The sequence below is a fragment of the Arachis hypogaea genome, chromosome 19 (genome assembly GCF_003086295.3).
Source record: "Arachis hypogaea cultivar Tifrunner chromosome 19, arahy.Tifrunner.gnm2.J5K5, whole genome shotgun sequence".
NCBI classification, from domain to species: Eukaryota; Viridiplantae; Streptophyta; class Magnoliopsida; order Fabales; family Fabaceae; genus Arachis; species Arachis hypogaea.
In genome coordinates, this window is record NC_092054.1 from 15296644 (window position 1) to 15408609 (window position 111966).

The 111966-nt window shown below is 34.8% G+C and overlaps 4 protein-coding genes across 7 annotated transcripts; 2 read left to right on the plus strand and 2 right to left on the minus strand.

Annotated features, from left to right (window-relative positions):
* Positions 1 to 12042: 12042 nt before the first annotated feature.
* On the minus strand, positions 12043 to 18113 carry LOC112779474 (cytochrome P450 CYP82J17). The gene is made up of 2 exons (XM_025823759.3): positions 16937 to 18113; positions 12043 to 13209 (listed from the first exon to the last, which is right to left on the minus strand). Exons 1-2 carry the CDS (start codon positions 17876 to 17878, stop codon positions 12589 to 12591), a joined length of 1563 nt encoding a protein of 520 aa, XP_025679544.1. The 5' UTR covers positions 17879 to 18113; the 3' UTR covers positions 12043 to 12588.
* A 4442-nt stretch (positions 18114 to 22555) lies between these two features.
* On the minus strand, positions 22556 to 26066 carry LOC112779267 (uncharacterized). Its single transcript, XM_025823517.3, has 4 exons — positions 25786 to 26066; positions 24552 to 24996; positions 24247 to 24472; positions 22556 to 23235 (listed from the first exon to the last, which is right to left on the minus strand). The coding sequence occupies exons 2-4, from the start codon at positions 24987 to 24989 to the stop codon at positions 22715 to 22717; spliced, it is 1185 nt and encodes a 394-aa protein (XP_025679302.1). The 5' UTR covers positions 24990 to 24996; positions 25786 to 26066; the 3' UTR covers positions 22556 to 22714.
* A 12569-nt stretch (positions 26067 to 38635) lies between these two features.
* On the plus strand, positions 38636 to 59035 carry LOC112775507 (uncharacterized). Of its 4 annotated transcripts, none has more exons than XM_025819157.3 (43): positions 38636 to 38954; positions 39046 to 39184; positions 42336 to 42411; positions 43253 to 43333; positions 43414 to 43494; positions 44107 to 44183; positions 44305 to 44359; positions 44482 to 44530; positions 44763 to 44900; positions 45572 to 45650; positions 46196 to 46274; positions 46377 to 46426; positions 46548 to 46742; positions 47417 to 47492; positions 48615 to 48695; positions 48787 to 48867; positions 50233 to 50309; positions 50395 to 50449; positions 50559 to 50607; positions 50804 to 50941; positions 51172 to 51253; positions 51365 to 51443; positions 52021 to 52067; positions 52656 to 52867; positions 53302 to 53389; positions 53736 to 53855; positions 53950 to 54068; positions 54156 to 54228; positions 54327 to 54446; positions 54594 to 54662; positions 54759 to 54929; positions 55012 to 55059; positions 55243 to 55384; positions 55742 to 55839; positions 56370 to 56514; positions 56626 to 56714; positions 56802 to 56912; positions 57019 to 57093; positions 57621 to 57686; positions 57835 to 58023; positions 58112 to 58222; positions 58376 to 58456; positions 58667 to 59035. In XM_025819157.3, the coding sequence occupies exons 2-43, from the start codon at positions 39083 to 39085 to the stop codon at positions 58844 to 58846; spliced, it is 4134 nt and encodes a 1377-aa protein (XP_025674942.1). In that variant the 5' UTR covers positions 38636 to 38954; positions 39046 to 39082; the 3' UTR covers positions 58847 to 59035. The 4 variants fall into 4 exon arrangements, with proteins under 4 accessions (XP_025674942.1, XP_072082954.1, XP_072082953.1 ...); XM_072226853.1 differs by having other exon boundaries at positions 38666 to 38954; positions 39075 to 39184; XM_072226852.1 differs by having other exon boundaries at positions 38807 to 38954; positions 39066 to 39184.
* A 23887-nt stretch (positions 59036 to 82922) lies between these two features.
* On the plus strand, positions 82923 to 85468 carry LOC112779464 (cytochrome P450 CYP82J17). Its single transcript, XM_025823740.3, has 3 exons — positions 82923 to 83703; positions 83951 to 84302; positions 84774 to 85468. The coding sequence occupies exons 1-3, from the start codon at positions 83099 to 83101 to the stop codon at positions 85374 to 85376; spliced, it is 1560 nt and encodes a 519-aa protein (XP_025679525.1). The 5' UTR covers positions 82923 to 83098; the 3' UTR covers positions 85377 to 85468.
* Positions 85469 to 111966: the final 26498 nt, after the last annotated feature.

A 111966-nucleotide genomic window follows, 5' to 3' on the forward strand; every position in this document is an offset into this window, starting at 1 on the left:
GTTTTATTTTAGTTAAATTTATTTTTCTATTTAAATAAATAATTATTTAAAATTAAAGTGTAATACAATAATTTATATATCTTATTTTTATAAAATTCAAAAATTTTAATGTAATAAATATTTTTTAAAAATAAAAATATCTGATTTAAAATTTTTTTAAAATTTATTTAAATATATACTCTAAAAAAATGTCAACGCCTAGAAGTTGTCACCTAATTCTTTAATTTGAACATCTTAATATATATGAGCATATTTTAAGATTTAATTTACAGACACATTTTCAGGCATAATGATTTGAAAATAATAACAATAATTTTTCTTTTAAGGAAATAAAAAAATCCAGCTATTTCATAGTCATAGGAATTATACATTATTTTTTTTATAAAGTAATTTTTGTAATATAATTAAATTAAGTTTTCTAAAGTTAGAATTTAGTTTAGTAAAATTTTTAGTTTTCAACAGCAGTTTTTTAAAGTTAACTTTTTAAAAAAAATTATATTATTTATATTTGATAAATCAAATTAAAAATGACTTTTTAATAAATACAAACAACAATAATAATTATATTTGATAAAATAACTTAAAATTTAAAAAAATCATAATAAATATAAATATAAAAATAAATTTAGATATTTATTAATAAACTTAATTACTTTGTTAGTTTTATAGTTTTACTAAATTTTTATTTAGCTTCTTATTTTAATTTAAAAGTTTGTAATTGAATCTTTATATTAATAAAAAATTTCAATTATTAGGTCTGTTCATGCTATTTTTGTTAAAATAAAAAATATTTTTGAAATATTTATTTTTGTATTTGATATAGTATAAATTATAAAATGTTCTAAATGCAAATATTATAGGATTATTGTATTTATTAGTGAAAGATAATAATTAGTAAGGATCTAATTATAAATTTTTATCTAGTATAGGAATTCAATTTCAAACTTTAAAGTATAAAAATATAATTAAAATTTTAATAAATATATAGAGACTAATAAAATAATTAAATTTATTAATACATAAAATTATATTACACGTTTTAATTATATAAGGGTTAATTTCTTCTTATATACTTCTAAATGTACCATAACTTTTAAAAATTGTAAATACATGTATAATTCTTTTATTCATCGAATACAAAACGAAGATCGAATGATTTAAAGGAATTCTTTGAATCTTAGTGTGACAATGATAATGTGAGGTGCGAAAAGAGAAGATAGATAAATCTCGGTTTGTAATTGTATAGGTAACATGGAGGAGTAAGAATAAAATTTTTTGAGAGAAAAGATGTCCAATGAAAGAAAGTGTGGGATGAAACAATTAACTATCGGAAGAAACAAGAAAAAATAGTAAAAAAAAATATCTTGTTGTAATGGCGGTAGCAAAGGAGATATAAGAAATCTAAAGACATCTTCAAACCTGTAGATTGGCATGATGCATTGGTAGTTTTGTGCAGAAATTTGGAGGTTACCTTTTTTATGCAAATAACAAATTGCTAGTATTCTTGTGTGATTTGGTTAATAAAGGTGAAAAAGTAATGGCTTTGGTCGAAGAAATTGAAGTGTTGATCTAATTTTTTATGGAGGAATCTATTTCTATCTTGGAGAATGTCGTAATTTTTTTAAAAGAAAAAAAGTTCAACACAACAAATGGAGCGTAAGAAGACAACAAACAGAATCAACGTAAAATCATAAAGAAAAAGTTAACCAACTCAAATAACACTAATATTTATTCTCTTGTCGGCATTGCCATCAACAACAAAAAGAATTTACACCTAACCACTTTTTATAGTTCATAAAGGACATATGGATAATCTTGTCAACTCCTTTTCCTTTATTCTGAAAAATTCTTCTATTCCTTTCTAACCAGATGTTTCAAATAATTGCATAAAAACACATCATTCATCTCTTGCGCTGCTCCTTGCTAGCTGATATCTCAGTCCAACTTAGAAAATGTTCCTTCAACGTCTGCGGGAATGATCATTGCCTTCCAACAAATGATAACCAAGCACACCAAACCTACCAAGAAAAATCACAACCAAGAAACAAGTGGTGACCATGTTCAACACCTTTGTTACATATAACACACATACAACATCTTCCTGGTTAATAACCCCAAGCCGACTCAGCCTTTCCTTCGTATTGACCCTGCCAGTCAAAACAAACTAGACAAACAGTTCAACTTTTGGTGGAAATAGACCTTTTCAAATTGTCCTAGTAAAGCTGTAACTTGTTATATCCTCCGGAATAATTTTCACCTACAATACCTGCACAAAAGAGTTAGTAAAAAAGACTCATTGTTTATCGAATTTTCACACAACTCTATCCTCTCTCTATCATAAGCAAGTTTGACCAGCCTTAATGTATCATGCAACTGGTTAACTAGATCCAACTCCCATTGGAATAGCTCTCGCCTCCATTGGAAGTTCCATATCCACTCAACCCCATCCCAAAACCCACAATCCCCTATAACAGATCCTCTTTGGTTTGAAACTGAGAAGAGCCTTGGAAACTGATCTTTCAGAGAACTACCACGCAGTCAGACATCCTCCCAAAACCGAGTTCCTCTCCCATCACCAACCTCCATAGCCAACCTAGTAATCATCTTCTGTCTTACTTGCTGATCCTTGAACTGTATCTGGCAGATATCCTTCCAGGGTCCCTTAGACAGGTAAAACCTGAGAGGATAGCAACACATTTGGGTCCAGGTTGTTATAAGAGTAAACCACCTTCTGCACAGTGGACACTCCTCTTTTGAGAATTGCCACCACCACTTAAATAGAAGAGCTGTGTTCCGCATCGTGGCATCCCCAACACCCAACCCACAAATTGTTTTGGGCACCTACACCACCTCCTACCTAATTAGAGTCATACCATTCCTACCATCCTCTTTGCTCCATAGAAATCTTCTCTGTAAGAAAATCAGTTTTTCTACAACAACCTTTGGCATTTTATATAGGCTCAAATAATATTCAGGAAGGCTATTTAACACAGATTTAATGAGCACTAACTTATCGACTTTATTAAGAATCTTGGCTTTTCATATGCTAAGTTTCTCCTCCACTTTGTCTATAATTGGCTTTCAAGTTTTCACCAATTTCGGATTAGCTCCCAGTGAGATCCCCAAGTATTTAACTGGAAGAGAGGCTTCCTTACAACCTAGCACACTGCATAAATACTGTACCCACTGATCATCACAGTTAATTGGAATCAAGCTAGATTTATCAAAGTTACTTAACCCCGACATCAACTTAAAGCAATGAAGAATCCTCCTGTAATTCTCCACGGTCACTTCTCACTACAAGAAAACACCTATTCAGCCACACTTTTTTTAGGCTACATTTGAAAAGCGTAGCCTATTCATAGAATAGGCTACGCTTTTCTCCGTGTTACCTTTTTTTAGGAGAATAAAAAACACAGTTGTAGCATCATCTAAAAAGTGTAGCCTTAGATATTTAAAAAATCACTTATAAAGCGTAGCCTTATCTTAATATCTATAGCTTTATCTTGATTCAAGAGACTGTAATCTTGCATGTTTCTAAATTCTAAGTGGTCGGTTCAGTCCCCTATTGCATCTCTTTCCCATTTATTGAAGATAAGTGTTGTTCATAAGTGTAGCTATGGTCGTATGTGTTTGCTAATTTTGTTTGAAATTTAAAATTAATAGTAAAAATATGTGCATGATAATAAGTAGCATTTTCTCAGTGTATTTTTGCTTCTTATGCTTACTATATGTCATTCTGTTTCCTGAATTTTAATATCAATTAAAAAACAAAATAGAAGATTTGCTAATGACTTTCAGTATGAAGCTACAATTTACATTTTACAAACACCATATGAATGAGTTGCTGATCCTTTTCTATGTTTTCGGAAGTTTTATTATTTTAAACACCAGCGGCCAATGCACGTTCAGCTGATTTACTCAGATCAGTGTCACATTGGAACTAACCTTCTTTCTTTATTTTTTCAGTCTAACTCAACTGTGTCATCATTTGGATTGTGAAACAGATCTGGTGGATGTGAAGTATTGGAGTTGGCACAATGAGATTGTTGGAGTTTGGGTGTCTGGTTGCAGTTCTATGTGGTCTTCTTGTGTCTGTAAAAGCTGAGATTTATATTGTAACAGTTGAAAATGAACCTGTTATTAGTTATGGAGGTGAAATTGATGGTTTTGAAGCTACTGTTGTTGAATCTGATGAGAAGATTATACCAATAGGTAGGTACTTGTAAGTATATTTATCTATAAATTTTTCATTTTTCGTTTTTTTTTAATGACATGTAAATATGTTTTGAGGAGGCTAATTAATACGATGAATGCTCCTTTGGTGAAATTAACCTTCCAAATCTAAATTATATGGAGAGTTTAGATAATTATTCTTTATATGTAAGTCGTGAACAATTTATTTGCTGTTGATGCTCTCTCTTTCTTTAAGAAAAGTAATACAATAATGACCTTGCACTCTGTTATGAACCAAGATCAATTATGTTTTTAATAAAGTCTTGTCTTATCTTTTTACTCATGTAAGTCAAAAGTAAGATATTTTAAATTTGTTTTCTCACTCTAATTTTCTTGTGTTATCCCTAGATATTAGTTGGCAGAAACTCTAAGACATGCACCTTGGAGTAAAATCTGTTGAAAGGGACTGAAAAGTGAAGAGACTTACAACACATACGCCGCAGTTTCTTAGACTTTCAACTGGAGTGTGGCCAACAGGAGGTGGCTTTGATCGAGCCGGAGAAGACATTGTGATTGGATTTGTGGATTCAGGGATCTATCCTCACCATCCGAGCTTTGCAACTCATAACACAAAACCATATGAGCCAGTTCCAAAGTATAGAGGTATATGTAAAATTGATCCAGATACTAAAAGAAACTTTTATTAGAAAATATTTATGTAGGATATAATATTTTAGTTTTTCGTAGAGTATTAATAGTAAATTCTAAGTGATCTCATGCTTATTTTGATATGGCTATACTTAATTTAGTGTGAGATATATGAATATTCAAAATTAACGTCATTCCAGTGCTTTTGGTTTTTTATAAATATATTTTACAGATAATTTTATTATTTAAAGAAATTTTTTAGTATAATTATGTATTTATTTTTATTTTATAATATTTAACTCATTTAATTAAAAATGCAGAATTATATATGTAATCACATTACTAAATATTATTTTGTACAAAAAATTATTAGAATATTATATATATATATAAACAAAAATTAAAAAAAAAGGGACAAAAGGCTACACTTATATAGAATAGCTATAGGTATACTATTTGTTACGTTTATAAAGTGATGCGGTAATCTTGAAAAGTGTAGCCTATTCTTTTGAATTCTGGTAACCATTAGTGCTGAAAAGCATAGCTTTTGATCCTAGATAGCATCACTTAAAAAGCGCACCATATTCCTAAAGGCCAGAAGCGTAGCCTTTGATAAAGAAAAGTGTAGGCTTTGAGAATAGGCAACACTAGTATAGACATCCTCCAGAAAAGCGTTTCCAAAGCCCAAAAAACGTAGCCTTTATCTAAAGCATCATTTTTTTTTTCATTTTTGGCTACACTTTTCAAATGTACCTAAATGGGTGTTTTTCTTGTAGTGTTTTCTGGAGGGTAGAATAGAATAATATTATATATCCGCAAACTAAAGATGCGACAGCTCAATGTGATCTCTACCAACCAGTAACGGAGATATGCGTCCATTTCTAATCGCATTCCCAAGGACAATATCGTAATTAACGAATAATTTTGGAAAACAAAAATTTTTAATAAAAACAATTAAAATTTGTTATTTTTAATTAAAATATATGAACCTAGCTTAATCAAATGGTCAAAGGGGACAACTAGATCGAGTTGGAATCAAAATTTTGGGAGAAACAAATTGATGAATATGATTCACAAGGTGAGAGAGACATGAACTTTCAACTAGCAAGAACAAAGATTTTACTTTCTTGGATAAGTGGAGGGAATAACCACTTATCCCCGGCAGGGTGAATTGATTGATATTCTACCTTTGAATTTTTAAGGGGGCATGTAGAATAGTTTGTTTTGAGTTGTAATGGTCCTGTTTGTTTATTTGTTGTTACTAGCCTTGTTTTGGTTTGAACATTAAACTAAGAGTAACCTATTAAGTTAAAATGGTACTCAAAAATTTGTATTCCTAATAAAACGAATTCTAAAAGACGTTAATAACAAATAAATCCTTGAAAATTTTTAAAATATAATAAAAAAAATTAGATATTAAATATATATTCTAAAAAATAATTTTTAAAATTAAATTTAAATACAAATTTTTGTAAACATTATTAGAAAAATAAAATTTTTTCATTCTTAAAATTTGATCATTTTTTGTCAAGTAAATTTTTTTAAAAAAATTTATGTGAATGACCACTTTTTTTAAAAAAAAAATTTCGGAGAACAAATTTTTAAATATTTATTCAAATATTGCCACAAAAATTTAGATCTAATAGATAAACCGTTTGCTAAATATAAAATTTATTTTGTTACTTACAAAAATTATAATATTTATTAGTTCTTTTTATCGTATTTCAAATTATTCAGGGATTGTTTTGTCGATAACATCTTTTAGGGATTTTTTTTATCAACGACTAAAACTTTTAAATACCGAATTAGTAGTTAACCCCTTTTACTAATTATATATAAAATATATAAAACGAGGTATTTATACTTTTTAAAAGCACAAATATCTTTTTAAAAATATTTATCAAAGTAAGTATAAGTACATTTTTTTCCTTCTTCTTCTCCTTATCTTCCCTTTCAATATTTTTTATTTATACAAATCAGTTTCTTTTTTTTTTGTGACTGAATATTTAAAACAACCAAGAAGAAAAGGAAAACAAAGTCCTAAGAGACTAAGAAGGTGCAAAGCAATCCCTCTGAATACTCATCTCAAACTCTCCTTCCAAGGCACTGAAAGTTCTACATGCTACAAATGTGATCTCAACACCGTCTTTATCATGGTGTCTGCCACTGTGTTTGCATCTCACAGGATCAAGTGAAAATCAACGCGCTACTTCCAAGTCATGATATCTTTGACTTTAAGCACCAAAGGATCTACACACCCGGTATTATCATGAGAATTGTTAACAAGAATGAAAGTCTCCAAACAATTCATTTTGCAAATTACATCTCTTTCCTTCAAGTTCCAAGCTAAAAGAAATCATCTCCAAATAGTAAATAACTCCTTGAAGAATATTGCAGCTCTCTATTGTTTTCAAACAGCCTCATTGCTAATTTTCGTTCCAGTCTCTGTTAACACATGCAAAACCAATCTGATCCCCAAAACCAGAAGCATCACAATTGATCTTAAAAGTATATATCCATCGAAGGAGGAACCCAAGAGCAACTAATCATAGAAGGAATAGAAACTCGTTGCAATTCAAAGACATTCTGAAACTCTTTTTCGAAGGCTAAAGCCATACGTGCCACTTTAAAAGGAGACCAAGACTCATGATAGTTAAAAATCTCATTGTTCTTAACTCTCCAAATCTACCACAGACCAGAAAAGAATCTAAAAGGAGACTCTTTGCTTTGGTACAAGAACCAGTTCTTCAAGTCTAGAGAATGACTAGAAATTTCTAGAGTCTGCCAAACAAACTGAGCTTTCGGACAATCCTAAATACATTGAAAAACCGTTTCCTAGCAAGTCAAGCAACTAGGACAACTATTGTAGGTGAAAGGCCTCTCTTGAGACAAAAAACAGCACTAGACAGTGCCTCTCGCAGACAAAGCCAAGCCAAGAATTTGATCTTTTTTGGAACAAGTTGACGTCAAAACCAAAGCTAGTTTTCTCTTTCCTCCCATCCAAACATCTTCTTGTAGAGCCATAAGTAGCCATTACGAGTATCATAAATTTTAGCCGCCCCACTAGACCAAGTCTAGCCTACCACTGAACCTGCTTGTACATCCGAGTTGTAGAAGAGAATGCTTTCATGCAAAATCTGTTGAAGAGGAGAATAGACCTTCTCAAGGAGCCACTCCCCAACCGACCAAAGATCTAAAATTCAGAGATCTGAATAAAAAATGTGAACATAATCCATCTCATTATATAGTTTTCCCTCTTTCTCCCATTTAGAGAACCAAAACTTCTAGTCCAAATTCCCAATGCACCAATCAAAACCATCATTCAAAATATCCCAAACACTGACTCCTCCAAACATAAGATCCGTTATCCGTAGAACGGCTGAAAGCGTCACCCAGAGAAAAATGGTATTTAGCTGCCAACAGTTGAACCCAAAACTTGTGGAGATAATGAAAGAGTTGCCAAACTAGCTAGCTTCTCAAGAAGAGCAACATTAGTACAAAATGGATCCTATATTCCTAGACCACCAATTTTTTTGGAGTGACCAACACCTTCCAGAGAAAATTTCTCATCATAGATGCTATAGAATTTGTTATCCTTTGAGAAAGAGAGAGACTTGCATGCAATAAGTAGGAATTGCCGCCACAACCGAATTGATCAAACAGAACCTTCTCGCCCTGTTGAATAAACGCCCTTTCTAGCTGGCTAGTGGTCCTCATATCTTATCCATAACCTCATTAAAAGATGTTCAGGTCACCCGAGAATGACTAAGAGTAATCCTGAAGTATTTGTCCAAATTCTAGACGAAAGGAATGGAGGACACCCCAGTAAAGATTTCTTTTCTAGTCGCTGAAACATTACGGGAACACAACGCTTTAGACTTCTCCACATTAATCTTCATCTCAGAAGCTTTACAGAAACTCTCCAATGCTGCCATTATATTTTGAACTTTTTGTTTCTCTGCTTTACAAAAGAGAAGAAAATCATCGATAAATATTAAATGGAAAATCCTTGGATTCCCTCTAGAAATAGCAACCGACTTCCACCTCCCCATAACAACTTGATGGTTAATCAAGCAGGACAGTTTCTCCATACACAATACGAAAAGATATGGTGACAGGATCTCCTTGCTGAAGACCTCGTCTAGGAGTAATTAAAAATGTTCAATCTATCGCCATTCCAGAGAATAGCAAAGAGAATGAAGCGACATAACTCATAATCAGGTTGACTGTAGGAATAGAAAAATCGAATTTTATGAGGGTCTGCATTAGAAACCTCAACTCTGTCATATGCTTTTTCTAAATCAATCTTAAACACCAAAGTTTCTTTCTTCGACTTAATCTTTTTCATGAAATGAAGAACCTATTGTGCTATAATAATGTTGTCTGGTGCTCCCCTTCCAAGAATAAAACTCCCTTAGGGCCAACAATATAGTGAGATGAGAGCGGAGTCTGTTGACCAGAACTTTAGTGATAAACTTATAGACCAAATTACAGAGACTAATAGGTCTAAATTCCTTCATCGATACTGGTGAATCCACCTTGGGAATTAGAACCAGAAAAGTCTCCATCATCTTTGAATCAATAGTACCCTAAAAAAAAACCTTCCTAACTATATTCCAAACATCCGAACCAATAATTTCTCAGTATTCCTTGAAGAAGTAAGCTTGAAAACTATCCGGACCTAGAGCCTTAAAGGAGTTCATGTTAAAAACAGCTGACTTAACTTCCTCCATAGTAATAGCCGCAGTAAGATTACAGCAAGCTTCCTCATTTATAGAAAGAAGTGAGACTTTATCCGAACACCCCAAATCAACATCCTCTAGCTGATAGAATAAGCTCTTGACGAAAGATCTAGCTTTCCGGCTAAGAGCCTCTGGATCCGTCTACCACACACCATCCTTAAGAAAGAGACCATGAAAATCTCATTTATCTTCTGCCGCACAAGTGTTTGATTATGAAAGAAGCTGGTGTTTCTGTCCCCGAACTTTACCCACTGTTCTCTAATTTTTTGAAACCAAAGAGGTTCCTCTTGCACAAGAGTGTTATTATAATCTTCAATCAACTGTTGTTCTTTTTGATGCATGAAAGAATCTTCCTTCTCTTTCAAATATTTCTGAAGATAATTAATTTGACGCTCTAATTCACATTTTCTAACAAGATATTACCAAACACTGTAGAATTAAACTCAAGAGAATTCTTCTACACCTCCGAAAGCTTGCCTTACATCACCTTTAAAGCCAGACCACCAAGATTGTTTCACAATATCTCTGTAATTAGGGTGAGTAGCCCAAGTCGTCATAAAATAGAGGTCTGTTTCTTTTCTGCTGCGGGTGCCCTTTACAGCACATTAAGATAGGACAATAATGATCATTACAGTTTATTCAGTATGTCTGCATAGGCCTTAGAAAAAGAGATAACCATCTACTATTAATACAAATCCGGTCAAACTTTTTTACTACTCTAGTATTAGTTTGCACTATTCTGTACCAAAAATATCTCTTAATAGTCTTCAAGTCAAACAGAGCACTATTCCCTAAAGAATTAACAAACTAATCAACACACCTATTCGAAAAATAACAAATACAAATCAGTTTCTAAATTAAATTGTACAGAAATATAAATAAAAAGAATATAAAAATAAAATACATAAAATTTAGTTAAAAACACAAATTATTTTGAGAAAAATCCAAAACAGCCATTGACAATTACCTCGAAAAACAACGAGGTTCATGACAAAAAAAATCTAATCCGATCTCTGACAATTATCTCGAAAGGACAACGAGGCTCCTGTGCCAAAAAAAGTCAATGTTATTTTTTTAGCATAAGGGCTAATCAGTCCTAAAAAAAAAAGATCAAAGGCCGTATTAGGTGTTTTTTTTCTTGGGACCTCGTTATCCTTTCGAGATAATTGTCAGGGGTCGGGTGGAGTATTCACTCAATTATTTTTAATTATATAAATTTTTTAGTTAAATAACAAAAAAATACACAAAAATATAACTTGAATATTTCTGTATTTATTGTCATAAAATTTCTATATTTGTCATAAACAAATTTATATGTTTTTTTTTATGTTTCTCTTCAAAAAGTGTGTTGACATTAAAAAAATATGTTTATTATAAAAAAAAATTTATGTTTTCTTCTTACATTTCTTCTCAAAAAGTATTAATCTTAAAAAATTTATGTGTTTATCATATACAAAATTTATGTTTTTATCGTAAGAAAAAAAATATATAATAAGTCTTCATAAAATTGTGATTATCTCCAAAAATTTATATGTTTATCACTTCAAAAAATTTCTGTATTTATCATTATTAAATTCATGTGTTTTTTTCTCATGCATGTTTGTCTTCAAAAATAGTATTTGCCTTCATAAGATTTTTGTGTTTATCATCACATACAATAATGACAGATTTAAAAATTTTTGATAGTGAAAATAAATATATATAGTATAATAATAGTTTTTACAATTATAGTATAATATTGTAATTTGTAAAATATGATTATTTTTTAAATTATCTAATCAACAAATTACTAAAGATAATTTTATGTTTAAAATTTTAAAATTTTGGAGGATTTTAATAAATCCAATATCACAACATTTAATGTATAATTTTAGAGGTAAATTTTTTATTTTTTCAACCAATCAAAAGACTAAAATTACTATTCAGTCTTATTTCAAACATAAAAAATTAAAAATGTCTGCAAGAGTTGCCAATAACTTATATTAATTTTGTTGTGGGAGCAGAATTAATTTTGTTATGGGGCAAAATTAATTTTGTGGTGTGGGGGACAACTGACCGATATTATTAAAAACTACTAAAAGATTTTTAAATTTTCATTGAAAACACTTGCCCCCACTACTTTAAAAGTAGATCCGTCCTTTGATCACATTCACTTTAACTTTTTATAATATATAATATAATATAATATTTACATAGAATGCAAGTCCAAATTTTTATTTATATTTTAAAGAAAAATATTAATTAATTTTTTGCTAATATCAGTCGATATTTTAAAAATGATCGTTTTAACCAAATTTCTAAATGCTAAATTTTAGATATCAAAATTTCAAATTCTAATTACTAAATAAAAATATTTTTATTTAATAATTTACAAATAAAAGTAAAAATGAAAAAAAAATTACAATATAAATTAATTAATATATATTTACTAATTACAAATTAATTTTCTGTAGTTATCCTTTAATTTAATCAAGACATTTGCAAATCAAATACTATTTATATCACCCTATATAAAAGGAAATATTTCTACAATATAGTCTATATATTTACATCACACTAATATTTTAAATTAAACACCTTTTACAATATAATACATAAAAAACAACACCACTGCCACCACGCAGCAAGCATGCATGCTCACACACGTACACACATATAAACCCTAAAAGAAGAACAAAAATTATTTATGCGACATCATGTTGCTAACAAAATTATTTATGTCAAACCTTTGTTGGATTACTTTAAAACTTTTTTGTTATTACATAAATAATTTTGTAGCAACATAATCTCTCTTGAGTAATTTTAATATTTCATTTTATATTTTTATTAGGTAATAGAAAGATATTTTTTTTTTGTCAGATAGATTAGACAGGGCCTAATTTTAAGCATTATTTATGTATTACACACCCACACAACACACTCACACACTATATAAATTTATTTAAGGGTTCATTTTTTTTATCACTTGAACCCGATGCAGCTACTTGCGAGGCAGCAGCCTCGGCTGCAGAAAGATATTACTTCAGGGATAAAGTTCACAAGATACTTGTGGGCTTAGAATAATTTTTAGTGGAGTCAACTTGGGCAAGGTTAGGCCCAAGCCTTCTCTCATGTCAAGAGGTTCATCCATGGGAGAATCGAAGTCAAATGCTTGAAGGAAACGTGCAAGTGTGATGAGGCTCACTTGTGTTGCCAAAGAGGCTCCAGGGCAAACTCTTCTACCTAACCCAAATGGAAGGTATTCAAAGTGGTGATCTTCATCAACTTCTCCATTCCCATTAATAAACCTCTCTGGTGAAAACTTCTCTGGCTCTGACCAAATACTTGGATCTCTATGTAGCTTCCACACATTTCCGAAGACACGTGTCCCTTTTGGCACGTAATATCCATTAATGTAACAATCTTCTCTTGCTTCATGGGGTAATAATAGAGGTCCACCCGGATATAACCTTAGAGTTTCTTTGAAAATTGCTTGTAAATAAACAAGATTTTTCATATCATATGCCTCTACTTTTCTCAAGCTACCTACATGAACATTAATTTCCTCTTGTGCGCGCTTCAAAGCATGTTTGTTCTTCAACAATAAAGCTAGCATCCATATCATTGTTGAGGACGTTGTGTCTGTCCCTGCCAACAAGATACCCTAATACAAAAAGTCAACCTGTTAGACCATTGCAAAACATCTATCTATTTTCTATCTATCCATGATTAGCTCTATTTTCAGAAGAGAAATTGGTAGGGAAAATTAGAAGTTTAAAAGTTTAAAAATTCAATCAAAATTAAATCAAATATGATAAAATAATATTTTTATATATAAAAAATATATTTTAAATAAATATTTTATTATTTTATTATTTTAATTCAGTTAATCACTAAAATACTAAACCAATTTGACTTATTTCTCTATTTTTTAATCGATTCACTGACAATTGATTTTTATTTTGAACCAAACCAGTTTATAATGACTAACTAATTTTCGATTATTCTGGTCAAATAGGTTAATTTAGTCTAATTCTCATAATTATATTTTTAAGGTTTTAATATTCAGTTGGTGATATATTATTATTCAAGTGCTAGAGTTAAATTCCATTTTAGTTTTTGAGATCGGCGAGTTGTATTGATTTGGTCTCTGATTTTTTAATTGCCATAATTTAGTCTTCTAAATTAAAAAAATACACCAATGTAATCTTTCGTATATCTTTCGCCGCTGGAACTCAACATCGTTAGTGGCGTAGCTCAAACTTTATCACGCTAGACATATTAAAACGACGTGATATGCGTTTTGGCGCTAAAGAAGGTACTAAATGACGTCGTTTGAGTGTTTAAACAATACTAAAACGTTATATTCCTCCCTTTTAATATTGTTGAAACCCTGAAATGATATCATTTAGTGCGTTTTTAGCGTCAAAACGTGTAAAACGTCGTTTTAATATGTCTAACATGGCAGTAAGACTTGAACTATCTCACTAACGGTATTGAGGAGGGACTATATTGGTGCACTTTTTTTAATCTGGAGGATCAAATTATAGCAATTAAAAAGTTAGGGACCAAATTAGTGCAACTCGTTAATTTTAGAGACTAAAGTGGGGTTTAACTCTATTAGTTAAAAAGAATTATATTACTTTCAAATAAATGTTTTTGTTGTTGTTAAATTATAAAATAATTATCACAAATTATTAAGGATAATTAATGTAGTGTAAAATTGAGGAGGAGGAGGAATTAATAAAATGTGAAAACTCTACAATGATAGATAATATTAGGCAAAACTTTTTATATTGAGAGAGAATTAATCTTGGACAAAGTAGTACAATGACATATAGAGTTGAAAGCCATAAAAAACAAGAACTCCCCATAGTTGACTACACAAATTAGGACACCCACAAATTACTGTTGCATCAACTCATAGAAAAGAGAGACTATAACTTTCACATTGATGTTACTTGTCTAGCTAACTACTCTTGATTTTTTTTTTCTTTTTCAAATTAAAGATAGCATATTTTTAAAGTTAATTGACAGAGTCCAAGTTTCGTATACTATTTCTTGATATATGGGTGTTTCCCAATATGTCACAGTCACCCTACATATATAAAACAGTAAAATATATCAAATGGAAATTAAAAAAAATAGTGATAATTATTACATGGATCCTTATTATCTTATTATTCTGAATATTTATTTTATAATGATAGGTTTGTGTAAATTGCCAGGATCCTTGACTTTGTTAGCGCAAACATTGTTAAGTTTTTCTTCAATTACTAATGAAGGTATATTATATTAGGGTTTAATTATGTGTCATAAGAGTACATAATATATTTATTATTAGTAAAAAATTTTAAATATTTTTATTCAATAAAAATAAAATAAATGTATTAAAAATTTAAATTATTTTTATTTTAATAATTTTTTTTAATTTATAAATTTAGAAGACACATATTAACTAAACTTATTATATTATTATTGACTTAGTTTTATATAATAATATAATAATGTACACAATGTCACAACTACACACGTAACATTTAGGAGTTCAATGGACAAATGCATTTAGTTTCGTAAGAATCGAGTATTCTGTATTAATAAAAAGTCAACGCCAAGCCCCTAGAGAGTAGAGAATTTGAATAGTATGCATAATGTGGTATGAATAATTATATTTTTTGTGAGGAGGCGCTAGGTAAATAATAATTATCTTGAATAATATTAATAATTATTAATCAAATAAAAATATATTATATTTTTAAATTAATTATCTAAATTTTAATATTAAAATAATTATCTGTTCATTTTAGTAAAATGAACATTCGATATATCTATTATTTATATTGTTTAATATTTTTATTGTATACTTATACTTTTCCATTTTTTATATAATAGGTTTTTTGTGGATTTAATTTTTTTTAAGTGATAAAAATTGTGGACCTCGGCCTGTTATTGGAATACCAAAAACAAATTAACAATAATTAAATTTTAGATTTTTAAGTGATAAAAATTTTTAAATTATTTATTTTAAAAATTTAAACTAATAAAAAAACAAATAATTATCTATATATAATATATATAAGATTTTATTTTTAAATTTTATTGTTAACAATATATATAATCTAAAAAGAAAGTCTATGTCGATATTATTAGGGGTGGCAATAAATAGGGTAGAGTAGGATTTGAATCAAATTCTAACTTTATTCACTAATTGAGATTTTTATATAAACTCAATCTAATTTTACACGTGAATTGGGAATATTCTGACCCTAATTTTATCTGTTTTTAATTCGCAGGTATCCGATTCTATCCGTGGATTACTAAAAAGATGTAATATTATTATATAACTTGATGATAATTTAAAATAAAATTAATTTTTATATAAAAAATATTAAATTATCAATTAATAATCTTTTTTAATAGCTAAAAATCTTTTACATTTAGTAAGAGGTGAATACTTAAAACCTACATATTACAGTCCTATCCGATTGAATTAAATCGGATTGAATATTTGCGGATAAATTTTATATTTACTCTAGATATTGTGCTATATTTTATCCTATCGAATTAGATTGGATAATATCGTACTATACATCTGATTTAAAAATAAATTATTAAAATCGGAGTTCCTGTATACTTATCCAAATTTTACCGCTATATTTATGGAAATTCTTGGTTTTTTGGCACCACAAAATTTCAATTTATAGAAATCTTTTTTGTTTCATATATTGAAACATCATTTTCTATGTAACAACACAGTATTGTTGATGATACAATTTAGTACCCATGGTGTCACCGTGGGAAAAATCTATGTTTATCATAGAAAGCTTGGCTTCTTTTATCTTATCTTTTCTTGTTTTATTTATTTTTCTTTGTTAAAAAATAATAATTGTAACAATACGACGTATTTGAAACAAATTAAAATAGCAGTGGGAACTTAAAAATAAAGTCAAATAAATTTCATTCATGTAAAATTGGTGACTTTTGGTCTTACCTTCTTTAAATTCTTTTTTTTTCTTTACTTAATGTTGTGGCTAAATCCCTAATTACCTCTCTTCACAAACTTTATTACTCTTTATAAAAGGTTTAGTTGTAATATTATTTGTCAACAATATTATTGATACATTAAAATCAGTTACTAATATATTTATCTATAAATATATGGATAATTTAATTTATTTTTAATGTATATTTATATTTTAATATATATTTTATACTAATAATTAATTTTAGTGATTGATTTTAGTGTGCATGTAATATAATAGATTATTTTTGTATATTTGAATTGTTGTCTATTTGATATATAATTTCAACCTAAGAGTGATTAAAAGTTACCAAAAGTCTAAGAGTAATTAAAACGGCATACATATGCATGAAAAAGAGTCTAGGCTTACCATAATTTGAGCTTTAATGATAGTGTCACGTGTATGGCCAGAATCAGGATCATCTTCAACAACGGAAAGCATGACATCAATGAAATCTTGCTTCTCGCTTGAGCTATTTACCTTATTACCCTTCATCCTATGATCTTCAACCCAGCTTCCCAAAAGTGTGTCCAAATCTTTTGCAATTCTCTTCATGGATTTAAGAACTTTCCCTTCTATACCAAACCATTGAATTATAGGGATCACATCCGAAGGAACAAAACCCCCTCCAGATAAATGCAAAGCTTCTCTTATAAGCTTCACAACTCTATGTGCTTCAACATCGTCCACATCTTGCAAGAAACTAAAGTACCTTTTTCCTGCTATCATCTTTGTGATTATGTTGAAACTTAACCGTTCCAACCATTCACTAATAACAACAACTTTAACTGGCGAATTTCCTGCAGAATACAATAACAGATCCTTGATCAAAGTATCAATCTCGGATTCATATACATACCTCAATAATTCGACGCGGCGAGACGAGAGTAGTTCAAGCGTAGCTAGCTTCTTGTGTTTTATAAAGAAGGAGCCATAAGGAGCGAACCCAAAACCGGCGTAGTTATAGCCAATGTATACTCCCTGGCTAGACTTGGGGCGCGAGGCAAGAGCTTTGTCATTTATGGTGAAACATTCTTTGATTCCATCTTTGTTAGAGATCACAATAGCAGGGTATGATCCCAGACGGATTCGGAATATGGGACCGTACTTATCGGAGAAAGAAGCGAAGGTTCTTGCAAGTGGAGTTTTGGTTCCTAGTAAATGGAGGTGACCTATTAATGGGAACGCACCAGGTAGTTCTGGTGCTTGCAATTGCTTCTCACTTGTTTTGTTCATAATCCTCCATATGTTGTAGACAAGGACCAAGGCTAAAGCTACAAGCATTACTGTTGGAAGAGAAAGGAAATCCATTATTTGTGGTCTAAGTTTTGTGTAAGATTGAAGCTAAGATTATTGGGTCATAAGATTTTGAGAAGTGTCCTATTCGTTTATATATTGGTCTCGTGGGAAACCATGGTTTAATTTTATAGTTGCAATTGGGTATAAATATTTTTAGAATTTTTGTTAGGTAGAGAATTACTTTTGTAAATAATGTAAATAATGAGTCTATAATTGACCCAATAAAGTAAAAAGATACTCTACTTCTAAATTATCTTGTAAACCTTAATATTAGAATAACTATCTGCACATCTAGAGAATTGAATATCGAGCTATTGTTAACTGTGTATGAATAAATCAAATCAAAAGAAATAACTATCCAATTAAAAATAATGAACATAATCATTTGCATACCTATTAAATTGAACATATGACATATCCATTGTTCACATTATTTAGTATTTTCATTGTCTACTTATATTTTGTCATATTTTATTGTAAATTGTAATTAACTATATGTGGAGTGCAAAAGTAGAACGTGCAAAATTGTAATTAACATTTGTATTTGTTTAGATGCGTGTAAAAGATGATTTTTGGCTACTTGTAGATTTTGTATAGGCTTAGATGAAAATTTTCTGAAGACCCAATATGGTGGTCAAATCCTATTTGTTATTGGCCAAAATACAAACAATCACATATATATATATATATGAGATTGTCCCCGTTGAAAACACTAACACTGAAGGTGGTTGTTGGAATTATTTCATCAAGATTTGGGAGATTACAAGTAAAATAAGTTGTGTTTTATATTAGATATGTAATGGAAGGATCTCCAACTTAGAGAACTACTGTAGAATTATGTAAGTATACTAGTTAAGATGGATTCTTTGAAATTATCAAAAAGATTGAGAGAGTTAATAAGGATGCTTGGAATTATCTGAACAAGTGGTTTAGAGATTTTTAGAGCTGAATTTTCTTCAGTAATATACCTAAAATAGACAACATCTGCAATAATGCTTGTGAAGTCTTCAACTCTAGAATCAAAGAAGTTAGAGCCAAGCCTATTATCACATTTTTTGAAGAAGTTGGGATGTATGCATTGAGGTCTATAGCTAGGAACAAGTCAAGTTTAATTCGAACATTGAAATTTCACCTCCAATACAGTGCAGCAGATTAGAAAAGATAAAGAAGGAATAAAAGAATTGAGTCCCTGTGTGGTCTGGTGATACAAACTACGAGAAATTCGAAGTTCATGGCTAACCAACCAACATGGTTGTGGACTTGAAAAAGAGGCTCTGCACATGTGATTTCTGACAATTGAGTGATAATATTTTTTACATGTTTATTGTTATCTTATTATTGCTATCCATGAGTGGCAATTGAATTTATAATTGGCTTATTATTGTTATCTTTGTTGTTGTGTTAATTCTATTTGGGGATGCTATGTGTGCATGTTTGTACTGCATTGGTAAGGACCGGTAAAAAATCAAATGAATTTTGTCATAAGTGGTTGACTATGGAAGCATATAATGACATATATGCCTTCCATATCAATCTAATTTCAGGTCAAGCACTATGAAAAAAGTCACTATATAACAAGCCATAAGTATCTAAATTTAGAAAGAAGTCAGGGCCAATTAAAAAAAAAAAAAGAAGAAAGGATGCAGATGAGGAGGCAAGTGGGAGTAAGAAGCAGAAGACCAAGCTAAAAAAAATTTATGAAAAATGTTGCTGTTGTTATTGTGGTAAAGTAGGACACAACAAAAGAAATTGTGCAAAGAGAGATGCTGCTGCAGAAGTGACTGCTGTTGCAGAAGCTACTACTACTAATGGTGGTGAAAGTCAGGCTAACAATTCTGCTCCAATTGGACCGGTAAATGGTGATGAAGTCACCCCTGTTCCACAACTTCATATTGAAATCCAGCTTGAACTCAATCAACCACCCTTGTTAGAAACTGATGATTCTCAACAGGTTCACAATATTAAATGACATTGATTTTATTAAATATATATTCTTGTCAATTTTATTAACTATTATACATGTTTTTGTTGATAGGTTTTATCAACTCCTGTTAAGCTACCAAAACTCCCTTCTAAAAGAAAGTTGTCCAAAGCTGTAAAATCAATTTCAGAAAGCAGTAATTCATCAGCAAGAACCCCACCTACTGCTACTTCACTAGCTAGCACTCCACCAGCAAAGAATCATCCACCTAATTCTATGCAAGGTGCAACACAGAAAACTACTACTACAAAGCTTGCAAATTTTTTGAAGCTTGTGTTCAATCCTGAATTCACACTACCCAGAATAAAAAAAAAATGAAGACTTAAATTATTATGTATATGGAACCTTTAGTATTTTTGTCCATCTATTTTGTTTGAATTATTTAATTTCAATGTTGTCTTAATTAGGATCCTATGATTTTATGGCTTTGTAAGACCTTAATTATGAAAACTTTGATATCATGAATGAACAATGTTTCTTAGTGAACAATGTTTTAACTATGTTTCATTATATTATGGACAACAATTATAATATGAATGAATGGATTAGTATTTCATATTGTTTCTCCAATTTTCAAAATATGCAAGTACAGTGATGTCGTTTACTTTAATTTGCATTTCTTTCAAATAAAAAGATAGGTATAAGTACAGGAACAACATATGCATATAACATGTCATTTATTTTTTACTAGATACAATTGGCTAAATTGTCTATCCAACTTGAAGAGAAGAACAACTCTTCTATAATCAACAGCATAAATACAAACACCAAAATTTTACCCATTTTAGAATTCTAACTTCAGACTCTAACCTCCCAAGTTTTCAAGCAGTCTTTATCTTCTATTCTTCATTGTCAATTGAAAGGTGTTCTACCATCACATGTTATCACATCTTCTTCCAGAATTTTATCTACCTATATAAACAATCCACACCACTTTTTACCTACAGTCTGCACCCAAGAAAGTGAATCGGCCAAGTTTACAGCAATACAGAAATACATTGTAGTTTGGGCAAACAACAACAATCACTTAGATTGTAGTTTGGGCAACCGACAAACGGTCCTCCTGGGTTGGAATCCGTTCCTGACCATCGCAACACTAGTCTCGACCCGCACCTATACCATTCTGACAAATGCGAATCTCTATTTCTAGTCATTCTCCTCATAATGCTTCCAAAAGATCGTGGGTTGTTCGAGCTCCCAGCTACGTTGCCCGTGCTAGCCATAACCGTGTGGCTTTGAAGATGGAGAAGTCAAGACAAGAGAATACAAGCGAAGAGATAAGAAGAGAGTGGGCAATGCATAGGTTGATCTTTAAATTTGGGGATTAGAATTTTTAACTTCAATTTAGGGACCAAATTGAATAAAAAAAGTTTACTCATCCATGTCACCTAACCGTTTTGTTGCCAGCGTGTCATAGAGGAGTCCAGATCAGCTTTCCGGTGGAGCTTGGTGGACGGAAATTGCTAGAAAGACGACTGTGGGTCCCATTGTACAACTTCAGGAATGAAATTGGGTAACTATTAAGTTCAGGAATTACTTTGAGACTCAAGTGTAATTTCAGGGACCACTTTGAAACTTAACTCATTTGATGTGTGTAACATTAGACTGCCATTTTCTCCTTTTCTTCTTCTCTTCTCGACGCCAAACCTCTCATCTTTTCCCTCTATTGCTTTTCTTTCTTTAAGAAATGAGAGATTCAAATTCTCTTAGGTAGCGTTTGGAAGAGAGACAGAGATTAAGAGACTAAGACTGAGAGATAAAGACTGAAATAAGTCTCAGTATTGTGTTTGGTGTAAAGTAGGAGACAAAGACTAAAATAAGAATAAAGCTCTAATTTAATTTGCACAAAGAATAACGTTGGAATTAATTAATTGAAATGAGAGTATTTTAGGTATAAAATGTTATTAAAATTTCAGTTTCTGTTCTCAAAAATTTCAGTTCCATGTGTCCCTAATTTTTGGAGGTACTAAAATACTAAAATTTTAGAGACATAGATTAAAATTTTAATACCAATCTCTAAGTCAATAAATATGATACTGACTTACTGAGTTCCAGTCTCACAGTCTTCATCTCAATATCTCAAAAAAAACTCTACCCTACGGTGGCTTAAAGCCACTTTTTTTTATATTACTTTTTTTGTTTTGTTTTAAAATGTAGGTCTTATTTGACAAGGGTGAGCGGGGAAGAACTTAGAGCAAAAGGTGAGTGGGGACATAATGACAAGGACTATTTTGAAATTTTAAAAATATGGAGATGTTCTTAATTAAATCTCCAACCCTAATGGTGAAAATATTCATTTTTTTGACAGAATATTGTATTATTTCAAATGTTTTTGTCACCATAAAGATTAAATTGAAAAAAAATTTATAATTTAAAAACTCAATTAAAAAAATTATAAAAATTTAATTAAAAATTCGATAAAATTATAGATATCTATAGAATAGTTAAATATTTTAAATTTTTCCAAAGTAATAAATATTGTGAAACTAGAGAAATATAAGTTAAATCAAAGCTAAGCAAAGAATAAATTGTTGTAAGTGGTTAAAAGTCTCATGGACCTCATTTGAACTCCAAGTCGTATGTTCGATTTTTATCTCTTTTCCTATATCATCTTTATTAAAGAAGGAACTGTTATACTTGTCTTGTGAGATTTTTGGATTTTGAAACTTGGACTTTGAAGTTTTAATAATTTAGTTTCACTTCAAATATAAATGATATCTACTAGGACGTTTCTTTTTTTTTTATGAACAAAACAAAATACCGATGTACACTATCAAAGTTCGAATCTATCTTATAATCCATCCTATCCTATAAATCCTAGGAAAATATCAAAACCTAAGTTTAAGAATGGGCTCAATTAAAGAAATCTACATGGGAGGCAAACCATGGATATAATCATTCCAGATTTCAGTTGCAATTGAGTCTCTCAACTGCGAAGCAAGAGCAATTTCATCTGCATAAAAAGTAGAATCTAGCGGCGGATGCGTGTGCGACTCAATGTGTGACATTGGCAGAACTTCCTCTTCTAAAGATGGTAGCGATTCCTCCATTGAAAATGGCATCCCCTCTCCATACATTTTGAAAATCCAATCATCCGGTTTCTCACTGCGAATGTAATTGTGCAATGCACTTGTTGCCACCACTAACTTCACCTGTGTTTGTAATGGGTATGAAGGAGCAGACATCAATATCGGGAACCGTGCCTTTAAAGCCCCGAAAGTTCGATCGGAGATACTGTGCAATAACGAGTGCCGTTGATTGAACAGTTCACCTGCATGCCGCGGGGTGTAACCACTTGGGAATTCCTTGGAGTGATATGGAGTATTGGAATATGGAGCAATGAAACCTGCCACATTTGGAAACTTGCTATCTACAAGGTAGTATTTACCTGTGTGATAAAAAGTGTGTTAATCTGCTAATCTAACAATTGAAATAAAATTGTACAGTAGTCATACATAAAACCGAGTATTCATCCATTGAGTTCTAAGTTTCATTTTGATCACAAAAAATTTAACTTGATTGTTCCAATCAAGTCTTAAATCTAACGAAAAGGCGCAACGCTTTCCAAATGACTAATTCAATAATCACTAGCGACCTCAAAGTGGCATTGACATGCATTTCTTCCCTATCAGTCTCTTACAATTTCAACCAAATACATTAGCTAAAACATTTGCATAGAGAACCAAAAATCCAATAAATCTGACAAGTAGTCAATGACTCCAAGGTGGGCTTTGTTAACTTAAAAGCTCAGCTCCAATATCACCTCTGTATCAATGGAAGAGTCATAACTAAAGAGACTGGAACCTTTCCAGGAGCTTATGCACGGGCAAGTTGACAAACTGACATGAGCCAAATCGATTTATTGAGGGAGTGAAACAGATTGAAAAAGTTTGACCGCAATATATGCAGAAAGTTTTATAGAGAAAAGGAAAGATAAGTGAATTTGCAGGATTGATGTCTAGTATTTTTATGATGGGGGTTGGCTGCATCACTTTCTAAGCTCACAACTAATAATGAATCATACAAGCAAATTCTTCTTCTGAGTAAGAACTTTTTTTTTCCCATTCAATAATCGGTCTTCACTTTTAAGTGGAAGGTGGAAATGCCAAGCAGGAAACACGTAATAAAATTTTGTTAACAAGCTGAAATGCTGATAAAAATTTAGGACATAATGGAACAGATAAAAAAAATTTGGCTTAAAAAAACAAAAAATTACTGATGTGAAGTTGTGAACTTTAGACAAAAAGGTTAGTTATTCATAATCATTTATTTTTCCTGTTAAAAAGTTCTGCATAATCATAAAAACAAAATCACTATAAAATCTTAGAAGTAGTGTTCAAAATGAAGTGAACAAATTCAACTATGCAAATGAAAACTCCATTTTACTGACTAAAATTACCTTCAGGAACCTGCAACCTATTCTGCCTGGTGATTGCGGAGTTAAAAACCTGTAAATCCGTAGCGGATCCTTCCCAGCCAGCCAAAACATAACAGAATTTGAGGTCAAATGAGCATGCTGCCAAAATATTCTGTGAAAGTAAACCGTTCTTATTACGGAAAGGTCCTTGCTCATCCACACCAACTGTCACAGGTACATGTATACTGTCAACTGCTCCCACACAATCCTATTAAACAATATTGACTCAATGAGATAGAATCAATCCCAAACAAGGTTGTCATCAAACACATTTCAAGAAATCTTACTTTAAAATATGGACAGAATCTAGGATCTTCAAAGATTTTCGGAGGAACTTCAGAACCAGGAGGCTGAAAATAATCCAGTGAAATTGACAATATTGCATTCAAGACGTTGTTAAAATGTCGACTAATAGTTTCTCCAGAATAACGAAATAACTCTTGAACGGCCCTTGTCCGCAGATTATGTCCAATAATGAACATAAATATGGCCAGTTGCTCCTCAATTTTGATTCGATTTGTGTGGCGTAATAAACCCTTGGCTTGCAGCATATCACACAACTTGTAGAATATACTCTTATCCATGCGGAAGTTCTCTAGACAAAGTTCATTTTGACCATTAAGTACTGCATCTACAAACTTTTCACCTTTAGATGCCAAGCAACTCAGATCTTTGGGTACATGATTCCCAGAGACTCCATCCTTTTCCTCATCAGAACTATCCATTTAACAACTAGGACATCAACAGATGTGAGTTAGAAAATGGAATATGGAAACAAAAATTGTTCTACCATTAAAATATAAATCAATGAAAGGCTCATTTTGTTTATACCTTTTTTAACCCCTTTCCCCCCACTCCATTCATGCACATAGGCTAAAAGCCAAACAATTCCATGTATAGGACTAAAAGACAAAAAAGTTTGTTCATGAAAGCATATGTTAATGAATAGTATTCATTAACCATTACTCTTAATTTAATAATTTAATCTCTCTAAAAATAAATTTATAGTTTAAAATTTTCAGGTAATAAATTTTTAAACTTTTTGCTTAACATGGGCACCCTAAGGTCATTGAGCATGTGCCCTTAACGCAAATGTTAAATGGTTAGCATACTCTTCAGTCTTCACTAAAACACTCAAATCGCACTCAGTAATACTAATATTACCCATTAACAAGTTTTCTAGTTTAATTTACTAATCTATTCCTTAATCCATGACTACCTAATTCAAATAGCTCTTTAGTCACACAAACAAAACTTCAGCACTACATAACCCATCTCAATCTTAATTAATCACTTGTACTAAAATAAGCTTAATCCATGTTCAGAATAGTAATTACCCAATCTAATAACATGTACACCTAATTTCAACTCTTAGAGGTATAGTTCAATCACATATAACATAATCAACCCATCACAATTCAGCACAATCAAATTCATACAGGAGCATGATAACTCGTAAATCATAGTCCCGTGACCTAGAGTTTGAGAGAATAGCACTAACTTTCATTAAAGATCCCCTACCTCAAAGTGAGTAATTCGTAAGTGAAGTGTAGAAATTGGCGGTGCAGCAGCGAGCGTCCTCAGTGATCAGCGGCAGCGATATCGACAACCGCCATAGCTCGTAGCAGCAGCGGAGAAAGGGAGAATGGAACAGAAAGCACGGCGGAACAGGGCAATGCAGCGGTGGCAGAATCAACCTGATTGTACGTCACTAGCAGAAGGGCAGAAGCAGTTCCGGCGGCTCCACTACATCTCGTTAACAAATACTCCAACTATGTTTAAATTTTGAATAAATATATAACAATTTTTAGTATTTTTGGCTCATCAACATAAATATTAAATTATTTTTAATAAATAAATTTTATATAAATATAAATATAAATTATATATTTTTTATATGTAAAATTTTAAAAAATGTGCAAATTATTATTAATTAAATACGGCGAAAGCTAGTGCGGTAAATTAGAGAGTGCAGCACTCTTTAAAAGTTATCAGGTAAATTAAATTTATTTATTACTATTATTATTTTCTTTTTTTTTCATGGGCTGAATAAATAAATTAACACTGACAAAAAAACATAATTTCTTCTTTTAACACGACCTTTACACCACAAAAGTACTCATAAAACTTGATCGAATTCTTCTATTACTCTGTTATTGTCGATGCATGTCTTCAAGCATCTTCACTGTTTTGTTTGATGGTAGTGCTTCCACTATCGTTCTGGCTGGCCACAGATTTTGACGCTCTTGAACCCACTCCTTTCCACTTCTGCCATGAATAACCTTTGAAGCCCGAAAAATTGCTGCATAGAAGAGGAAGAAGCCTGTCTGTCGCCGCTGCTGGTTAGCTAACTCCAAACACAAACCGGTTTTGTGAACCCCGTCTTCAAACACAAAATACATGGCAGTTACAACAAGTCCATTATCTTTTATTTCAAATTATCCTCAACGTGTACGTAATAGAATGAAAAATTAAAATACAATTATATTTAAACAATTATTTGTATTACTTTTTTATTAATTTATTCAAAAAATAATTAAACTTTAAACTAATTGGTATAAAATATTACAGATATAAAACTAAGAGAAATTTTTATTTGTATAAGAATGAGCCTAATAAATAATTATTCTATTTAATATATAATTAAAAGTATTTCTTTCTAGCTATAATTCAAATGGCATACTCTTTTTATACTCACCTAAAAGATTGTGGATTTGGGTCTTTCTATTTTTGGTAAAAAAAAAATGAGTACTTCTTTCTTTTATTAACTTATATTGAATAATCGCGTAAAATTTTTTTGTCATAGTATTTGAACCAAAAAAAAGAAAATGTTATTTTAAGGAAAACTAATAATATATTTTTAATACAAAATAATAAATTTTAAATATAGTAAAGTAACATATTTCAATAAAAAAATTGTTAATAAAAAAGTTATATAAATATTTTTTATATGAATTTTGTTTCGCACAAAATAAAATTATTATATGTTTGTTTGCTTCTTACGTTGTATATATATTTTTTTAAATTAAATTTATATAATACAAAATCTTTTATCATTCACTTCATACTTAATGTTATAATTTTGTTTTACATAAAATAAAATTATATATATGTATTAATTAAATTTATATAACACAACATTTTTTATTATTGTATTTTTTATATTTAATATTATAATTTTGTTTTACACAAAACAAAATTTATTTAAATTTTAATATTATATACATAATATATATTTAATATTATTTTTTTTAAGATTCTAATATATCTTTTTTTGTCTGAATTTAGTACATGAATTTTCAACTTATTTTTCATGTATTATTTATTTTAATTCTAAAGCCCAGTAAATTTTTTTGTTGTATAGCTATGTTGCTTTTAATACGGAAAAGCTCTGCATACAAGCCATTAAGGCTTGTATGCTTTACAAGCTCATTAAACAATAAAACGAAAATACGCGCTGCTCCACATACATTGATTACACGCGCTATATAAGATCCCGCGTATATCTAACTACCAAATTTAAAATATTTGTTTCCTTCTTCGTTTTCGTTATTTTGAGATTTGGTTGTTCTTCTTCTCGCGCGTCTTCCCTCATTCTTCTCCATTGTTCTTTTCCTCTCCCTTTCTCACTGGTATGTTCTTCGTTTACGTTACTTTTTTCTCTCTCTGCAACTCGAGCTTCGTTTTCTATTTTGATTTGTTGTTTTCTGAAATCAAAGTTTGAACTCGTTTTGAAGATAATGGATCATTCCACCTCAGATTCTCAGCTGAATCCAGGCGAAGTGGATTATGAATTTGAATATAACGAAGTTCCTGAGGTTTGATTTACATAATAAATTTTCTTTCAGTAATTTTTATAGCATTGTGTAGTTGAAAAATTGCTGAACATTGACTGTGAAACTAACACGTTAACATGAATCTGTCGATTCAATGTATTAATTGTGATTAATTACCTAGAATTTATAGCAGACGCTCGGGTGTAGATCAGGTCTTGTTTTGGGTGTATTTTTGCTAGAAGTGTGGGTGTATCTACACTACTGGTTTTGTTATTTTTAATTGAGTTGTTGTTGTTCAGGTGTGTTATATCAGACATGATTGGGTGTGTTTTTAGTTTTTGACATGGTGTATTCTGCAGCCTGTGTATTTACAGTTTATGGCTTTAAAGGTCATTGTGTAGTTGAGTTGTTGCGGTTCGGCTGTATCATATTAGGCATGATTGGGTGTATTTGAATCATATCTATGGGTGTATTCACAGTTTCTGACACGGTGTATTGTGCAGCCTCTCTCGGTTGTTGATGACGAGCTTGTTCTGAAGGTTGGAATGACCTTTACCACCCTTGAAGATGCTGGAAAATTTTACAGGAACTACGCCAAGGCTGCAGGTTTCTCTACAAGAGTTCGGTGCACAAATAGGAAGGGAAATGAGATTAAGAATCAACTGATTACATGTAGCAGAGAGGGAAAATGGAAATCTAAAATATCTCCGACCGAGAAGACCAATCCTACAGCCGGTTTAAACTGTCCTACAAGAATTTATATACACACATTGAAGGATGTCGGTGCTTGGATTATCTCAAAGGTTGTGCTCGATCATTCACACCCCTGCTGTCCAAGCAAAGTAGAGATGCTCAAACAGCACAGGGAACTAAGCATGTCCATTCGTCGTACAATAGAGAATAACGAGGAGGCTGGTATCAGACCAAGCAAAACATACCAATCATTTGTTGCGGCTGCCGGGGGTCATCGCGAGTTAAATTTTATCGAAAAGGACGTGAAGAATTACATTACGAGGGAAGTGCGGAATGTTTCCGAACAAGAAGATGCAAAAGAATTCGGGAAATATTTGTTAAGAATGAAAGAGAAGAATCCGAATTTCTTTTTTGAGCTCCAACTCGAAGAGGATCAATCGATTAAGCTCGCTTTTTGGGCCGATGCAAGAAGCAGAGCCGCCTTTGAGTATTTCGGAGACGTCATTTCATTCGACACCACCTACAATACAAACAGGTAACAAACTGCCCCTGTTTATGATGCTAAATTATTTTATTTTTACGAATCCGCATCAGAGGTGTATATTGGCTGTTTCATTGGGTGTATGCGAAGCATTTGTTTAGGTGTAACTAATGATTTTGCATTCTGGACCAAGGTAATTTGTTTCAGGGATAATTTGGTCTGTGGTTCTTTTGTCGGGGTGAATCACCACGGTCAGTCAACACTTCTCGGATGCTCTTTGATGAAGAACGAAGAAATTGAATCATTCAAATGGTTATTTCAATGCTAGCTTCGTTGCATGGGAGGAAACGCTCCGAAAGGGTTTCTCACCGATCAGTGCGCATCAATGAAAAGGGCTTTAGAGGCCTGTATGCCAACGACAATTCACCGTTGGTGTATTTGGCACATCATGAAGAAGATTCCAAGTAAATTAAACGGGTACAAGGGACATGCCGATATCGAACAAGAAATGAGCCAAGTTGTTTGGAACTCTCATAACAAAGACTCATTCGATAGGAATTGGAATGATTTTCTACTGAATTTTGGTCTTGCGGACAACAAGTGGCTTTCAGGTAATGTCTTTTTAAAATCTGCAGCAGAGGTGTATATTGCATGTTCCCTCGGGTGTATTTACAGTCTGTGTTTGGGTGTATTATGCAGATCTGTACGAAGACCGTCACATATGGGTTCCTATCTATCTGGATCACCACTTCTGGGCAGGGATGAGAAGCACACAAAGGAGCGAGAGCATGCATTCATTTTTTAACAAGTATATCACCCCGAACAGCTCACTTATTCAGTTCGTCAAACAATACGATAATTGCCTCGGAAGCAGGGAGCAAGCAGAGAGAGAATCAGATGTTGCAGATTTTCATACGGTCATACCGTGTGCAACCAAATCCTCCATTGAAGCTCAGTTTCAAGATGCGTACACTCACGCAAAGTTTAAGGAAGTCCAAGCGCAATTCAGAGGAAAGGCGAATTGCATCACCAGATTAAAGAATTCCGCTCTAGGCTATTCAGTATACGAAGTTGGAGAACAAGTTTCCAGCTCAATATTCAACAAGTTCGTGGTTACTTACGACTCAGTTGCAGCCAAGGTAAAATGCGAATGCTTATTATTCGAGTTGAGAGGGATACTGTGCCGTCACGCACTAAGCGTGTTAAGCTTCGAACAAGTAAGCCAAGTGTCACCTAGATACATACTGGAACGATGGAGCAAGAAGGTAAAGAGGCGACACACACACATCAAGAGCAGCCACGACGAGCCACTAATGGAGCCAAGAAGCAAGAGGTTCGACCAATTGGTTTTTCGTTCGCAAAATATTTGCGAATTTGCCTCCGAATCGGAGGAGCTGACTGCAATTCTGCACCGTGCGTACGATAACGTCATGGCCGAGATGGAAGCATTAAAAGCCAAAAGGAAGGGGACATCTTCTTTATCCCACGAAGACACCAACTTGGAATCCATTAACGAGCTTCAAAGGCCGCCAAGGATTCGAACAAGAGGACGTCCAAAAAACAGGCTAGGTTCAAAGCTGGAGAAACAGATTGCAAATGGCACAAAGAAGAAGAAGACGAAAGTTTTAAGCGAGGTAAAAGTAATGTTCTTTAAATTTGTGGCGATTGAGTTTATTTTTCTCGTTAATAGGTTAGCTAATGTGTGAGTGTTATATTCAGATAAACCTGTTTGATGCTGCATCAGCGGCGCATTCAAATTCCAGCCAATATCAAGGACACGTTATGAATTATCAGTTCAGGGTACCAGCAGCAGGGGATAACTCTTTGGGTGTATAGTTTTATAGAATATGGGTGTAAAAGCACCGTTCTTTTGGGTGTATTTTTGTTCATTGACAATTTACATATAGACACATATATAGATTCATATAGAACAAAAGCTGTAAAAATTCGCAGGTTATGGGTGTATATTTGATTTGATGTTTTTCTTCATATTTTAGTACATGTAATTCATACATTTTGAATACAGCATAGACAGTTTGGGTGTATATTTTATGCAATCTTGGGTGTATTATTAGACCTGCGTTGGGTGTAACAGTTTATAATTTGCGTTTATATATGCCTTAATTTTTTCCTTCATATTTTACCACCTGTAATACAGCTTTTGAATACATCACAGACAGTTTACCAGCACATGTAGTTTAACTATGGGAAAAAATATACAGGGAATAGAAGTTGTTGATAAATGGCAAATATTTATATCATTTGTTCAATTTACAAACTACCCAGCAGTTGGATTACGCAGTTTCTATATCAGCAGAATTAATCTGACAAAACGGACTCAATAATACAGAGGATGGCTTCGACAGCCTTATAGCACTACTCTCCCTAATTGCCCGATATCTTTCTTTATTCATCTCACTGAATAGTATCCGGGAAGCATACTCCACTCTATAGTGGTCCACCTCCTCCTACAATTAAAAAGTATATTCTGTTTAAACAGCAATATTAATTCAGTAAAGTAATACAGAGTTATATAGTTCTAAAGACAGTTACCTGTGGCCAATTATCCCATTCATACTTCCTCTTTTTGATGTTTTCCGGCTCAATTAACTCCATCCACTTCATAACATAGATAGCGCAGTCATAGCTGAAAACGAAGAAAATAAATTACAAATCTCATTTACGAAAGTTTAATGTTCAGACTCACAAATTTATACCTTGTTTTTTGGTCTGATATTTTAACATATGATGATTTAATTTTCTTCTCGTTCTCCCCTTTCTGCAGAGGTTCCCCGCCGGCATATGTTATCAATCTTGAAAATACATATCCCTTAAATAGCAAAACAAATCAGTAATACACCCGAATAAATGCACAAGATACACCCAACTGAATGGACAATATACACCCAACACAACTAATGAAATAGACCTAAATATTAAAGTAAAGAAGACAGGGGCAACTTACAGTGAATTTATTAATGTCCTTTCTCTCATCGCTTGGAGCTTTTTTGTGTAGCGGGTCAAGTATATGACATTTCCGCTTTGTTGTATTTATTAGCCATAACCACCAATGCCCCGAGTGGCAAACAGGAGCAAAAATCTGAAGGATTGCCACATTTCAACAGTGTGTTATTTTATTTGGCATATAAGTAAATAAGCGTACTAACAAATTTAGCAAACGAAAACTTACATATGGATGCGAAGTTAATTTTTTTCTATCTATGAAGGGAATGAAACTCGGTTAGGCTTCCACCCTGAATTTCTTTTTCGTTTTCGGTGATACGAATTCCCCCTTTGGGTGATCCGAAAGTGCCATGCACTGCAAGAATTGCGAAACAAGAAATGAAATACTAAACTTATACCCAATTGAACGTAAAAAATACAGCCAAATCAATACAGAAAATACACCCAAAGTTCGTAGAAGTAACACTTACCACAATATCGGGGGGGGGGGGAGACAGTATATTTGTTCTTGAAACCTCTTTTCATTTTTCTGGTTGAGGATGAGGCAGATGGCAGATACAATCTAGAAATATATGCCAAAATCAATTTTACATTAATAAGCATTGCAATTGACTTTGGTGTAAAAACATTAATGTTATTCTAATATTACCTGAGATTCTATATCACTTTTTGCCTGGAGGGATACAAGGTGCATTCTCATCAAAATGTATTCTCCTTGGCCAATCAGAGTGCACATTTCCTCATACTCGTTAGTATTGCCATCTGCATCTTCCTTCAGTCTCGTCCCCCAGATGTAGCACTTTTGTTTCATATCATCCGTAATCTGATATAATCCCCCAGGAGTTTGAAACTTTGCAGAACTTTCTCCCCCAGTCTCCCTCTGAATTTATGGACTTTTGTTTTTTTCCTTCGCCGCACTGCTTGCTATTTTTTGGACCAAATCGTCCAATTGTTTTATCAAATTTGCAGATTCAGGAGATTTTGCCCTTTCTGTCTCCTGCGTTGACGCCCCCTCCTGGCTTGAATCAGTCAATCCAAGGCTGAATGATGGCACCCCTGGATCTGTTTTAGGAACATAGGATGCTGTCCGTGCCATCATCAACAGGGCAGCAGCGTCTTCTGCGTCTGGATGACTGCGTCATCATGTATAAGAATAAGAATAAGAATAAGAATATACGGATGATAAGCAAAGATTGATTTTAGTCTGATGAACTTACATTTTAGTTGGAGTTGGGGGAAGCGTGGGTGTGGTCTCTTGAAGTTGTTTGGGGTTTCAGGAGTGCTGCACAGTTACAAAAAATTAATCACGGCGTAAAAAAAACTAATCAGGAACAATATACACCCAAACTGTTAGCAAATATACACCCAAACTCTAAACAAATATACACTCAATACTATTTCTTACGTTTCTGTAGTCCCTTCAATCTGTAGCATAGGTGTTGGTTCAAAATCTGTCTCAGTGGTTGTTTGGGATGCCGGCACAAAAACCTGAATCGGGACTCTAAACAAGAAGAAAAATGAAAGGTTAATAACGCCTTTTGAAAATAATAAGGTTATAAGGTTGAAATATTATTGGAAAACTCACATTGCAAGCGCTTCCGACGGTGTCTGTTCCCTCACAACCATCATATTCGAATCAGACGGACTCAACCTAAAATACACCCAAAGAAATTCAAGAAATACACCCGAACAATTCAAAAAGAAGACAGGCTTTGTTTTTTTGAGAACTTACATACTTGCAGTTTTTGCTTTTTTTTCCTGCCTTTTTTTTCTTGAATAAAATAATAAAGGGCTTTTTTTCTAAAAAAAATATATACAGAATTAGAAGTAGAAGGGTAATAGAAGAACAAAAGTAACGGTTATTTGAAAGAAAAATTACATACTCTGTGACGGATGGTTTACACTACTCTGTTCTGTGCGCCCTTGAGAGGAAGGACCATCACTTCCCAAGTTCACAGCCGGCATTCTAAAACAGATCTCATGTTATTCAGACAAAATAAGATACATGTATAAAATACACCCAAATGAATGCACAAGATACAACCAACCGAATGGACAATATACACCCAACACAACAAACTTAATATCCCAACTTATTAAACAACATACACCCAACTTGATCCACAAAATACACCCAAATGGTTCCACAAAATACACCCAAATCATGATAACAAGATTTTATTAAATAAGAAAGCTTCTTACGTTTCAGACGACACATAGCGACCTTCTGTCGATCGCAGGTCAGCTCGGTTCTCCCTGCGAAACAAGAAACAATTATTAGCAAACAAAACACACCAAAATCTAAAATACACAGCCCAGCAAGACATACCCCTCTGCAGCAGATTTATCAATATTTTCCCTTAGCCATTCATCTAGTTCGTCACTTGATATTTCATATGTCTCACTACATTCATAAAAGAAGACGTTAACAAAAATAATTACGATGATAGACGGTAATATAGCTTACGAGGTACTGTACCCGTCAAAGTATTGATCTTCTTTAGGAGGTGAATCCTCCACAACAACTTTTTTCTTTTTTGGTTGTGTTCTGGGTGGAAAAAAAAGAGTACCAATCAGAAATAAAAAATTAATTTTATCACAGAATATTATGCAAAGAAGTGCTTACTTTTTTGGTGTTGTTTTTGTTTTTTCCTTTTTCTTCTCCTTCTCTGCAGGTGATGATTCTTCGCTCCTATAAGTTAATAATAGACACTTCAGTTAATACACGAAATCTTTATAATGAAGCCAAAAGAAAGGAGTAATAATTTCAGGACATTACTCATCACTTGGTTCAGATTCAGATTCTGAATCAGAATCTGACTCCTCTTGCCTCTGCTTTCTTTTTCTGGAGTCCATTCTGGAAGGCAAACAATCATTATTTAGAACATACTAAAAATACACCCAAATGAATTCACAAGATACACCCAACTGAATATACAATATACACCCAACGCAGCAAACGAACACACCCAGCTTAATAAACTACACACACCCAACGTGATCAACAAAATACACCCAACTCGAAAAAGAAATTACACCCAAGTATGGTACTTACTTTTTTCCCTTTTTGCTGGGGTGTTTTCTTCCTGAATCCTCTAAGTCTTCTTGAGTCTCAGACTCAGAGGTAGAAGTGTCACTGTCAGTAGCTGTTTCTGTCTCCGAAGACGATGTTGGACTCGCCTTCCTTTTTTTTGTTTTTTTTATTTCTTGTTTTTTTTCTTTTTTTTCTTTTTTTTTTCATTTTTTCTCTTGCTCTTGTCTCCGCCATCTTCACAATCCCCTGAAACATTAGATATTTTAGCTAGCAGCATTCAGGTAAATAAAATACAAGCAACATATTATGTTTACTTACCAAAATTTTCTCTCTTTCTGCAGTCATTCTTTCCACCAACTGCTCCTTAGTCCAGTTGGCAATCCAAGGCTTTGGTGGTCTTTCAGCCCTCTTCTTGCCTTTGTTTTCTGAAAGATGAAAGTATATTATCATCAGGGCAAAGAGGCAGCCATCAATTGCCTTCTTCTTCTTCTCCTGGTAGTCTGTGATGCCCTTGATCATGAAGGTCAAAACATGGCCCCCCCAGTTTCTTTCCGACATGCCGTCCATCTTAAAAATTGGGGCCACGTGCACGGGTGATATTTTGTTTATCGTCGTTGGCAAAAGGAACGCCATCTGTATGTAGAGGATGAATATCCTCTTGAACATCAGGCGTTCCTCTTCGTTGCCAACGCCAATTTCCATCATTTCATCGGTAAGACTTTTGAGGGTCTTACCCTGGAATCTTCTATAAATTATTTTGTCATCATTAGAAAGTTGCTTATACTCAACTTTCTCAAGAAACAGATTTCCTACAAAAAGGAAAACAACAAAGTATCAAAGTCGGTTCAAATACACCCAAGCATCAACCTTAAATACACCCAAGCATCAACTTAATATACACCTATAATTTTGAGCTAGTTACCTGTTGCATTGATGCCAAGCGCATCACCTATTGTTTTTGGTGTTATTTGGAAAGAACCATATCATGTCTTCAGTCTGTTCTCCCCAAGTTTGAAGTTGTTTGCCAGTTCCCTTAAGAGTTGGTGATCCACCCTTAGTGGTGGAATGTGCATCAACCCACCGAATCCGAGATCCCTTACAATTGCCTTCTTCTCCTCAGTCATGTTTCTGAACTTATCACTCAGGAGATGTGTGGCACACTTAAGGTCTTTTGTTTGTTTTCTTGCTGCCATTTTCTCTGAAATGAAAAATACACCCAAAGACATCAGTAAGATACACCCATATATATGAGTCAGATACACCCATTAATAACAGTAAGATACACCCATAGATATGATTCAGATACACTCATTGATAACAGTGAGATACACCCATAGATATGATTCAGATAAATCCATTTATATCAGTCAAGTATCACTCAAACATGCTTCAATATCAAATTAATTGAGATATCAGTAAGATACACGCATATATGAGTCAGATACACCCATTGATAACAGTAAGATACACCCATATGTAAGAATCAGATACACCCATTGATAACAGTGAGATACACCCATAGATATTATTCAGATACATCCATATATATCAGTCAAACATGCTTCAATATCAAGCCACATTACAAGTTCAAGCAGTATACACCCCCAATCTACGGAATAAACCCCCAAAAATCAACAACAATAGTAGGAGAACTTAGAACAAGAACGTAGAACTTAGAAGAACGACGTAGAACTTAGAACAGTGTAACAAAGAAGCAAGAAGTAAACCCTAGAAGAACGACGTAGAAGAAAAGTAAAATATACAGGAATCTTAACGAACTTACGTTGAGTGTTGTTGCTTTGCTTCAGATTCTTCACGGAGAGTTTGATGGTGTTTTGATGGAGGTTTCGAAGAACGATTTGTATATTTTGAACTTTGATTTTCGCTCGAAAATGGAAGGGTTTCCTTGTTTTCGAAGCGTTTTGAGAAGTGGAAGAAGTGGAAGAGTTTCTCATACATAACGGTTGTAGTATTGAGTGCGTGATTTTGACGCGCCATGTTATCTCTCTTTATGCGCGTGGCTTCTATTTGGGCTGGGCCAACTTGTAAGCTTGTAAGCTTGTATGTGTAGCCCAGCCCCTTTTAATATTTATATACTATTTTTTTGTTTTAGACTTCAGCCCAATATTTGAAACTTATAAAAAAAATCTAAAATTTATAAAAAAAAATGGTTAACCTGATTATAAGGTTACCTTTTTAAATCCAGACCATTCAAATAAAATATAATAAATAAAGAATTCAGATTTAATGAATTAACAAGGTGTGCAGCACTCCATACTTAGCAATGAGCCTTTAAGGATGAGCCATATCAATAAAAATAATAATATTTATTAATCATTTCTATTGAATATATAATTAATTAGTTACGACAAATTTAGAAAAAAAAAATTTGTCACTAAAATTGAAATAGAGAATAATAATATGAATTTTGTAACTGTAAGAGATAATATTTAACTAAAATTATGAATTAACATATTTTATAATCTAACAAAAAAACTAAAATTAGTTATTACTATAAAATATATATTAAAAATAAATTAAAATATATAAATATATAATGATTAGTTTTAGTAATTGATTTTAATGTACATAGTATTTTTTATTATTTAAAAGATTTAGTTAAATTATGAGAGATGCTTGGTGTATAATTTTATTTTCTAAAACCCCATAAAAAATATTATTTACTATCTTAATTAATAATAATTATTATAATTATTATTATACATATTTAATTCGGAACAAATAAATTGATAGACACATTACTATATTTGGTTTGACACTAAAAAAAAAAAAAAATTATATTTTAGATTATGTTTATGGCGTTTTGCGGTAAGAGCATCATTGCTCTTATGAGTAGTGATCTTTTTTTTGTTTTTTGGTCTTACACAACACACTATTATAATTACTATTAGTATGATTTTATGGATTTAGATTCTCTAAATTTTGAATTTCAAAATACTAAAATGTGATCTCTCACCATTTATTTTATAGGTGGGACCAAAAATAAATATCAGAGAGAAATTATTTAAGAATAAAAAACCACATTTTATCCTCTAATGTACAAATTCAAAATTTAAAAGATCCAAATTCGAATTTTAATTCTTCATTGAGAATTCAAATTTGAATGCAGTTTCTAGTGAAGGAGATGATGCTGCCATTTATCCAAAGCCTCGGCTGCAGTCGTGATCCTTAGACTTACACACAGAACAAATTGATGGTGCTTAATTGCTTTTTTATAACATAAGGTGAGTGAAGCTTCTAAACCGGATTTTCGTTCGGCTAAAAAATTATTGGGTATCATGGCTTCTTTGATTTTTATTTTTTTGGAACATATAGGCCCATGAACATCACCTCTAGATGGAGTACATGACGAGGAAGTGACTCAGCATCATTATATGGTATTGGATCATGTCTTTTGAATATGCTTCAATGTTTCTTTCTCACTTTTGTACGAAACTACCAATTACCTGTCACTGCATGAGAAGAAAATAATATGATTCTTTATATACATAATTTTTTAATCACACTTTAAACGTTCGGATAGTTAATTAATTAAATAATTTTGATAATGCTTTCTTCGATGAAGACATAAATAATCAGTTAATCGCTGACACATTGAAATCGCACGGTACATGAGATTGATGATTGAATCAAGAAATAAAGGCGAAAGAAGGCGACACAGCAATCACTTGCTTTGTAGGGACAAATAATCACTACTCACAAAACAAAAAAAACTGCGCAAGTAATTTCCTCCCTCTTTCCTTTCTTCCATAACCTCCTTCCTCTTTCCATCTACTATTTATTAATTTGTGTTCTTCTGTCAATTCAATTAGCTCTGAGAGGTTCGGATTAGAAGTTTCAGGTGCTGCAATGGCGAATCGCCAAGTTGTCGGGTTCGTTGGGTTGGACGATTTGAGCTTGCAGATGGCGTCTTCGCTTATTCGCCATGGCTATGCAGTTCAAGCTTTTGAGGTTCTTCACTTTATGCCTTTATTTATTTAATTAAATTTGATAATTTTGGTTAGTGATAGTGCCACTCACTCTTATTCCCAAATCGGTACATAGTAACTCTTGTTTTTGGCTGCAAAAACCAAAAAGGGATCACGAGTCTCTCTTTCTTCCTCAGTTCCTCAACATTCTCTCTCTCTCTCTGTTGGTCCACTATTGTTGTGGGTACCGTTGGCGCAGTAACATGGCGAAGAAATCGCACCGTTCTTTTTTAATGTGTTCTGATTGGTCAAAAGTCAAAACTTTTCATAATTGCAACTTATTTCCCGAGCATATACTAAAGTAAATATTGCACCTTCTGTAAATGGCATGAGCATGTACTGAGTAGTGAGTAGATATAAGTGAAAATTTAGATGCAGGTATTTGTTTATAAAATTGATAATTAAAAGTTATTAATAATTTAATTAAATTATTTAATAATTTTTAATTATTAACTTCACATATTTAAATATTACAATCTAATTACTTGTATTTGGTTGTATATATTGTTAAATGTTTATAATTAATTATGCGTTTCTTTTTTCAATCTGTATATAATCCAATTTCATAGTTCAAAATAAAAAGAAGAAAACCAATTTTTTTTGGTGAGTAGAAGAAAAACCAATTTAAAAAACAATAATAATATTAAAAAGAAAAAAAGTCAAAATTTATTTTATTTAGTATTTATTAACTGTAGTAATAATTAATAAATACTACATAAAGTAAGTTTAGACTGTTTTGATTGATTTTTTTGTTGTCTTTCAAATATTGTTGATATATAATTAATACGTTGGTACTAAATAAATGAGCTTTTTCAAAAAATTTAAAATGGTAATAAAAATGAGCCATATATATTTTAAAAAACTTTAGAGTTCAAGGGTTGAAATGAATTTTTTGCGAATATAATTTAAAAAAAAAATTATCTTTAGAATTTCTCATGTGAATTTTTTGCTTTTTTATATTGATATAAAATTTTTGAAAAAAAAAATAAAAAGAGATATTTTGGTAAAATTTTACTCCATTTTTTACATGTATCATTTAAATAATTACATAAATATTTTCGCATTACTCCGATTAAAATTCGTTGTCAAATATAAAAAATTAATATCTTTTTATCATTTTTGTCATGTTTTTAAGTAATTTGAGAATTTATTTGTTTTTTCGTATCTTTTTGAATTATTTTTGTTAAGAAAATAAATTTTTAGATACCATTTTAATAGTTTACTTAATAAATAATAAACGGATCTACCTTGCATCAATTATAATTTTTAATAATCACTAAAAAGAATTATAATTTTTACTTTTTAATATTATTATATTTATTTACTTAATCTCTTTGGAGAAGGATTTTTGGTGATTATATTATTATGATCACTAGTGGATTAATAAATCATTTATTAAATATGTATTATAATTTAAGAATAATCAGAGTTGTAATATTAATCAATATGATATTAACTAAAATGGTAAATTCTTGAGTTTCAAAATCAATGATTGTAGATTTAAATCGTGCAAATGGCAAAAATCTTCTTGAGATTTAGAAACCAAAATGTGGTTAAAACAAAGTTGTATTTTATTTCTTTTGGAGTTTTGGTATTCTAATCTAAAATCCTTTAAAGCTTTAATAAATTTTCAAATTGATCTGAATCTAGGATAATAGAAGAAACCAGTTTCACTGACTTTTAAAAAAAATAGAAAAAAGAAAAAAATATATATGAGAACCAAAATTACAAATAGTTAAATTTACAATATCAAATATTTATGTAGTAGTTCTTAAAATCTCAAAATAATTGTTATGTGACTCAAATATTAATGTACCGAAAAAAGAGATAACTTATAAACAGGAAATTTAGTGAAGTTAATTTTTTTAACATAAATATAAAATTTTCTTAAATTGAAATTTTTATTTTTATTTTATATTTATGAGCCTATTTAAAATTGAACAATTGCTTTCAGATAGAGGTATAGTAATTTTATTCCATATTAATACTTGAGACATTTCTTGTGCCTGCATTTTCCTTTTATTATAACAACGATACTAAAAACTTTGAAAACGTGTTTAGATGATTCTCATTAACATGTATGCATGGTTTTAGGTCACGCCATGATAGAACAATATAGAATTGTCACAGAAGGAAAATATGACTTTAAAAAATTCAAAAACGTTGCGAAAAGATGAAAGCACTTCCATGTACATTTCTCTTTTATTTCATAGATATTCCGGATGTTAGCTTTGATGATAGGAACTTTATGAATCAATGAAGACAAATGTGTGTGGCATGTAGTAACATCTCTTACTTCTAATAATTCAAGCAACTTCCAGGTTGTTTCCCAACTGAGCTACATGTATTACTGAGTGCCAAATGTCACAAGATTTTACGACCTTAGCAAGTATAATAAAGATTAAACTTAAGAGAAATTCTTGGGGCCAGTAATTTTTAGTATTTTTAACTATCATTCGGTCAGCACAAATACTAAATTGTTTTTAATAAATAAATTTTACTAGTTCATGTGTGCGAATTCTGAAAAATGTGAGTATAAACTGTATTAATTTATGTGTGCAAAACTCTGGTAAATATAGATGCAAATTATATACTTCTTGTGTGCAAAACGTCTATAAATATGAGGACAAATTATTTCTGGCCAAGTGTTGGCCAAAAATGATAAAATAAACAGTATAATCCAAATATACAAAATAAACACGTCGGATATCCATTCTCAACAATCACAACCACAACCAGTATAATCCTAGAGTATCTGGTTATCAGTATCAAAATTCTAGCACTCAAGGATTTAATGTTGAGTTTAACATAATAACTTATCTTGACTTACCACAATAACTGAATGTTGCTAAGCTTTTAGTTGCCAAGGGTGCAAACAAAAAAATACATCACAATTTGGTTACACAGAATTGCCGTCTGGTAAACAAATAGCTATTATCATTTATCAGGCAAGAGATAATGACTTGTTAAATTGTGTCAATTAACCATATATACCCAAAGAAATTGTTTTTTCTTTCTTATGTATTTATTTGTTTATTTTATTATGTTTCTGCTTTTTGTTGAAACTTCTTTCATAGCAATGCTATGTTACTGTTTACAAATTTTTAATTGAAGTGAAATGAATTTCTCTGTAGATAAGTGATTCCAGCATAGATGAACTTTTAAAGCTTGGAGGACGCAGATGTTCAAGCCCTTTGGAAGTGGGAAGAGGTAAATGGATATCTCAGCTGTATTGTTGACTATTTCATAAATATTGTTAGATTTACATGTTCTCGTAAGCTTTGCTATGGTTACTAATATGGTAGTATCCTGTTTTAAAATTCTTGTGATGTATAATATCATTTCAAATTAAATAACAAATTTGGTTTTAAATTCATAATCAAATCTTGTTATGATATGAGGGATTGAGTTGGGCAGCAGTGGTCAGCATTCTCATTCTAAAACTTATAAAGTTATAATGAATCTTTGATTTATGAGAGGCAATAATCAAACAAAAGCAGAAACTAGTACGTATGTACAGTTGGGTGGTTTTTTTAGTGACAAGATGCTTATCTCTTAATTTTTAACATGAAAATATGTAAGTTTATTGAGTTCAACAATTTTTAGTGCATCTTCCTCTTATTATGGTTTCATAAATAGAATCTTGTAGACAACTTGTCTCTGAAGTTTGTTAACTGCAAAGCTAAAGCAGGTTTAGTATCTAAATCTATATGACTTGCAGTAATGAAGTTAAACTTCTGAGATAATTACTTCTGAATGGTAATCAAGTTATGAACTTTGTTCAAGAAACATCTTGTACTGAATATAATCTGGTCTCCTATATCTTTTAGCTACTGAGTTAAGCAGTTTATTATTTTGCATGACTTCAGAAAGAGATTCTTTAGAATAATTCTTAATATTAATAGTTATTATTGGGATTGTAATGGTCTCTTGAAGAAAATGAAAGGAATAGTTGTGCTAACTGTTCCACTGCCTGTAAAAATTTATGTAAATTACACTGTTATATTGACTCCTTTCTAATGCTTTTTTTTTTTCGCTTTCTGGCTTGCAGATGTAACAGCTTTAGTGGTCCTAATATGCCATGCGGATCAAACTAAAGATCTAATTTTTGGAGAAGAGGGTGTTTTGAAAGGTCTCTATGAAGCTTTTAGACTTATTTATTTCCAAGGATCATGGTTCCTGTAAAGAAAATTCTTTTTTTGGGATATGCAGGTCTAAAATCGGATACAGTTCTAATCCTCCGTTCAACTATATCACCATCAGTTCTCCAAAAGTTGGAGAAGGAACTGGCAGGTAACATCTGCTTTGATAATTTGGCTCTATATGATGGGTTGATTCTTCATAAAAGGAGTTCCTAACAACTCATCACATTCTCATACTTTTGGAATTAGAGTTAATCAATTAACCCCTTGATCACTGTAAATATTTTCACTTGTCATGACTCATGATAGACTGATAGTCGGTCATTTGAGGATATTCCGATATTGTGAGTTCAATTTCCCTTTCACATATGTGATGTTTCTATTGCATTGTTACTAAAACAGAAGTGAAAAAAGTTTAAGGGATTTCACATTATTTGTTGTGGTCTGGATACTAATGTTGGGTCAATGATGCTAATGGAGAGTGAAGACTAATAAAAAGTTTTTGTATTCATTTTTCTGATGTATCCACAGAGTTCTTATTTTGTTTTATTTATTTTTTCTCACTGAGGCACAAAAGTGGCTATTAATTTTGCAATTTTATTTACTCTTGGGTATTTTGGTAAACACTTTGTACACTCAACTTGCGTATTTCTAGAATGATATTGTCAATTTTTCTGTTTTTTTTTAGGGGGGAAAGGGGGGAGGGGGGATGAATTTAGTGATGTATTGTTACAGGTCATAAACATATTTATTTATCTTGTAGAAATTCATGAGATAAATTACATTGTTGATGCATATGTCTCTCTTGGGAGGTCTGATGCTTTAAATGGAAAAATCACTGTAAGTTATTGTTCTTATTTTGATTGTAATTATGATTTCGTGCTGAGTTTTAAAATGCACAAGCTTCCTGCTTATGATTAGCCAATATACCTTACATTAATTGTTGATGCGCGAACTATAGATTGCATCATCAGGAAGACTGGATGCCATTGCAAAGGCTCGGCCTGTGCTTTCTGGTAATGGATTGAGATCTATTTAGTTATATTATAATCGAACTTGACTTTTATGTCTTAAAGAAAAGTGTAATTCTTTTTAATATATTTTTATATTAGCTAATTGTCTCTCTCTTTTTGGACAGCAATGTGTGAAAAGCTTTTCACTTTTGAGGGTGAAATTGGTGGTGGCAGGTTATTTCTTTCTTTGGTCTTGCCAAACCTACTTTATATTATTAGATACAATTTTTCAAATGCTCCTTTTAGTTCATCTATTTGTTGATGTTTTCATGATGAACTTAGATAATGGTCCTAAATTGCTCTGATAATGTCTTAACCAACCAAGCTAACTTCTGTTGTAGGATGTCCTGTCTTGTTGGCTGTATTAGCATTTTTATTGAATCTTACCAATCTTTTTGCATTGCAGTAAGGTTAAAATGGTTACTGAGTTGCTTGAGGGAATTCACTTCATTGCTTCAGTGGAGGCTCTCTCTCTTGGTGCCAAAGCTGGAATTCACCCATGGATAATATATGATATCATTTCCAACGCCGCTGGAAATTCATGGTGTGTGTTTGATTAGTATGAAATAGGCAACTCCAAGTAAAGAAAAAAAAAAAAAATCTTACACGCATGCGTGTTCATGTGGATGCTTTTAGATGTGTATCATTGCATAACTATATTTTTTTGGGGAAAACAAATTTAAGGCAGGAAAATAGGCTTAAAATTTATTGAAAAAGGAAACTTGACATTATAACCCATTTTATTTATTTCTGAGCTTGTTTGGAAACCATTTAACATGAGAAAAGAATTCTATTTCCTTTAAGAAAAGAATTCATTTCTATTTGAAACTCAATTCCATGATTTGAAATGACTATAATATATTAATAGAATAGAATCCAAATTTAAAGAGTGTGTGAGTGGATTTGGAAATCAGACCCCTTTTGGTCTGATTTACAAATGAAGGAAAAATGAGAATTGGAATTCTCAACGGAATTCAAACTATTCATTTTTAGTTGTTCCAAAGCAAGAAAAAGAATTCAACTCTTGAGTGAATTCTAATTCCTAGCATTCCAAAAGTTGTTTTTTCACCAGCTGAATGCTGATACCAAAATGTGCTATTTAAATATTTCATTTAAACAACTTTTGCATTTAACTTACTTTTTTCTGATCCTCCTTCCCACTTTTTTTCCCCTCCCCACTTATTGTAGGATGTGATTGTTTCATTTCTTTTGTAGGGTTTTCAAGAATAATGTTCCTCTTTTGTTAAAGGGAGAGATTAAGCATCAAATTCTAAACACTATTGTTAAGGACTTGGTAAGATTAATAGAGATCAAAAGCAGCTAAATTTTGTACATTTACCATGTGTTTTGGCTTGTCGAATGGTTATGCTACTGACATATTTTAGTCTATCATTGGTTGATTGAGTAACATATGGACTTCAATTCAATTTTGACACGTTATGATAAATTTATTATGTACGAGATTACACATCATGATAAATTAAATACTATGGTATTATGAGCAAGTTTATGACCAAGTGAAACAGAGTTTGATTCCAACCGCTTGCCTTCTTCAAATTAAATTTTAGTTTTAGCACAGGGCTTGATCAGAACTGTACTTTTTACATGCTCTAACACCAGAAAGCTCTCATGTGAGGAGTAGAAGTGCTAGTGATATAAAACATTCACTGCTTGTTTCTTTCTGGTTGGAAAAGAGCTACAATATTGTATATTTGTATTAATGTCTTTTGATTTTCAAAATTGGCTCTTTTAACTTTATGTTTTTAATTCTTATGGTTATTGTTATTCTTTTTAATACTTGATATTTTCATTATGGCTATTGACTGTTCTTTATTCAAGGAAATCATTTTGGATATGGCCAAGTCACTTACTTTTCCACTTCCACTTTTGGCTACCACTCATCAACAACTTATTCATGGTACAAAAATCTTTGAAAACTAAACAGTGATTTTGATGATCCATTTCATTAAGAACAACCTAGCTCTTTCAGCTCACATGATTCACCAAATTCACATTTCAGGGATCTCAAATGTTTCTTGTGGAGAAGATGATAGTACATCATTAATTAAGGTAAATGGACATCTGTTTCAGCAAATTTCAATTAAAAAGATTAATTTTTAGCTTTCATATTTTTTCCTGGATATATGTTTTTTTTTTTTCTTTAGATATTTCTTCATCATTTTCTTGATAGGTTTGGGAGAAAATTTATGGAGTAAAAGTTTCAGATGCTGCAAATGAAGATTTATATAGCCCTGAACAATTGGCATCGGAAATCACTTCGGATTCTAAGAGTGGGAGAAGAGTTGGTTTTGTAGGCCTTGGAGCAATGGGATTTGGCATGGCAACTCATTTGGTGAATTCAAAGTTCAGCGTCAATGGTTTTGATGTAATTCCTCACTTTCAATTCTTTATCTATATTGCATTGAACAAATGGAAAATTTGTTCCAAAAATTGATGGTAGTATCATGGCAGTGAGTTGGGAACCATCTTAGCAAGCAATGCAAACATTTTCCTACATGATCAACAGCATTGAAATCCACAAGTAAATTTCAACTTTTCTTTCAGAAACTGAAAATCTAAAGTCAGATCATAGTGTATTCATTTCTGAGAACTTTAAGACATTGAAAAGTTATTTATGTTTTAATAAGGATATGGGTGAAGAAGGCAAGGTACCAGCATATTTTACAATAATTGTAACAAAACAATTGAAGTGGCATGCATCAATATCAATATTAAAAGTTCATCTGGGTCAAGATGCACAAGCACCGATTTATTTGACTAAACCTTGTTCTTACCATATTCTATTAAGAGTTTAGCAGCATGCTTGTGCTTCAATGTTTATGTATCTTCATGTGTTCTGTCCCTCTAACTTTGTCATCCATTGTGTTTTTCACATATGCAGGCACATTGATATTTTTCTTTGCATTAATGTGTGCAGAGTCCATTACGTATTTGTGCATGATCTGGATGCTACTGTGATAAAATTTTATTTATATATCATGACAGAAAGTAAAATGAGCACCATAAGCTTCTTTCCAATACTTCTGTTTTTGCTTCTAGGTGTATAAACCAACTCTAACACGATTTGCAAATGCTGGTGGCTTTATTGGGAACTCTCCAGCTGAAGTGAGTAAAGGTAAATTAGTATTTTAATGCATACTTACAAACCTACAACTACAAATAAGCTCGTACAATTCGATTAGTGTACGAGATGGTGAATAAATTCATTCCTTTCAATCCAGCTTCTAGTCTAGAAATGAAAAGCCTGATACATTGGTCATGGTTGGAATTGCTTTCCTAAGCTGGTATGCCATGGCAAATGAAGTTGACACTTACCATGGATTTTGTTATTAATGCATTTATCCACCTTGTAAAGTTAATTTTTGTTGCATATAAAGCTTTAAACACTCCACCATTGTAACCAACCCTCTTGAATCTTATGGTTTACGTCATCCTCTATTTCTCCATTGTTCCAAATAATAGAGCCAAGATACTTAATTCGTTTTACTTGTGGTATATTGTTTTCTCTAATTTTCACTTCTGGGTTGGTGTTTTCTCTTCCCATAATGAATTTTCTTCCCATATACTCCATTTTAATGCGACTTGTGCGCAAATCATGCACTTTCAAAGCTAGTCTCCTCAAATCTAGCTTCTCGTTTAAATCTTTCTGTGATTCTCCCATAAAGACGATGTCATCGGAAAAAAAAAATGCACTATGGTATGGACTCTTAGATTTGATCAGTAAGCATCTCTAAGACTAGTTTCAAAAAGTTTGAGCTTAGAGATGACCTTTAGTGTAATTCCACACTAGTTGTAAGCCAATCATACTTGTCCTTAATTGCACAAATACATGCAATATTTAACCTTAATTTTAAAGGGACTAAAAGTTTGTTTACCCTAATTTAAATGATGTGACAGTTCATGATGAGATGACTTCTAAAAATCTTTTCCGTTGACAAACTGTATCAAAATTAAAATTATTTGAGAAAGGGATTAATTTTGATACAGTGTAATAGTCAACAAAATATCATCATAAACTTCTTTGCTATAGGTATTAGGACTAAGAAAATTTCATGTAAATTACATCCGAGAAGGCAAAAGAAAAGTGTATACATAATTTATTGAATTCTTTTGTTTTATTTTGTCTTTTAATGCTGTCTTTTCCTTACAAAAAACAACATTCTACATTTGTCCAAAAAAGAAAAAGTGAAAAATGAAAATCTCAAGCACATAAATATTTACATATTATTTCTTTCAGATGTTGATGTTCTCATAATCATGGTTGCAAACGAAGCACAAGCAGAAAATGTATTGTATGGAGAATCTGGTGCAGTTTCAGGTGCATATAAATTTCTCAATAGTCCCCCCCCCCCCCCCCCCCAAAAAAAAAAAAAACAAAATATACTAATCCTTCTTTCTGCATTATGTAGCTCTTTCACCGGGAGCATCTATAATTCTTTCTTCTACTGTTTCTCCGGCATATGTGAGTCAGCTAGAGCGCAGATTGCATAGTGAGTTACTACTCCCAGATACATGGTTATGTGATCTGTATTTGATATCAGAATTTTTTTTTTCTTCCTTTCTTTATATGCAGAAGAAGAGTGAATTTTCCCATCTAAATTGGCTACTCTTAAAATGTGGCCTAAATTTTAATGAGTGAATACTGCCCCGTACAAGTAGAAGGAGAACTAGTCAGAGTTGATTCTCCTAGTTAAAAGTATCTTAGTAGATATAAATACAAGTCAAAAGATAACTTGCATGATTTTTTTTATTGGCTGTAAATCTCTAACTAATCAAGAGACAGAAGAAAGATGCATTATGATTTAGAGAATGTTAAAGAGGTAGAAGTTATCTGTCACATTATTGGTGTCATGCAAATGGATGTGTAAAATGAAGCTAGATATTTAATAAAGTATATTTTGAATTAAAAAATATTAATGAGAAGTAGATATTTTTCTGCTGATAGTTTGTACTTTTGTGGAATTGATGGGAATATTTTCTTATTTACAATCTTAAGTTGAACGCTCAACCACCCAATATGCCTAATGAATTTTAGTAAGTGACGAATGTCTGCGAGAGCCATGCTTAAAAATTAGAGAAAAGGACAAATTGATCCCTAATTTTTTAGTATGTGGACATTTAAGTCTTTGAAGATTTGAAAATACATTTAAGTCTCTGACCTCTTTAATCTGGACACATCGATCCCTGGGTCTAATTTATCCTATTTTAAAAACTCTCCCACGTTTGCATCCGCATTGGCCAGATTAGTACAACGGAGACACATTTGATTTTTCCGTTGGGTTTGACAGACCCAAGTGAACAGAGGGATTAATGTGTTCAGATTTTGAGAAGGTCAGGGACTTAAATGTATTTTCAAATCTTCGGGGACTTAAATATCTACAGGCCAAAAGGTCAAAGACCTATTTGTCATTTTCTCTCAAAATTAACAGCAGCAGACTACTGCAATCATAGACTATAACATGCCACATTAGATGCTCCTGACTGAAGTTATATAACTTTTACACAAAATGTTGTATAAATGTTTGCTAATGCTTAAAGCTCTAAAGGAAATTTGTACTTTCTCTTGCATTCTCATGAATTCACTTCAATTTTTTAGAAATTATTTGACAATACAAATTTAAATGTGTAAAATATGAACTCTTTTAGGTTGTTTATTCACTAACAGATAAAATTCTTCTCTGCAATGAAAGTAAAGCATGGCTGAGAATTATGCTAATATTGCCTTGTCCATGTTTCTGCTTACCAGAACGGATGTTATTTTCTGCAGTTTGAATGTTTTTTTTAGTTTAGCGCTGCACCCTTTTATGCTTTTATTGAAGGATGTGGTTGTGACCGTTGAACTGAATATAACGCAGATGAGGGTAAAAGTTTGAAGTTAGTGGATGCCCCTGTTTCTGGTGGAGTTAAGAGGGCCTCAATGGGAACACTTACGGTCAGAAATTTCATCTTTGGGACTTTTTTTGAAATTCCCCTCATCATTTATGAACTGAGTAACTCAAATCTTGTCTATTTCCCAGATAATGGCTTCGGGATCCGATGATGCTCTTAAGAGTGTTGGTTTAGTCTTAGCAGGTAATAACTAATAAGTGTTTATCATAAAATGCAAAATTTTAATTTTGATTCTGGGGTTGCAGTAAATTCAATAATCACTTTTAATTGATTTTGAGTTTTTTGTGATCAGCCTTAAGTGAGAAGCTTTACATTATTAAAGGTGGCTGTGGTGCTGGAAGGTATTTTTTTAGTTAATTATGAGTCAGGGGTTCTTTATCCATTTTTGTCCTTTGGCTAGTACTGCTTTTTATCTGCTTGAGATAAGTAATGCAATGATAAATGTGATTCAAGTTGACAATGAAATTGAGTGGACATAGTAAATTTTATCTCAAATGAATGTCTAATGATATAATTTTGGTGTATTTTGTTCTCTAGTGGTATAAAGATGGTTAACCAATTGCTTGCTGGAGTTCACATAGCATCAGCTGCTGAGGCAATGGCATTTGCAGCAAAACTGGGTCTGAATACAAGACTGTTGTTTGATTTTATTACAATTAGTGGGGGTACATCCTGGTATGTGTCCTCCATGAAGTGATTGTTCTCTGTTGTTCCCTCTTTGACCTTAAAAAAAATTTAAAGAACTTGCTTGCTTTATAGTCACATTCATAATCAATCATGTGTGGTTATGGTTGTGTTGCTACTCTTGGTACTCTTCTCATGGCTGTTTCAAAAGAATTTGTCATAGAGTGATTTCTATTATCATATCTTAATTTTTAAAACAATTTTTCTCTCTACTGTTGCAGGATGCTTGAAAATCGTGTCCCACACATGCTAGATAATGATTACACACCATATTCAGCACTTGATATCTTTGTGAAGGACATGGTCAGCATCAGTAAAATTTTTTTTTCACTGTTTGGCAGGAATGTTAGTGTAACACTTTTTTCAAATAAGTTGTCATAATATTGTGCTATTAATATATATTCTCATATTCAGGGGATCGTTACTCGTGAATCAGCTTCTTTGAAAGTTCCACTTCAATTATCAACTATTGCTCATCAACTGTATCTGTCAGGTGCTCTAATGCAATATATATGGGTTTATGTTTCCTTCACTTCAACTTGATCATCAATATTCCATTTTATTCAACATAAATAAGAAACAGGAAATTGCAATGAAGTTTTGTTTATGAATTATATCATATAAAATTAAAGGAAGAAAAGGGGGAGGAAATTGAGCTTGTCCATTTGATGTATTGGCTGATGAACAAAGGATGTACATTTAGGATATAATTCTTCATGCTCATATTTTCCAGTGACCTTTATGTCACATAAATTAGGATCCTGCTATCTTAAACAGTTGAAAAATTCGTGGAAATCAAATCTTCTGCATATGACAGACAATGTCAATATGAAGGAGGATAGCACTATTCATATATGTAAATAATAAGCCACCCGGACCATGCTACTAGAACTGATTTGAATACTTTGGGACGGCTGAAATTTAAGTGTCCATGTTGCTATCCTCTGCAAAACAAGAAAAATGAAGCATTTACATGGCAGAAAGGAGCCTGGAAATAGGGAAGAAAAGTATTGACTTGAATAATACTGTTAGGATAAGTACTGTCTCAAATGCTTTATGTTTCTGTGTAGGTTCTGCTGCTGGTTGGGGACGGCAAGATGATGCTGGTGTGGTTAAGGTATGAGCAACTAATGCTGACCAACAGAACCTCTAAATTTATTTTATTTTCTGATACATTGGAATCAAATAAGATGCAATTAGCATGCTCAAAATGTTTTGTAATCTTAAGCAGCTCTATCAAAGTAGTTACACATGGTTTGATTTGTTTAGGATATAGATGACAATTTATAAGGTTTTTTTCTGTTTAAATTTTCAGTTGGCATGCTTTTTTAACCAGTAATTGAAGAATGCAACACTGTTATGTTCTGCTTCCTCTTTTCAATATTTTGTTAAGGAAATGTTTAACACAATCGTATCAACTGATTATGAAAAAAACACAAATACCAAACACTCTCTTAGTTAAATATGACTGGATTTCTATTGGATGTTGAAAATTGTTGCAATTGTTTACATGATGATATAATCACCAGTCATCTATAGATTTCTGTTTTGTCTTTTCCTATTGCATTATTTATTTGAGATTTTCTATGATATTGGTTTCTAGTCATATTACATCACAAACCATATTTACAGATGATCCACATTTCCTTAATATGTGATAAACACAACGACTGAATAATTCAGAAGGGCTGTTTCAACTATACAGGTTTATGAGACACTAACTGGTGTCAGAGTTGAAGGGAAACTCCAGGTTCTGAGGAAAGACATTGTGTTGCATTCTCTTCCACCTGAGTGGCCTCAAGATCCTCTCCTTGACATACAAAAACTTACTGAAAAAAGTTCCAAGATTTTGGTAGTCCTTGATGATGATCCAACAGGAACACAAACTGTTCATGATATAGAGGTATTAACAGAATGGTACGTGAACTTCATATCCTTTTGTCATTCTACCCTTTTGGCATAATCAATGCTACTGTTGATAATGAGCCGCATAGTAATATCTTAAACCAAACTTCCTCGGGCAAGGTAGTTCAATTAGTTCTATTTCTCATTCATATTCCAAATCCATTGAGGGGGAGCCTTAGAGCAACAGTTGAGTTGTCTCCATGTGACCTCAAGGTCACAAGTTCAAGCCGTAGAATCAATCATTGATGTAATCATTAAGTTAGGCTGCTTACATTACACCCTTTGGGTACGGCCTTTTCCCAGACTCATTGTCCGGGATGCTTGTGCACCAGGCTGCCATTTATTCTCAATCGATTATACTTTGATCACGAGATTGGGAGCTGAAATTAAGAAATCCTGCCTGAAGAGAATTCTCAAGTTACTCAGTTGGGTATGTTCTTCTGCAGGAGTATCGAATCACTGACTGGGCAGTTTAGAAAAGGTCCAAAGTGCTTTTTCATTTTGACAAACTCCAGGTCACTGAGTTCTGAGAAGGTAAATAAATATCTTTTCATTTGCACCAGTAAATTCATAAATGTTATAGGAAAATTAAAAAAATAAAAATAAAAAACTCTTCTTATCTGTCTCCATTCTGCAATAAGTCCACTTATAATCATGCATGAATTAATAAGAATCATATCCAAAGGTAAAACAAGCAAGGTTTGAGATAAATAAATTTAGAGCTATAGTAATTCCAGCATTCAAGTATCTACTCTATTAGTAATCCCTGAAAAAGCAACCTGAATTATAAATTATCCATGGTTAACGTTATTGGATATTTCAATAGTCAGCAATATGGTCTTCTATCAATTTTGTAATATTTCATTTTAATCTTTGACAGGCCAGTGCACTGATAACAGAGATATGCAGAAATCTAGACACTGCAGCAAAAACAGTTGACAACATTGATTATACAATTGTTTTGAGGGGAGACTCAACTTTGCGTGGCCATTTTCCTGAGGCAAGAATGATATTCTTTAGCTTAACAATATGTTCCAGTCAATGATGATACTTATGATTCAATATGCAAAATGACACTCAGTTATTGTGCACAGGAACCAGATGCTGCTGTTTCGGTGTTAGGTGAAATGGATGCATGGATAATTTGTTCCTTTTTCCTTCAAGGAGGCCGCTACACTATCAATGACATACACTATGTTGCTGATTCTGATACGTATGTCTTGCCATTCTTCATTAACTTGGTTGAAAGGAATTAGGGATGGACATTAGAAACCTTGCTTACTTCACTTTTTGTCTGCAGGCTTGTTCCTGCAGGGGACACAGAGTTTGCTAAAGATGCTGCCTTTGGCTACAAATCTTCGAATCTGCGTGATGTAAAAGCCTCTTTGTTCCTTTTTATTACTGGATTGTGCTGACTTTTATTTTGATATTGGCATAGAATAAATTTTTTAAAAGATCTTTATCCAATTAGTGGGTAGAAGAGAAGACTGGTGGTCGAATACCTGCATCCACTGTTGCATCTGTTTCCATTGAACTTTTGAGGAAAGGAGGACCAGATGCAGTTTGCCAGCATCTATGCAGTCTGAAAAAGGTATACAGAAATTGATAATGCACTTTAGTTTCTACATTCTTAAGTTATAAGAAGAAAACCAGTGACTTGATTTTGTCTTGTTAGAATATTATGAATTAGTGTGTGTCTATTACCAGTCCCCTTACTGTGTTTCTATTGTAAAAGCAGGGTTCAGCATGTGTAGTTAATGCAGCTAGTGAAAGAGACATGGCTGTATTTGCACTTGGAATGATCAAGGTAGAATTTCATTTCATGTTAATTGTATTTATTTGGCCCTTTTGCATGATTGTTTACAGATGTTAATGCTGCTTTATTGTTTTGTCCTGTTAACAGGCAGAATTGATGGGAAAACACTTCTTATGTCGTACTGCTGCTAGTTTTGTTTCTTCCCGAATTGGAATTATCTCAAGGCCCCCAATATTGCCAAAGGATCTAGGAATTACTAGAGAAAGGAACGGTGGTTTGATAGTTGTGGGATCATATGTTCCAAAAACAACAAAGCAGGTGGAAAATGAAATTTTGATAAATTATTCAAATCAAGTCTCCTTGGCATACCCATTTTGCGCTCATGCACGTTTATCCACAGGTTGAAGAACTTAAATTACAGTGTGGTCAGTTCTTGAAAAGCATTGAGGTGATTGACATCTTAAATTTCCTTTTTGCCATTTTATTATGAATCCATCATTGTTCCTTTCATGGTGTAACTTATAATATATATATTTTTGTTAACTTTTATCAAAGGCATTAGCTTTGTGCCTAACGAAAATACTTTCTTTCCAAAATTATTTTTCAGCCTAATATGATCTTTCTTAAATAGGTCTCAGTTGAAAAACTTGCAATGAGGCCTGTCGAGGAGCGGGAGGAGGAAGTCAGTCGAGCAGCTGAATTAGCAGATGCATACCTTAAAGCTCATAAAGACACCCTTATAATGACCAGCCGGAATCTCATAACTGGAAAAAGTTTGTCTTTCTCCATTTTCCTTTTCTTTATCTTCTCTCCACCTCAATTATAGGCATAGGGTTAGAGAAAAAGAGAACTATATTATGACATTAATAGTAAGATGATCTTCAATAATACAGTAGCCTAATTCACTTGTTTTCCAATCAGGTCAAGTTCTATTGTTACTAGTACAATCCCAAGCCTACTATTAAATTATTAATAATCCTGACTCTATCAGCTTTCTATATCATCCTAAGATAGCTTACCGTTGTTCTTCATCTGAACTTCTAAATAGCCACAGCAAAGTGCTTTTAAATGTTAGAAATATAATTTCATGTCCATCAATCTAATCTTTCATTTTATTTTCAAATGTGCAGCTGCGTCTGAAAGTTTGAACATTAATTTTAAAGTGAGCTCTGCTTTGGTGGAAATAGTGAAAAGAATAACTACAAAACCTCGCTATATACTTGCAAAGGTACATGTTTAAAGGACTTAGTCAACCTGCATTTTGGTATGAAAAATTTCATATTCCTTTTTTCCTTGTCTTTTTTCCTTTCATATTCCAAAATAGGCGCTACACTATCTGGGTCGGAATTATATGTTTTGCCACAGTATAGTCACATGACAAGGTTTTAGATATGCACCAAGACAAGGTTGATTACTTGAGAAATGAAGTTATTGAGGAACAAATCCCATAAAAAAATTTAGTGACACTTTAAAAAAAGCCTACACAAGATTTTATGCTCGAGAGTGCTAGAACTTATTCCTTTAAAAACACTTTAGTTTTGTTTATTGAGTTTGTATTATAGCTGGTACTAAAAAATTCTTATTGTGTATGAAAAACTCCTCGACTGTTTTCTACAAGTTACATAATATAATTTCTTGCATCTTGATATTTACTCACAAATCTGTTTGGGGATGCTAGACCTGGTCCTATATCCTTTACTGTCTTTTCTGACAGGCCTTAAGGTTTTAGTCAAACACTCACATATAATACCTTTTTAGGGTGGTATTACTTCTTCAGACCTTGCTACAAAAGCCCTTGGTGCTAGATGTGCTAAGATAGTTGGACAAGCACTTGCTGGCATTCCCTTGTGGCAATTAGGACCAGAAAGTAGGCATCCAGGAGTTCCATACATTGTCTTTCCTGGTAAGTTGATTTTCCCAGCTTTTTTCTTTTTTGAGCATCCGCTGCTGTAAAATCTGTATCCTTTATTCTTCAATATTCTTCTTTACCATCAAAGAAATCTGCCTTTGTTAGGCAATGTTGGTGATAGCAGAGCTTTGGCTGAAGTAGTCAAGTCCTGGACTCATCCAGTCAGACTTACATCAACAAAGGAGATTCTTAGCGTAAGGAATCGGCGCTTCAAGGTTTTTCTACTGATTCTCCTTGATACCAATTAATGTTATCAATATTTTCTTTTTTTTCGATTAAAGAATGCTGAAAAGGGAGGGTATGCTGTTGGAGCATTTAATGTCTATAATTTGGAAGGAGTTGAGGCTGTTATTTCTGCAGCAGAGGAAGAACAAAGTCCTGCTATATTACAGGTCAGAAATAATCATCTTAAGTGACTTTCAAAGTTGTTCTATTTTCTCTCATAAGAACTTGGTTCCTCTAAACTTGTTTTGAATTCTTGTTATATAATATCTTCAGATCCATCCTGGTGCCTTGAAGCAAGGAGGAATTCCCTTGGTTGCTTGTTGCATTTCTGCTGCAGAGCAAGCCAGTGTAAGTGGCGTTATATTCTTAATAATCGAGTATCTCAAGTGAAATACAAAATGCAATGGTCATCGCTAAGCTGGAATGAAGCCATGATTGATAACAGCAAATGTTTAACTTTGAAATTCATATAACAAATTTTAATGATGAAAATCTTAGAAGTTGAATTTATAAAGTTTGAAATATTAGTTTTCAGTATTCAGGATCAAACCAAAGAAACAAGAAAACAAATGATGGTGTTATATTAAGGAAATCATAGCTATTTATCAGTACATCAAATATTAATGTTTTTAAGTAGAGTCATAGCTATATGGTCTTTTAAGTAGCCCCTGTTCATCCTTATCTACTTAAATAAGGCATGAACATACACACTACTCAATTATCTCCAATTCTGAAAATATTCAAATCAAGTTGTTTATTTATATGCTTACCAAGTTATATGGAATACCTATGAGTTGAGCGCAAAGATATGTTTTAGATAACTGTTAGTTGAAGTAGCTTAAATCTCACTGCATAATCATGTATATATGTGGCAGGTCCCGATTACTGTTCACTTTGACCATGGAACTTCAAAGCAAGATCTTGTGGAAGCTCTTGATCTGGTAATTTGCACGTTTGGAAAACTTACTTTCCTGCTTATAGAAACCATTTTAATCACAAAAATGATGCGGTGCATTCATGTTTAGTTATTGCTTTATGATCTCCATAATTCTCTAAGTTGAAACTGCATCTGTGATGCAATGATATTAGGGATTCAATTCTGTGATGGTAGATGGTTCACATCTTCCCTTCAATGAAAACACTGCATACACAAAATTTATATCACTGCTGGCTCACTCGAAAGGGATATTGGTTGAAGCTGAGCTAGGAAGGTTGTCTGGGACGGAAGATGATTTGACTGTGGAAGAATATGAAGCAAAGCTAACAGATGTTAAGATGGTTATTATCTTCCTCTATGCTATCAACTCAAATTTTCTTCTGTGCTTGAAATTGCTAAATCTGTTAACGTTGTTCTCGTCAATTTCAGGCAGAAAAATTCATCGATGAGACCGGCATAGATGCTTTGGCAGTGTGTATAGGAAATGTGCATGGAAAATACCCTGCAAGTGGTCCAAATCTCAAATTTGATTTACTGAAGGTAGTAATAATTCTCTAATCATATTCTTTATGAAACTTTATTATATACTATCATTTTCTTAAAAGAAAAAAAGAATATAAAACTTTGAAGACTACCTGAACAGAAATTCATGTTTTTTCATCAATTCTGAAACTGAGTTCTAAATTTGTTTAGGAACTGCATGCATTGAGCTTGAAGAAAGGAGTTTTCCTGGTGCTTCATGGAGCATCTGGCTTATCCGAAGAACTTGTTAAGGTACCGTTATAGTTGTGATACGTCACGATTCTCAGTGTTTCCCCTTTTTATGTTTTTGTCAGTCAAATTAAACTTTAGCATGCTTTGTGCATTGAGCTCAAGTTACAAAATTGGTATACATTACAATATTTGGAAGTTACCCTAATCATGCAACAAATTATCCTTATTTTATCAATTTATAGTGCCAACCCCCTCTTTAATTCTTGACAGGAATGCATAAACCTTGGTGTTAGGAAGTTCAATGTTAATACTGAAGTAAGGAAGGCCTACATGGATTCCCTCAATACTCTCCAGAAAGATCTAGTTCATGTTATGGCCTCTGCAAAGGAAGCCATGAAAGCTGTGGTTGCAGAAAAGATGCATCTCTTTGGTTCAGCAGGAAAGGCATGATTTCTGCATGTTTGCAAGCCGACGAAGTAGCTAGGATTCCATTGCAGATTATCAATCATGTATGGTTTTTGCTGCTGTATTGCCTTCTAATAAGAATTTAATAACATCATGGATCTCATTATTTTCTTCAATAATAATAATAATAATAATAATAATAATAATAATAATAATATTTCCAAATCCCTTAAACTTGCCTTGTACCTACATTCATATACCAATGACCATTACTGAATTGCTTTTTTTAGTTTTTTACCTTGGAGAATTATTCGAAAAAATTTTCTGCCAAATAAAACCTCTTAGGATTCACTGCTCAAGTCTTTTATGACTACTAACACTAACCAGTCTTGAGTCTCCTGACCGAAAACAAAAATCTTGAGTCTTAATAAAAATATAAATATATTTTAATATAAATCTTAAAATTACAGAAACTTACATATTGTTTGGATGAATGATAGAAAATAAAAAGAAAGAAAATGAGTGAAAAAAAATAAGAGGAAAGAAAATAAAAAGAAAAGTAGACTTTTTCTCTATTGTTTAGAAGAAGAGAAAATTAATAGAATGAAAATAGAGTGAAATTTTTCTTTTGTTTGGACGAAAAAAAAAAAATGAAAAAAGAGAAAATTATAATAAAATAAAATTATGTTAATATCCTTAAGTATTTTGTTTTCTTTATTAATCAAAGGGTAAAAATTATAATTTACCAAAAAATGTGAATTGGGTTTGCCTGAAACCACTAAAAAATGCTTTGAGGTTTGGAGATAAGGAAAGATGTGAAGGAGTGTGAATGATTTTTTTTTTCTTTAGTATGGTGCATATGAAAATGTAGAAATAAGATTGTCTTTAATAATGGAGTATTAGTAATAGAGAAATTAAAGGAAGAAGTTATAGAATAAAAAAAAGAATGGTGTCAACATCGATAGTATAGGAATAATTGATATGCTTATAAGTACAAAACTACAAATATCAAGTCTAAGACGAATAAAAAGATGGCTTTGTCTTTGGTGGGGAAAGTATATTCAAGACCATGATGGACCAGATGGAAAGATGCCGTTTGGATGGCTAGGATGGCATCCGTACAGTATTTGATAGAAATTATAGGTTTGGCCCAAAATTTTGTTTATTTGTGAACCGGTATACCATGGTTTTTTCGGTTTGAGTTATAATTTCCGATTTATTTTTTTTGGGGTTAGAAATGGGTTACCTTTTTTTGTTCACTATGGGTTTTCGAACGTGGGCTACCGTCGTTCCCCAAAAAAAGTATGTAACACAAAACCCATATCCCAAAAAGCACTGACGGCTGTTCTGATGGTCACCATCCTCAGTCCGACAATCAAATGGGGACAAGCTTGGAAGGGTCTTTATCGCAATGACGACGACTGACTGAGAACCCCATATGCCCAGCGAAAGAAACGATGCCGACGAGAGGGTTTGATGAAATGGAGACGAGGTTTGGTGAGTCTGCAGGCCAAAGGTGGCAACTTAGGGAGAGCTCCATATACCCGACGACAAACCTCGTCGCCGCCGAGAGGGTTCGATATTGGGAGATTGAATGGAGGAGAATCCTGATGGTCTTCAACAGTAGCGACAACGTTAACTAGTTAGCGTTGCAAATCCTGAATGGAGAAGGAAATGGGTCTCGCATGGGAGATAGGAAACAGAACACGGCCACTCGCAAAACGGTGATGGCAAGAAGAAGTTTGTAATGGTCGTCGATAATGGACAGTGGCAATAGAGGTGGAAACGAAGATTCCTGGCCGACGTGTAGGAGGGAACCCTTTTTTTTTTTGGTCGATAGGTGGGATACGAATTGGGCAATAGGGAAGTTGTTGGTTTTGGGTTCGATGTCGAAATGGGCCCGGACTCGTGCCGAGAAAAAAAAAGAGCCACATTCTATGCCGTTACTTTAATAATGCTACCCCAACTCCTCCTGCAGAACTGGTCAAGTAGTACTTGTACAAAGTACCCAAAAAAAAATAAAGTAGCACTTCTACATCATCGACATCTACCTGTAAAACCTTGATGCAGATGCAAATGTTGTGCTAATCTATCGCAAGAGATTTGAAGATTTACCTTAACGTGGGAGTTGGTGTGTGAGAAATATTTGGTGGTCCTTATTAAGCCGTTTTAATTACAGTATAGTGAATGCAGATAACTAATAATGGAGAAATCCACTAAAGTAAAGCAGTAATAGTCAGCGTAATGTAAGTAGGTTGCAAATGGAGTTCAATTTGGTTAGCAAGCTGGGACGCGATGTACGTGGTGCCAGCAACCGTAAACATTACACACAGACAACACAGTCTATTTTCAAAGAGCGATATAGCATTATCCACAAAATACAAGAAACTCGGTCTATTGTTTTCCCAGGAATTAGCACATCAAGTAACGGAATTCGCAAAAAGTGATACACACAAAGTTCATCCACAAAATACAAGTCTGGTTAACAACATAAGGATAGCAAAAAGGGTCAGGAGCTTGCAGCATCGTTGCGACATCGGACCTGCAGTACTGTGACTGGCTCAGTTGACATGACCTCGAAGATCCCCACACCTCCGGGCTCGAATTTGCACAGTCTAACAAAGTCTTCCCAACCTCCGGAGATGACCCTGAAGCTACCGTCTCGCTTGCCACTAAATCTGGTGTAGGTTGCCTCGACCTCAATGTGTCCGTGTGACAGGAAGAGCGTGTGTCTCTGACCAGTGAAATGGCTCAGATGAGGGACATTTAGCTGATTGTAGTATAGCAGCAGATCATTAACAGAGAAAAAAACTTAATGATGAAGACACGTACAAGAAAATGAATTGGTGTGCCTTACCAACAGGTGGGAGTGCAAGACGCAGTTAGTGAGGTCCATGACAAAGAATGGCCATTTGGTCTTGTGCGTCTGGGCTATCGCTTTCGCCTTGTGTGAGGAAGGATTGTTGATACAGCGGGCACGCCGGTAAGTACCTTTTGCTTCGTACGGAGGCTCCTTTGACGGTCGGGTGCAGTACGTGTTTTCGCGTCCACCGAAGTCAAAGATACGCACTTGGAATTCAGAGTTCCCCTTGTGCTTGAAAAGAAGTATGGAGTCTAAATTAATTTGGTATGTCCGGCAGAACTCTGGCCAACCACGGGTCAATGTGATGCTGCCATTTTGCTGTTGTTCCCAGAAGCACCGATGGCCGATACACCTGCCGTCAGGGACCATGAGGGTCATGTACGGGGCCCCGCTCAGGAGTTTGTATGGACCGATCGGGAGGGCCTGCAAAAGAACAGGAAAGTGTTGGCCAACACATTGATCATTCAGGAAGTAATAACATTGGGTGTCCTTTGATGTACGTCTCGGGGGGGGGGGGGGGGGCTTACCAGTTTGAAGCTTGGGGGCCTTATTATTGGCTTCAGAAAACGCAATGGGCGGTGTTGCTGGTTTCGTTGAAGGTCTGTTGCAGGCCGCTTGCCCTTGTTCCTGGATGAAGACATGATAACCTATTACAGTACAAATACTAGCACTGAGAGTCGTAATCTAGAGGTGGTTAAATAGTATTTCAAACAACAGCACACAATATTGGAGAAACGTTATTGACTTTTCTAATAGTTAAACACTGTCAAAAATTGAATGAACCGAAAATATCATTAGGGTTTAGGGTTTCATCTGAGAAGGGGACAAAATGAAAGCAAACAACAGAAACATCTGCAAAAGCTTTGGAACGTAAAACAAGGGGTTCCAGAGTGAGTCATTTTTCTGCTAGTCGAACTCGGTGGTTCTACACAAGAAACGCGAAGTAAAACAAACAAGTAGGGAGGCAACGGGACTAAGGAATGATAAAAACCGTCAAGATTGCATGTTAGATGAAACATGCAGAGAAGGTAGCCGGCACAGGATAGTGGAACAAAGGCAAGGGTCCAGCAAATAGTGCACCCCAATGAAGGGATACCACCAACGAGATTGGATAATGATTTCCCCCACCGTCGAATCAAAGGCCCCATATAACAAGAATGACAATGCTAGGAAACATAGTGGAAAACATTTTTTTTTGCAGGAAAAAAACATGCAACATGTACAGACGGCCTCGGCTGCGGATGATATCAGTTTCACATAATCAGATGGGTGGGATTCCGTGAAGCAACCAACAGACGCTCTAAATTGAATCACAGTAAGGGATTTGGGACGACTTACCTAGATTGTGTAGGTTACTGTCTGTGGACTGAGGAAACTTCTTGCGAGAGTCTCCCGGAAGAGGTGTTGGTGGTTGGATACAAAACGACGAAGGGGTCAGGGTCGTATGTGTCGAATGAAAGGTGCAAGTATTTTCCAGCCGGTGTAGTAGCGGAAAACATCCAGCGTGTCCTTCATCTCATTTTTATTGGGTCATGGGCCAGGGGAAGTCCAAGAAGAGCAGACCCATAAGGATCGTTCCTGGTTTTATATTATTTACTTTTTTTTCCAATTGCCATGGCATGGAAGCCAGGCCCGGAAGCAAAGACACGGGTGTTATAATATTAAACTTAGTATAGCATAAATTATATTTATATGTGCATGTTACGAGACAGAGTGTAATTATTAACATTTTATCTAATAATGTAATATATAATGAAATGGATATTTTTGTATATATGCGTAATATCCATACGTTTATATAAATATATACATAGTGAAATATATTATATTACATTATCTAATACAGGTTCATATTTTATTTTATCTAGTGTGAAGTATAATGTCAATATAAATGGTGAGATTCAACGATATTTAAGAAAGATTTTTCTATCTAAAATTTAAAAAATAAAAGACAATTACTTCGGAAATAAGGTAATTTTCTAGACTGTTAATTAAAAATATCCGTGCTAAATATGGCTTATTCTAGTGCACCTGTGTATTTGTGGAGACGATGATAATGGTCGTCATTATTAGATACAGCTTGTTTTTCATACTTTCCAATTTAGAGAAAGAAATCGTTGAAAAAGTCATACTTGTTTTGTGTGTATTTCTGTGTACTGCCAGGGTCCGTTCTGTTTAGGGTTACGATTAGACACAGACACGAAGAGACATGCATTAAAGACATGGGCATAATATAAATTGTGTGTATACATTTAGTTCGTCAAAAAATAAGGAACAAGAAACACTCGAAGACTTAAGTTATCACTTATATGTATAATTTTTATTTTTTATTTTTATTTTTTTGGAAAAAATCCAAGGAGAAATTTGGTTGTAGGATCAAAGAGAGAAAAAGGGAAAAAAATAAAGGTTTGGATAGACAGTATGAGAAAGATTAAGAACTCAATGAGGGTAAAGCAGTAAAAAGTCGGCGTCTGAGACGTTGTGTCTTAGTGCCCCCAGCAAATTGCAGATACACAAATTTAGTGTCGTCGGAGTCACCCATACATGTCCTCCCACGTCCTTTGAAAATATGTGCCTCAGCATGTTGAATAGCAGATTTGTGTCACGTCTCTGCGACGGCGTGGTGGCGTGATACTGGAGTGGGACGTTGCGACTGTTTAGTGGTGTGTTAGAGATCTTGGGGAGTCGCTAAGAATAGTGGCATCAATGGACATCAGGCATGCACAACCCTGTATAGTGTTTATTGATCTATATACTCTTTTAGAGATTAAGTTGTTGATTAAAAAAATTCGTTTTTAACCCCTAAACCCTAGACCGTAACCACTTGCATCTATCCCTTTTGACCGAAAACCATAATCCCTAATTCCCATGCCCTAAACCTTAGCCACTATTAAGTCCCTAAACCCTAAACCCTAAGGAGTGAATATGTTTTCGAAAATTTGATGTATTTGGAGATGATGAATCTATCATTCGATCCGATTTGCATTGTATAGTAATTGTATGGTAGTCTGATATGGTTTATAATTTACGAACTTATCCTAATCGTGTAATCAGTTTTCAAAATTTTCAGGTGACGGGTCATACGTATTATCAAATAATAAGTCAACGGTATAAATGGAGTACCTTAATCGAGTTTGAAGGTATGGATACCAACAAAAAATTTATTGGTCATTAATGCTTTGGTCTTTTTTTATACTTCAATAGTCTATCTGTAGGTTATCTACAACTAGATATGCTCATTTTGCTGGATATGACGGGATCGGACCGTCAACTTGTTCCTGCACAAATTTAGCCAAATGAAATAGTTGCTTTTCTTTAATTTTTTGCAGCATACACCGTAAAAATCATTTACCGAGAAGTTTTTAGTAAATTGGCATGGAATATCTATCAGGTAGAATGTATTTTTAAATTTCTGTGTTTTTACATTCGTTTTTATATACTAAACGCTAGGCTCTAACCACTTGCATATATCCCTTGTGACCGAAAATCATAATCTGTAAATTCTATGCCCTAACCCTTAGCCACTAAGGCCTTAAACCCTAAACTCTAGTGTGTGAGAGCAACTCCAATGATGAGTGCCCGTGTTACTCTTTCTGACACATTTGGATCACTAACCGTTAGAGAGAAGCTCAAGTTGGTCCCTGCACAGCTTTCCATAGATCCAAGTCCATCTGAATGGGATTAACTATAGCCAATAATGACTTGCCGTTTGACAAGTTATTAATTAAATAGATAATTAATTATATTTATATTGAATAACCTCCTTAAATTGTTATATTAAATTATCCGTTCCAATAATATGTCTTTCTTTGTTTTAAGTAATTTGACAAGTCAGTGTAGTCCGAAACTATATACTGTGTATTACTATTTAGGACGCAAAAGTTGATGTGGAGTTACCTAACAATTGTTAACGTTGCAATTGTGATTGGTGCATGAAGTTAGTCCCACATCAAATAAAGTAAGGAAGAGTGGTGAGTTTATAACTCGGGATACCCATCAACTTACTACGTCAAGATTTTGAGTTAGATGTGGCGGATTCTCGTCTTACGCTCTCTCACTTGAATCCTCCCCGAAATCTCTGCGGTGGTCGAGAGCTCCGCACAATGTCCCCATCAATCCTTGTCAGAGCCGATGATTAATTGGCCCGGTGATTTGAACCATTGAATGTCTTCCGGTGGAACCTAAACTGTAATCCGAAAAACCACAAGTCCTAAACTCTAATCCCTAAACGAAGAACTGTTAATGTCATAGACTTTGAGAGCTAATTTCCAGAGCTTTCCAACCGTAGATAATAGCCCATAATTTGTCTCCATCAATTCGGCCAAGGCTGCGCGTATCTTGAGATGTCTCAAGTTAGGTGTGGATTATTAAGGATTCAAGTGGTCCCCAACTCTCTAAGAAGCAACCACGCAATCGAGGATTTATTCTGATTTAAACTTTATTTTATTTTACTTTCCCAACTCTCCTATTAGTCACATATAATTTGACATGAATTGAATCTTGCATGATTAAAATAGTTAGTACGAAAACTTAGTCCAGAGAATAGATATCTCTGAATCCTTAACTGTTTCTCCATATATTATTCACTACTTGTTTACCGCTTGATGTTTTAATTTTTGAATTACTGTTTAATGCTTTTGAATACCAAAACACTCTTTTCTTTTTGCCTGACTAAGCCAATCACTGTTTGTCTGACTAAGCCAATCACTCAACTATTGTTGCTTGATCCATCAATCCTTGTGTGATCGACCCTCACTCACCTGAGGTATTACTTGGCACGACCCGGTGCACTTGCCGGTTAGTTTGTGAGTTAAAAATTACGCACCACTAACAATTAAGAATTTTATGTTTATGTTTGAATTTTTTGGGTAATAAAACTTTTTAAAGATCTCATAGTTCATAAATTAAAAAATATCTTTATAAACATTAATGCTTTTAAGACAATGAACATGCAGTTGAAACAGCCACGAAGGTGTTAATTTGAGTCATTGTGTAACTTAGTATATAATTAATCGGTGAAATTTATGTATCATAATTCTTAGTGAGTTAAGTATTATAACATGTATTTCATTGATCTGTATTTAAATAGTTACAATGGATAATTATTGGTAAAGTTACAGTTTTTCGATTATCATTAACCTTTAAGTAAACAAAAAAAACATCCAGTAAATATAATTAAATTTTTTTCCGTGTGTATATAATGTTGTGGGGGGCTACTTTGTAATTGGTAAAAAAGTATGGGGGTGGAAATGAAACCGGTTTTTAAAATTCAAAGTCTGGGTTGACAGGACCCAAAAAAAAAATCCCATTCTGACCCATTAGGCACGAGACCTTTTGGCTTCTAGGAGAAGACTTCATCGAAGGGTGACGGCACATGTTCCCAAGGAGTGGAGCTCTGATTACATTGATTAATTAATTAGATAGGGTTCACCCTTCATATCCGCTCGATTCACACGCTATCCAGTGTGTTAGTGCTCTTGTAAGTTGTGCTTCTCAGAATATCCCATTCTTCTCAATTGGTGCCTTGACGAAAAGATGGCCGAAGCTAATGCGAAAGCTGCCGTGGTTAGGGTTTTCATAGCGGCAGGAGACCCCTCGCGACCAACTGTAGGTTAAATCTTCCTCTCCTGTGCTATCCAATATTTCTGACTCCACTCCCCGCATTTAGTTCTGTCTCTTACGCTCTGTTTTGATGTACCCATATCTGCAGCGTCTACCCTTACCAAATGGTCTCCTCCCCAAGGCTTGCAACCATATCTACATCACAGTCGCCGACGGGTCAAACCGTACTTACAAGATTGCATGCAGCCACAAGGGGCCGGTGGAGATCACTCTCCGGAGGGGATGGCAAAGGTTTTATTAGGAATATAAGCTAGAACCTAATAACATTCTGCTGTTCAAGCACAAGGGCAGGGACAACTTCAGCGTTCGCATCTTTGAGTCGCCCGGTGTGGAGAGGACGTATGTTACGTCTGGTGGTGACTCCGGCGACATGACAGCCCCCCATGTGCCAAGGAACCGTCCAGCGCTCCTCAATCGCCCCGGCGTTGAACGAGGTGCATCAATGTCCCCAGGAGCGCGGCTGCAGCCGAAGTGGAACAGACATTTCGTTCCGAGCACTCCTTCTTCATCATGCACATCACAAAGAGGCTGTTGGGCATCCACTTGCTGGTAATGGCTTTCCCTCTTCGCTATATATACACCTGTTTCGTTGGGAGTATTTGTGATCCACATTATCTGTTTTGTTCCCCTGTTGTTCCCTATATTGAAGGTAATGTTGCGGCCTAGTTGGTCAACATTAAGTGTTGTTCTTTTGTTTATCCTTATTTTGTTGGCCTCTGTGCCATTGTACGTGGTCCACATCTTATGTGTTCTGCTGTTGCTTCATTGTTAATGGTTGGCTATGTGATGGAGCAGTTGTTTAGTTGAAATTCATTAGACAAATCTGTTGGTAATGCCTTGTCTGTTGTTCCTAAATTCCAATTTATTAGGAAACAAGCACCCAATTGCATGCCAACATGCATCAATTGTGGTTGTTTACATCTGGTTGACTTAATGCACATTGCATTCATGTTAAACATGCCTTTAAGTACATCTACTTCTCGTTTTTGGTTTATTTGCCCAGCCAAATGTGCCGCACTTTGGAAAGGACGTCAGCGATGATGCGATTATCACTCTGCGTTCAGGGGACATTTCCGTCCGGGCAGTCTACGGCAGATACGGGGGCAATAGAAGGCGTAATTGTGGCGCCATCAGTGGAGAGTGGGTGGATTTCTTGCGCAAGTGCAGCATAACTGAGCAGAAGCTGGCTGTGTTTGAGATCTCCAGCACCAACCCATACGTGGAGCTACTGGTCCAATTTGTTGATTTTGAATGAATCGATCTGGGTTGATTAACAGGGTGTGACCGTGTTATTTTGGACTGCCTTTCCTGATTTGCCAAAAACCTTATCTGTTGATATGTTAGAACTCCTAGTAACGACTTTGTGCACATGATATAGTCCTTAGTAAGTATTTTTGTAAATATCAGTCTTCTTTGTCTTTAGTTACTACACTTAATCTTGCCTCCAACAGTCTCATACAACACCATGGATGCTCTATTGGAAGGAACTCATTTTAATCCCTGTTGTCGTGCCAATTAATTAATCAGTTAAAATATCTAAAATTAATTAATTTTTTCAATAGTATTATTTAAATTTAGACATTTAAAAATAATTAACTAAGAAAAAAAAAGTGTGAGAATAAAATTATATGTACGTAGTTAGTACTTTTAAATCGAAAAGATAGAAATAACCAACCCAACCCAGAATTATTTTTTAAGTAGAAATAACCAACCCAACCAATAATTATTTTTAAAGTGTAAAAATTAAATTTGTTTTTTGATGTAAGTGAATCTAATTAAAAATTATCTAGTATGAATATTTATACAATATTAAATATTAATTAATTATGATATAATTAATTAATATAAATCGTTCATTAAATAAAAATTTAAATAATTATTCTTATTAATTATTATAATTATTAGTCAATTATGTATAATTTAATTACCCAATTAATTAATGTTTAACTAATTAATATAAATTTGTCTTAAACACATAAAAACGTAATTATTTATTGTAATTGGTTATTATAATTGTTATCGAATTACTTGTCATCTAATTATTTAATATAACTATTTAACTAATTAACATTTTTATAATTATTTATTCTTTAAGTAATTTAACAAATGACAAGTTATTATTGGATGCGGCACTCTATTGTACAGATTGAAGTGTTATAGAGAGAGAATATAATTCTTTTTATAGTTATTTTTTATTATTTTATTATTATTCAAAATGTGGATCCTACCTTTATTAGTCTCTCTTTCATTCTATTAAAAGAAAAATCTATGAACTTACTTCACCATATAATTCACCTTATTTGATATACATAGAGTCTCCATTCGGAGGGACTCCCCCTTCTGACATGCACAGTAATAGGAACTCTAAAAAAGCAACCATTTGAAATTGCTCACTCACCCAAATCTTCTTGGCCCACGTGAAGAAGCACCTCTAGTAACTTGAATTTGAGCTCGATAACCGATGGAGATAAAATACTTCATTTACTCAAGTCGTTTCCCACTTCTACCAGTGTGAAATTTCACTTGGCGAATTGGATGTGGAACTTTTATATAACCCCCACACGAGTGACACCAAATCACCCCCCTTTCGGAACGTTTCGGCAAACAACAATCACACGGTAGAAGTATAGGAACGGCCGCTGGATCCCAAACAGCCTTCATTGTTACATAAGATGGAACCTTTCTCTGAATTCTGCGACGGTTGGCCCTCGGAGGCATCAGTGCCCGGAACAGACGCTGTGGCAGGCGAACGGGTCGTCGGTGATGGGCTGGTCGACGGTGAGATCAAAGAGGTTGATATAGGTACGCTCTCCTTCTACCCGCCATGGTCTTTGAGCTACGGTTTCCTTAAACGGCCTTCTATGTCCTTGATTTTCGCTTTTCGACTTCATCTTTTCTCTCGTTGTAGATCTTGCCCCCGATTGGGACTGCAGCGAGTTCGTCATTGTTGATGATCTGGAGGAGAAACTGAAGGCCGCATGTGCAAAGGTCGACGTGGAACCACCTGATTTTTACCCCCTATCCCCGGCTCGTGTGGGGGGGGGGGAAGTGAACCACGGCTACAGAGTCCATGTCTCCAGCACCCTGAGCGGGGTAAACTTCGCCGCTTTTGGGCGGTATTCGACCGACGAATATGTCGCAAGGCAGGACGCGGCATTCGTCACCCTGGAGGTACTGCTGATTGAGACGGGAACCAAGGTTTGGGACTTTAATTTCCTGGTCGCCCAGCGGTACAAGGAACGTGTAGATGAGTTGCAGCGGGAGGCTAGGTTGTGCCTTCCGGAGCGTCTGTTCCAGATGGAGGAGGAGATTGCATGCCTAAAACACCGGTTGCGCGATGACAAAGTTTGGTATGAATCGGCCAATAAGCTCGGATCGGCGTCATCCACCGGAGTTTAGTTCTGCACGGATACTATGTTGTGATTCTGAAATTTTGTCTGCACCACGTTGCTATTTGGCTACCGTCGTCCTTTGCTGGCTTTTTTGTTTGTTTGTTTTTTTTATTGTTTCGGTTTATTCATCCCTTTATTAGACAAACGGGCAGTAAATTTGTTAGATTTTTTCCATCTTGTCCTTCATCTGCGAATTTTTTGCATAGTTTTGGTATTATTTATTACAGTTTTTAAAATTAATAATCATAAAAAACGATTACGAATAAAAATTATTCTATCAATTATTGAGTATTACACCAAGATTACACCAATGTGCCAGAAAAATAAACGTAATAGAGTTGGCCTGAATCCTTTGCGAGCTCGCCTCGTTTCACGCGCAAGTAACGTGTCGGGTACGTTTCGTGGTATATACGTGACTGGACGCAAGTGACCGCTGACACGACTGCCGTGCTGCCAGCGGATGAGGCTGATTATGTTGACACAGTGACTGTAATATATAATTATAGAGGAGGGAAAGAAAAGGTCCTCGCATGGTTACTACTCAGCCTACCGGCACTGGTTTGCATGTTTAGTTGTCTGTTTCTGACGAGCATTGTTAGCGGTACGGGGGAGAAAGCCTTAATTCATCACATTGCGTGTTCTAAGTTACACCAAGACGTCATGATCCCTTACGTTGCATTTCAAAACAGCTAATTTTTTTGGTAATGGATTGGGAAAGTATGTTATGCATAGTTATGAAGAGGTGGTGTATTTTTTATGGATATAGAAATAATTTTTTTCTTCTTAAAATTAGAAACTACAAATAGGAGACTCAGATTTGGGTAGGGTAGAAAACTGAGGGTCAGATTGTGGGTTGAGTGGAAAACTGAGCCTCGGTTCTGGGAAGAACCGTGGGTAAGTTTTGAGTAAGAAAACTGAGGGTGCGTTTTGAGTAAAAAAACATAAAAAAATCAAAATTCCTCAAATTGGAGGGTCCGATTTACATGTTTCAACAATTTTTTAACGTTAAAGCATGGTCAGATTTGTAAATTTAAAATAAAATTAAAACAGCAAATCTGAGGGTCAGATTTGTGATCGTCCATTAAAAAAAAAACACACCAACTCTCCACATCATTTAAAAACACCACCACAATCTCAATAATAAAAATAAAAAAAGTGTCAGAATCACATAAGTACCCAAGCCACCACAAAAAAAGGGGTCAGTTTCTATATATTACTACTAAAAAGAGGTAAACGATGGTATTTTTTTTAGGGGACTTGCATCTGACCGCCACGTCAACGGCCTCCCGTAACGTCGTCATCCGCTGTTGGTGTCCCCGGGTGGCTACGGTATTGTGCCGTCGACGGCGGTGTAGTACTAAAACGGCGGAGCAGCACTGCATGCTTCCTTTCCAGCTCCGCCACCCGTTGTTCTAATGCACCCCACTTTGCTGCCACTTTTTCTTCCCGCTGACGAGGGTTACCGGTGTAGACCATCGAGTCAGCTGCCTGGGGTGTCAGTCGGCGAACCGTGACCCTGTGTTCTTGTTCGGCTTCTACGACCCACGTCTCCAGCCAGGTCGTCGCGCTGTCCCCCTCGTCGATGCCCGACTCCGTCGTATTCTGCCCTAGATAGGGAGTCGCCTGCGCCACGTTCATCGCTGCCAGCTCTTCATGGTGTATGCAAAGTTCTTCAGTGGTTTTGGCTACCAACACGCAGTTCAATGCCATGAGCCTGTCACGGTCTGAAGAGTTTACCTCCCTAACGAGGAGTTCGATCAGTTCCGAGACTGACAGTTCCTCGAGCCCCCTGCTACGGACGGGAATCGGTTGGTTGATTGAATCCTGCGACATTGTCGGGTTGGTGTGCAGGGAACGGGTCCGGCTGGGGAGTTGGTTGTCACATAAGTGTTGTTTGGTGTTCAGCGAAGCCAAGCTTGCTGTAAACGGTTGTGGATACTATCCGGTACTTTATTCTATATAAGTGTTCAAAAAATGGAGAGGAACCACTCCCTGCTGTAAACTGATGGGTACCGGTAACTGGCGAGACCAAGGGCACATGTTACGGACATCTGCCCTTTAAGATACAACGGCTGTTTGACACATGGTTACTCACGGTAATTTAATTGTGAATTATCTGTTTGGTTACGTTGATTAGCCATTGGCTTTTATTAAGGGTTAAGTTCAGTTAAGTGTTAAACTCCCGAGTTAGTCTATGTTTGGATCAGCATATGAATGGATGACAGGAGAAATAATGGCGGGGGGCCCACATTCCAGTTTGAATTCCAAACGTATAGGGAGAAGACTGCTAAACGTTCTGAGTCATACGTGAAATTAACGATGTGTCCATTGTTAACATTAAACAATATTTATAGTACTTAACAGAAATAGATATTATTTTTAATATGGAAAGAAAATAGTATTTTTGTTGAACATTCACATTTGAATTGTATTATAGTATTATGGAAATTATTCAACACGCCCTCACGTGTTATAGCAAGGCCCCCACGTGTTGGTCAGAATGTCGCCACGTGTCCAACACGGCCCCGGATAGTACATTCAAATTCCAGGACACAATCTAAAACACGCTTTTTATCAGGAAATTTTATAAGCGCAACATTATATTATTATTTATACATATTTAAATATATTAATATAGTCGTACTTATTTATACAATCTAAAATACGTTTTTTATCAGGGAATTTTATAAACGCAACATTATATTGTTATTTATACATAGATAAATATATTATTATAGTCTTACTTTGCCATAATTTTCGCTTCTGTCTCACTCTCTTTGCCTCTCATTCCCTGTCCTCCTATTTTCTCTCCTCACACTTTTCATATCTTGAATTTGATCTTAAATTCACCATGGAAGACAACATGGTTGCGAGTGTCGAGACCAGAAGAGGGGGGTTGTGATAATCGCGCCGATGCCCGTTAGCGTTATGTACTTGTGTTGGGTCTTTTTTTCTGATCAAAATTGCCAGTTGAGTTGTTTTTTTTTTTGGTGAAACATGACAAATTATTATTTAAAAAAAAATGAATATGACATATATATTATTTAATAATTATATAAGGAAATTATATATTTATTCAATTAATAATCTATATTAATTATTTAAATCATGAATAACCGAAAATGTTTCATCAAAGCATTTTTTAATATTATGTATATTGTTTACATTAAATTATAACTGACTCACAGTTGTTTGGCTAATTTTTTGGATATTACAATCGAAAGAGTGTAATACATTGATATTACACTAATTTAGTGTTATACACCGATATGGGTGTTTTCAATGTTATAAGAAATCGTGACTTACGATTTTAGAAAAAGACAAAAAAATTGTGAAAATGAGATTAACGATTTCAAGTAAGACAAATTTTTTTTCAGAATTTTTACAACCATGAAATCGTTACTCTCATTCTCTAAGTTGATTCTAACCATTGATTGTTGATCCAAAGCTTTCTAATTATTCTTCCTCTTCACACAAATCGTTGGTAACGATTTTAAACAAATCGGCACTAACAATTTCTTTAAAACCAATTATGAGTCCCATAGTTAAGCATTACACAACCAAAACTTCATTTATATGTATTACACAATTGTAGTTAGCACATAAAAAATAATTAGCGCAGTTGTTTATGTAAAAATTAATAACTTTATTTTTTAAACATTACGAATTTATTCGTTGCCATGTTATTTTTTTTATAAATAATAGATGAAATCGTCATTACATTACTGTACAGCCCTCCCCCCCTTTTTTATTTTTTTTCATATAAAATAATTTTACAGTTTCGTTTAACAGACCTTTGTGATCTCCAGCTCCTTTATATTATCTGACCCAACATACTGCAATTTTCCGTCCACAGTTTTGTCCAGAATCGCCGAACCCCTCCAAGATGTGCCCTCCCACCAACACAAACTCTGCACGAGTTCTCAATCATGGGGGTCCAACATCGTGGCAACGCCGATGTGGAACATTGTGGTTCTCGCCGTCGGGTAGCCGCATTCGGACATGTGCATCGACTGGCTTAGAAGCGAGGTGCCGACGAAGGGTATTAAGGTATCTGCGAGGAATCTGTGGTTGGCATCTGTGGAAGGATCTTTTTCTCGTAGGGATTGGAGTAACCCTATCCTTCATCATCTCACCTAATGCTGTCAGAGGTCTAGCCCACTCAACGGACGCAAGGCAATTTTCCCGAGAAAGATCCCTCGTGATATCTTCGAATGGTCACATCACCTTGTCACATTAGAGACCCAGTTCGATCGCCCGGAAAGCAAACGTTTACAACTATTCGTGCACATTTTAAGTATATATGCGGAATAAAACATGACCCATCAGCGTGCCTTCTAAGGTAAGCATCACTCCACCAACACACTTCCTACGAGGTAGTCAACCGAACGACGCGCTCAATGAAAGAGGATGCAGAGAAGATACCAGCTTCGGAGGTAAGCGGATTTGATGCACCCGTGTAAGGTAAACATTTATGTCTCCTCCTTGGCCTCTGTTGACTAGGGTCATTGTTGTTTGTAGGAGGGATTGGTGGCGGCGACTCTCTTGAAGGTGAACGCCACCATGGACGCGTTGAATAGGAACATTGTGAGACTGCTTGAGGTATGTATGATATTCTTGTATCTGCATGCATACTCCATTTGCCCTTAGATTGGCCCTGTTCCCACTTCACTTCGGTCTGAGCCAGATATGTCTTTGCTTTCCCAGTTTCTCCAGAAAGAGCACTCCCAGCTGGACGTATTCACCGATGACCTTAGGAAAGCACTCGGCCAGGTTGACGAATGCCTGAACAAGTACGTCAGGATGGGAGGGGAGCATAGGATAAGGACCGTCGGTGCCGGGTCCCAGGTCACCGCAGCCATGCCGGAAAGCAGCGCTCAAAGGAGGGGAGAACGGAGCACGGCGGAGGACGTCGACATCGTCGACCTGACAGCGGGACCCCACGAGGGACGCACGGCAACACTCGGAACCTTGGGTGGGGCGAACATCAGCTCTAGCATGACGGGACACTGGGCGGAGAGCACCATCATGTTTGAGTCGATGCTCCATGATGATCATTGGATGGCGCTAGGGGTGTCGCACCAGACAAACCTCGCATGGAGCGCACATGCCCCGCAGTATAACACGCCCCATTCCACACCCAACGCGTTGGGCCACGCAGCGCCTGTAAGTGAAACTGCACAGCCCTGTAGGTGGCTTGCCGTGTTATCTGAACAACCACTTGTGCATTCGCGTGATTTATTTATTTCACCCATATTCTTTGTGCCCCGATATCACAGGACACGATGGGCTCGAATGTCCGAAGCGGTGCAAACATCATAGGGAGCGGCTCGGGATTGCAGGCAAAGTTCTTCAAAAGAGGAGAACTCCTAGACGATATGAGAACACCTCGGAAAATGCCGAAAAACCCAAGACAGCAGAACAGCCAACACATTCCATCTTCTGGGGCAGTGATCTTTCCGCCGGTAAGGCCTATATCATCCGGATTAATGTATCACTTAGGTCGTACTCGAAGTAAAACGGTGTTCCGAACACGGCTTAACTTTATTTTTTGTTCTTCCGCAGTTCATACATGCCGGCTTCAAGATAACCCGGCAGATGGGTTTTCCCTTGGAGGCGGCCCAGATGATGGCCTACATATTCGGCGAATGCTTGAACCTTGACGAGAAACTGTTTTGCCGTGATGATCGCCAACTGGACCGAGAGGCGTTTTCCTCGCTCCTGCCTGGGAATGAATCGTCAGCCTACATCCTGGAGCTGCTTGCGCTCAGGACCTCATGGACACAGTCGCAGCTGCAATGGTGTTCGGTCTGGTCCCTTCCGCTGATTTTTTTGGTAACGTTTTCATACAACTTGCTTCCCGATGCCGATTCATTTTTTGCGATACAATTACGACCGCTATATGACCAGACCATGTCACACGTGACAGGAATTTGCTCTGACCAAGGACATCGACAATGATCAGTTGATGGACTACTTTCGTGGGACATGGCTACCACGACCCAACGCCTTGAGATATGTAAGCATTGTCGCGGCGCAAACCGCACGGAAAACCAAAAAATACAAAGAAAGATGACATAAAATTGAGGAAAACCCAAAAAATAGTATGGTCTTTATTATTCCTATTGCCGCTCATAACTGACCAGAAACGCTAACGCATAACTCCATGACAGATCTACGTCCAGATGAAAGACGTCCTCGAGGGCATGAAGGAGTGTCACTACTACCTGATGGTCGTGGATGTCTCTGGTCGCCGGATGTGGATATTCGACAGATTTTCAACACAGGAGACTGTCATGGGAAGAAGTAAAGCGGTTAAGTCAGTGGTACGTAATATCTACTTTTCCTTTCCAACGATGCACGACATTTCACTGTGTTTCCATCTCAATTTGGAAGTTGCCTTTTTTTTGTTTCTTTCTTTAATCCGGTTTGTTATGAACTAATGGGCCTGTTTCTTTTCTTTTCTATTGTCTCATCCTTTATGGGACATGCAGGGTAAACCCAGACATTCATTTTTTTTGGGAAGTAAAACTCTTCTCCTGTCTCATCTGCTGCCGTTTTGCAGGCCAGTGTTCTGGACAAGATCTTGAAAACCATGTTCCCAGATATCGACGTATTAGGAAGGAACCCGCCGCTGTCTGAGTGGAATGCAGACTTCGTACTGGGGATCACCAACGAGTACAACTGGTACGCATTATATTAATTGCTCAACCATGCATATTTGTTCTCCGGTTTTGACATGTATTCACCAATTTATGTTTCCGGCGGCGACCGCGGAAAAAAAAGTAACAGAGACAAGCTATGGATGATGTTGTGGCTTCAGATGGAGCATATGTTCACAACCAGCCCTGTCCCGTAGAAGAAGGTATTCAACACAACCTTTCTCACGATGTATGCATTTAAAAAGTTTCCCATTGTGTAAAGATCTCTTAATCGACACATCCATGTATGCCTTTTACTTTGTCATGCTGCAGAGCATCGATCAACTGTTCGACAGGATACGGATTGACACTGCGTTGGCTATTGTAAACGAGCACTTCAATGAGTTCCATGATGAGGTAAGGCAGCGGACAGAGGTGGACTGGAATAGCCGGAGGGCAATAGCAGCCGTGCTGCCATGACCCTGTTCATAACGGGAGCTTCGTTTTGGCCATGCTGGGCTTTTCCATTCCCCCTTTTGTTGGTGACCAGGGTGGGCCGTCACTTTGAAGTGGTACCAACAAATCATTGTACACGACTCCACTTCGAGGTGATAGCTATTTGACCCGTCATATTGAATGTATTTTGTTGCATGCGTATCAACCGTTGCATGCCAGGAACCACCGCTTTTTTGGTAAAATAGTTTGTTTCCGTGGGCTGGATGTTAAAATAGTGCGAATTAAATTTTATCTTCTGTTCCGTATTTGTTCCAATGGAGTCTGGTATATAATTCCATAAACAAAGCGTTTATTATCATTCCATAAAAAAGCCTGTTGTTATTATATGTTTTTTTTGTCCGCTTCGTGATGGATAGTGCCATATTCTTAGTACTAGGAAAATATAAACACTCGATGTAGTTTATAGAAAATTTCGTCCCGAGACCCAGACATCCGAAATCCCTACGCAATGACCACTTTAAGTTGGCAACAATGTCTCGTTACATTACTTGGTTTACACTAACTAGCCCTTTCTAATTTAATTAATCAAACACAAACGCAACTATTGTCACACTACAGACCAACACATTAAGACAGACCAACACATTGAGGAGGCACGTCCCCACAGGCTCCACTATATATTACATCCGTCCATGAATGCAACCAATATAACGAAAAGTAGAAAAATTTTTTCGGCAACAATATCTCGTTACATGACTCGATTTACACTAACTAGCCCTTTCTAATTTAATTAATCAAACACACAAACGCAACTATTGTCACAACACAAACAACACGTTGAATTTGGCACGTCCTCACAAGCTGCACTGCATACTACATTCGTCCCTGAACGCAAGCAATATCACCAGAAGTATAAAATTCTTAACTCACATTGCGCTATGCATACGCCCTTCCGGATGTCACGCCAGCAAGTACGGCTCTTAGCAGCCACCCAAACTTAATCCAGCTCGACTCGATGCGTAACCGCCAACAAGAATAGTACAGCCCGCTCACTCAAATTTGTAGTACTCGTCACCCCCCTCTCCTGCCTCCATGCTTTCGTAAGCCGCGCCAGCCTCGAAACTGTCGATGTTCTTCCACATACTCGATTGTTGACACTTGCGAGAATTGTGTCTACCCTTTCCACACAATCGACACCTGTGAACACGGCGAAACTTTCCTCAAGAGGTAACAACTCTTCGACCGCATCCTTTGTACCTTGCCCGCATCGGATCCCGAACAGACACCCTGCTGGCCTCCTCAGGAACACCCAACCTTTGGCGATGTTTGTCCCGCAGGGATTGACGCTCCTTTGCCAACCTTGTTTTCACATCCACGTAGTCCTCAAAAAACCAGCAAGACAGGCTCACCAGCTCCCTGCAATCATCCAGCATCGCCGCGTGCATGCTCATGTATGCCGCGTCTGGGATCTCCCCAACACGAGTTTTGTCGCAGGGTGCACGTGGCTGCTTTGTCCTCTTTGCCCACCGGTCAAGTATTAGGCCTTTGGGGATAGTTGTCATGTTCAGATAAACCAGAACCCCAACCATGTGGACACAAGGAAGCCCAAAGGACTCCATCCACTGACAAGAACAGCTGAATTCATCATCTTCCTCAGCCCAGGACACGGCCCATGATCTCTGCTTGCAGTACATTGCAACCTCGAACAAAACACAAGCGCTCGTCCTCTTCGTGGACACAACTCTAACGTTGCTGGCTAGCATCAGCACCTCCCGAAACAGTTTGAAAACCTCTCTTGTATAAACCGTTGCAGCGAACTGCTCAATGGCCTCGAGTTTCGTCTTCACAACAGGCTCGCCATACGCAAACTTGTAGTCTGCCACTAGTTCTCTCCTCCTCATGAACTCCAAATAGTGTTGGAAGTGCTCCACAAACTCCCTTAGATTGTACCCGTTGTGTATAAATTTTTCAAGCTGCATATTCAAAGCCTCGCACCTGGATGTCATCTTCAGACCTGCGAAGAATTTTCCCCGGATATGGGCATTGGACCAGGAATGCTTCTTGGCATACATCTCCACTATCCACAAATGATCCTCCAACTCGTGGTCCGCCACGTTATCCGTCCATATTGTCTCAAATTCGTCAACCTCTAGATCTCCCATGAGGCATAAATGGAATTTCCTGAGAAAACCCGGTCGTCCAACTCTAACAGTGGCGTTCCTTAACAAATGCCAGCTACACAACCTGTGATGTGCATCGGGAAAAACTATGCTAACCGCACTCTTCATGGCGAGGTCACCGTCCGTGGTGACAGACTTCGGCTGTTTTCCCTTCATTGCCTCAAGGAATGACCGCAGCAACCACACATAGCTTGCTTTGCTCTCGTTGCTCAATATGGCACAGCCGAACACCACCGTCCTCATATGATGTTCCACCCCTGAGAATATTACCAAAGGGCACTTGTATTTGTTACGACCGTAAGTTGCATCAAAACCCAGGACATCCCCGAACACGCTGTAGTCATAACGACTTGTACGATCGTACCAGAAGAGATTTTCCAGCCTCTTGTCAACATCCAGCGAGTACCTCCAGAATATCCCGGAATCAGTCGTCCTTAAAGTTCCCAAGAACTTCAACGCGGACTCCGCATCTGTCGCGCCTGCCCGCCTTTGCTTCTCTATCGCATTATATATGTCCTTTATCTCTAACCCGACAGTCTCGAATCCTCCTGACTAATTGGCAAACGCGCGGAAAATCGTAGGCACCCGCAACCCAGATTTTCTCATGGAATTGATTTGGTGCAAATCCCCTTCCTTGACTGCTCTGTGTGACCGCGACAGACCCCTAAACCTCGCATCCAGCATGGGATGATTGTGGTTGTCACAGAATTGTTCAACAAACCATCGCCCGCTGGCATCATCAGCGTGGACCTTAATCCGGGCTTCACACCCGCACCGCGTGATCGGTCGAGGATCCTTCTTCCTGTCTTTCCGCTGCATGTGTTTCCCGTCTCGCTCCCCTTCCCTCGAGCACATGAATATCTGCCAAATTATTTCGCTCTCCGCCCCCTGCTTTGTTCTGCGACCCACCTTAGACCTCCTGACCGAGAATCCCTTGATGCGACCGAATTCGTTGTAGTAGTCATAAGCTGCCTGTAGGCTTGTGAACTCCGTTGTAAGGACGTCCTTGGCTGTGAGGGAAGAAAATTCAATCGCGCCAAAGGATCCTATCCCTTCAACAATCCTCACTCCTGCTTCTGCATCTATGTCTGCATCTGCGGCGGACGAGTCCATCGCTTCTGCGTCCTCTACCGGCACAGTTTCGCCGCTCATTCCATCGTCACCATCCTGCAACGAACAACATACGACATGTGTTACAACAGGCGGTGGGCCACATCAACATAAACCGGTCAACAAAAACTCATAACAGGAGCAACAAACACACCTGCGACGCATGGACTCGGTCAAAATTAGATGAAAACTCGTAGCTAGGCTCCACAAAACCATTCGGCTGTCACAGTTCAAACAAACGCAGTGAGCGAGCGGAACATCGGCGTTATCAATCGTAACTACGAACACGCAGCTATAATCCCAGGCATCCTAAAATAACCCAACTAAAACTCATTCAACCGTAAGGACCAACCCTGATTTTCGGTACACATTAAAAACTAACAAATCAAATTCGGCTATGTGCCATAATAAACGGCAACCTCCAACAATCAAACGGTTAAAACTGTTGGGAAAATCGGTGACTCACGGGCCCCACAATTGAAATCAATTTCGGTGCAACCCCCCCCCCCGGCATTATCGGACGGTAAAGACCTCATTGACACCGACAAAGCGTACCTGTGAATCTCGTTGCCCTGTGTGGTCCATTTCCTTCCCTTATTGTGAATCTCGAGACAACCAGATCTCGATCTGTGCTTCCACGCCGTTCAATACCGCGTTCTCCTCCGTCGTGCACTGCCGTCTCCGTGCAGGTCGACCAAACGAACTTTCACACTGATCCCAACACAGCTTTCACCTACCTATTAATGGAGTTTGGGGCTTTAGGTTAATAACGGATTCTCGTCTTCTCCCCCTCCTTTTGGTTGTTTCTTAATTTTATCCCCAACCACTACTTTTGATTATTTGTGAACCGGCCCAATCTTTTCCAAAAATTGAATTCATTACCTGGTCCACCAAAATCTTGAATATACTTTCCCCACCGTAGAAACCTCCTAAAAAGATATAAAAAGACGATATTTTGATGCATGATTTAAGGATCCATGGGTTAGTATACTGTATAAGTATTGTTTTGAGGTATTTTGTGTTGTTTGTTTTTGTGTTTTATTATTTCTTTTTGTTCTCTTTTTATAGTTAGGGGTGGCAACGGGGCGGGTAGGGGTGGATTTTTGCTCTACCCGACCCCGCCCCGCCGTACAATAACTCGCATAGAACCCGCCCCGCTTTTACCCGCGGGTAGTAAAACATTGAACCCTAATCCGCCCCTGCGGGTACCCTAGCCTCCCCGCCCCTACCCACCCCTATAATTATTAAAATCCAATAAATTAAATTAAATTTCATAATTTATATAACTATCATCACATACATAACATAAATTAAAGTAAAAATTTAAATATGATATATTATTAATCATTTACTAATTATTTTACATATATTATACATATTATATATTAAAATCATATATATTATATATATAGCGGGGCGAGTAGGAACGGGTATTACCTAAATCCGATTCCGCCCTGCCCCTCTCAAGAACCTGCCCCGATGCGGGGCGGGTAATTACCTGCCCCAAGCGGGTAGGGGCGGAGTGGATACCCGCGAGTTCGAATGGCATTGCCATCCCTATTTATAGTGGATTGTATATTTTGAGTTCTCGTGTCGAGTACGCTTGAATTATCAAACAAAAAAAAACAAATGAATTATGAATCAATTAAATAATTCAAAAGATCCATTGATTTTTCACTTTAAAAAAAGTATTTTTTATATACAAATATATTATTTTATTATAAAAAATAATAAAATTGTTGGCACAATGAAGTCAAAATTTCAGTAAGATACTTCCAAAAGTTCCAACCATTTTTTTTCCATGTATTATTTTTATTAGCAAGAATAGTCAAAAGCAATCACTCCCATTGGGTTCACGTCATTTGTGTGACAAAAATGTCTTCGGCCAAATTTGAAGTGATATATTTGTTTTCTCTCTTCAATGACTTTTCATTAACACTATTTATCTTTGGGAATTGGTTGTACTTAATAAATGCCTTTTCACTCTTCACTCTTCACTTATTAAACTCTAATAATAATTGTGACCAGACACCATGGATTTCCTTTCACTTCCTACAATAACAATTTTGGTAGCTTTAGCTCTATTTCTTATCTACAACATATGGAAGATCAACAAAAGTGGTGATGATGAAACCAAGAAGCTTCAAGCACCAGAACTACCAGGTGCTTTACCTTTGATTGGTCACCTCCATTTACTAGGAGCCAAAACACCACTTGCAAGAATCTTTGCTTCTTTAGCGGATAAGCATGGCCCCATATTCCAAATCCATTTAGGAGCATACCCTGCCCTTGTAATTTGCAACAAGGATGCAATCAAAGAGTGTTTCACTACAAACGACGTCGTTTTAGCTTCGCGCCCAAAGTCAAGCCATGGAATTCACCTTGGTTACAACTTTGCAGGGTTTGGATTTGCTCCTTATGGCCCCTATTGGACCAAGCTGAGGAAGCTAGCCATGCTTGAACTTCTATCGCCGCGCCGCATCGAATCTTTGAGGCATGTTTATGAATCCGAGGTTGATACTTTGATCAATGATTTGTTGTCTTATCTTGGTGCGGATTCAGGGGTTAAGGTTGTCATAAGTGAGTGGTTGGAACGCCTCACATTCAATATAATCATAAAGATGATTGCCGGAAAGAGGTATTAATTAAAGATATTATTGTAAGTATGAGTTAATTGGTTAGTAGAATTTAATTTTGGTACAATAATATATTCTTATAATTCATTTATAAATCAATTATACTTAAATTCTCATCTAAAGATATGAACTTAACTGGATGACTATATAATTTTTTTTTTAGATTGTCAGTATATCAAAATTAAATTTTTATTATTATATTCGTAATTACCTAATTTTTCTTGATGTGATGAATTTCAACATGGGTAGGTATTTTAGCTACTTGAAAGATGCGGACGATGAAGAATCACATAGAATTGTGAAGCTTGTAAAAGAGTTCATGCACATTTCTGGTGAGCTTGTTCCTTCAGATTTGATTCCAATTATTGGATGGTTACCAGTACAAGGGCAAGTGCTTAAGAACATGAAACGAATTGCAAAGGATTTGGATACAATTGTGGGAAATTGGGTTGAAGAGCATGATGTGAAGAATGATGATCAAAAGAAAAAGAACTACTCATCAAGTGAGAAACAATATTTCATTGACTTTATGCTTTCCGTTATTGAAGATGATCCTGCCTCTGGCCATACCCGGGACAATATCATCAAGGCAAATATTATGGTAAGCATCTGTTTCTTTTTATCTGAATTCAAATTAATAATGTTAGGTACACAAGTAAAAATTTGGCTAAATCATCATAATCAAGTGATTTCAAAAACACATGTCGATTTTTTTTTCGGATAAATTATATTTTTTGTCTCTATATTTGTAAATTTTTTTAAAATATCTCTACTGTTTAATTTTATTTAATTTTATTTTTAATATTTTTTATTTTTGATAAAATTATTCTAAATGTTAACTCCATTTAAAATGTTAGGGATAAAATAAAATATGTTCAGAAATAATTTTGACATAAATAAAAAATATTAAAAATAAAATTAAATAAATTAAAAATATTAGAAATAAAATTAAATAAAATTAAATATTAAAAATATTTTTTTTTTTTTAAAAATCACAAATTGAAACGGAACATATTTTACCCTTCTTTCTCCTTTGTTCTTTTCTTCTAACAATATGCAACAAAAACTTTAGAATATAATGTTGGCGGGGTCAGACACAACGTCCAGCACAATGACATGGATCCTATCCCTTTTATTGAACAACAAACATGCTTTGAAGCGTGCAAAGGACGAAATTGACCTTCATGTGGGTAAGGACAAAATAGTAAAAGCATCCGACATAAAAAACCTAGTGTATTTACAAGCAATTTTGAAAGAAAGTCTAAGATTATATCCAGCAGGGCCTCTATTAGTACCTCATGAGGCAAGAGAAGATTGTTACATTCATGGCTATTACGTACCAAAAGGAACACGTGTCTTTGCCAATGTATGGAAGCTACATAGAGATCCAAGCATTTGGGCAGAACCTGAGAAATTTTCACCAGAAAGATTTATTAATGGCAATGGAGAACTTAATGAAGATCAGAATTTCGAATACCTTCCATTTGGTTCAGGAAGAAGAGCTTGTCCTGGATCAACATTCGCCATTCAAGTGATTCTCACAACACTTGCTCGCATGCTTCAAAAGTTTGATTTGGAAGTTCCAATAAAGGGTGAGGCTATTGATATGAGAGAAGGGTTGGGCATAACCTTGCCCAAGTTAACTCCCTTACAAATCATTTTGACCCCACGCTAATAATGCCATGTATATGACTTGCCTTGCTTCTATCACTTGAATTTTCCTTTGCTATATATATATAGGTGTTGACGTGTTGTCTTTGGTGGCTCCATTAATTTGGTGACTATGGTGGTTAAGGTCCAGCAACCAATCTAAACTTGACATGTGTAATATTTGAGATTATGAGAAAAAGAATTTGACTAGATATAATGACCGTAAATGCACTAATGAAGCAAGGTAAAAATTTTGAATCAATAAACAACTACTAATTAAAGGAGCTTAGTAATTTATTATGAAATTCTAAAAATAAAAAATATAAAAATTGGATAAATTCAAAAAATTGAGAAATCCTCGATCCCAACAATAGAGAGTGTAACAATAGAGAGTGTGGTTCCAGGAAGCCTGAAAAAATTAGGACTCCATCTGTAATTAGTGGGTAAAAATTGGAAGGCACTCGTCGCTAGTATGTAGTTCACAGGAGTAGTAGGGGAGGTCCTCGTCGGCGTTGAAGGTGAGAGGAAGAGCTGATTTCTCCATGGCCATTAAAAGTGAGAGGGACAGGTGGAGTCTCCGTTGGCGTTGAAGGTGAGAGGTGCAGCCGAGGTTCTCGTCGGTTGACGCTGTGAAAGGGTGTGATCCTGAGAGGGACTTCGGAGATCTTCTCAACTTTGAAGGTGTGCAAAGTCAATAACAACCCATCCATCGTTATTAACTGTCTTCAACCACACACAAAGCTACTTTCTTTCTTTTCGTCAGAAATTATCAACTCATTATTCACCCCATCAACTTCCAGACGAGGTCATACCTATTATTACTAAGCATACATCAATCCACACATAAATAATCGACTATTGCATTTTTTTTAACATTAAAAGATCACTCTATTTACAATGTTATCTGCGTAGTAACAAAGAAAAATATTACCGTCCTTAGTATCTAAATCATAAGTTAACGAGGACAAGATAGAGCACACTTGTCATCTTTTTATTGGAAGTGCATTTTATAGCCACCACTAAGGTAGCGTTTGTTTTGGGGGCAGGACACGGAGACATGGACAACACTTATTTAAAAAGTGTTTGGAAGTAGTAACATGGACAGTGGACGTATTGTCTTTTTATACTTTTGTGTCTACTCTTTCACAAAGGACAATGATGGACACGAGATTTGAAAGAGTGGACACAATTTTATAAATTTTGTTTTCCTTTTTTTCCACTGTTACCCCTTCTTATTTTTCCTATTGCGTTGTTGAGAGATACTTTTTTCTTCCTGTTCTTCATCTATCTCTTTCTTTTTCATGTACTCTCTCCTTTCTGTAGAATTTTTTATTGGGGATAGATAATTCTTTTTTTTTATCGTTTTATTTCAATACCATTTTAACCTTATATTATATTATTTGATTTGTAATAAAAATAATAACAAAAATAATTAATCTTGAAACTTTTGAAAGATAAATATTAGCAAAAGTAAAATTGATCTTTTAAAATGCTAAAAAATAATTTATAAATTGTAATTGATTTTATATAATTTAAAGAAAAATCAGTTTTTTATAAAGAAAAATTAGTTTTTAGATAAAAAAATTAGTTTTTTTTAAATAAAAATAGATTTTTATATGCAAAAACTAATTATTTTTTCATGTAAAAATGGATTTTTTTTAAATTAATTTTTTATTTAAAATTAATTTGGCTTATTAACTTAAACAAAATTTTTTATTAATCAAACTCAAATTTATTTTTTTTGTTAATCTTAACCATATGTATTCCTACATATTAATAATAAATTTTAAAATAAAATAATTATATTTATAAATTTTATTTAATATAAATACTAATATATTTTTTTATTAAAATTTTTTGCCTTTTCAAATATTTTTTTCAAGTTCCGTCTGTACTCCTACGTACTCTCATTTTTTATTAAATTAATTTGTATTGATGTAGAAAATTTGGAATCACAAGGCTATTTTAGTCATTTTATATAATATTTTAGTCTTGTCCATGTGTATCCAAACATAATATTAGTGTCTTGTCCATCGTGTCCAAACACAATACACAAAAGATAATTTTTAGTGTCTCCGTCTTATTGTCTCCGTTTCAGTGTCATGTTTTGTCCTGTCTCTAAAAAGAAACGCAGCCTAATCACCATAGGCGTGACCACCAGAGACTTGGCCATATATATATATATTGGTTTTTATGGTATCTCTTAGATCGGTAGCCAAAAAATAATTTTTCGTAGATTTAAGTTTTATTTATGGGTCTAATGAATTGTTGTCCATATAAAATAGAATTTAAAATTGCAATACTTACTTAAACAAACGAGTGAATTGAGTCAATTGACGACTCTAGTAACCCAAGTTAATTTTTTCTTTGGTATATATGAATGCATTTATTTTTTTTTCTTTTGGACAGAGATCCGGGCCAAACAACAATCTCATCCCAACCCAGTCCTCTTCCTTTTGTTTCCTCAATACCTTCACCTATCACATTTGATTTCTCTACCCCCAACAAAAGGGATCATTACATAATACCAAAATGTAAAAGTATATCAACAAAATCTAGACCTGAGACGTCTTTTCATCTTTATACATGTGCAAAAGAGAATTATATTCATCACGCGGCTCTTGTAAAAGAACCGAGGTAGGAAATTGTTGTGCTGAAGTACTAGAAGAACAAGAGGAAAATGTGAGGCCGACCTGTTCGCAGAGCGACAGAACTGGAAGAGAAGAAGGAGGTGAATTGTCAAGACCTAAAACACAGCAGACTCCCCAACCCCTTTACACAATAGGGAAATGATGGTCGTTGCTGCAGCAAGGTGCAATGAGCAAAACTTGAAGCACACCATTAAAGGCCAGTCAACTCTGGTCCAGCCCCACGAGCCAGAGCGCGCTGCCGACATCCCCCCACCTTCCAGCAACGATAATCCTCAACCAATTGACTGAGCATCTCTATAATTGCATTGGCACTTTGTCTACATCGCCTCATCACATCCTTCCAGTGGCGCTCATTCCAATCAGTGTAGCTAACCGCACATGCAACAGAGACAACCTCCCCAATCTATCAATATCATAGTCTAAAAACCCTAGATCAAGGTCAATGGGCCACCTATGCAGACTCCTCCATCAATACAACAACCCACCTGACCCTGTCTGCCCCATTTCGAAGCTCTGCTTCTGGTATCCGCACAATATAGTGGAACGTCGAGTTGTCCTCTACAGCAAATCTAATTAGTACTCCTCACCTCCCAAATAGCTCCTGACAGCAGTCAAGAACTATTTAGCAATCTGGAGACGGCAAGCTGATCCCCTCGGAGAATGTTCCTGATGGACAGTGGCCTATACTGATCCAATTCTGACGGAGAGTACCGTGACCTGTGAGCTTCACCACTTCATGCGCTAATGAGTTTGCTTCTCTAGGCACCCAGGTAAAGCCATAGCTTGGAATGCCTCTTACTAAATGTAATATGTCCTGTAGAATAACTTGAATTTCTGCAATTGATGCATGTGATTTTAATGCCTGAATAAGTATTTGATTGTCTAATTCTATGATAACTTTCTGCATTTGAAAATTTCGCGACATAATTAAGGCTGCCCTAACCGCTAATGCCTCCGCAGCTAATGGCGAAGTGGCAACTATCGTGGAGTTAATTCCTGAGAGAAGGGTCCCGTTATGGTCTTTGAATACCGCTGCAGTTGCTCCCGCAGAATGTGCTTTATCGAATGCTGCATCCACATTGCATTTGATCCATCCCACCAGAGGCGGTCTCCAGGTAACTCTGCTGCCTATTCTTGTAGCATTAGTTGACTCTTTACTGGTTCTCCTGCCATTTCTACAAATTCTAGCTCTATTAATTTAGCTTTACGAATCACCATGATAGGATTAGGAGTAGACTTCTGATATATCGCTTGGTTTCTCGTTTTTCACACTTCCCAAACTAGAAAACCAACCTTACTGCTGCAATGATCGTAATCATTCCCTGTGTTCAGTTTCATTTTTTCTAGAATATCCATCATCTACTTCCCAAAAGAAGAAACTGTTAGGGCCGCAGCATTGAATTTAGGCTCCAAACCAAGCTGCCCTTATCCAAGGGCATAGCAGCAGAGCATGCTCAGTGGTCTCCGATTCCTGCAAACAAATAGGACATATAGGAGTGTTAGTTATTCTTGTATTAAAAAGATTTCCAAAAACAGATAAAATGTTATGCGAAACTCGCCATAAAAAGATTCTGATTTTCTGAGGAACTCTTAATATCCAAATCTGTTGCCACACTCTTAATATCCAACTCTTAAAATGTTATATATGTTTTGTTTTTTATAATATATCTTACATAGACCGAAAAATAATTTATCACAGATTTTAATTTTATTTAAGAATTTTTCATTAGTTAATGAATTGTTGTATATATAAAATAAAATTTAAATCTTAATATTTATTTTAACAAATAAATAAGCTGATGACTCTATCAACTTAAATTAATTTTTTCTTTAGTACATATGAATGCATTTATTTGTGTAAGCATAAATTTTAGTTTGGGACTTCAAAACAACTAGATTTAGACCTGCAAACTCGCACAATAATGTGCGAAAAATTTTATAATTAGTTATAAAACAATCTATTTAGCTTTTTAAACAAATATAATAAAGTTTAGGATAAAATGCATATTTAAATCAAAATAAAATCAAAATTACACAATTCACCCAAAATGAAAAATGTTACATGAATTTTTTAAGTAGATATTTTTATGTAAATCGAATGAGACCCATTCGAATTATACAATTCAACACTAATTCGAATTAGGGCAACTCGAATTACTAGAGAAAATGCAAATCGAATCTGACCAATTCGATTTATGCATGGACGAAATCTTGTATTAAATCAAATAACATTTATTCGAATTACGCATGCACGTGAATACCCCACTAATTCAAATCACACCAATTCGAATTACACCTCGTAATTTCCTTATATAATTCGAACTTGACTGATTTAAATTACCATTCGATTTACTGTGATGATAACGTATATAAATATGATGTGAACGTGAATTTCTTCCATGAAAGTGAAAGACAATGGCTAGTGAGGATAATTTTCTAGTGTTGGTGCATTATAGAGGGTCGATTAAGAAAAAAACACGCTCTAGAATTAAGTTTACTCATAAGGATCCCCTCAGTGTTTTTCTGAAACCTACAACAAGCTTTGTTGAGTTCCTGAATTTTATAATCCAAAAATTGGGGTTGCAAGGGGTGAAACGGGTTGAGAAGCTATTCTATCGAATTCTGATTTTAATTTTGCGAGATGATATAAAATACGATTCGTTTGTCATAGGCAATGATGAAGATTTGGAGGTTCTGTTCCATTTTCGTCGATAATTTTTCGAGGTCAGGACCCCTGAGTTGTTGGCCAAGTTTGTTGATGTGGTCTCCAACTCAGGAGGTTCGAACCGGATTTCCCCAGCTCCAACAATGGCAGCCTGTTCTAGTTCGAGACCTGTTGGTGCCTCGTCATCCATGACTGTGATTGCACCTGAGGCAATGGTGGTTGCCTCCCCATCCTTCGCAGCTGATCTAAACCACAGTGGCGACAGAGGAGTTGGTATTACTGATGCGGCGTCGGTTTCATTACACGGTGGCACACCAGATGGTATAGACGATTTACTGCGGGATGATGATGACGATGACGATGTGGAGCCAGACATTATTGCCGATGATAGCGGTGATGACATAGTAGCGAGTGATTTAGCTGGGGCTGGCAAAGCGTCTAGCTCATGGACCCAGCAGTACCCCCGCACTTTTCAACTTTGGACTTGGATGCCATGAGACAGCAGGGAATTCCTGGCAAATCTGTTGGATTTGGTGCCCGAGATACACAGGGTACCGGAGGTTTGACAGAGTTTTAGGTTGGTCAGCAGTTTCAGGATAAAAAGGAGGTTGTGTTAAGCGTGAAGATCTATAGCATCCGACGCGGGGTTCAGTACAAAGTGGTGGAGTCCGATCATCGCAAGTATTTTAGGAAGTGTAAAGAATTTGGCAACGGGTGCACATGGTTGATTCGGATCAGTCTCCACCAGCGTAGAGGTATTTAGGAGGTAAAACGGTATAATGGACCTTATACTTGTCTTGCCATGTCGATATCGAGTGATCACTGTAAGTCCCAGGATTTTTGAAAATTATATTATAAATTAATTTTAAAGTTTAATTATTTATTTATAGGTTTAATTTTAGAAATTTCTTTATTAAAGATAATTAAAGTAAATTTTGATTAATTGAGTTTGAAATGAATTAAGATTCTTATTCAATTTTATAATTATTGAATTATTTTCTATATTTAAATTATAAAGTTTAGTAATTGTAAAATAATAATAATTTTATATGATTTGGTTTAAATAATTGAGATTTCGAAATTTAATACTTTTAATTTTTATAGATAAAGAAAATAATAAAATAAAATAATTTTAAAGGATTAAACTAGATTTTCAATTAATACTCTATACCCCTAAGTTTACCAAAATTACCTAAACTACCCTAGTCCTAACCCTCTACCCCACCGCCTTCCCTTCCCCAAGCCTAGACCTAAGTGTTTCAGGAAACAAAGAAAGAAAACGTTGAGGGAGAAAGAGATAAACAGAGACAGAAAAGAAAGATTAGGGTGAAAGGGAAGAGAGAAGAGGGAGATCCGAGAGAGGGGAGTGCCGGTGGAGGCGGTCGCGCCATCCTCGCTGCCGCCGCCGGAGTGTGCATTACCGGTAAGGGATTTAAGCTTGGCTTCTATTATTTTGGATTCCGGGAACCTTTATCGTCACTGCATGTCTATTTCAGCTCTCCGCCGCCGCTGCTTGTTGTTCTGAACTGCTGCACCGTCGTTGCCGCCGTTCGGGTCACTGGGAACATGGCAGTGATCACCGGAACCACCATCGGAGTTACCGTTATTTCAATTCAGCCGTTCGTCCTTGTTTGGGTAAACAATGCATTCCGAAACCTATGAATTAGTATTTCTGTTCTAAGTTATTTAAGGATCTAAGGTTTTGGTGTCATAGGATCGAGGGGTCTTGATTGCTGAGTTCTATGGCTGTAGCATACAACATCAAGGTGCTGTGTCGTCACCGGAGCTGCTGTTGCTCCATTTTCTCAATTATTTGTAAGCCCAGTAAGTCGTTCCTTGTTCCAAACTCTTTTAGTTGCTATTCTGTTATAGACTATTGAGTTTACGCGACATTAATATTTTAGGATTGAGCTAAGGCTATGTTTAGAGGTTGTGGCTGCTGCGGGGACGGTCGGTATTGATGTTGCTGCTGTGGAATAAGAATAAAAATGTAGTTTGTCGCGTAGTTGGATCGCGAATGAGGTAGGGGCGTCTTTCTCAAACTTGTTTTTCTTTCCAGAGTTGTTGTAAATCGATATTAATGCGTAAAATACATCTTTGGTGATTGCCTGAGTCTTATGAATTGAATTGAGTTGTTTTGGATGAATAAGATTATTAGTTTGATTGATAGATGGATCGATTGAGAAAGCTGAATATTCTGATTAGTTGACTGATGTTGTTAAAGTGGTTTTCCTTGAATTAATGGGAGAGATTTAATAATGGCATTTAGTTTAATTTTGGAAACAATTCGATTTTAGGAAAGGTTTAGTATTGAAATTTGATGTGATATTGAACCCGATTTGATATTGGAATTTGATTTTAAAACCAATTTGGAAAGGACTTGATATTTGGAAACGGTTTGTTTATTGAGAATAATTTACTATTTTGGTAATGGTTCGAACATGGTTTGAGGAACGGTTTGGTTTGAAACTGTTTGAGAAAACTGAAAGTTCTTAATTATTGATTAATGCTGTTGAATGAGGTTGATTTAAACTGCGATTTATAGGATTGGTTGATTGGATTCTGGATTTTGCAATTTCCCTGTGTTGAGTGTGGTTGTTGTGAAAATTATTATTGGAAGTGATTTGAATGATTAACAGGTGTTTGGTTTGGTTTGGTTGGGACCCGAAAAGGGTGGCAAAGTCCAAGTTTTAGAGGAGATGCTGCCGAAATTTTATAAAATTGGAAGTTTTGTTTGAAGCAATTGCTTAAAAAGATTTAGTTCTTAAACGTTATGTTTCAGATTGATTTATTTAGAAAAGAAAGAATTATGTTTTGAATTCAGATTGTTGATTAACGGAAAGAAGGATGATGAGGATTAATTTGAAATATGATTTTTGAATGAATTTGAAAATGGGATATGGATTGAGGAATGATGATGATATTGAGAATGGCTTAGATATTGATGAATGATGAATGAATTATTTATATGGCTTATGAATTTGAAATATCTGAGATACGAGGTTCCCTGGATTAAGTGCCGTGGCTTGCCACCACGTGTACCAGGTTGAAAACTCGATACTCTGTTGACCCTACGACGTAAGTGTGACCGGGCACTATATAAATTCCCGGGAATGATACCCCCATTGAGCAATATTGATTATTTGACAAAAAAAAAACTATGCATAGACTCTTGGGGATGCACGCTCGCCGTCGCCGTTGAGATCGCGAAGAGAGATGGCTCACAAGTGAAGGGAGGCCGCGGGCTTGGAACCGCCGCGCCTTCGTCGCCGCTGTTCGCCTTTCCTGTCGCCGTCGTCCAACGCGAAGCCAGCCGCGGTCGCTGCACCTCCCAGCCATGTCTGCCGCCGCCGTGTCGTCGAGGGGGAAGCTGTCGAGTCACAGGCTCCTATTTTAATATTTAGTATGTAAAGTAGTCGTAATACTTCTTGCTATCAGAGTAGCGCAGCCGGAAGTGTGACTTCTGATAGTGAGGGTGTTACATTATGGTATCAGAGCGGTCTTTCCTGTAGAGCCTGAGGAATTGCTGATTATGCTTCAATTGCATACTCTGAGAGTCAGTCATGTAGTAGGTCTTGTTTGGATAACGAGAATAGAGCTTTAAGTACATGACGGTCTATTGATAAATACCATTAATCTTGCATTGCATAATTCCTGGTATTAAGTTTGGCCAGCTTAACCCTAGTGAATTATGTATATGTAAGCACTAATGGGTTATCATAGACAATATGCGAGTTATAGGTAATGCGAATCGCGGATTTTGGGAACGTTAGGAGTTAATTCTTGAGGTTACTCGGTTAGGTGTCTTGAACTCTGCGAATATCACGTATCTTATTCCTGCTTGGTATGCTCTAAGGTTCTTGTCTGCGATACTTTTCTTGGAAAGTGAACAGATTATCTTTCAATCCTACTCTCTTGTTCACGTACGCTTTTGTTTGATCCTAACTGCATATGCCTGTTTAAAACTCTTGGTGTATTTACCTTCTTTATTTAGGCACTTCTTTTTGAATCATGTATTTTTTTTTTTATATACATTTGAATCTGTTTTGATGCAGGACACCTTTTTAAGTTCATATTTCAAGTCCTTTGTAAATAAATTGTAATTTAGTTTTCCTCTTATTTGATAATAATTACAGTCATTCTTTAAATCTTAACAAAACCGTTTTTGAATTGAAATATACAACTGCTTTTAATTTGATATGTACTTCTTTATATAAACGTTGAAAGTTTCTTATACAGTTTAAAACTAGTTGTTTTCAATACCTCGCCTATTTCTTCATTGATTTATGGAAATGTATATATACTTTAAATACAATTTGATTTTCTAACAATTTTATTACAGTTTTTACGAATATCCTGATTTGACTATATATTTAGATATTTTTCAAAGAAAGGTTTTTGTCTCTTTCCAGTTGGTCTTGTTTGGTAAGCTTCACCTAATTTATTTTTTTATTATTCGAATTTGGTTTAGCATACTATATTATTTATGCAGTTGTTGTTCTTACAAAAAAAAAATGTTGGACTCATGTCTTTATTCTCATGAATGGATCAATTTCTTTCTTAAACTTTTTATTTCTGTGGATGTCATATTTAGTTATGTTTTTAACTGCTCTTTTATTTTATTTTATTTTTTAACGTCACCATTAGTCTTAGTTTTCCATTTCTTGTGAATCTCATTCTCATCCGAGTCAACTTTAATTCGTTTCCATCTAATGCGCCATTTGTCCTTTTATTTGTCTTTCTTTAGTCAAAGACTCTTTCTTGAGAATTTTCTATTGATTAAGTTGTTTTTCCTGACGCGTTTTGTATTCCTTTGGACCAATTGAAAACTCGTTTGATAATCCATGCCTAGTGAGTTCTTGCTCGAATTCCCTTGATTTAAAGATTCTTTCTTCCATGAGCTGATTTCCTTTTAAGCGCATTGTAATTTTTTTAAATGATTTTTGCGAGGTGGTTATTCCAAATATACTCTCAAAATTGTTTTGGACCATTTTGACGAAGCTTTGAATTCTTTTGAAGAAATTTAAGTTTTGGATCAACTTTTTAAGTTGCTGAGTTCCTTTTTAAGCTTTTTGTTTCTATGAGTGACATGCTATATAAATCCTAATCGAAATCCTTTGATTTAAGTTCCTTTCCTAAAATGAATTAGTTTCCTTTTTAGCGCATCTTAATATTATTAAACACCCTTATAAAGTTGTGACTTCAAGTATATTATTGGAGTTTTGTTTTAAACCTTTTTAAACGAGTTTTGATTTATTCTTATGCAGAGTTGTCTTTGACTCTGAATTGCCTTACTTGAGTAGTGCCTCTCTTTAATGTGATTTGAACTTGATTCGGGGCGATATAACCGTCTATTAAAGTTTTAATAAAATCACTTTCAATTCAGCCTACACTCCTTTACCATATACTCTAAAAATTTCTGTATGTGATTTAAATATGTTCAACTGTAATGCATCATCTTTTCTTTTATGAGTAAAACTTTATGTTAAGTTTTCTTCCAATAAGATTGTGGTTTTCATACATGCTTGAAAAAGAAGAGAAAATACAATTTAGCTCTTAGCCAAATTAATCTTTCCATTTACAAAGTTTGTGTAATCTATTTCCACTTGAATTTATATTGAAATAACGTCACATTTACGCTTTTATTAATCTTTTGAAACATGTTTGTTATCCATTTTCTCTTTCAGAACATGAAATAATTTCCCCTTAAGTTTTCTATTCTTTACGAACAATGCATTCGAAAATATTTTTAAACCATACTCGAGTTCTATAAACTGTCTTTGGTTTGAATATTCTTCTTCCATAAACCTCATATTTCTTGATTCAGCTTGAATTCATTTCAAAATACTGTGTTGTTTTTCATCTTATTGGTCCTATCGAATCCCTTCAACTCAAGAGTTACCCTTAAAGTTATCAGTTGATCCTCTTTCCAACATTCTTCATTACTTGTTTATCCTTGTCTACTTGTGATTTCAACAATTCTTTCAAATTCTCACGAATACGATCCTTGCCGCTTTTCTTTATTTTCTAAGGTTTGTTATCCTTCTGAGTATACTCGAGATTAGTTTTGGTATTTTGTGTGACTATTGGACTTAATAAACAACACATTAAATCTTTAGGGTACGTTTGGTGGAAGCAAAAGGTGAAACTTCTAAAAGTACGACATCACATGGAATTGTGGAACTTTGTTTTACGTGACAGTTCTGTTGATGTGGAACTTATAATCAGTAATAAGGTTTGCAAAGTGTTTAACGAAATTAAGAACCATCAGATGAGTTGCCCAATGAGATACGGTTAAAAATGGTGGAGATAACTTATGTTAAAATTTGAATAGTTGAGTCTCTGGAGTTGGTATGAGATCAATATGTGGACGTTAAGTATATCGTTTTAGCCCCGACAGGTTTCATAACCTTTTGACGCCTTGCCTTACCATCACATGTTTGAAAACATTTCGTCTTGTACATCAAGCGTATCTTGTAACTTCTGTTTGCATCATAGTTATACCCTTTAATACCTTTATGCCGTATGAAAATCCTGGTATTTGAGGCTATATGTATTTATATATACTGAGAACTTTTTGCCATTTCTCTAAATGCATTCAAGAGCGAAGTGATATGAAATCTTTTTTATTTTGTACCAATTTTCGAGGACGAAAATTTTTATAAGGTGGGTGGAATGTAAGTCCCAGGATTTTTGAAAATTATATTATAAATTAATTTTAAAGTTTAATTATTTATTTATAGGTTTAATTTTAGAAATTTCTTTATTAAAGATAATTAAAGTAAATTTTGATTAATTGAGTTTGAAATGAATTAAGATTCTTATTCAATTTTATAATTATTGAATTATTTTCTATATTTAAATTATAAAGTTTAGTAATTGTAAAATAATAATAATTTTATATGATTTGGTTTAAATAATTGAGATTTCGAAATTTAATACTTTTAATTTTTATAGATAAAGAAAATAATAAAATAAAATAATTTTAAAGGATTAAACTAGATTTTCAATTAATACTCTATACCCCTAAGTTTACCAAAATTACCTAAACTACCCTAGTCCTAACCCTCTACCCCACCGCCTTCCCTTCCCCAAGCCTAGACCTAAGTGTTTCAGGAAACAAAGAAAGAAAACGTTGAGGGAGAAAGAGATAAACAGAGACAGAAAAGAAAGATTAGGGTGAAAGGGAAGAGAGAAGAGGGAGATCCGAGAGAGGGGAGTGCCGGTGGAGGCGGTCGCGCCATCCTCGCTGCCGCTGCGTCCAGCTGCTTGCGCCGCCGCCGCCGTCCAGGAAGCTGCGGTTTCTGCTCGCCGTCGCCGTTGAGATCGCGAAGAGAGATGGCTCACAAGTGAAGGGAGGCCGCGGGCTTGGAACCGCCGCGCCTTCGTCGCCGCTGTTCGCCTTTCCTGTCGCCGTCGTCCAACGCGAAGCCAGCCGCGGTCGCTGCACCTCCCAGCCATGTCTGCCGCCGCCGTGTCGTCGAGGGGGAAGCTGTCGAGTCACAGGCTCCTATTTTAATATTTAGTATGTAAAGTAGTCGTAATACTTCTTGCTATCAGAGTAGCGCAGCCGGAAGTGTGACTTCTGATAGTGAGGGTGTTACAATCACAGGCAGGGGCGGAGCTAGATGAAACATTAGAGGGGGGCCAAAAATATTTACACAATAAAATAAGATTAAAATAAAATTTTAAGGGGCTAAACTGAAATTTACATATAATTTACATGTAAAAAATTAAAATTAGGGGGGCGATTGCCCCTTTCTTTATAGGTAGCTCCGCCCCTGATCACAGGAGTCTTGATTATCATGTGATCTCGGCATTCATACTACCAATGGTTAGAGCTGATGTAACCATGTGTATCAAGGTACTGCTGAATGCGACAAAGGCACATTTCAGTTTTAGACCGACTTACAGGAGGGTTTGGTTGGCTAAGTAGAAGGTCATGGAACAGATTTACGGTGATTAGGATGAGTCATACAATGAGTTACCGTGATGGGTCCTAGGTGTACAAATGACGATGCCTGATAGTATTACAGTATTGAGGACGAGTTTTGTGCGAGTGGGTGGGCAAGTGGACCAGCAGCAGGCCTATTTTCACTGGCTTTTTTGGACATTCCCACCGTGTATTGAGGCCTTCCGACATTGCAAGCCGTTGAACAGTATTGATAGGACCCACCTGTACGGTAAATATGGTGGTACATTGCTCGTTGCGATTTCCCAGGACGAAAACTCCAATATTCTGCCGGTTGCATTCGCACTTGTAGAGGTTGAGAATGCTGAGTCATGGTCGTTTTTTCTATCCCACCTCCGCCAGCAAGTGACTTCACAACCGGGTATTCTAGTGATATCAGATCGGCACAACGGTATTAAGACGGCACTTGAGGCTCCCGACGGAGGTTGGCTACCACTTGTTGCATACCATGCATTCTGTATTCGACATGTGGCCACAAATTTTGTCCTAATTTTTAAGGACAATGATGCACACAGGCTTCTGGTGAATGCGGCATATGCCAAGATTGAGGTTGAATTTGATTACTGATTTGATATTTTACGAACTGAAGACCCTGCCATATATGACTGGACTCAGCATCGGAATGAGAGTAGGAGATTCGGACATATGACGATGAATATCTCTAAACGTGAATTCAATCCTGAAAAGAGTGAGAAACCTTCTAGTTTATTATTATGGGCAAATCAAAACAGCTTGTAATACATATATTTTGTGAATTTAAGTGCATGCATAATTTAATAAATAGAATTATGACAAATAAATAATATGATAGTTTTTTATTGAAAAATAACCTACTAATGATATTAAATTCATTATTAATTAAGAAATAATGCTAATAAACGCTATTAGATGAGGATACTTAATAAAAAATAAATTTAAAATTCTATAGAGACTACAACTTGGCAAAAGAGTTAATGTGGCAATAGAATAAGATAGAAGAGATGTCACTCTCTAGTTATAAGAAAATATGAGTATCAATTTTTATATAAATAAATTAGACTAAGACTTTGCCCAATGTACGGAGAGTTAAATTAATTATATTATATAATATAAATTTAAAATACTATATATATTGTTTAGAGATATATTAGATTATATGTAAATTAATATTAAATTTAAAAATTAATTTGTCAAAAATATTATATAATATATTTATTTAATTTGACAATTTATATATGATTTAATAATATTATTATTTAATAAAAAAGGAATACAAAAAAATATACCATTTTGTAATATAAATAATAATTGTGCTTAATCTTAATTTTGTAATTCAATTGAATAATAATATAAATTAAATTTAATGATTAAGAAGTTTAAAATTTTGTTTAGTAGCAGATTAAAATTAATTTAAATCTTATAACAGTTGATGATAAATGATAATTTAAAATTTAAAAATTAATTTAAAATTTAATAGTTATAAAAAATAAAATTATATATAAATTAGACTATAAGTAATAAAAATATTCAATTGAAGTTTATTCACCTAATTTTATATAATTATTTTTTATTTTTATTTTTTAAATAGTTACTTTTTTTTAGGTTATATTTAAATACTATAATACAATGATAAAAATTATTAGATAAAGTATAAGTATGAATATTGTTAATGTTTTGATAATTAAAAAAAAAACATTCAATTTTCTAATCTTAATTTTTTATGAATCATGACAACATGTATTTTTAACAATATTATTATAATTAAATAATATTAAAAAATATAAATTGTTAAAAAAAAGGAGTACTATATAGGCGATAAAGACACTATATAACTTATGAATATAGTTACAAAAAGAAATAGAAAACTTAATTAATACAATCACACAATCATCTAATACATATATTTAGCAAATTAAAAAAAAAATATGGTCATCAACCAAATTCTAATTTTGTAAAAAATTAGCAAGAATGAAAAAGAATAAATTAAAGAGAAAGAGACGTGAAATTATGTTAGAGAAGATAAAAAATATGTAAAGTGAATATTAATTTATATAGTAAATGTTAGGAACAAGAGACTAAGATAATGATCTGAATAGTGTATTATTCAATATGTAGAAAGGTATAATATACAAGAGGTATTTATAGGTGCTAAATGAATCAGAGTAATAAAGGCATAGAATCCTATAATTAATATACAGATATACTATATAAATATAGACGATACTAATTGATCCTAATTGATGCTAATGATTCTCTAACATCCCCCTTCAAACTCAAGTAGGAGCTAAGGATACCAACTTGAGTTTGGATAACAAAGTCCGGAAACGAGTCGGGTGATGAGCTTTCGTGAAGATATCAGCAGTCTGATCTAGTGTTCCAACAGCAATGAGACGAATAGCATCAATAAGGATACGTTGCCGAACAAAGTGACAATCAAGCTCAATGTGTTTGGTGCGTTCATGAAAGACATCATTATGGGCGATCTGAATAGCACTGCGGTTATCACAAAAAACATCAGTAGGGAACGACTGAGGAGCACCCAAATCTTCGAGAAGCCAACGAACCGAGACAACTTCAGCAGTGGTGTCAGCGAGGACACGGTACTCAGCTTCTGTGCTTGAGCGAGCAGTGAACGTTTGCTTCTTAGCACGCCAAGAAATGAGAGCGTCGCCAAGAAACAAACAGTAACCAGTAGTAGAACGACGATCAGTGGGATCACCAGCCCAATCAGCATCGGAGTAAGCCTGAAGAGACAAAGAGGAATGGGCAGAAAAATAAAGACCATGAAAGAGAGTGCCTTTGATGTAGCGAAGAATGCGTAAAACTGCTGCATAGTGAGTAGTACGAGGAGCTGACAAGAACTGGCTAAGTACATGAACCGGATAGGCGATGTCTGGTCGGGTGACAGTCAACTAGACGAGACCGCCAACTAACTGTCGATAGAGAGTCGGATTATCAAAAACAGTGCCATCCATAGGGGTAAATCGAACATTAGGCTCAAGAGGAGTAGACTCAGTGCGACTATCTGTAATCCCAGCACGAGCAAGAAGATCTGAAGCATACTTAGCCTGAGAGAGATAGATGCCATCATCGGTGGAGATGACCTCGAGACCAAGAAAATAGCTGAGAGAACCAAGATCTTTCATCTCAAAGGTACGGTGAAGTGAGGCCTTGAGATCAGAGATACCATCAACATCATCCCCAGTAATTATCATGTCATCAACATATAAAAGTAGAAGAACAACTCCACGTTCGCTTTTACGAATGAAGAGCGCATTCTCATGAGGGCTAGAAGTAAAACCAAGACTGCATATGGTAGTGCTGAACTTGTCAAACCATTCACGAGGAGCTTGCTTAAGTTCATAAAGTGCCTTGCGAAGGAGACAAACCTTATTAGAAGGACAAGGATATCCCGGAGGTGGTTTCAGATAGACTGTCTTTTTCAAATCCCCATTAAGAAAGGCATTCTTCACATCCATCTGACTGAGAGACCATTTTTTAACCGCGGCAATGGCAAGAAGAGCTCTAACAGACGTAAGACGAGCGACAGGGGCAAAAGTCTCTTCATAATCAATACCATACTCTTGCGTACAACCTTGAGCAACCAAGCAGGCCTTATAACGGTCAATAGAGCCATCAGAGCGAGTCTTGATCTTGTATACCCATCTACTGCCCACAACTTCCTGATCAGAAAAAGGATCAACCAGATCCCAAGTGCGTGCTTTTTCAAGTGCCTGTAATTCTTCTTGCATTGCTTGTTGCCAATTTGGGTTTGAGGAGGCTTCTCTGAATGTCTTAGGTTCATGTTGATGAAGAATAGTAGAAAAGCAATGGTAATCAAGAAGATGAGGAGGTGGATTCCTTACCCTAGAAGAACGAGCGGGAGGAGGAAGCATGACGGTAGGAGCAGGATCATCGTCCGGTCTGGAATCACGAAATAAAGAGAAAAAAACTGCATAAACTGATAAAACGGGTGCAGACGGAACTGCCGGAAAGAAGCGCAGATGGAACTGCCGCTTGTCTGAAGGAAGCGCAGGTGGAACTGCCGCTAGTCTGAAGGAAGCGCAGATGGAACTGCCGCTAGTCTGAAGGAAGCGCAGACGAAACTGCTGCTAGTATAAAGGAAGCACACACGGAACTGTCGCTTGTCTGAAGGAAGCGCAAACGGAACTGCCGCTTGTCTGAAGGAAGTGCAGACGGAACTGCCGCTTGTCTAAAGGAACTGCAGACGAAACTACCAGAAAAAACGCAGACGGAACTACCACAAGAAAACACAGTCGAAACACAGACGGAACTGCCACGAGAGAACACAAACAGAACTGCCACAAGAGAACGCATACGGAACTGCCACGAGAGAACACAGACGGAACTGCCGAAAGAGAGCGAAAACTATATGATTTCCTCATGAGAATAGGTAAGTAGCGGATGACAATGGCGTTTGATCATTCGACTCGAAAAAACACAAGACAGAGAAAATAGGCTAGTTGGTGAGGTGAAAAAGCATCAAAGGAGTGACAAAAGAGAAAGAAGAATGGCATAGAAAAAAATGCAAAAACTACGGTGATTTCACTGCAAGAAAAATAACCTATCATCTTCAAGGAGGATACCATGGCTCTGATACCATGTTAGGAACAAGAGACTAAGATAATGATCTGAATAGTGTATTATTCAATATGTAGAAAGGTATAATATACAAGAGGTATTTATAGGTGCTAAATGAATCAGAGTAATAAAGGCATAGAATCCTATAATTAATATACAGATATACTATATAAATATAGACGATACTAATTGATCCTAATTGATGCTAATGATTCTCTAACAGTAAATATTATTAATGTTTTGATAATTAAAAATAATATTTAATTTTTTAATTTTATTTTTCATAAATCATGACAACACGTATTTTCAACAATATTATTACAACTAAATGATATTAAAAAAGCGTAAATTGTTGAACGAAAAAGAAGTGATATATAAGCAACAAAGATTTAATATAACTCATGAATATAATTATACAAAGAAATAAAAAATTTAATGAATACAATCATACAATCACTTAATGCATACGTTTAGCAAAATAAAAATAAAAATAAAAATTATAGCTATCAACCAAATTTCAGTTGTGCAAAAAATTAGTAAGAATTGAGAGAGATAAAAAAAAAGAGAAAGAGGTATGAGATTATGTAAGATGAGATAAAAAAAAAATATAAAGTGAATATTGATTTATATAGTAAATATAAGAATAGGTAATGAGTATAAAAGAAAAAGAGAAAGAATTAGATTTTAATTAAATTTATACATATTAAAAAGAATTAACATTAACATTGAAAACAATAATGTAACTTATATAAAAATAAAAAATAAGAAAATATGAAAAGTTAAAGTAAAAAAAATCGTATAACATTATATAAGATAGGTTCTTATAAAGAGAAAAAAATACAACGAAAATTCTATAATATAAATATAAAGATAGAAAATTGTGCTCAAATCGTGTGAATTAGCTATTTAAGTTGATGTGGTATAATAGTAAAAATAAAAAAAATTAACAATACATTTATAGATTATCTTAAACTTTATTTTAATATATTACTAATAGATAAATAAAATAGATAAATAGATAGAAATAAAGTGGTCCTTTTGGTCATAATTATGACGAAAGAAGAGTAAAATCACATGAATTATTCTCCACATACAAGCGTTTTTCTCATACAAGTCTTTACAAGTTATTTATATTCACGCGCTTCGTGCCGCGTTATTTTTCTTTTTTGTTATCGTCGTCACCAACACCACCTCTTCCTCCTCCTCCTCTTCCTCCTACCTTTTTCATTGGAATTTCTTTTCATCCTTTTATTGTTTTGAATCCAATCAAATGGCTGAGGTGTGGTTCAATTCAGAAGAAAAAAATGTAACATTAGAGGAAACATTTTTCTATATTTGCAGTAAATTTGAGTGTAACACGAAGATATTTGAGTGTATTTTAAAGAATTTTTGGTGTATTTTTATTCTAATAAGTTCTGCATAATTCAAAACTTTCTCTTCCTCTTCCTCATCTTCTACTGCTTCTTTTTTTTTTTATCATCATCACCGTCTTCTTCTTCTTCTTTTCTTATTAATCTTTTCCTTTTTGTTTTACCTTCTCAAGTTTCTTCTTATTTTATTCTCTTAACAAGAATAAAAACAATAAAATCAAACAAAGAAGAAAAAGAAACACATAATGCTGCAAAATTACTTGGAAGAGGATGAACTTACATTCATTTAACTAAAAGAAAGAACGAAATAAGAAAAAATGCAGTATTAGAGAAAATATTTTTTTGTATTTGCAACAAATTTTGGTGTAATACGAAGATATTTGGGTGTAACACAAAGATATTTGGGTATATTTTTATTCTAATAAGTACTGCATAATTCAAAACTCTTCTCCTTCCTCCTCTCTTCATCTTCTACTGCTTTTTTTTTAATTATCATCACCATCTTCTTTTTCTTTTTTTCTTATTCATCTTTTTCTTTTTGTTTTACCTTCTCAAGTTTCTTCTTATTTTACTCTCTTAACAAGAATAAAAACAAAAAAATCAAACAAAGAATAAGAAGAAATACATAATGCTACAAAATTACTTGAAAGAGGATAAACTTACATTCATTTAACTAAAAGAAAGAAAGAAATAAGGAAAAGAAGAAGAAGAAGAAAAAATACAGCATTAGAGAAAATATTTTTCTGTATTTACAGCAAATTTGAGTGTAACACAAAGATATTTGGGTGTAACACAAAGATATTTGGGTGTAACACAAAGATATTTGGGTGCATTTTTATTCTGATAAGTTCTAAATAATTCAAAACTCTTCCTCTTCTTCCTTCTCATCTTCTACTGCTTCTTCTTCCTCATCTTCTTATTTCGTTTTCTTATAATTCTTCTTGGAAGAAAAAATCAAACAATGAAGAAAAAATATATAATGTTGCAAAATCAATAGAAAGAGGACGAGGAAAAAAATTCAGCAACAATAGCAACAATAAAAAGAACCACGATGAGGATGAAAACGCGAAGAAAAATGAGGAGGAATGCAAAGAAGAAGGAGAAGAAGAAGAAGGAGAAGAGCAGGAGGAAGAACGTGAAATATAAATGTTGAAGAAGAACCGTTTCTAATTTCGCGCTATTCAAAGTTGAAAAAACGCGTGTTTACACGCTCTTTAAATTAAGAGTTATTTTTGTTGAGTTTGGACTGACTTGTATAGACTTATATTGTAGCAAGTCTCAAATCACATAAAGTATTTTACTTTCTAAAAATAGTTTATATATTAAAATAAGTTTTGGAAAATAGTTTTCTAAAGTTATAACAGTCATATTTGATAAATCAAAATAAAATAATTTTTTAATAAATACAAGTTATAATAATTATATTTAATAAAATAAAACAATTTTAATAGATATAAACATAATAAAAAATAAGAATAAATATGAATATATATATATATATGAGATTATATATTAGATATTTTTAATTCTAATAAATATAAAATAACTTTAAAGTATTTTTTTTATGTGTTTCAAAAATACTATTAATTAGGCTTAATTTGGTAATATAGTGTTAGAATCTTTCATATTATCAATAAATTTGTGCAACAGATATTTATAGATTAATGACGAATGTAGATGTTACCGACAAAATTAGTGACTAATAAAATTCAACAAAATACGCAGGAGTACGTACTCCTCATCTAGCGCCCCATGAGTTTGTTCATGCTTTGCTAGGGTTTTATTGCGCCGTCTTCATGGTTACACCTTTCTTTGTCTTTTCTTCGTCAAAATCTTTTTCATTTTCTTCTACTTTCTTCTCTTAATTTCTTTTTCATTTAGTTCCCTAATTTCCATTTTCTCTCCCAATTCATTCCTCTTTTAACTCATTCCATTTTCTAATTCACTCATTCCATATATCTTATTTCTCTCTGAAATCATTAAATACCAATTCTGTTTTTCTCTACACCATAAGTAACAAATTAGAGAATCAGAACCCTCATATAATTGATAGTGATCAGGAGGATGACTTGATCGTTTTAGCTTATAAAGATGTTTCTGAAGGAATTCAAGCATGTACACGGAGTCTGTCCGGAAGAATTTTCTCAGATCGGATCTTTTCCGTAGGTACCATGGAAGGAGCTCTCTATGCAATATGGAATAAACCAGAAGGATTAGAGTAGTCGAAAAATCCAGGAACCAGTTTCAATTTTTCTTTGAGAATGACTCTAATGTGACTCGAATTAAGAGGGGTTCACCTTGGTTATTTAAGAGTTTTGTTATTCATGTTCGCAGATGGAAGCAGTCAATAAACATGGAGGATAATCACATCTCTTCTTTTTCTGTATGGACACAATTTTGGAGATTGCCTGAACAATACAAAACACTTGAGGTTGGCCAAAAATTGGGTGGGAGACTTGGTCAAATTGAAGATGTTGCTCTATTTGAAATTAGAGGCAAAGATACACGCATAGTGAAGGCTAAAGTGGAACTGAACGGTGATAAAAGAGTGAGGGATATACTGAAATTGCTTGATCCTAATAAAAAAATGCTGGAAATTGGAGTACGCTATGAACGTATAGGTGTGTTATGTACTTATTGTATAAAATTGGGGCATGAATCTAAGAATTGCCAATGTTTTATTGATGATTCTGCCCAAAACAATATCAAGGAAGATAGAGTTGGTGAATGGCTTAAGGCAGATCAAGTCGGTAGGCGTTTAACTGAAAATAGAGCTTCCTTCAATCCTAATCAACCTCGGGATGGTTCTATTCCAGCTCAACCGAAGAAAAAATCTCCACCTGCTTGGCTTTTTGATAGTTTCTCAAATATGAGTGTGCAAGATGATCAGAAAAAAGAGAATAATGAAAAAATTACTGCCAATTCGGGTTCTAGAGCAGAAAATGAGGGTGAATCAGAAAACACAGGTAGGGCTACTGATACTAATTATTCTTCTAATGCTTTATTGGAGATATCCTATCCCATGAATAATGTCCAACATAATAACAACGTCATATCAAAGCTTAAAAAGGAGAACAAAAAGCCAAACCTGAAACAACTTGCCAGAAAGTCTGTGATAGGTTTCAAACGGAGGAGTGGAGGTAATGGTACTGAAGATATTTCAAAGAAAATTTGTCTCAATGATATTGTCTCTGATGCTATGACAGTGGAGGGTACCAGCCTTCAAGTGGCACTCAAAGAAATATGAAACTGCTCTCGTGAAATTGTCGGGATTTGGGGAGGCCCCTGACAATCCACAAAAAATCAATCTCGACAAATTGAAGAAAAACTAAGATCTTGTGGTTTCAAGGAATGGTTTATTGTGGATCCGGATGGATTATCAGGGGGTTTGGCAATGGCATGGAGGGATGGTTGCACTGTTCAGATTTTACAGCATGGTAGATTCTTCATTACGGCATCAATTCTGACAGTTGGTTCTAATGATCCCTATGGTGTTCTAGGTGTTTATCTCAGTTCAAATGATCAACATAGAATGGCTCAGTTTGCTGAATTAACTTTAGTCACCCAACAGTTCGATGGTAAGGTTGTGTTAATAGGTGATTTTAATGCCATTTCTAATCAATTGGAGAAAGCAGGTGGGGGTGCTAAATCTCCTTCTTCTATTGAAACCTTTAACAGTTTTATTGATGATAATTCTCTGATTGATATTGGTATGGTCGGAAGACCATTCACTTGGTCGAATAGACAGAGGGGTGATGAGTTGATACAGGAAAGACTGGACCGATTCCTGGTAGGAGTTGATTGGCAGCAACTCTATCCCAATGCAACGGTTCTTAGACTGTCAGAATCAGGCTCGGATCACTCCCCTCTTCTCTTAGACTCTAATCCGAGAACTGAGAGTTCTAAATGCCGATTCAAATTCCAAGAAAGATGGTGTTCCAATGATGAAATAAGGCAGATTGTTAGAGAGGTTTGGCATGAACAGATTGATGGTTCAGCCATGTATATCCTAGCTCAAAAAATAAAGCGTTGTCGGCATAAGATTGTCAGATGGCAGCAAGAACACAGATCTAATTCGAAGGTGGAGATTGATTTACTACAGTCTGAATTAGAGGAACTTCGTTTAGCAGGAATTCATGGAGGTGATATCATTTCAGAAATAGAGGACAAACTTGAAAAAGCATTGCAAAATGAGGAATCTTATTGGAAAGATAAGTCTAGAGTCAAATGGCTCAAATCCGGTGATCAGAATACAGCTTTCTTCCATCAGAAATTTAGAAATCGAACCCGAAGGAATAGAATTTGGCAACTAACTAGCAGTGATGGTAAAGTGGCTACTTCAAATACTGGTATTGCTTCTGTGGCTGAATCTTATTTCATGGATATCTTTTCCTCCACTTGTCATGAGAACCCTGAACCTCTGTTTACTGATTTTGAACCTAAGGTTACAGCTCACATGAACCGTAGGCTTCAAAAACCAGTGATTATGGAGGAAGTGAAACATGCAACATTTAGCATTCATCCTCAAAGTGCTCCAGGAGACGATGGTATGACAGCAAAATTTTTTTAAAGCTTCTGGAATATACTTAGTGGTGATATGTTTCGAGCAGTTAAGAGCTTCTTTTCAGGGTGGCAGAATTTTGAAGGGTTTTAACCACACTCAGATCTGTCTTATTCCCAAGATTTCTGATGCTAAAGATATGACTCAGGTAAGACCAATAAGCCTATCTTCAGTCTTTTACAAGATTATCTCCAAAGTATTTGAACATAGACTTCAGAATATGATGAATAGACTAATTAGCCCTACGCATAGTACTTTTATTAAAGGCAGATTAATCTCTGATAATATCCTAATTGCTCACGAGTGTATGCATTACTTGGAGAACTAAAAAAGGGGACTCGAAAATAAAATGGCGCTAAAATTAGATATGAGTAAGGCATATGATAGGGTGGAATGGCACTTTCTTTGGTTTATATTGGAGAAGTTTGGTTTTGACTCGCGGTGGATCATGTGGATTCGAGAATTAGTGACAACTGTTTCTTATTCTATTATTGTGGAAGGACAACCTTATGGTTTCTTCAAACCAAATAGAGGTATTCAACAAGGAGATCCTCTATCTCCCTATCTTTTTCTTTTCTGTGCAGAAGGTCTCTCCATCTTGCTACACAAGGTAGAACAAAACAAACTAATTCAGGGTCTTCAGATACATAGGCGATGTCCCAAGGTCAACCGCCTCCTCTTTGCTGATGATTCCATCTTATTCTGTAAGGCTAATCCTGAAGCATGTTCAAATATCCTGCATTTATTGAATTCTTATGAAAGCATCAGTGGCCAGAGGGTAAATCTTAATAAATCTGCTGTATTCTTTAGCCACAACACTCCCTCCACTACTCGTACACTACTGGCTAACTCTATGAATATTAATCATATTGGGGCTCAAGATAAATACCTTGGTTTGTCTTCTACAGTCTCTAAATCGAAAAATGCTTCTTTTAGTATGATCAAAGAAAAGGTTCGGAAAAGAATCCAAGGTGGAAGCGCAATCCTCTATCCTCAGGTGGTAGACACGTATTGCTTAAAGCAGTGGGAGAAGCTATTCCTATTTATACATTGTCTTGCTTCAAGTTGCCTGATGGTTTAATTTTGGAAATTCACTCTCTACTTTCTTAGTTCTAGTGGGGACAAAAAGGTTCTGAAAGGCGGATGGCTTGGATTAGCTGGGACACTATGACTCGCCCACGAAAAGAAGGAGGCATTGGATTTAAAGATCTCAGAATCCAAAATCTGGCGCTTTTAGGCAAACAGTTTTGGCGACTCGTAACATAGCCTACTTCCTTATTATCCAAAATCCTAAGAGGTAAATACTTTAGCAATGGTAATTCTATAATGGCAGAAATTGGAGTCTTACCTTCTTGGGGATGGAGGAGCATACTGGAAGGCCGAAAGATTGTTGAAAAAGGTCTTAATTGGGCTGTGGGTACTGGAGAGAATATCCGAACCTTTGAAGATCCTTGGCTACCTCATCCGTATCCTTTAATGATTTCTGACATGCCAAATAGTCAGGCTATTTCTGAGTTGGTTCCAAAAGTTAAAGATCTAATTACTGAAGATAGGAATTGGAATCAGAATCTCATTCAAGAATTATTTTTCAAAGACGTTGCAAACAGGATTTTGTCAGTTAAAATTCAACAGATTAGGGACAAATTGCAATGGGATTTGAACAAATCCAAGCAATATGATACAGCTTCAGGTTACAGAATTGACTATTTATTTTACCATCCGTCTCTGGAGCTATGCCCTAATTATATGCAGCAGAAAAAGCCGTGGATTGATCTATGGAAGTTGAACTTGCCTCACAAAATTAAGCTATTTATCTGGAAAGCTCTCCATGGCCGGCTTCCGGTGCTTGCTCAGATTTATCACCGCATCCCATCTATATCACCAATATGCCCCTGCTGTCATGAAGCAACCGAAACAGTCACTCATTGTTTGATCGATTGCTCTAGAATTAAAGATGTATGGTCTCAGAGTTATCTTCGTGACTGTCTTCCCCCTCAGAGTCCTAACGACTTTTGGACATGGTGGACTGCATCAATAGAGATGCTTAACCCTTTGAAGAATGCTGACCGTAATCCTCAATTGCTTGCCATCATTTGCTGGATTTGCTGGAAAGCTCGCAACCAGTTGATTTTTGAAGGTTCTACTTCAATGTCGTCTGCCATTCTAACAAGTTCTGTCAAGTTGCTCCGTGAAATCTAAAGAACTCCCAGTTTAGGTCGTCATCTCCATGAGGCAAGCTCTTAGTTGCATTCAATTTGATTTATTATTCTTTCTTCTTTAAGATTTTTCTTCGTTTTTCGACCACGCACCGTTGGATGAATACATTCAGTGTAGTGTTTTTGAAAAATTCTCACCTTTTATTATGCTGTCCTGCTTTTGGACATCTTTGTATTTCATTTTTCAATAATTAATGAAATATAACCTACTATCTTTAAAAAAAAAATCGACAAAATACAAAATATATAAATATATAATAGTTAATTTGTTTACGTATTTTATCATATATTCTTGTTAATTATAATTAAATTCAGTCAAATCTTTCAACTCCAAATACAAAATAAATTCTAAAACAAGCATTTAGTAAGGCATTCTATAATATTTTTTTTAATAAGCGTTGGTTTGACTATTAAAATTAAAAAATATGTAGTAATAAATATAATAAATAAAATAACACAATTTAAGTATTTTGGGTTTATTATTTAAGCAAAAGGAAATAGAGGATAATATAAATATAGAATTTAAATAAAGTGATTAAAAATTTAAAATGGTAGTGTTTCAATTTTTATAAGTGACATTTAATTTAATTTAATATTAT

Excerpts from the sequence above, each read along its gene's own strand:
- LOC112779474 (XM_025823759.3), bottom strand. The coding sequence starts at position 17,878 with ATGGATTTCCTTTCTCTTCCAACAGTAATGCTTGTAGCTTTAGCCTTG. Across the intron at positions 13,210-16,936 it reads TCATTAAAGCTCAAATTATG|GGTATCTTGTTGGCAGGGAC; the intron begins GTAAGCCTAGAC and ends TTTTTGTATTAG.
- LOC112779267 (XM_025823517.3), bottom strand. The coding sequence starts at position 24,989 with ATGGATAGTTCTGATGAGGAAAAGGATGGAGTCTCTGGGAATCATGTA. Across the intron at positions 24,473-24,551 it reads GATTCTGTCCATATTTTAAA|GATTGTGTGGGAGCAGTTGA; the intron begins GTAAGATTTCTT and ends ATTGTTTAATAG. Across the intron at positions 23,236-24,246 it reads TAGGTTGCAGGTTCCTGAAG|GTAAATACTACCTTGTAGAT; the intron begins GTAATTTTAGTC and ends TTTATCACACAG.
- LOC112775507 (XM_025819157.3), top strand. The coding sequence starts at position 39,083 with ATGGCGAATCGCCAAGTTGTCGGGTTCGTTGGGTTGGACGATTTGAGC. Across the intron at positions 44,901-45,571 it reads AACGCCGCTGGAAATTCATG|GGTTTTCAAGAATAATGTTC; the intron begins GTGTGTGTTTGA and ends TTTCTTTTGTAG. Across the intron at positions 52,868-53,301 it reads ATAGAGGTATTAACAGAATG|GAGTATCGAATCACTGACTG; the intron begins GTACGTGAACTT and ends GTTCTTCTGCAG.
- LOC112779464 (XM_025823740.3), top strand. The coding sequence starts at position 83,099 with ATGGATTTCCTTTCACTTCCTACAATAACAATTTTGGTAGCTTTAGCT. Across the intron at positions 83,704-83,950 it reads AAGATGATTGCCGGAAAGAG|GTATTTTAGCTACTTGAAAG; the intron begins GTATTAATTAAA and ends CAACATGGGTAG. Across the intron at positions 84,303-84,773 it reads TCATCAAGGCAAATATTATG|AATATAATGTTGGCGGGGTC; the intron begins GTAAGCATCTGT and ends CAAAAACTTTAG.